We start from the raw sequence: 139,658 nt of genomic DNA on the forward strand, positions 1-139,658 counted from the left end.
CCTCAGCAAGCATTTAGTTGTATTAGTGTTTATTATATTCAGGAATTGTGTTGAGGAGACTTATGTCTGCTTTTGTTAGCTCATTCAAATATTATATCTGCTGTAGACGTTTTCCACAGTTCTCATGCAGTACACATGCACAGCCATCTAGCATCAGGACTCATCATAACAGATTGAAATACATAAGGCCTTACAGGCAACAATGGGGGGTATGAGGACAACAGGCCCTTGCAGAAGCTATCAAGCTGGAATCTTTGACAAAGTTTTAACAGATCTGACTGACATGCCAAGACCCTACCCTGTAGTTTGAGTCTGTGCAGGGCTTTGGCTTGATAAGGCAGTGTGTGGATGAATATAAAGTGAGCTGGAATTGTCTGATATTGGGACTCATCCCAATCATATGCCTCCAGGTTAGCATGCTATCAAAAGGAGGGGTTTGTTTGAAGGGGGGTTGTCTGTCTGCACACAGCTGCAGTTCTATGATAAAGAGGAGAGAGGTTTGATAGGTGAAGCCTCCTGTCCTTCCATCCCTCTGTCTCTGACTCCCTCTAATTCAATTCAACTGAAATTGCAGTGAAAAAAGCAATATAAAGCATGACAATACTTTCTTCTCTATCTCTATCTGAATTGTTAAATATTAAATTCCTCACTGTGTGGAAGTTACTAGACCTGAGTTTGTGTATATGAGCACCAGAAATACAATTCTGTCCATCTATCTCTCACTTTCTGTGCTAACACTAAAAATCTTTCATGCTTTGATTTATACAAGTATTTGCCTCTTTTAACTTGCATCAAGGCAAACCATCTGTTAAAAGATTGCTCCAAATAGTTTTCCCCTGTGCCATCTGTTGCCTCCATATCTAGTTTTTTACAGTTTCAAAAAACTATTTTCCTTATATTATCCTTATTTTGAATAAGGATAATATAAGGAAAATAGTTTTTACACTTCAGTAATCTCGAGCCGGTTGCTGATTTTGTTTGTGCCGCATTCTGGTGAACTGTAAATATTTCTTTAATATGTCAATATTTCCTCATACAAGCCATTAAGGAGAGGGATTAAATGATGATGGAGAATATTAAAATGAAAATGACAGTACTGGTTTGCCCCATCCTGTTGTTGCTAAGATTAAATATAAGAAGTTATAAATTCCTCCCAAACATCGAAACACAGAGGGGAGGGGGCACTTTGTTGCATTATGCTTGAATTTTCTGTGTATTCCAAAGGTTACTTTGTCTCAACAGCATTCATCAAAATGAGACTTCATGAGAAAATACATGTTACCTTTTTGTTTATTGTTAGATGGCATATTGTTTTTATATATAACTGTTTGGTGCCTTATTTTATTGTGCAGTAGCCTGTGTTTAAAATGTAAGACCACATAGTGCCCCATCTATAGGCATACTATATGATTGAATACTGTTTCTTAAGCAAGGTATTTGGTTATTCTATACTATACTATTTGTAGGCCTACTTTTAGGCCTAGTAGGCTATGAGAGCCATCGGGATATGTTTTTCAGACTACATTATGTTAATGCTGATATCTGTTGCCTTTTAGGGTTATCCTTTACTTTTTTTATTAGAGTGTTTTAGCTTTTGAAACAATAATCCCAAGCAAAGTTTTATCAGGTATCTTGGAAAATGAGTTTGTAAATGGTCCTCGCCCAGGCTTCCCCTTAGGCCTCCATATATATTTTTTATATCAACCAAAACCATATCAGTATTGACCCTCATTTTAGCTGGAAGTTATTTCCTCGCTGTCCCCACTTGTATATAGCAGCCTAATGTTTCGCCTGTGTGAGCCGTCTCTGCATTAATCTGTAGGTAAAATAACAGCACAGCTGTTAACTAACGTAGCTGTGTACGGAGCAACGGTTCATTAAACAACTACTGATTTTGCCAGTGGGGACCGTTAGCGGTCCCTAGCCCGCAGTTTGAGAACCTGCTGTCCCGGACTGACCGACCTCTGCGCTCTCAGGCTCTCTGTCTCCGACTCCGCCTCTCTCAGCACCAACACACGAGCGACCGAACCCCAGCCTGCCTGCCGCCACACCGAAGCCCCCTCCAGCTCCTGCCTGTGTGCCTTCCCAACCCACAAACCGGACTCCATACTTCTGTGCCACGCGAACCAATCACTTTCACGCCAAATGTACTCCTAGTTTTACCGCAAGAAAAAAAAAACACTCCAGCCTGAAAAGTACAATAGGCAGTAAGTTGTAGCTGTGCTATCGGATAAGTTTTTCTTCTTTGCCCCCAGTTTTCGGCCCCGCGGTGGGGCAGGACCGCAAGGGCAGGCCGGGGGGAAAAGGAGACCGTATGATGTGGATCTGGTACTTTCTGCTTGGTTCGGGGTCAGGCTTAAGAACTGTTGGTAAGTTTTTTTAAAAGCACACGGAATTTAACGTTGTTGTCACGGCGCCGACACGCTTCAGTATATGGCTGGGTTCGAGGAAAGAGGGAGGGGGGGGCAATGTTAAAATGTGGTAGAACTGTTGTGGAAGGGTTAGCCTACAGCTATAATGTTACTGTTAGGATGTTTTTTACTTCGACCAATATGATCCTATGCAAAATGTTATTGGAGCAACTTCTAAGAAAAGAAGTTTTCCGACTTTTCATTTCCATCGGTTGAACGTTTTTTTTTGTCTGGAAATTGGGAGTTGAAGCAGCCGGGGCAGCAGTTTCTGAGTTTTTCGTGCATGTCCCCTTCATTTCTGAGTGAGAATATATTTGCTGCAGACAACCCTCCATGCCATATCCATCCGACGTTAGGCTACTGTATGTTTTACTGAGATAGGGTTATAGTCTCCTCCGGGTTAGGTTATGACCGCGAAGTTGTTGACAGGACGGTGTTGACGAGTCAATCTGTTCTCCAGCCCCGCCATGGCAGCTGTGGCCCAGTAGAGGACACTTGTACGGGAGTTTATTCAAAGGACAACCAGTTTGCACTTTACTCCCTTTAACCATGCAGCTGTAGCTGGTATTCCAATCAGTGACATAGACTATCCACTGTTATTATAATGTGCTGAAAACTGTCCATTTCAGCGATGGCCTGCAGTGAATGGTTAGTCTACAAATGTGAAACACGTGATAGTCAGTGTTTCAGAGGTAAACAGCCTCAAAGTATGTGCGATCATGATGAACTACGTATTAAGCAGCATAGGCTTATGGCGAAAATGCATTGTTCTTATTTTACCCTTAAAATAACTATCTGCACATGCTGCATAATATAATGATACCAATTTAACATGTATGCCCACTGTACACATGCATGTACAGTAAACTTAATGTATGTAATCCATCTACGTGTTAAGAGCTAATTCCTCAATTAGATAACATGCCTTTAATCAACATGTTAGTGGCACTTTTATTGTCTCTTATGAGACCTTTTATGGAGTGTAATAAAAAAATCGTCCTATCATCATTTCTGGAAGACATTTTGACGTGTCAAAGTAGGAAAGGCACAGGTGTAAGCAATAAGAAGTAATGATGGTTGAATTCGACTTTGCTGTGTTGGTTCTGATATTGTGCATGCTGGCTTACACTGTCACACTGTCATTGCTTACTGGGACACTTCAATGAGAGAGACTTTGTGAATGTTACAAGTAACACCTGTGCTTGTCCTGCTATGTCAAGTATGTCACGCTAATTAAAAAAAAGACCTGTTGCCTTAAAAGGCACTCCATGTAAACAAACACTAAAACTCTTGATTTATGCCAACTTTAGGCTAGTTCATTAATTTAACACTTGCTATTGAACACAGGAAATACACACCTAGTGCGTATTTTCTTCCACATGGCAGGCATGTGAATATGAATATGCTTTTGTCAGTGTCACGGCGAGTGAAGTGTAAATATCATTATATTATGTAAAACTATGTGAAACAGAGATTTAGTGTTGGCTGCCAAACCCCTCCCTAGCTATATTGGAGCAAAGGAGCATGTACACATGATTGATGTCAGACATTTTCTCCCAGAATATTACGGTAGTTTGTTTTCTCCAGTATTGCTAATGTCTTGTCAGCACTGAATAAACAAATTGTGCTTCAGCTTTTTATTAGTTCATGGCCTGACCAGGGTAATAATAATATGAGCTAGACTTTGTGTGTGTGTGTGTGTGTGCGTTGAAGAATGTGTGGCAGAGGTGGCTGCAGAGGTCACTGCGCCCAGGCCACTGCTATTGGTTAATATTCTAGTTTATATATTAACCAATAATATTAGGCTTATATTGGGTGCACAATATTTTGCATTTTATTTGACATTTAGCCCAGACATTAATAAAGGTATGACGCGTTTAAAAATCTATTTGGGTCTTGGCTGCAATACTTATTAACATAAAAATCTCAATATTGACATTTGAAGATACGGCAACCGAAAATTACATTGGCAGAATTTCCCACCCCACACAAAGTCTGTGCTAAAAATAATAAGGGACATACATGTATCACTGGAGTAGAAGTTTGTGTGATTGGTATGCTTTGTGCACAATCGTCAGAGGTTTTTCCGAGTGTGCACTGAAGATTCTAAATATTTTGCTACCTACACATAAGATGCAGATGTGAATGTTGCAGATGTATGTGCGGTTCATTTCCTGCACACACTTCACCATGCAATAAGTCAGTTTCTGAATGGTCAGCAAATGCTACAAAAGTGTAACGTGGCACCTACGAATCACAACACAGTTGGCTTGCTGTGAGCAATGAACAGTCGTGCAAACATTCAACATCAGATTCATTCATTTTAATACATTACCAGAACAATGTCCAGAATTACTGCAGTTCACATTTTGGATTATACAACCTTGTAGTGGAATATAAACTCCAAATCAGCCTTACAGATCAGACAAATTAAGTCTTTAGAGTTCATGGGCCCTATCTTGCACCAAGCGCAGCGCAGCGCAAAGCCCGACGCAAGTGTCTTTGTTAGTTTAAGACCGACGCAGTTGTCTTTTTTGTTGTCAGTTTATGACGGCAGGGAACAAACCAAACAGACTCGAGTCACCGACCTCGCCAGACCGACGGCCGATAATCGGGTTGTTGTGTCAGCGCCTTTATGCACAGCGCACGCACACTATGCTTGTTACACACACACACACACAGGGAAGCGCAGACTTACAAAAGTTTACAAATAAAAATAAAATCCGCCATCATAATAGCAATGCGCCAAGGTACAAACGCGCCTGGCTTTTAAAGGGGATGGGAGATGACGCTCTGATTGGTTTATTGCATGTTACGCCCAAAACACACCTATGAATTAATGAAGACACTAAGTACAACCCTTTTGAACCATGCACCCTTTTTTTCCGCCGTCAAACTAGCAAAAGTGGATTTGGACACACCCTAAACGCACCTGCGCCATGCGCTTCACGCCGTGCGCTTAGATCGTTAAAATAGGGCCCTATATGTGATACTCAACAAGATGTGGCTATTTCGTAGCACCTATTTTACATACACTAGCCATACAGTATACAGGATCATGTATCAGCTGGCTCAACTCAATCTCAATAAATCTATCTTTTGCACAGCCTCAGAAAGTTCCCAATTTGTCATCTCAGCAAGTGGCGCTCCTTGCTTCACTTCTTTTAGAACTTTTCATCTGTGTGCTTTTCTGACGATATCAGTTGTAATACAGACCACTCTTTGTACTCATGTTAAGAGGATGCTGATTGTAAATTGTACTGGACTGGAGTCCTAACCTTGCAGCCTTGTTGCCCTGCACTCACTCTCAAAGCGGCAAGAGATAAACCAGTGCTATTATGTAATATGAGATTTAGCCACAGAACCCACTGACCATGGAATGTTGCAATGCAGTTACAAACAAAGCAAGTTTATGGTATTGTGGTCTGCAGCCTGAAATCATATTTACGCTGTTCAGCTGGTCTGCTAGGCCATGCACCAGGGGGAATATTGAAATGAATTTAGGTACGTCAGAATGAGGAATTAGCTTTGCTTCAGTTATTTCCCTCTACACCCAAGGATGGTTATTGCTTGTTAAAGATCATCATTGTGATATATATATATATATATATATATATATATATATATATATATATATATGCCAACCTTATAAATGTTTGATTACATTGCTCTAACACCCAGGGCTGCCTCTGTCCAATATGCTTTAGTTCAGAGGTATTTTACTGATATTTGTGTGGTGTTCCAATACTACTAAAACAATTTAGTAGTTGACATATTTTAAATCCTTGCTCGCTGCAATCCCGCAGTTCATAAGCCTTGAAATCAGACAGAATTTTAAAGTGCTTAATGTTCTTGTCTGCCATTTTGTGCTTGTATGTGTGTGTATGAATGCATAGTGTTAACAATGTGACCATTTCCCTTTGATTTAAACGCACCAATGAAACACGGGAGTGTGTTTTAGCTTGTTTCCATAAAATTACTTCTGCACCATTCATTTTGAAGAAGTAATCTCACAGAGCTCTTAAAGCCCATGTCTTGCTTTCATGAGGAATTTTAAGAGAAACCTTGATGCTTTACATGTTGCTGTTATGCTCACCAAGCGGAACGGTTCAGGGATTAATTCACCCTCTCGCTCACCACAACTGTACAACACAATCTGCATGACAACTGTCAAAGCTAATATCTGAGTTGTCTTGTATGTAACGAGACCGTTCCGTGCACGCTCTTGTCTCTTAAAGGGCTCAGTTAGCCAACGGACATAGCCACACTTCTCAATCAACATAAATGTTCCTTTACCAGGCCACACACACAAGCCAGGTGGTTGGATATTTTTATTCATAACTAAAGACAGACTATGCGGTTCATTTCACCCACTGAACAGCGAGACAGAATTGCATTGTCTCATTGCTTATTATGCTTTGTATTTCTGCACTGTGATTTCCCACAGACTGGCCAATTGGCCTAATACACCTCTGTGTCTGTGCTTATCGTTGCATATCTTTGGAACAGGAAAGAGAGAGAGAGAAAGAGAAAGAGATGTTGTTTTTTTGCGCTGGCTGACATGGCTGATATGCTTCCAGCCATAGTCGCACAGAGAAGGCGGGGGATTAAGGAGGGCCGGTGTGGCTTTAGATCCTATAGTTGTTAAACAAAGCCACATGACGAGTCACGTTTCAGACTATGATAACGGTGCAGCTTTATGTACTGTAAGCACTATTGTGTAGATTCTGTTTCATTATTTATCAGTCAAATGTAACAACACATTATGCATGTTTCATCCTATTGACCAGTAAAGCATATTTATACAGTGTTGGGTCTTTCACCATTAGGTGTAAGTCAAGTTGTATTTTTGGGATGTAGCATAGGTTCAGTGTCCATTCTCTTTGAGCTTGTCTGATCTATAAGTTATGAAGCTAAATGTTACATGAACCCTGGAATATATGAATCGAAGGAGATAGAGAGACACTGAGACACGCAGAGAGGAGTAAAATGTAGTGGAATAAGTTAGAAGACAGCTCATTACATATTGATTTTGGATTGATCCTAATTAATTTGCCATGCAGTGATGCACAAGCTTTGTTAATCCCTGATGGTTGCCTTATATTGATCCACCACGTCCTTGGATGCCAAGAACAAACGTCAGTGTTGGAAGAATACGCTTGATTACTAAAGAGAGTTGTTTTGAGAAAAGCCATTAGGCTTTTGCATTTTGGACACTTAGTGATATATGACACTCTTGCTTTTAACCAAATATAGTGTTTACTCTGTACTTCTACCCAGTACATACTATCTATAGTTATTCCCAGTAGAGGTACAGTAACTAAGAGGACAGTTTGTGCTAGACATTGATTCGAGCTGTCTACAGTGCCAGACCTGAAAGGTAACTTGAGATGTGCTAAAACGTTTGTTCTTAAGTAAAGCCCAAGCAGAGAATGTTTTTTGGAGCATTTTTAAGATTGCTGCCATCTCTCATTGCATTTTTACAACACATGCAGATGTGCACATACACACACACATTGCACACATACTGTATGATAAACAGAGTGCCCAAAAGAGGAATGGAGATTTACTTATCACCGTCAGGTTTTACAGTGGCCTGTAAGGTAAGGAAATTGTAAACTCTCTTCAGTTTCACTGGAGAAGAGATGGAACTTCCCAAAACCCATTGTGTGAAAACCCAATCCTCTGCCCCTCCTATCAATGCAAACAGATTATCTCTCCTTAACTGATATCCCATTGTTTTACAGTGTAGAATAATTGACTCTGTGAACATGCCAAGATAGTCTGGCTGCAGCATCCCATTCATTGTCCATTGTTCACTAGAAACAGCAAGGAATGATGAAGGAAAAAGTTCATTTAAATGAACTGTGACTGAAAGAGATGAGAAATTGCAATGTGATAACCAATCACACCTGAGATCTTGTGTGTATGTTGTGTGTAAATTGAGTGATTTTACTGATGAAATAAGATCGTTTCAAATGCAGGTTCTGCACTGATCTGCGTCATTTGTGAAAATTCAGCAACCATGGAAGCAAGCAGTAGGCCTAAACTGTACAATGTATCTGCCCACAAGTGAAGGTTTGTGAGATGTATCAGCAGCCTGACAGCTTGGCCACATTTGGCGTGTCCTTATTATGTATGTCCTAGGGTTGCACGACATTGACAAATTGTTATATTACAAATATTGCGATATAGATATTAATTTTGATATTTTTAAACATATGTAAAATTACAAAAGTTATGGGAAAACGCATCAAAATAGATTCATAACAAATAAAACAAGTGTTCTTACAACACAAGGTTTATTTCAACTGACTGTCTGATATTGGACTGGTCCAACATGAATAAATAAATAACGACCATGTCTACAGGACAGGACATATTTTACTGGTTGTACAGTATAAAATAAATAAATAAAGAGAACAGGACACAACTTTTCTTTTGCTTTTCTGATTCGTTCCGTTTAGTTGTCTCTATCTATTTCTTCACTTACACTGTCACTCTGTCGAAATATGCACACACGTGGTACGCTCCATAGGGTTGGTCACGTAGTGGACCAGTGCGCTGACGTGTACTTACATGTGCAAGTGGCACGGTATCTGGCCAATGAAATGATCATTATAGCGTTTCAAGCGGGCTCTAAATCAAACACAACTAAGCTAACGGACGGGACGCGGCGCTCCACAATATAAACAAAATATTGCATACTTTCGATATAATATTGCGCAACGTGATATCGCGATAACGATATTGAGTCAATATATCATGCACCCCTAGTATGTCCTCACTATGTAATGTGCAACACCAACATGTGGTTTTAATATGAATTAAATAACAATAACAAACGTTATGTACTTTCAAATACTTCAGATACTGAACAGACATATACGATGTGTCCCAACTCAGGAGCTGTATCCACAGAAAGACAGTCCATGATAAACTGGATTGGTACTTGCTACACCCATTCTTCTTCTGTTTAGTTTAGAAGTTAAATTAACTGGTCCTGACAAATGCAAAGGATGTTCTGCTACTAGCATGTTTATTCTATCACTATAATGGACAAAAGTTTTTATTTATGCACTGGAAGGGCAGTTGAGCTTTTGGATATACTGGGATTCTGCCTATAAAATAACGTGGAAATTGAACACTTAATTGTTTATTATGTTGTTGCATTTTATAGCTGGGAGAAACCTTTCCAAGTTTGATTTGCAGCTCTTAGCCCAAGACTCTCACAGTGGACTGTAATTAGACATAGTCTTGCTAGCTGATGATGTTGGTTTGATGTTGAATACTTGAAACTAAAGCAGAATCTAGAGCCTTATTATGCGGCTTTAGAGAAACTGGAAGAATACAAACCTCCAAGGGTAAAGAACAACAAAAATGTCTAACTTGAGAGCCGACGAGATTTGGGGGCTTATGTTGGTAAAGGCCGATGCAGAAATTGTCAGACAGATTCAAGGAACGGCCAGAGACTCAATTGTTTATGACCAAATTACGAACCTGGCTATGTAGTCGCTCTGTAATCTGCGTCATGTAATCCTGCACGCTCTATCCAGGCGCCACTCCACGCCTAAACCGAAACGGAGTATTTCCAGTAAGTGGGAACACGTCTGACATGGACAATGTCCTGCTGTGTGCTACATGTGTGAAAGGGAGACTCTGGACAACGTCCGGACCTGATTCTGTGGACTTTGTCCAAAGTTCAAATGAGACGAAGTGGCATCATGACTTTGCGTAAACATACACGCCACTTTCCTAAAGCCAAGTGGCGTGTTATCTGTACACATTTTGAGCTATCCGCGTGTATATCTGCCATCTGCTCTATACAGCGTAAACATACATGGCACTTTCTAAAGCCACGTGGCGTGTTATCGCGAGGCTACGTGTTATCGCGAGGCTACGGTTGGTTTTAACGCCACACGTGGGGGAAAAGAAAAAACGGTTGGGATTAGGAAAAGAAAGAACTGGGACGGGATCCCTGCTCTCCTGTGTGAAAGTCCTGTGTTTGACCCATCCACCACCCCGACCAACCTCCCTACACGGATTTTCGCCCTTTCATACTACTCGCTACGGCGTCAATTCACACGCAAACGCATGGTAATGTAAGTCAATGGAGGACAAACGGCGTTGATAAACACGCTGAAAAGCGGGTGTGCGTCTTGATAACATGCCAATAACGGCATACCAATTGGCGTGTCATACATACGCCACTTCATAAGCTCAGTCTGAATGAGAAGACGGCAGAGTCCGAGTCAGCAGCAGGCCGAATTTCTGTCAGTCTATTCTTGAGTTGAAGTATTGATCCTTTATTAATGTTTGACCTTAAAGTTGTTGATATGGTAAGATGTATTGAGTCTAGAAATGCAGAACTGCATTGGGACACAGCTAGAGCTATGTTTTGTTTAGAGCTTACACAGCACATTTGCTCATTTTAGTCCTGGCCAGTCACCTTGGATTCCCCTCTTTTATCTTTATCCACGGTGCCCCCTCTGAGAGGAGAATGACCCGCTGTATGTGTCCCCTGTGTTGCTTTGCCTGCTGTCAGACAGGGAACGGACCCTGGCAGGCTGACAGCTGGCTCTCCTGCTGTCCCCCGTGATCAGCAGTCATTTCTAACAGTCTAACAGCCACCGTGGCAGCCAGTGTGGACTCTGACAGGCTATTTTGGACTGAAATTCCAGCATCCCTCTGTCAAACCAAACAAACACTACCTTAAAGGTCAACAAAAACCCAGAGAGAAACGCTGATCCTCTGTATGTTTGTCGACCCGTGTGGAAATATACGTGATTTGAGTGTGTTTCGTATCTTCATATGACTTGAATTTGATTTGACATACTGTGATGACTATGGCCCTGAAAATGTACTCAATATTTTTATTCAACTCAAGGAATCACTCAGAAAAACACACACTTTCAATTTGAATTCAGGCAAAATAAATGATCTCTCATTGATATATCAGACACAAAGGATGAATTCAGGCAAAATAAATGATCTCTCATTGATATATCAGACACAAAGGATAAAGGTCTCGATTAAGGGAAAGTAATAGAAGGATTTGTAATGTTTGCTGACCTAAAATGTTGTACATCTACAGAACATCTGTGTACTTTTTAGTGTGTTTATTTTCATTGCCGCCCAATGCTTTGTCGTCTGCGTAAGGAGATTGTACATCTCAGCTGCCAAATGCCTGCGGTGATGATTATGCGGCACTGAACTGTCGTGTGGCTATACAGTACCTTTAGCCTCATGCATCATTGTTTTGTAATTGTGATACAGCTCTGGCAGTTTCACCAAGTGGCCCAACTCTATCCACCAGCTTTGGATGCTGTAATTAGTTGCAATTTTCCAAACATCTAATCATAAGTAAAATGGTTATTTGGACTAGATACAGATTTTTGATTGCAATCACACAGACATTTGTTTTCCCTGTTTCTCTCTTTTGCGTGCCGAGTGTGATTACGTAAGCATTCAATGTCCTGTGTGATAAATGTGCAAATTGTCTTAATAGCATTGCAGGTGAAACCTGTTTTAGACGCACAGGGTTGCTGCTAATGCATTTATCTGCAGGATTAGATTAAACTTCAGTATTACAGAGACCTTTTGTGGAACTCCTTTTCTCCTTCTATTAAACAACACAATGATTTAGGATTGCCTAATAGGTCAGGGGTAAAAAAGTCTGAGACTCGCACGCGAGAGATGCTGCTCATCAAACAAGCCGTTTGCCGAAGTGAAAGTCACAGTTATAACTGAGGTGCCGTCGAGTGTGAAATTTCAGTGATATGCAGACTGCACTGAATTTTTCTTTCCCCCTCTGAACGTAATATAGCTGTATGTCTTCTTGATAGTAATCTGACAGATTGAAGTGTGAAGATTGCGTGCCAAATTATTTCATTTAATTTTTCTTATTTCAGTAAGCAGAGGTATTTAGCCAGGCATGACGGAGCGATAGTAGAAGACAGCTCAACCCTCAGCTACTCTGATATCCACCCCTATCCATGTGGAAAAGTACAAGGGATTGATGGGACCCGCCCTTCTGCTCGCACCAGATTGACATTTAGTTGACAGCGCCAGTGGAATTCTCTTCACCTATTAATGCGTGCTCACTCACACGGACACACGTCTCATTTAGCAACCTCTCAGGTGAAATTCCAATCTCGAGATGTAAAAGCTATTTTGCACTTGAGGCTACTCCTCCAGGCGAGTGGATAAATGAACAAATAAGATCAATCTCAATTTGGCTGACTTGAAATAATTGCCTATTTGTCACAATTAATTTCAGAGCTTTGACTCAAGACCCCTTGATATTGATATTGAATTTACCATTATTACAAACCTTAAACCTGCTCATTAAATGGCGCTGCATTCAAAGAATTAGTCCCTGTGTTAAATGGATGATAAAAGGGTCAAGGCAGGCAGGGATCATTTCCCCGTCTGTTTGAAGGAGGAGAGGTGAAGTGATGCAGAAGCAGGAAGTTAATGTGTGGAGGACACGTGACTCCACCTCTGTCAAGTCACAAACATGACTTAACCCCTTGAGCTGTCAGCCCCTTGCTTCAGGTGTGCAATCTCTTTGATTCCCCATGCGTGTTCTCTTTCTTCTCTAGCAGAGTCAATGTGAAGCAGTGTGTGTTTGTGTATATGTATAAGGTGCTGTGTGTATGTGCAGTATATACAAAGGGTAATCCTTTCTTGGACAGGGACCAGGGGAGGCGAGGCGCTCATCTTCACAGGAACTAATCACCTGATCCCGTCTGCTGTTTACAGAGGCAGTCTCGCCAGCCAAAATCAAATGCAAAACCCATGTTAATTGCCTTAATGCTGCTTCCCTGTCAACCATGGCTTGGCAGAAGCCCTAGACAACAAAATGAATTCTTTTCACTTGTTCAATGAACACCACAGACGAAAGGGGGCCCCTGCTCCTCAGGAATGAAAAGCAGAAACCCATTTTTTTACCCTCTGATGTTTTGAACAGCGGAGAGCAGAGGAGAGGTATGGGAGGGCAAATGAAAGTGGAGGTGGGTTCGTTGTGTAGTGGGGGAGAGGGCAGAAGGTTCAAGCCTGGCTTCCATCATTATTGGGCCAGAGCCATTAGTCTTGCCAGGGTCTACTGTGTCAGAGATGGTAATTGAGTCCGTCTCTGTGCAGCCTTCTCTAATGAGAAGCTGCAGGCTTTAGATTTGACTAATTTCTTCTATACCCAGGATGATATGTCAGCCCGGCCGTCCTGTGCCTAATGACTCCAGATACTTTATGAAGGATTGGTGGGATTTCCAAAGACTGATGGAGCATTGTATTAGTGCACTTCAACAGTTAGTACACTCTGGAGACTTGTGTAATGATATTCCAAGGCTTTTGATGTGCCAAGGATCAAAAGCAGTGTGTATTGTGTATATATATATAATATTTACGCATGCATTTCATATATATATCTTATAGATTCCTGACCTGTTCCATGACAGATAATATCACTTACTATGTCATATATTTCTAATGAAATGAAGACAAGATGCCAGACCAACTAGTCTTTCACTTTTTAAAGATGTAACGGACAGTCTCTTCATATAACTTTGCAACCAGCAAAACAACATAATCTTCTCAAAGACTTGTTTGTTTGAAGTAAATAAGGATAATATTGAGCAAAATGTTAATAACTTAATTCCTATGGGTGTTAATTAGAGGGAATTAAACTAAAACAAAATTGCTAAATGCACATATGTAATGCCCCTGTACACAGACAATGGCATGTCCATCATTCCTTCAGTACAACATCAAACAGCTGAGCTGATCTTTCTGAAGCAGCTACATTTCCCGAGTGACATTTCCAAAACGAAGAGCGTATGTCCGAGGTGCTGCCTCAATAACCACAGGCTTTTGTCGATGCCTTGACCTGCTCACGTTGTCTACGCAGCGGAGTTGAAAATGTCTTCTACAGAAACCAGTGAAGCTGGTAAACATCACATTTCACCCTCATGTGATTCTCATCTCCACCGTGTCCGCCATGGGTCAGGAGCTCATCTGTCGTGAAGGAACAGCACAGCAGCTGATTATGATGGATTATGATAGATTCCTCCTTGAGTGACCTCTGCAGCCAGCCACACATTCTTCAATGCACACACACACACACACACACACACACACACACACACACACACACACACACACACACACATAAATGTATGGACACAGAGAAGTGTAAACACACATAACTATTGTGTGCACACTTACAAAGACACTTGGGAGGGGAATGAAGGTACATTCATCCAAGCACAGACATACAGGACATAAAGTCACACATAGACACACATACACACTGTAAGTTAAATAAAATAAACATACATAAAACCATGCAGTGCCATGCAGCGTTGCTTGTAAATGGACTGTATTTATATAGCGCTTTTCTAGTCTTAACGACTACTCAATGCACTTTTACATATTACAGGCACCATTCACTCGCATTGGCCGAGGCTGCCATACAAGGTGTCACTTGCTCATCAACATTCACACACACACACACACACACACACACACACGAATTCTGGGTTCAGTATTTTGCCCAAGTTCGCTTCAACGTGGGACTGCAGGGCCAGGGATTGAACCACCAACCTTCTGATTGCCACCTGAGCCACGGCCACCCCATCTTGTAACTGGCCCTCTTGCAGGTTAGTTCAGATCAGCACCAGTGACAGTATTGAACCAAACCCAATTAACCCAAATTCACATGAAAGCAAATAAACTCAACGGGAAAAAAAAGAAAAAAAAACCTCTAAAACAAGCCCAAAGAATGGGAGCTGTTCCGAGGAAGGCCATTTATTTTCATTTAGTTTGGTGTCTTTACCGGTGCCGTGCAGTGCACTTTGAGCAGTGTGTCTCTGTCAGACCAGCTACCCCCCCACCCAAACACCTCGTTCCATTACCACAGAGAGCACTGGTGTAGCTGCAGTGAAGAGAAATTAGGGCTGCTCAATGATGGAAAGAATCATAGTCACGATTATTTTGGGCAATATTGAAATCACGATTATTTTACACAATTACGCATTGACTTTTGGAAATGGCCGTTGTAATTATTGAATACATTTTTTTTTTTTTTTTACACAAATCAACAGTGAAAACACCTTGAACTGTGAAATTTTCCTCTAATACTTTTCCCGTTTGAGCTTTTTCCTCTCCATTCAGAACACAGGACAGAGTAAGAGATGACTTGCAAAACGTCATGTGCAAAATAATCGTTTTTCTCAATTACTTATACAATACAATAATTATTTCTCAATCAGTTTTTGGGATCGTTAGGAGCAGAAATCGTTATCATGATTAAAAATCGATTAATTGCACAGCCTTAAGAGAAATAGGGTGTATGGCGCTAATTGCTGGTGCAGACTGATGCACATACAGTCACCTGAACCTTGGTCAACAAGTGGCTAAAATGCTACCCTTTGCATTTCCTCTTGCTTTGAAAGGCATCAGAAACAATAGTAAGTGGGCGAATGTTAGAGTGATGTTGACCCCGCAGAAGCTATAGATGTGTCGAGGTGCTGCAGCTCTGAGCATGAGCCTGCATGTGATATTGATACACTGATATGTTTTGCAGCGAGAAAGATAATGGTTGGCCTTCATAAGCCTATGAGCGCATGAAGCTTTTTTCCCTCAATGAAGTGTGAGAGTACCTTTTAGCCATTACCATGACAACATAGAGGTCTAGGGCTCTGTGTGTGTGTGTGAGTGGTGTGAGTAATGCAGCTGATCTCTCAGAGAGGAAGTGAAGCCAGATGAAGAAGGCTCACCAGCAAAGATGAATTAAGTGGCAACCAGGAAACCAGGAGACACAACGGTTGTGTGTGTGTGGGGGGGGGCGTTGACACCGTCGTACCGTTGACATGGATTCAGAGGAACAAATGCTGTGCGTGCGACTGCTAAAGTACACACTTTCAAACACAAACGCCTGGTAAAACCCACAAACATCTCCCATGGCGCATCCACTTTCTATGACACAGCGGAGAGAGAAATGCTTTACAGAGAGTATGAGAAAATAAGACATCCCTAAGCTGTGAACTCATTCCCCCGACTGTAATTGCCAGTTGGAAAAAAAATTGGTCACCTAGTACTCTCGTGACCTTTCTCATCACCATTCATGTCTTTTCCTGTCACGTTGCTTCGATGTCTAAGTTGGCCTTTTACAGACGGCACATAGACTGAAATCTTATTAGACTGACCTTTAGTTACAACATCAGCTGCCAAAGTGAGAACTATTCACACACCCTCTACCTTTTAAACTAAGGCTCTCCATTTGGCTCATTACCATTCAGTTGAGTAGATATTATATTATACAGAGAAAAAGAGAGAGGAGACAGATATAAAGACAGAGAGCACAGGCAACGGCCACTGGCACTTCTTTCCCTCATCTGCATTCTGTCGAAATAAACTTTTCCATTGTAATGCCCCAGTAAATCCCCCCCACCCACCTTTACCCCTTCTCCGTCATGTGGTGTCTCTATCTCACATCCCTTTATTTCTTCTCCCACTCACCTTGTGCTCTCTCTTTCTGTTCCTCCAACACGCTCTTTGCCCCACTGTTTTTGACAGATATAGTTCACACTGCTTTGTAACCCCTGCAGTGACTCCATGGTCTGGCTACACAATTAGGAGCTCATTACTTGCTAATACACAGACGAGAAGACAGACAAAGGCAGCCAATTCCTTTTTTCTCAAGCGCTCCCTGCTTCCATCACTTTATCTCTCTCTCTCCCAAGGCACGTTTTAAGTAAAAGGGTGCAACTTCTCTTACTCTTTCTTCCCACTCGTCTCATCAAACCCTCTGCTACACTACATCTTCTCCACAGTGCATAATGAGCCTGCGTGTGCTTAGAAGAATTAATAGTTCAATTTCCATCTCTTAAGCATTGTTTCTATGAAATTAAATACACGCTCGACTCATATACCTATGACATTTGAGTTTCTGCATGTCATTTTGTAGCTCATTTAACACATATAAAGCTGGTTACGCGTTATAACTGCTTTATACATTTTGTTTACCTAAGGTGAGCCATTTTTGCAATTGCAGACGTTTTTCCTTATGTCGCGTTCAGAGCTCAGTGTGACTAGAAGCAAACACAAGTCTCACAGGTGTAACACAAGGTCAGCACTGGCAGCTTCACTCTGTATCATTTCTTACTATCTGGCTGGCTCTGCGGAAATGCCAGTTAGCTCAGTGAGGGGTCTCGCGGCGTAGCGGTGGAGGAAGGGTGTGCGCCGTTTACAGATGTGTTCTGCGACAGTCGACTGCATAATGAAAGAGACGCGGGGGAGTTTTGACATTTCGTTTTTAGACGGGCCAATGTGGGGAATCAGAATGAATGGAATAGATATGTTTGTTTGACAGGAGACGCTTCCTCCTTGGGATTGATGAGGAATTCAAGCCCATTAGAAGATATTTGTCTGACTGGCCTTGTGTGTACTTGTGTGTACATCTCTGTGGTCATACTATGTGTGCAGTCTATTTTTGTATGGCTGTGTGTCAAACAAGTTTTTTTGTGTAAGTGATGACCAGCTTGCCCGCAAATCTCATTTTTGTCATCGTTCTATCCTCATCCTTCATCCTCTCTGTCTCCATCAGCTCCTCCTCTCTGTGAAGGTAAGCCCAAGGTGATGTTAATAGGCTGGGATGCTGTGGAAAATGCCACTGTCATCTCTTAGAGGATTAGGTGGACAATTGCTGAAACCCAAGCCAAGTGGTTAAAAGAAAACTGCAACAAAACAACTTTTCTGAAAGTGCCCTATAGCCTACCGCCAGTGTGAGAGTATGTGTTTTGTTGTACCATAACATAACCGCCTGGATTTTATGTCCTCAATATTGAGCTTGCATTGTAATGCATTTATGTTCTGATTTACTCACAAACATCCAAAATAAACCAATGATATAGGATTATAGGCTCATTGTAATCCCAGATTAATGGGAGACAAGTGTGTGATTAATATGGCCTTGTTAAATCAAGCAGGCTAGTTTGGCCATTCCAGTCGCCATTCCAAAAATCCAAAGTCAGTATTAGGCCATCATTGCCATCATTGCAAGGTGAAGGATAGCCTGCTAAATGAATACATAATAATAAGACAGAGGCCAATGACACAATCAGTGTTGTGCTCATGTTGCCAAAGAGCTTGTTTGTTTGCAAGTATGCATTTTAATGTTTCCATTAACCTTTATGTGTCCATTGAACACAGACATAGCTCCAGGGAATCAGTTGCAGGGGATTGAACAGACCTCTGTAATTTTTATATTATACTAACATTGCCACAACCTTTACCTTAGAGTGTAGTATGCGTACATGCTTAATTGGGACATTTTTAAAATCCATTATTCAATGCAATTTAATTTAAGTTTTAAATGTAGTAAACATTCAATCTAAACGTACAGATGTAGTTGATATTGGCACTTTCCAAATTATACTTCCATTATGGCTTAATAATAGTATAATATGTTATAAATGTTTTAAGTTTGGATAGAAATTGCTTTTTGTATGTGTACAGATTATCGGAGTCATTTACTTTGCTTTATTAGATACGTTTCTATTGTGTGTGAATACACATCTATAAATCGTGTTCAAAGTCACGGTTTCTCTCTCTGACATTTTGTCTCTTCAAGCTGGTACCCCCTTCTCTCTCTCTCTCTACACTGTTTCTCTCCATCTGGCTCTGGTACTATTACTGCCCCCAGATACACTATCAACAATGCTGCCTTTTTAACAAGGCTGAGGCTTTTAAGAGGGTTTGTCAGTGCCCCTCCCTTCCAGATGCCTGCTAGTCGCTGGGTGGCCACATCCCATTGGAAACATCTTTGATTTAACAGACATTTTATACATAATTTATATTGTTACCAAGGCTTTTCTTCTGAACCTCGCAAATGCTGGAAAACACTTAACTCTGGCAGGGCAAGAGGTCACTGTCTCGCTGGGGATGTAAAGAACTGAGCACTGACTGCATGGCTGTAGGCAAAAATGAAATGGTAGTGAAAGCAAGAAGGAAACAGCCCCTGTATTACATTATTAAATTCATATTCTACTTGAAAATACTTTGTTGGTTTGCATTTCTACGCAGACAACAGAAGCCTCATGCTGCACTGTAAGCAAACTATTGTTTGTTTTCTGAGTAATACTGTCTGAAATCATGGTTATCCCTCAATGTCTGTGATAATGCCATAAGCCATAGGAGGTTAGAAAACTTCCATGTTGTTAAGTTCCGGGAAGTTGAGGACCCAAAGGCAGAGAGCAGGCAGGCAGGAAGGAGAAAGTTGAAGTTGAGGATTTATTAAACCAAAACACAAAAAATAACCAAGGGAGTCCAGAGAACAGCTGACACGGAGAAACACGACCGGAACAAACACACGCATACAATGACCTGACACAGGACAAGGGGAACACAAAGACTAAATACAGAGGGTAACGAGGTAACAAGAGGCAGGTGACACAAGGGCTGGGAAACAGGTGGAAAACATCAGGCAATCACAAGAGGGGGAAAACACAGAGAGTAAAACTGGACAAGACAAGACAGAGAACAGACTATCAAAATAAAACAGGAAACAGAATATAAAACAAGACCAATAATCACACAACAGAAGGAAACAAGACATGACAGAAAACCAGGCTACAAAAATGACAAGAAAACAGACTACGATAAGACAAGACAAAACACCAAAACCATAACACATGTATTCAGGCACGTTGACTGTAAACAGCACTGTGTTAGATAAGAGTCGAAAAGAGTAGATCCAATGCAACAAAACTAAAATGACTTCTGTATAACCTTCCCTCTGAGATAATGTTTATGTTGGGATGTTGCCACATTATCCTTGTTTTCTGAAAATCATAACATGAAGAACGAAAAGCCAGTGGCATTTTTTAGGCCATCAAAGCAATGGGACTGTTGCCAAAAATCACACACGTTGTAATACACATGTATTTCATAGTTAACATACTGTACATGGGGTGCTATATATGTTGCATACAAAGGAACATTTTATAAAACTTCACGCTTGTTGGTTGCAATATGTTGTGAGTTTATGTAACATTACTTGTATTGCCTTCTGCATATTTTGATTACAATGCAAACAAACTATAGTGAGATGCTATAGAGATATAAGAGAATGTTTTGCACATCACTAGGCTTTTATTCTGACCTTCTTCCTCAAGGAATTTATTCTGACTTTCTGCCTTGAGAGCCAGTGTCCTTATTTCATTAAACAGCAAATGCTAAGTCCCGAAGACAAACAATTGCCTCTTTATCGAGCTGCATGGATGGTTACTAATCCTGCTTTAGCCTAGCTAGCTTGTGGTCCATTGTTTGTTCCTCTCCAGATGCACACAGGGGGATTGAGCAGCCCCTGTGAGAGCTGACCAGTCCTGTGGCCGATCCTGTTGACAATTAACCACCTTTTCCTTGTGAGTTTGCTGCCAAAGACTTTTCAGATTTAGTCTGACAGTGGGTGGATGTCCTTGGACTCTAATTCCTTTTCACAGGGTGGTGAAGTCAGCTGAAGTCTCATTTTCTTTCCTTTTGTAATGGTTTCAAACTTGGACTAGACATGGAGAAGGGATATGGCAGGGCAATATATCGATATAATATCAAAATGGTGATATAATGAGACTAGATATTGTCTTTCATTTTGGATATTGTTATTTTGTAAGTGTTGTCTTTTTCTGGGTAGGATGCATTACAGTAAAGTAAATATAGTAAAGAATGTAGTTCTCTTAACTTACCAGATTGTTTACCCACTTAGCCATTCAAGATTCAGAAATTCAAAATCCTTTATTAATCCCACAACAGAGACATTCACAATGTTACAGCAGCAAGGGATAGTGCAAAAAAGTACATTACTATGATTATTGTCAAAAATCTCATTGTAAAAGATTTTGCGAAAGCACCAATGGTCAACCCTACAATATCTTCGCAATATCAATACAATATTAAGGTATTTGGTAAGAAATATGATATTTGATTTTCTCCATATCGCCCAGCCCTAAGAAGAGACCAACTTATCTACTTGGTTAAGATCCCCTCCATAGTCCTTTTAATACATGTAAACATGTGTAACAAGACTTCAAAGATGAAGTTTTTTATTAACGTCAGTTTTTCCAGCTGTCCCGTTTTTGTGATATCAATATTTTAAGTGTCAAGTGAACTGGGGAAAAGCACAATATTGCTACACTATTACACTACACTACAGTATATTGCTACATATTGCTGCTGTAAAGGAACAGTACAGTTTTCATTTCCATACACTGTATCAGTGCATTGGAGGTTTAAATAAGCGGCCACACCACCATGTTTTATGGACGTGTCACAGGTGTGTCTGCAGCTCTCTCCAGGCCAACAGTATGGTCAGTAGGGAGTGCATATGGAATTGGGTATTCCAAACTGCAAGAAAAATGATGGATAATTAATAAAACATAATTGTTGTTAGTTTTATTCACTGGCACTGTTGCACTCTTATTGCATCAACCCACCTATTGCACACCCATATTGTATTATGTAGCCTATCAAAATTGTCATGCCTAAGTCTGTCTTTCTGTATACTCACTGGATATAGCTGCACACGGTGCATTGAGTTGATTACATAGCATAGATAACAGTAATCTATGCATTAAAGCTGATTTTGAAAGTCTGAGATAGACCATGTTGTAAGATAGAACCAAGCACTTATTGGGTTCATTTGTCTTCAGTCATTACGTTTTAGATATCTAATGGTTGTCTTCGCTCTGTGACCTGCCTATTAAATCATAACTAATAAATCATAAACAAAATCTGAATGCTCATCTGTCGAAATATTCTAGAAATTAAGAACACAATTAACTTCAGCTGTTTGTCTAACTGACTGACATCTCTTTACTTCCTTAGTAAACACAAGGGATGATAACCAGATTATAGATCGATATGTCTCTATTTCTGAGCCCCTGAAAAAGCCTGCAGGTACGACGTGCTTAAAAAATGACAGACCATGCTGCCTTGGAACAGTGTCACATTCTCATTTTCTCACTTTTAGGATAATGCTGATTAGGATTACATAACAAACGTTATGCTCACAGCTGTCACTGCTGATAAAGGTATCTAGTGTAGCAGAGGCAAAGGGTCTTGTTACTTTTAGATTGGGAGGATGACCAATGGTGGTCTTCACAGTGTTGGCCATCATTCCTGCTGTTCACAACCAGTTTTATTACTGAGCTCTTGTGCAGTGATGGTTTTAAACAAGTCAACAGTTCAACAGTATTATATAAAGTACTTCATTTGGAAGTGAAAATGAAGGTGAAAGTTAGAGTTGTTACAAGTGCAAGTGCATGTGCTTTTTTGTTTTCACCTCCAGATATGTGGTTTATACAACAAGGTAAATCTGGGATTTATTTAAACCTGTCTGGTAGTAGGATTACGTGTGTTGGTCGCCTTTTTGGGACAAGTGCTGCTTTGTCCTTAGCTGTCAGTGACACTGGCCTGTAGAATGGATGGTCAAAACAATGAAAAGTGTACACGTGTGAAATAAATGTGAAAATTAAAAAATACTTAAAAAATTGAATTAAAATGTATAAGAATGCTTTAAGAATGAAGTTGTGGTTAGGGCTTGTGTTGTGTTGGCATGTTGATGCCAGACGTGTATCAGAAGAATATGGAGCAGGGAAGATGTCCGCTGTCTCAGCCTCTCACAATCCTCTAATCTGGAACAACAAAGGCTGACTCACATCAACCCCTGACTATGTTTCTCTGGTGGGGAAGTCTTATTTTTGGAGTGTGCTACACATTTGTCTAAAATTATAAAGGGCCCTATTGTAAATACTTATTTTAGCTTGAGGCTAGATTCCATTGCAGTAGGTTATCATTTTGATGGCAGGAAATTGGAGAAAACGCCACACAGTTTCCATAACTGTGCAGAGTTGACACTACAAATAAAGTAACTACGTAGCAGGTGATGGAGCCTGTGGCCCCTTCCCCTCTAACACACAGATTTACAGAACATAGTTTCACTTTCTACGTGGCTGTTAGAGGCTGAAAAAGGCAAATGTGGCTAGTATTATTCAGGTTTTACTGGTCTTTTTTCATGCATGACTCCATCTCTCCCCATTAAGGCCTTGCTTGCCGTGTTGCTCTGTGCTTATGCTGCCCTGCCTGTGTGTCTGTCTGTCTTTAACTGATGCAGACCAGGTTCTTTATACTTATTTGCTTTATTTACACTGGATGCTTCAGTGAGCTGAAGGAACAGGGTGGAGAATATTTTCCTCTCTCTGGGATGCTCTATCTTTCTATCTCTCTGTCACACACACACACACACACACACACACACACACACACACACACACACACAATGGAAGAGCCAAATCACCTCCACCCCCCCGCTGCGCTTCAGAGCCTGCTTGTATGCCAAGACCATGAAGAGTGGTGTGTAATAAGTTCTATCCTTGAACCTGAAAAAGCTAGTTTTTGTTCAAAGCTGGGCCATATCGATTCACTCCTCTCTTATCCTCCAACACAAGCAGACCGTGCTGTCCATGTTGGTATTGGCATTATCAGGCTGTAATGTGGACTTGACTTGCTCTTTTGAGACTATTTTACACAATATGGTGTATTATTTAGGACAAAACGCCTAGGTTAAATAATGGCAATGGTGATGCAGATGTGGGATTTCTGAGGACAGAAACCTTCCTTTGGAGAACATCTGCCATCTATGAACACGTTATTGTGACGCTTCTCCTATAACCTTAGTATTACTTTCACTTCTACTGGAGCTTAAAACGTACAGTAGGACAAAAACTGCTCAATCAATTTTCTGGTGCTGTTTCAATCCGAGGCTCAACCTTTCACCGAGGTCTGATCAATGCAGGTCAGATATCTAAGCCTGCTGAGGAAGATGGGGTTAAAGCAGTAACAGCCAAGCCAATAGTCAGCCCACATATGGGTTTATATCACTGACCTTTCATGCGCAGAGCAGAGGGAATAGAACTTGCTTAGGGCAGCTATTACTAGGAATCAGAGAGTAGAAAATGTAGTTACTGTCCACCTCTCTGTTTCTTTTTTACTCCTCTACCTTTTTCTTCCATACAGTACTTGTTCCTTGCGACTCCTTTTCCAGCTGTATCTTCATCTTTCCTCCCCTCCCATGTGTTGCCCTTCATCTACTCATCTTTCCTTTTCCTTAGTGAGGTTTCAATCTTAACATGTTTTCCTTACTGTTGTATTAACTCCTCATGGCATTTTTTTGTTCTCCCCTCCCACCATGCAGTACTTTTCTCTGTCTTGTATTGTAGCAGCAGTTACATCCAGACATACCCAGAAGGGACTTACACGAGAAGCCATCTATATGCTTTAAAATATATACAATTTTCAAGAGTAATATAGATTTTATTAACAAATTACCTGCCCAGTGTTGGGGCAGCATACTGACATTTGGTATGAAAATATTCATGTGGATGACTGGACCATAGGCTGCCTTGCACATCCCAGTGTTTTCATATTCAGAAAATTGCTTAGGGTGTACTGAATTCCCCAGGCTGCCATTTCCAGAATCACCATGTATGAAGTGTACCCATGGGAAATCATGGACTAACAGTTGGAAGCTTGCCATTTAATCATTGACTTGATTTTTGCATGTTCAAATGGGCAACAGTGGTCAAAGATATTGAATTACTGACAGCCCTTCTAAGAGATTGTGGCTACACTACACTCTGCGGTGCCCTGCAGTGTCCTGCTACGTCCTGCTACGTCCTGCTATGTCCTGCTACGTCCTGCTATGTCCTGCTACGTCCTGCTATGTCCTGCTATGTCCTGCTATGTCCTGCTACGTCCTGCTATGTCCTGCTATGTCCTGCTATGCCCTGCTACGTCCTGCTATGTCCTGATATGTCCTGTAACGCCCTGCAGTGCCCTGCTATGCCATGAACTACTACAACTACTATTTCTAGTCACTGTTCCATTATCTTTATTGTGACTACTATTGCCACTGTTCATCACACCCCCAACCGGCAACGTCAGACACCGCCTACCAAGAGCCTGGGTCTGTCTGAGGTTTCTTCCTAAAAGGGAGTTTTTCCTCGCCACTGTCGCACTAAATGCTTGCTCTTGGGGGATTTACTGGAATTGTTGGGTCTTTGTATGTTATAGAGTGTGGTCTAGACCTACTCTATCTGTAAAGTGTCTTGAGATAACTCTTGAATTGAATTACACAGATCTTTCCAATTCCACTTTTACAAAAAAGTAATCACCTTTTGAAATAAAAATCATATACTCAGGAGAAACAGACTTGTCCCTAACATTTTAATTTTATGATTTTATTTTAGCGTTGGATGAGTTCGAATATATTCCTCGCTTTAACCCAGAAATGCCTGTTTTGATAAACAATTTCTTTTTTGTTACTCACCTGACAAATGTAATGAACAGCTTCCTCAAAACATTTAGCAAAGCCAATTTTTTTTTATATTTTAAATCCTGGATTGTTGACATCTATGTTTGCTAGCTTGCAGTCTTCTTCTTCCTTGCCTTTGCAGGCACATATACTACGCTTCCTTGTGCATTACCACCACCAACAGTTACTGTAAGCAGAAGAATAAAATGAACTGATGAAACTAGAAGCGTACAAACGTACCACTCAACCTGTTCTCACTCCCAACACTTGACCACATCACATCAGTGGCTCTCAGCATCAGATACCGACGCAGAAATTGCTCTTTTAAAGTCTGTATGGAAAGTACCGGGCATGGCAGCAGCTCGACCGTGGCGCTGTAAGATGACGTAGGTTTTTTTTGTAACCCCACCTACGATCTTTTCCTAAACCTAACTGTCTTGTTCTTGTGCCGCATGACAGTTAAACGTACATCCTGACCAAGCGCGTCTAAATATGACGCTGAAGGGCTAGACGCTAAAGGAGACTTTTTGCGTCAGTAACGACAAAGGCACCTGACCAAGCGTCATTTTTTTGATGTGCTGGGAGTGAGAATGGGTTGTACCACCCATGTGTGCATGCACAAACAAATCCCCTCTGGTAAAAACATTGATAGTGGTCAAAAACTGCAGAGGATACCTTTATAAATGTACTTTGCTTTGTATTACTTCTCTTGGATGTTTGACCTTTACTGTGCAGAATAATGTTTGTGCAGAGTTTGACACTAGAAGGCTGTTCTTTACATTCTACTGAGGGAGGAAAGTTTCGCTGTGCTCACCTTAAATCTAATAACACACAAGCAGGATTTTGTGATATCATAAATAGTATGGTCCAATATGCAAGTTATAGTAGTGTGATGCGAAAAATTGTGGAGTGCACAAAGACTGAGAATGCACTTTCTAGTGAAGGAGGAGAAATGTGTTTTGCAATTACACTTTCGAAACACTTTCGAAACAAGACATATTTGCATATTCATTCACTCATTTCTGAGGGAGAAGGATTAGATGCCATTTTTGGAATTTTGAACAAGGTACTTGAACATTTTGGGGGAAAACCATAGCGTACATATTCTTTTTAATTATCATTTTTATGGGTCTTAAAAAAATATAAAAGGATATTTTAATTGTATGTAAATATGAGAGATGTTTTCTTTCATTAGTGCCCCCATGTTTTGAATATAGTCTAACACAGCACAACAGTCATGCTCATATTGCATGCAGTTATGACTCAACATAAAACAAGGAAAGATTGCATTAGGCATGATTTTGCCTTTAGAAAATGTTGCCCCAAAAATATTCCAAATGTGATTTCATTATTTTTCAGAACCACTGGGAAATTAGACTTGTGTTTATGCTGGGAGTTCATTTTTGATTCAAATTATAATTGAGGTAAGAGAGGTGAACTCTATATACAGTACCAGCAACAGCAGTTGTGCAAAAAGATGGAGAGGGACAATTTCACCCTGGGTGAACCGGTGAAACTTCTTGGAAGTAGCGCAAATAGAAATGCTAATTAAAAAAGTATCCATCTGATGCCGGAAAGATTCTACACTCTATGGTTTAACCGTCTAAATGGGGCCTTAGTGGACACAGGCATTGTGGAGGGTGGGAAAGGGTGAGAGGCTGAGAATAGGTGTGCAGAGGCAAGGATAGTATAGTCAATATTTACCCTGAGTAATTGGTCTACACTTCCCCAGCAAGATACACAGATGTCCAGCGTCATCCCTGCCTTATCTCCTCCACTTCTCCCTCACACACCGACTGTGTGACAACAGTTGCACACAGCGGGGTTGTGCAGCTGCGCAGAAAATATCCACAACATAATGGTTAAAAGCATATAAGATGAATGAGTGAGCCACTGTTCATGGACAGCGTCATGTCCATTAAAGTTCTCCAGGTGACCTTAGGAGTTTTGCAGTGCCCACAGTGAACAACAGCGTTATTATTCTCTTAACAAGCTCATAGAGCAGTCTGTGTTGAACTGTGTAGCGACACATATACTTTGGTAATGAGGTGGGCATGTTCGCTACCTTAACGTTAAACCGCTGCACTCTATCGATGACGGGTATATCTATAGGATGTGTGTGCTAAAAGAGGAACTGACAACCTGGATGCAAGAAGTGCTGCAAAGGTTTGCTATTTGCAGTGTCAGAGACTCATGGGAAAAGATGGGCTGCTTCTCATCCTTTTTTATTCACTCTTTTGGGCCAAACACACAACACATTCAGTCCTCTCACTGTGCTCTCTCTCGTTCTCTCTCATGCTCTCAAAGCAACTCTCCAATTAACCTGATGCCTCTCGACCTGCCAGCTTGTTGAAGTCACTTTACCTGGCTCCCTCCTACGCGTGTTCTCTGTTTGGTCTGAATGGACATTTATAGTATTGCGTTTAGTTGTTATGTGGACTTTGAGTGGCCTTAATCACATGTATCTGTGTGTAAGTTTGTCCGTCTGTAAACCCTCATGAAGGCTGCTGGCTGCTAAGGAATCTATAGCATACAAAGTGAAACAAGTATATATATTATGAGGAACAAAATCAGATATAGCTGGTAAACGAGTGTAGTTTTGGATTTGCACTATTTACCTTTTATGTGTGACCTGAACTTGTCTTTGTTACTGTGTTGTTGTTCCTCTCCCTCTATTTCTCTCCAAAGTGTTCATCTCTGTGTTGGTCCCTTTGTTAATAGAAGAGCCGGACAAACACGGACAGGAGGGGACGAGCCAGGGGATATTGTGTGAAGATGGTGGTGTTTTCTCAGATAGATAACAAACAAATTGACATTTGGATGGCTGTTTATATCTAAGAGGCTCACTATAAATCGCTGTCTACAAGAAATATTCTCTGCAACACCTTATAATTATTATACAACACTACATGTAAAACTAAGCCAGCACAAATTGTTTGTTTTAGTTTTGTGAAGGTAGTAATCACTGATTTGTATAATGATTTTTAATTGCATGTATTCCTCAACAGTTGAGTTTGATGGGTACTCCCACCAATGAGAAATTATTATTAGAATGTTTTCCAGTCCTCAGAAATTACAAGAGCATTTTCTCCTTATCCCTCACTTCCCCTTCTCCATATTGCAAGAGACAAAAGAAGGGTTTGCATCATCCCCACAGAGGATCAGAAGGGTTGTGCTGTCTCATTTAAAAGAGGATCTACACATGGTTTCCACAACCTGCTGCAGTATATATATATATATATATATATATATATATATATATATATATATATATATATATATATATATATGTATATGTTAAATGGTCAGTTAACTGTTCAGTTGAGCACCCTAGTATCATTTTCACAGCACTGCTCTTCCCAATTAGAGTCGTGTAAGAAAGAGAGATATATAGTGTGACCCAATCAGTCACATTACTGGTTAACAACACCGTCACTTAAGGCTTAAAGGTCCATACCTCCTGGCAGCAGGTACACCGCCTGTGTCCTGCTCTCCCAGTGTAATGAAGTGGCCCATACCAGCAGAACCTAGTTTCAGCACTGCAGCATGAAAGTGTTTTTCCCGGTCTGGCCTGAACTCCTCCTCATTTCCGCCCTATAGTTTTGTTTACGAGCTAAACTGTTCACCGCATAGTGTCAAACCTCAGCCAAAAGGCCATGTTTCACATTCCAGCCCATTATACCGCAGCTGCACTGCGTCAACTAGAAGTGCCCCGAATGAGCTCAGGGCACATGGTTTTTCCTGAATGCGGTTATTTCTGGACTGTGTGTGCGTATCTGTGCATCTGTGTCCAAGACATAAATATTTGCTTTGTTTGTATGTGAGTGTTCTTTGGTGTTTGTTTCCTTATCTGCCTGATTATGATACTGCCCAGCTCTGAATGTGATGCTTACACCCACAATGCTGTTAACACTGAATGACCTCCTCTGCTTTTGTATTCATGAGATCGTCCTCTGTTTATTTGCCCGTACATTGATATAGCTTTTTAAAGAGAGGCACTGCCTTTATTATTTTTCTATCTTTAGAGAATGGAGACACTAACAGTATTTTATTTTGACTGTGTTAATGAATATCTCTGAAATGCAATATCCCTCTGCCTGTTTAAATTCTTTATTGATTTAAATTTGTAATTGTCTGTTCTCTTTCTTGTTCTCTTCTCTCTTTTTCTCCCTTTGTCATTCTATCTGTTTATCAATCAGAGAGCCAGCTGCTCCCGGGGAATAACTTCACCACAGAGTGCAACATCCCTGGAATCTTTATGTGTGGGGATGGGAAGTGTGTCCCAGGTGGGTGGCAGTGCGACGGATTGCCCGACTGCTTTGACAAGAGCGACGAGAAAGGCTGTCGTAAGTCCAGTTCAGACTCCATTATCAAATCTTCCCCCCCCCCCCAGCCTTTAGCTGGGCCTTAAAGCAATGAAGCCAGATAGCCTATTTAGAGTCACGTCATGTCTTCTCAACTCCTGAACTCCTCTCGCTATCCAACATTCTCCCATCCCTACCCATAGAGCCGTAAGGGCCATTTAAACCTAATTTTCCGCCAACTTAAATTAACTTATTCCCTCAATCCTATCCTCTACCCCACAGCATGCACCGCTCCTCCTCCCTGCCAGATCCACGGCCCCAGTTTAGCACCAGGGCAAAACTAAATACCATCAAAGCAAAGGCCGATTGCTTGTGGAATAGTAGCGCATGCAGAATTCTACTATAAGGCTCCAGTAATAGTTCAGTTTGATCCTCACTTTTAGTTGGCTTTGATCTATCTGGTCTGCTGCTCCTCCCCTTCCCCCTCCCGTCTCAGCCACAGCTTCACACAAATATGGTATTGTTGATGAAGATTGACTTTGAGGCCCCACCACACTGAATGGAAAACCCCCATCTCCCCATGTATTAATCTCTCTAACTGTCTCGCACTCACGTTTTCACTCCTCTCTGCGCCTAGCTCATCTGATGAGTTTTGGCTTTTGGCTTGGAATTTGCTTCACAGAGGCTTGTTTCCAATTAGAAAAGCATAACCCTCCTTTTGCAGAGATTTTCTTTTTCATTTAACCCAGGTAATTCCCTACCAAAAAAAATCCCTAATGGTTTGTCTCTCATTTTCTTCTTTCTCCTCCTCTCCTCCTCCAGCAGTCATTTCTCTCACTGTTCTCTCTTGTTGGCAGCTCGGGGAACAGACAGACTACTCTTGACAAAGTTGTGTCCTATGGCATGCCAGCACACACACACACACACACACACACACACACACACACACACACACACACACACACACACACACTTTGCAGTCATCAATCTTCTTAGTTTGTAATGCCTCTGCCATCTTAAGTTATATATACATAGGACAATTTCAAGAGATGTCCCAGACTGTGTTCTTTAGTAAACCTTTACTACTGACATCCCTGTGACTTTAAGAAAGTCTTACACTACTTAGATGGATGGGTTCTGTGCCCCAGATTCTCCTCACTCAATGGCCTTAAACTGTCAGCAAGTGTCAGACCTGGAAAAAGAATATTCCGCTGCATTGAGACTAATTGCTTCAGAACTACAATCATTAAATGCTCCTGTTTTATTTAATCACGGTTAATGTTTAATGTTTTATTTATGTGTGTCAGTTTGTTACACTCACATTAACCTCGAGTACATTCACTTTTAACCTACAGACAAGCAAGACTTCTTTGTCTGTTGCTGACACTACATGCTATACCAGCCCAAGATTAAAAATAAGTTATCATAAAGCATTACACTCAGCCTGCCACTCCGGTTGTTGGAGCACTATTTGTGTTTGTTGTCAACATCTACATTATCTGCTCTGGCATAAGTGGGCCTTATTATCCTCAAATAGATGGCTAGTTGTCAGTCGATATCTCCGGCGACTGCTTTAACAAAAATTCCCAGACAAACCTCTGGGTCAGTTAGGGGCTCTGCAGGGACAGGCAGACAGGCGCAGGGAGGGGGGGACCAGGGAGTCAGGGAAAGAGTAGTCTGTATCGACGACAATTCCTTTAAAGGCGCTGACACACCAACCCGATTATCGGCCGTCGGACAGTCTGGCGAGGTCGGTGACTCGAGTCTGTTCGGTGTGTTCCGTGCCGTTGTCAGTCTGAGGAGCCGTCGGCGTTCGGTGGGCAGTCGGACTCAATGACCAATCTGATTGGTGGAGTGCTAACCGCCTCTCAAAATCTGACGAAAATCTTTTAAACTGACCTTTGTCGATCTGAAATGAAGATGATTCAGCAACTGCATGGCCTATTTCTGTTTTCAGAAACAAGTTTCGGTGAACTATCGATTTCTTAGGGTATGTTGTATTTCGAACGAGCCGCCTATTAAGGTCGGTTTTGAAATTCGGGAGAAGCCAGACCCAAGTGAAGCGTTCGTCCAATCAGCTGCCGGTTTTCATTTTTTGGGCGACAATACAGATTAGCGCCGCCTGCTGTTATGTTAAGGCGCATGCGCAGAACGTACGCTCAAGTCGGCGTCGCTTCGGTGTGTTCCAAGGTACTTTCTTTACCAACTCGGGGAGGCATTCAGTCCGACTGCCTTTTCTGCTGACCGTCGTGTTGGTGTGTCAGAGCCTAAAGGTCTGGCAATGCGAGACTAGGGAAGAAGAGACGATAGAGAGGAGGACTCATTATGGTGGCTACAGCAGGAGTTCTGTCTGTTTGTCTATTATCTGAGGAGAACACAATGCCTGGAAGCTTTGAGACTGCAGTACTTTATTCTCTGCAAGTAGAATTATAATTAGACACCCCCTATAAAAAAAACACACACACACTCGGTTATGTGTGTATATATATATATATATATATATATAGTATATTTAACAGAGGGAGATGGTAAACTTACTAACTTGAAAGACAGTTTGTTGACTTAACTTATTCTCCCTCTGTCATTGAGCTACATGAAGGAAGTGTGTTTTAATGCAGACTCCTCAGAAAGTAGTAAAAAAGACATTTATTTGGTGAAATGTTGCTCTCACACTGATTTTATTCTACCTTTATATAACCAAAGGAAATCACACAGTGTTACATTTGATGATGTCTGGCCACTGTCATTACCATGGAGGCAGAGCAGTGTTGACCACCACATGATATAAAATGTCCTCCCATCTGTAATATGAGCAGGTGGCCTCTGTCAGGAGGTTTTCGAGAACATTTGTTTTAATTGTCCAACAATGTGGATGTTTGTAGCTTTTTATAAAAACACATTTCCCCCTAATGTGTCCATTTTAAGTGACCAGGGATGAGACCAGATCATTAAACACATATTTTATATATATTAACAATAACATTATGTGTGTGTGAACCTATAAAACCTATTTTTACAACATACATTTGCACCAGAAGACAGCTGTAGTTGGAGAGTAGATCTCCTGTAAGCCCACGCTGTTTCACCAGCAGATTGTGCTGATGTGGGTGTCTCTGATGATCCAAGGAATACTAACGCAGAGCCTGAGGTAAAGGTCATACTGTGTGTGGTGACATCTCCCTGGTGTCTAATTAATGAGAATTTTGTTTTTTGGAAACAATGTAGCTAACGGGGAAACACAAAGGAGAACAAATCAATTTGGACTTGCAAATTACTTGGTGAAACATGGACGGATCAATTTTCTTTTGAATCTGTATGACATTTGTAAAACTTGAACACAGTTCTGCAAAGCACACTCACTTGCACATTCGCAAGACCCAACCATCCACCCACACGTGAACTTACGATGACACTGTCTTTTCATTTTTCAGCAGCAGAAATAATCTTCTTTTTGACCTGACTATATTTGTATTGCAGTGCTGTCAGTGGGTGAGAAAGTTCAGAATAGAATAATGCAATGCTGGTCTGCATTTGTTTGCCTCTGTCCTTTTTTTAAATTTACTTACTGTAGATGTGTCCCAGTGTGCTACGCCTCATAGGCCAGGAATTGTCTCTCGAGTGGTCAAGGGAACGTTTATTCACCTAGAAAAGACAGGCTTCTCCCTTCCCGCGCCTCTCTTGTTTGTTTGTTCTTCCAGTCCCCTCTAGCACAAGGGTCAACTTGAGTCATGTAAATACTTTTTGCTGGCTCTTAAATAACAGTCGGGGCTGAGAGAAGAGACACAATATCTCCAGCCTGAGTCTTATTGCATTAAAGATGCAGCTTATTGTATTACTGTCTTGCTGTGCGATGCCAGGCCCCCCCTACACATCGTTTTAATCAAGTCCATTTTTTGTGTACCCTCATATTGCACCGCACAACTGGATTTTAGATTAAAACATTTTTTTTTAAATGTTTGAGCAGATGCTCTACTTGGGTGGGCTTGTTGTAGGTTGTTGTATGTGTTGGCAAGTAGACAGGCATAAAGAAATGATTCAGAGACAGGCTGCTGACTAATTCCTCACACAAAGAGGTCAAAAGTACCACCCTGCTCTCTGGTGTCCATAACGACAGCCTGGGAGAGTGTTAGACCAAATGGATACTGACAGAGGAGAGAAGGAGGAGAGCTGACTGAGCTTACTGGGCCTCAGAGCCAGGATTAGCCTCTTTGCCCTTGTCTGTGCAGGGCATGAGCAGTGGAGAGAGGAGAAATGTGTAGTGGGGCCGAAAGAGTGAGTGGACATGATGTATAAAGCAAGAAGTGGGGGATCAAAGACAGGGGGACAGACATGCAGTTGGAAGGGAGAGAAAGAGAAAAGACTGTAAAGTAGTGGTCCTGAAGGCTGAGGCCGTGATCTCTCTGCGTGGAGGAATTTAGGTATTCAGAATTCTACACTTACAAACGGCTGTACAAGTTCAACTTTTACTCTGCTTTTAACTGCAAGGGCCATCAGCGGGGCCAGTGTCTCTTACTGTATTAATGAACAACGATCAGAGGACATCAACTTCCCAGAATGGCTTCTCATCTCCTTATATTCAGCTCAACATGCAAAAGAAGTTTGCATATCTTGCTACTCAATATCTAAATGACATTACATGACATAGAGTAATCTTGGGTTTTCAGTCACAAACAGGATGTTGCTGGTTGAGCCCCCTTTTTCTTAAGAGCGATGGTTTTCAACCTAGGGGTCGAGACAAGATGACTCTGATGAGTCACACGATGATAAATAGGATGGGTGAGATTCAAAAGGTTTTCTTCTACACAAATCTGTTGTTGACTTCTTTCTAATAATTCCCCTTTTTCTTGTGAAATGGTGGGTAATTTTACCCATTCAGGCTTTAAAGCAAGAGTGTGTAACTTTTGAAAGAAGAAATAACATCTTCCTCTTCAAATGAGAACTGAATTCATAAGCCATAAAATGAAAAATTGCTCAATTCAGACAGCCGTTTTTGTTCTGTTATGATCATCAGCTAATGGTAGCTAATGTAAGCACACTTAAGATAACTACTGCTGCGTAACTGACATTGCAGAGTCAGTTCGCTGACTTGATGACTCCTCTTTACTTGAGCTACACATTTTAGCTTTGACCATTATTCTTTAATTGTCACATGGGGCCACAGTGGTGCTGTTCAGCAAAAGTTATATAGTTAGACTTTAAACAAAACTATTTATAAAGAGAACATCACCAAAAAATGACATATTAAACCTGTGATCTGTGCAAGGAGGTAAGCTTCTCCTCACAACGCGTAGCTCCTATGGCGCCATTTTGATGCTAACAAGCACTCGACCCCCGTTAGCATTCCACTGACTGCCATTCATTTTGGCGTCACTTTGACAGCGAATAACTTTACATCTGAAGCTTTTAAAGACTTTACTTGTCCATTGTTTATTTCTAAAGAAACACAACAATGTATAAAAGGCTCAATTACCTTGTATCTCACGTTATGGCTCCGTAGTAGACGTTTTTGTAAAAATAGGCTAACGATTGTGTCATAACCACGGGACTTTCTGTCGCATAGTAGAGGAATTACCGTATAGTACAGGAGAAGCTCTCAGGCAGTTTCGACTTACATTGGCTGTTTAAGTTTAATTACTAATGTTAACTAGCATTTTAGTTAGCAATAATTAGCCTGTGTCCATGTTATCTCCTTACATATACCTACGCTCTCCGTCTCTGCAAGATTCGGAATGATTGAGATTTCTCTTGGCACAGCTACCAGAAGACTTACAACTTTCAGACAGGTTGCTCACATCACATCTACATCTTCAAGCTCAGTTGGAGGCTGCGCAGTAACGCTCAGCGCTCACCGCTAATATCCTTCACTGGTCTCCATCCAGAGCAGCGGGATCTGTTGGTTCATTATATACTGTCTATGGATCTGTGCCACTAAGCAGACTTTCCTTGTGCAATAACATTTGCTGCAACTTTACCTATTTTGTACATTATGTGAAATGCACTGTACAAGCCAGTAGCGACTCTGACTCCTGGCCTCCTTATATTCTACCACCGGGAGACACACAGGATAGACAGCCAATTAGAGGCCCACACAAGCAAGCTGATGTTTAGTAAGTTAGTTTTAAAAGTCTATTAATACTTCATAACAATTAGGGTAATAACCATTTGTTAGTTTTCATTACCCGATGCACTGTTTATTGATCTTGTTAGCTCTTCACAACATTTAGACGCTAAATTAATTCAGGTCATTTGATTACTGGAATATTGTCACATTATTGCTTTCTGCAGTCATAACACAGCCAAAGCCTGGAGCAACATGAATGGTGCTTTTTTTGTTTTCTGTGTACCGACATCACAAAATGGCCACGAGATATCGAGTTCAAAAGAACCGCTAAATGCTTATCAACAACAAAGTTCTTCTCGACAGTAGGGGGCTGAAATAGCTAAAAAAGACTGGTTATGATTTAGATAATGAGTCTCGCACTCTGCCAATTCCTCCATGTGTAGGGAAGGGGTTGCTAAGATTAGGAGTGTGTGTTTATGTGATAAGAAAAATGACCGATGCACTGACTCGAACACAAAGAGCCATATACTGCTTACAGATATGTCTTTGTTCTTCTGTTGTCTTCTTTTACACTGTGAATATGTTTTCTTTGCCCCGAGAGTGTGTTTGTATTTTTTTCTCTGTGTGGGCGTGGACATTTAGGAGGATTGTAGGAGTTTGGGGGACTAAGACTGGAGCATGTCTCGGTTGGTGTGAGCTGTTTTAGCCCAGCTCAGAAAAACAAAACCTGCCAAGAGAGCAAAACGAGAAGAGAAGACAATGAAGAGAATATGGAGCACTAATAGCCTGAATAGTTAGAAAAGCAGAGGAAGGTTTAATGGGACTGAGTCTGGTGCATCCCATGTGCTTAATGGCTGACTGATCAATGAGCTGCTGTAATTAATACCAAGGAACAGGGATGAAATATTGATTAGGGTCTTGCATGCAGTCTCTTACTCTGATATGGCCTCCTGCTATCTTTTTTTCCTCTTCCAGTTTGCTCTTTTAGATTGAATGTTATCCTTGTCCAATCGATAGTCACAAATTAGGCAAAAAGGATTGCTTTGAAATCTTCAAAGGAATAAGAACCGCAGCCTTGTCATTTTACAATAGAATGTTGGGCGATACGAGTTCAAACAATGCAATTTTAGCAGTATGTTGCCTTCTATGATGAATATTGCAGCAGGGCTATTATCTGACAGATCACTCTCTGCTTTCTCTTGCTTCCCTGTTGTTGAAATATTTCTGATACTTTTGCACATGGTGCACTTGCTTCCTCATCTTGCATGAAGTTTGATGGCTTTGCAGAACGCCAGTGGCCCGTAAACGCTAGGCCCTTGAGATGAAGGAAGCTCTATAATGTTGCAATGCCTCTTCCTGTACACGGAAGGTTATTGTATTGTACAACTAGCGCGCAGGGCTTAGCCAGTGAAACGTACAGAATGATTATTTTGATCCCCAAGCCCTCTAGACTGAAACTTCCCTATGTCCTTCTTGCTTACACCCTGACTCCATTACCTATTGATTTCCTCCCCTAAGAAATGCTCAACACGGTCACAGAAACCTTTGAAGTCCTCAGCTGTCTCCACTCTTTCCCGACCTCTATTCTCTTCCACTCACTCTCCTTGCGCTGTTTTCTTTCTTGTTACTCTCTTCCTCCAGTCTTTCTCCTCACTCTGTCGGCCATGCATGCCCATCACGACCAAGCCTACCTGTGCCAACAAGTTGTTCTGTTCTCTGGGGAACTGAGGAGAGGGAGAAAAGGGGAGAAGTGTAGAGAAGGGCACTGAGGTGCATATTTGGGGAAGTGCAAAGCACACTATCTACAGCAGGAGTTCTGCTGTCAGATTCACTAGAGTGAATGCCACGAGAGAGCTCAAGACAGGGAAGAAGAGACAAACAGTAGTATTTGGTGTTAACTTTATTTTAGATTATGTTATTATATGCCCTGGTGCTACACTCCCTGTCCTAGATTTGAACTTTGTTTTTCCTTTTGGAACTTTTTTTTAAATTCATGAAAATAAAACAAATGAGAGAGGGGGGGATGTGCATGTTTATATGTGTGTTTTTGCGACTTTGTTTGTGTGTCCTCCAGCTGTGCGATGGTGTGATCCAACCATGTTTTTTCAGCCTGTGATAGTCTCACCTCAAGGAATGGAGCTTGACTGCTAACCCTATTCATTTTCATTTGTGCTGCTCAGCTGAACATTGCAACTAAGTTTGGAAGGCACCCAACACCCTGCCGTCTTTTCGTAAACACCTTCTACAAGGGCTCAGAGAAGAGAAGGAAAAGTTGGCACGTTACCAATGCAGTGCAAACCTAGAAACAGAGCGATGACAGAAGGGATGAAGACTGGATAAAATGGATGGTTATATGTTGCAAAGTCGGAGGTGCTGAAATATATCAGCATTACCTGAATTTGAAGTCCCAGACCTAGGATAAAACAAGACACCTTCACAGGATCATCAAAGGAAGCATAATATTAAGTTTGCGTTTCTACCATTTCTTCCACCTTCAACTTGCTCCTTTTAATTAATTTGTCCTCTCCGTGCTCTGAAAACTCAGCTATAACTCAGGCTAGAAAGAACCATGCGTCCCCAGAATACAGCTAAGCCCACCCGCTCTATCCTTCCAACCAGTGCCGTCTCTCCCACCCACGAATCTGCCTTCATGAGCTTGCCCTTCATGTGACATTTGAGCTAATTTGGAACACAGACACTGGGTCAGATGAATCCTGCCAGCAGTAGAAGTGGTAATGAGGATTGGGATGAGGGAGGGAGTGAATGAGGAATATCAGAGCAATAACAGAGCTGTCCTAATAAGCCAAGCCTGCCAAGCAAATGAAGAAAAAAAAGCAGTCAGGATCCATGTCCATGCAGAGAAGAAGAAAGTTGTGTTTTCCAAAAGGAAACTTAATATTTCTCCACGAGACCAAAACATGCTTCCTTTATATCTCACAATAGGTACACAACAAAAGAATCTAGAAATAGAAGCAAAATCTAAGACATGTAAAATAAATAGAAATAGAAAGTATTATTATTATTATTATTATGATATTGCATTTGTTTGTGGCAGAATTAATTTCAATGTATGCCTCCACAGCAGCATGTTTTTAAAAAAAAAATCTTTTATGTGTTGCTACAGCCTGACGCCAAGTCTTTTTTTTTTCTCCCTGGACTCTAATGAATGTGATATACCATGCAAAATGAGCTTTGGGTGGTTTGTGCTTCTGCTGTCCAGGTAAACAAAGGCCTCACAGACTATACACACAGAGATCGGGCGCTATCCCTGCTTCCTCCCCGCATTCAGCGGATTACATTTCATCCTGGAGACAGGCGCTCCATCCCTCGTGGTTGTTATGCCTAGCTCTCCCCCCTCGCCAAACATAATCGCAGCAGCTTGAAAGAGCTCATAAATCAGCCTACCACAATATATAGTAGAGGGAAAAATGTGCACCCCTGGCATTTGAGACGGCACAATGCCAACCTATGAGCAGGACAAGTCCACCCTTTGTGTTCAGTGGAGAGAAAAACAACCCAGAAAGACTGTTTGGTGGCTTACTTTAAGATGTCTAGTATGCCCACTCACTTTCCTCCGCCCTGTGTGTTCGAGTGTGTGGGTTGTTCCATTCTTTTATTGTTCTGTACTGTTTAAAATATTTATAATGTTGTTCCCTCACTGCCGTCAACATCTAGTCTTTTTTAACTAGTATCATAATAATGTCTTAGCTGTAATCAGTAGCTTTTCCTTTCTCTGTCTCCAACAAAAAGGAGTAGCTCTCACACAGTTTACGCTTTTGTATTATAATGCAAACTACTGGTAGGGACTAATCCATGACGAGTTTAACAAAGGCCAGAGTAGAGACGGTCAGAGTTATTATAAACGTCTTTTTTTGTTGCCATCAGGCTTTAAAATTCTATCTTCACGGTGAACGGTGAAGTGAGGTCTTTCATTTTCTCATGTCTTTGCCTTCATCTACCTGCAATCTTGTTTCTCTCCTTCTGCCAGGGAAGATCAATGTGTTTGAGTTAAAACTAGGGGCTAGTGCTAAACGGGGGATGCCAGGCATTGATGTTCCGCGGGCTCGTCACTCAGTCTCATTCCGGCCTGTCCTGGGAGATAAGACCCGTGGCCTGCTTAGGCTGATCAATGGGAGAATCCATACAAACACTCTCCCACACCATTTGCTCTCTTTGTCTTTGTCATTAACTTGTTTTCTTCTCCTATCAATACTTTGTGCTCAGCATCTTACCCTTTACTTGTTATACTTCTGAGAACGTGAAGATAAGCATTACAGAACAAAAAATGAGCTGAGTAATTAACTGGTCTCTTTAAAAGAAAAAGCAACTGTTTGAACCTTGTACGGTGGTTAATAGTTAATTGGTTTTCTGTTTTAATTTTAGAACATACATTTGTGTCTGTTGCGTTACTATGATAAAAACATAAAGCAAACTCAGCCAGCCAGCCAGCCAGCCTAAGTGGTGGGCGCCTCCCTTCCTGTGTGCATCACAGCCAAGGTTACTTTTGTCATAAAACACAATGTAGTGCATTAAGAATTCATGCATCATCTCCACATCACCCATAGACTTATCCATTGTTTTTTCTTTCTAACACTTCCCCCTCAACCCTTCATCTGTTTTTAGCTAAGGCCAAGTCAAAGTGCGCCCCTTCATTCTTCACCTGTGCTAATGGTGTCCACTGCATCATCGGACGCTTCCGCTGTAATGGCTTCAGTGACTGTCCTGACGGGAGTGACGAGGAGAACTGCAGTGAGTCTCTCACACGACGACCAATTACTGTAATAGCAATGTGTCTCATGCCATGTCCACCAGAAGTCACAGTCTGTTCGTCTGTGTTGTTGTACTGCCCCTCACTCATAACAGTTTACACTGCAGCTACTGTACTGGTCATATAGCCAGTGGTGGGTTGAGTACTGAACATGTACTTTACTCACAATTATTCCTGTAAAATCTGAGCAAAGTATTAATGGGTCAGTCCAGCAGTTTCCTCATCATGTACTATTCCTACTACTACTACTACTACTACTATGACTGTATAGTGTAGTCTGTGGCTCTGGAGGAGCTTTTTTAACTCTAACTTTAAAGGGATAATGAATGGTAGTGCAATACTACACCACGGGAGTATTCTTTTTAAGCTTGAAATATGCCTCATCAATGAATAAAAAAAAGGATTTAATAGGCCAGTGCAAAGACATTGTAACAACAACACTTGGTGATGCTTTCATTCATTTAATTTAGGAGCAGCAAAGATAGTTGGACAAAGAAAGCTATCCAATTAAGATAACAATCGCCACACTTCATTCTCCTATCTAAATGTTTCATTGCAGAGTTCAACGTTACGGTTGTTTTTTATTATATGCCCGGTCGGGCATGTGAAAAAAAAAGAATTCTGCATGCACAAAGTCAAAATTGGCCCCTTTACAATTTTTTTTTTTTTTTTAGTGGTTATCAGATAACGTTGCCTCAGCGTTCAATTTCCGTAAAAGAACCGGCAAGGCACCGGAGGATGGGTTGTTGGCAGCCCTCTTAGCTGCCGTGCAAGTGAGATGCTGCTTGCTTTTATCATGGCACTCCAGCATTTTTTTTTCTGAATGAAGACATTCCTTTGAAAAATGATCCACTTTCATCTGCCCTGGACTCGAACTTGCGGCAAACTTCACAAAACATTGTAGAGCAATACATTTATGATCCAAAGATGATCGGAAAAAATATATTTGTTGTGGGTTGTTATATTTACTTATATATATTTAGCATTTTACTTGCCCCAGGCCATCGGGCAACCCTTATTGTTGAACACTGCATTGTGTTTTACTGTTATAAAAAACTAAACTGACATCCCAGCCTCCATCCATCTATTCATTTTTAAAAGCAAAGATATTTGTTTTTTTCCAGAGGCACAGAACACACATTATCATGCAACTGTTGCCTTTTTTAGATTTGATTATGGGTTTGTCTCAGAGATTGTCACGAGAAAAAGAAAAAAATCAACCTTGTTACTTTTCGTGTAATGCCAGAGCAGTATTGCTCATGCTTTCTAAAGCAGGTATTCTGTATGTCCCCTCCTTTCAAAGGAAAATGAGAGAGAATGTCGATCTATAAAGAACGTAATGTCTGAGCTGTTGCTGTCCCCTCTACTCACTATCAAATCCTACGTTTAGAGCAGATAATAATAGTGGTGACAAGGTATGAATGGTGAATGTAGCAAATTCTATTCCTTTTCAAAAAGGTTTGAGGCATCTTTATTTGTTTGAATCCCTTGTAACTCCTGGGCCTAGCTTTCCCTTTTAGACAGTTTATTACACACGTTGTATAGAAATAAAGGACAAGAGGAACGCCAGGACCCAGGTGTAGTCTGTATTATCAGGCACATAGTTTGTCCTAACATGAACCCATCCCTGCTTTCCCAGTGGGACGCGTGCATCAAGCCGATCACTCACCATTGTCGGAGGCAGTGTTCCTCGCCTGCAGGGCACCACGCTCACAAATCTAATCAAGCTATTTGAATGGAGCTTTGCTGCACGCTCCCAGCACATACTGCGTCACCACTGTGTAATTGTCTGGATCTTCTCACAAGATAATTCTGCCTCGTTTTGCAGAAGCTAAAGACAAAACCAGAACATGTGCTAAAAGGAAGTGATAGTGCTGGGCAGGATTTTGAATGTTTTTTACAGTTATTTTTTTTGTCAGTGTGATATTTATTAGACTCCCCAGATCAAATGCTTTACTGCTGTAACTCTTTCTTTGTAAATGTTTTTTTTAGGGCTGTCAAAATAACGCGTTAAAAAAATGAACGCAGATTAATCCATTCCATATTGACGTTTGCATACAGACGAAAATCTGGTGCCACTGATGTCTGCGCTTCTCTCTGATGCTCTGAAACAGACGTTACAGGAAACACAAACACTGCTGCATGTGACGCTAGTTAACACAATACCAAAGCCCGTCTACGGAAAGCTGTTCCACTCCCTATTCAGCCCCATTGTACCAAATTTGGTTGCAGTTCCACCAGAGTTCCACTGGGGGTGATCGCGGTCCAGTGCTAGACGGCTAAATTTGTCTCTTTCACCTGATTGTCGTTGAGAAATCTCAGATTTGATTGTAGTTTTTGCAAGTTCAACATGGATTATAGGTCAAAAGTTGAATGAACGAGTACTTGTGTCCTTTTGATTTCTTACAGGTTGAGTCGTTGTTGCCCATAACACGCTAGCATTCTGCTAATGAATGCTGATTGGTCAGTGAAGGACTGATTACGATCGGAGATCCCGCTTGACGGCATCCAAAGCAGAACCAGAATGTCAGTGTGAATATTTCGGCGTGGTCTTTAAAACATTAGCAAACCTCTTTCTAGCACGTGTATTAACAGGGAGAGCCTAACCTGTCAGCTGTGTTGTCGATGCTTCGAAAGAACAAAGGAAGCGACTCAGAGCTTGTCGTAAAGCAGTATCTCTGGCTGTATATATGTGTATGACGTCACTGACATTTTAAAAGGCTTTTTAGAACAAAAAAGCCACTTTAAAAAAATGTAACACCCACCAGTGTGTATTTTCTTAGCCTCCCCTTTCGAATGCAACATTCAAATTACTAGACAAAAAATCATATCCTGAGAAAAGTGGATTTTGAGGGGTATAGCTCCATGGAGTCCCATTCATTCTGCACTGGCCTGTGAGCGCCCCCTATATGGAACTCTGGTGGAACTGCAACCAGTTCAGAAGCCGGAAGTAACGAGAGAGTGGAACTACTTCCCTTATTAGAAATTCTTTGACAATACTCAACAGCAGCTAACGTTAGCCTACCGCTAGCTAGTAGCTGGATTAAACACGGTTGAAATGCTGACAGCTAACGCTAAACGGTGTAAAGTTTGACTGTGTTTTACTGTAGAGGATTCAACACCGGGATGTAAAAATCTGCAGCACAGCCGGTGCGTTCTGGTAAACTACAGCCTCGTGGTGCATTTGAAGTTGTTGTAAATGTCCTTTTCCTATCTCTTTGTTGTTTTTGTCGTTCAACAGCAATTTACTAGTGAAATAAGTTATTGTTATTGTTATACATTATTATTAAATCATTTCATTTTGACCATATGGCCTTAGCAATAAACAAGCCATTCTTTGATGTCACCAACTGTTGTTTAGTACCCTTTTTACCCTTAATTATGTATGCGATTAATTTTGATTAATTAATCACACAGTATGTAATTAATTAGATTACATTTTTTAATCGATTGACAGCCCTAGTTTTTTTCTCTTAAATTTCATCAAATCAAAGTGTTGTGGATGTGGGGATCAAGCACACAAAACAACTTCTAACAAGTTGCACCACTACAGAATATCAATTTAACTTGCTTTTAAATTATTTGTTTATGCTCTGAAGTTTGTTTCTTGGTGTCACTCACACAGTTTAACTTTGGAACCTCTCACTGTAACCCTGTTTGAACCAACCCTTGACCCTTGACCTCTGCCCTTACCAACCACAGCAGGCAACCCATTGGTGTGCTCGGAGGCTCGCTTCAAGTGTCGAAATGGCCACTGTGTAGACCGGAGCTTCTTGTGTAACGGCCAGGACAACTGTCAGGACAACAGTGACGAGGAGCTCTGCCTCACTACAGCAGGTAAGATGGTCATGTGTGCAGAAAAGAAAGAGGAAATGAAACATCTATCCAGGAACTGAGAGTCGGACACAGGAGCAGGCTGAGCGTGATTTGAAAGATGTTCCGGTTACTTCTGATTAGCCTCTAGCTCACACATTTCAAACTTCTTTTATTGGAGTTTTGTTGGTTAACTGACACATTTCACCAACATTTAAAGAGCATAAAAAAAGCAACAGGCGATAAAATACTAAGAAAATTTAATTATTCCTGTGAGCATATTGAACTGCTGCAGATGCAAATTGTGAAAGGATACAGAAAAATCCATCTCAAAGCTACAACCAGAACATAATTCATGACACAATGTTATGTTATATAAAGAGTTATATAGAGAGCTCTGTGTCAGAAAGCGAAAAAAGACATGTGCATGTGGTATAAATGCTATATAATAATAAGTGAAATATACATTAACTCTACAGAAGTAGCTCCTTTGTGCAAAGAAGATGTGAACATTTTGATTTAAATTAGAGGTTGTCTACTTCATAACATTGGAGGGAGGGAACATAAGTACTACAAATAACAAATAAAACTGACAATATGTGTGTTTTGATGTCATCTCTTAGATAAACTACACTTTTTGAAGGAGTATATTATACAAATGTGAAGATTGTGCGAAGATATGCGCAAGTAACAGGTTTACCGCATGAAACAAGCTTGTGAGACAGAATAGTTTACTTGCGGAACTATAGGACTGAATGTAAAAATGTCTAACCACTGTCACGTTCATCCGTTTTGACAAGCTAGATTTTGTTGAATTTAATCAGGCCATAATTGTTGGAAATATTGGCAGCGAACTTTGCAGCAGATTTCAGAAGAGATGGAAGCTTGTAGATACAGTATTTACAGCTTTTCTATCAAAGTGGCTAAAATGACAATAGAGTTGTAAGATTCCGTCACTCAGTATGTCACATCATTTGTGATCTTTAAGGTTAGGGTTTCATCACTGCAGGCATTTCATAAAAATACAGGGAAGCCACTGACAGATTCAACTTTCTGCCAAGCGTAATGTGAAATTGAATTCTATTGATGACGTTGCATTTTACTCTAACATAAATAGAAGTAGTATCATCCCTGAGAGCGAGTCTGGTGTATTCTGATATAGAGTATACTGGCAGGTACCCCTTACATATGGCATGCCATTCTTATTCCACTGGCAGCTTCACGTCTCAAAGACAGAATTGTCACTATGGCACACCAGTCGCCTGCTGTCAACACTTCAGGTGTTCTTCCACTGGCAAGCCGACATGTTTTGTGCCAGCAGTCCAACCCTGATGTGCATATTGCCCCAGGCAACCAAATGTGGACCAGTGTCACTGTTTTCTTTTCTGTTCAAAAAAAGATCCTGTGTATTCCTATCCTTCTGTCTAGGTGCTGCTGTCACATTGAGTTATTATACAAAAATAAAAAATGATAGTCAAAAAAAGAAAAAAAAACAGGCTAAGTGCAGAGTACAAGATAATAAGTCAGTATCTGTAACACACAGACAGTAATGTTATTACCAATTCTGAGATAGGCAAAGTCAGCAGAAACGTGATCGAACAAAATATGTCTGATTAACAGGAAAGGAGTTCTGTGGCAGCTGCACATTAAACTTTAGAATATGAACACAGTGAATGTTGGTGAAACCTTTCAACACCATTTATTCTCTGAAATGTTCATTTCTTTCCTCGGCTATGAAAAATGGCTCTGATCTGACAGTATTGACAAACTACTATTTTGCTCATTATGATTTAGGCTAATGTTTCACCTCACTAATCTAAATTTGATAAGCTAGAATTAATCAATCTTTTTATTTTTATTTTTGTTTATTTGTTTGAAAGAAAGAAAGGAAGGAAAGAAAGAAAGAAAGAGAGAAAGAAAGAAAGAAAGAAGAGTCCATCCATCATCTCAAGCCCGTCCTTCTCAGACTGAATGCAGAGCCACACAATGCTGAATAGAGCTGTATAGTGATGCAGAAATATTGATTGATATTTGTGTCCAGTGCACTCCATTTCCTTGTTGACAAGTGAACAATACCAACTCCAGTGCTGGCACAACGTAGCTGTGTGTTGTTATGGGGTCTAGGGCATAAGATCTCACAATGCAGTCTTCACAACAACTACTGAATTCTGTATGAATAGAAAGTTTGCAAAAAACCTAACATTTGATGAATTTCAGAAATGTTTGCTTATGTTATATATGCAACTACAAAATCAAGGCTGACATTACATTTAGTAATAATTACCTGGCAGAAAACAACTTGCATATATTATATCATAAAATGTTTATGCACCTCAGTAGGGGCTGAGGGAAGATCTAAGGAGTGCTTTATGATGCATAATATTGTCAGAATACAATTATTATTATACTCCATTCCCTAAAAAAGGAGAGTGTTCAGCCTTGCAGCGATTTTATTAAAAGGCCTGCCGCGGTTGACTGAGAGGCTTCTCAGACTGCCACCATCTCTGAAATGTTTTCAGGTGTCTGATAATAGAGTACCGAGTACTATCTAGCAGAGTAGTGTGCACGTTTTCAATTCAGCTTCCACAGAAATGTACCAGTACCAGAGTGTGGTACTGTTGTATTACCAAAGACTTCCTGTCAGCACTGATTCTTTAGTATTTATTTGTATGTACGGAGCGCAAATGACCCAAATGTTATCCCGCTTATTTTGTTGCTGAAAACTTGTTTTGCGCTGCGCGTGGTAGTTGTAAGTTCTAAGCTCTGTGTTGTGACCTTCAGAACACATCAAGGAAGAGCAGCTCAGTTTTGTTTTTGTTTTTTTTATCATCAGCCTCTGCGCTTCAGAGGGACTGAAGGCATGACTCTGCATTTCTTTCCTGTATGAACTCACACACACACACACACACACACACACACACACACACTAACACCTTACATTCTGCTCTGACTCTGCCTCTCCATATACAGTATGTTGTATACAGTTTGTATACAAAAAAAGGCTTTCTGAGCTTTCTCTATATAAATACCGTATATGTTCACAAACTAGTCTAAAACAAGACACCTGCTTAGGCTTTCAGCTAAAATTGCAATCAGCAGTGTTTGATAGGCACCACACTGAAATCTATTCTGTTTTGAATGCGTGGTTAACAGTTTTGACAGCAGTGTGTTAGCATTTGAACAAAGTGCTGTAAATCCACAGTGTTGTGCAGGTTGTGGTTAAAGTCATGGGATAAGTGTGTAGAGTTTTGAAAACTGAAAAAACGAGCTAGAGTTTGGTCCACATAAACTGCTGCTGTGCAGACTGTAGTTAGAGTTTTTCACACGTTACTCCAGTTGTGCCCACTGTCGTCTAGCAATCGAAAAAAAAACTGTAATAAGCGCAGACCTGCAGGTGACAGATAAGGCATACAATATCCGCTCTAAGCCACCTGAGCACAGCATCTCCTTCCTCACTTTCTCCCCTGTACCTCCTCCTCTGTTCAACTCCTCTTTCTCCTTACCCATAATTACTTGCTCCAGTGTCTCCACATTTGGTTCCTTGATTTGAATAGTCTAGTGAGAGATCATCGTGGCATATATAGAGTAGCACTTGGTTATCCTGCCTTAGAGGTGTCAGATAATTAGATCTACAGAAGCTTAGCTTTTTTATGCCTCCAGTTTTTTATTTCCCATCAGAGTGATTTAAAACAATTTGGCACAGTTAGACACAAACGCCAGCACAGAGCTGTTCTTACTGTTTATCGTTTTATTTGATGGGTAATTGATTTTTTAAATAGTGGAGAGGTGGAAAAGTGGCAAACAGTGCAATGTAACAACCCACAATCTTCTATAAATGCATGGGTGCAATCATCGCACAGTCAGATAGAAGGAGTGGGATGGGGAGCCTGTAACGGATAACATAGATAAAGAAATGGAAAGCACACCACATAAACATAATAGAGCGAAGCAGAAAGGGACTGGTGAGGAGCAATGAATAGCAATGGGCAGGAAGATGGAAGCAAGCAAAGAGAGACAGGTGATTTGGTAGAGAAAGGCGGGGATTCGGCTAGAACTGAGCGAGGAGCAGCGATAAGCCGGGAAAGATGAGAGCAGCATCCATCTCAAGTCGAGCCCCGGGGCCCAGCAGTGTAACTCTGGAAACAGAAATGACATGAAAGCTAGTTTAGCAAAGCTGAGCTTCTCATTGCTCTCCCCGGTCTACCGGGCTGCTCCCAGCAGGGGATAGAGAGCACAATGATGGAGCGCATGTTTGCCCCTGCAAGGAACTGTTGTTGGAACACCGCCGCAGGGCACACAGGACTTGGCCAGATGCTGGGGGAGCCCTCGCTGAGAACAAGAGAGCCACTCTGCACATCCAAGGAAGCATGAGCACACTCACACACAGTCACATGCAGTCACACACAGAGTCACAGTGCATCTGACACTATATTGTTTTGCATATTTTAATTGCAAAAAAATCACTCTGCAACTTCCAGAAGAAACTTCCTCAAGGCCACGGCACTGACAAGTTTAAAGACTAGGTACAAAAGTGATGAGCACAGAAGTTGACGCTTTTTTGAAAGTGGCTGAGAATCCCCCTAGAGTTGTTTAAGAAAACTAATTGATTTAAAATGCACACATCAGCGTCTCTCGTTATGCATTCATTTACACAAGTTGACAAAGTAGTATCAGATGGCGTAGTGACTGAGAGAGAGTGTGATAGTGATTCATTTTCACATCTCCTCTACCTCAATTCTTAACTAAAGTTGTTCTGAGAGAGAAAAAGTTAACCGAGGGAGGAGAAGTGTAAGTGATGTGAAGGTAGGAACAGACGGCCAGAGGATGGTTTAAGGGCATCAAAAGCTCCCAATGGCTTTGTGTGTTTTGGAAGATAAGGTATGCGTTGTGTAGTCACAAGCATCAAATGCATTTGTTTTGGTTGTGTGTGTGTGTGTGTGTGTGTGTGTGTGTGTGTGTGTGTGTGTGTGTGTGTGTGTGCGTGTGTGCGCGCGCGCATATGTTTCAATGTGCATTTGTTCTCTTAGTGGACAGCACACTCATTACGTCCACATGTTGTTATGTTCCGGTACATAGGAACTACGTGAAGCTGTGACAATGAAGCTCTTCAATCCTGCATTAGGTTTCATGATGTGCTGTAGCTTTCCAAAATCACATGAGGAAGATTTATGCTTTCACTGCTGCGTTTCCTGTAGACTATTTATTTTACTATCAGCCATGTGCCATAATTGGAGAAATTAAAGGCAAATAAATCCTGTGGCTCACAAACACTTCAATAAAAACATCAATTAGGCTTCTTCGAACAAAGGGACCACAATGGTTCAGAAATGTTGACATTCAGGACATTTTGGGATGCATTTACTTTGTTTGCTGGATAAATCCATTCACATGTGATTTAAATTTAATTTCGATTAATCGCTGAATTTCTGTAGTTCGCATGTTTCATCACAAGATTAAAATTCTATTATTTTGCATTTCAGAACAGTTTTTAAGTACATATTAACAATGGAAAGCAATTCTTACCAGTGTATCTTGACTGGGAATCAAATGAATGCAAAGAAAGTTACTTTATGAACTTGACTTTAAGATTTCTATTTGAACTGTGAAACTGCTGTCCCCCTCGACGGCAACGTATGAGACGGGTCAGAACACGCCAACTGTAGTCTTTAAGACCCGAGTCTTCTACGATGCTGACAGGTCTGCAGTTAGTTGCCACCCATTTTGCAAGAGCGGTAGTAATTTTTGGGGATTTGGTTTCATCCACAGGTCGGCAACAAGCACTCTCCAAAATAGTGCTTTGCCAGAGCCTGCTAGCATCAACCTGAGTCATGTTAACTGTACTATGCTTAGCTCGTAGGTGGTAGCTCAAGCTTGACGTGCTTCGGTGATATTTTAATTCGGCTTTACACAATGTGCATATGGCTTTCGACCCATCCGGGTGTTTTGGAAAATACAAAGCGCCATTCAGAGTTGTGTTGCTGCTGTCTTTCTCCATCATGCCTGCAGCCTGCAGCAGCAGGATGTGTTATTACGAGGAAGTATGGCAAAGTGCGGCAAAGGGTCAAAATAGTAGCCTGTTAGGCACGACGCGAAGCCGAGTGAAGTGAAAATAAATTAATAAATGGCAGCACGCGCTTAATGCGATTAAAAAAAAATGAACGCGTTATGCTCGGCCCTTAATCGCATCACGATTAACGCGTTAATGCTGACAGCCCTATTTAAATTACAATACATCGTAAACAAAATTATTTATAGTCTGCTTGAAAGTATCTTGTAGTACTCTTACTTACAATGACAGAATCACACCCAAGGGTCGTTTTTTTGCATGCCAATGCAAACTATCCCGCATGATCCAGGAAGTATAACTGCCACAACACATTTAGTTGAATTATGTTTTTTTTCCAGTGACCCCATTAGAGTAATCATTGGCCTACAGGTCCTCAGAGAACTGTCAGCCAGAGTGAGATGTTGTGCAGCAAGCTGACAATATACCATTAGTCTGCTACATGAGTATACTGTCAAAACATTGGCAGTCGACATCACCCTTGACTTGATTGGTTTGATGAAAATGAAGCCATGCACTGAACATGGTCCAAGATCTGTTAAATGAAGTGTCAGCAAGATTTCTTTGGTGAACATGACTGTGTGTAATTACACTTGCCAGTTTCTTTTGTACATTTTGATAAGCCAGTCATTGAGGATCACTCGTTTCACAGTGATTGTCAAGGGACTTTGGCTTATTGTAACAATGTCTGTCCAACTAAAACATTAATGTAAGCTTAATTTCCGGCCACCATCGCCACAAACCCTCTCTATTCCCACCGACAGTACAATAAATAGTTTTAACCTTCTGGTTTGTCTGTTGAGCGCTGCTCTGCATGAAGTCAAATCCCTCATTTTAAACTCCAGGGATGCTCCCTTCCCACAGAGAGTAATCTGCAGCTTTCTATTTGTTATATCCTCCTAAGGCTGTGTAAGAACTACTCCATAGAGCCACTAGCACTGCATCTGCTGTTTTGCATAAGCACTATGTATTCAGCAACCTGTCTTCACAGCCCTGCCATTTACAGGGCCAATAAACACCAGTAATTCAGATGGACCAGTATATGTAGTGACATCCAGCAGTAACTCCTGCCTCACCATTGGCTTCTCCTGTAAATTAGACATTAATATATAGTGTCAGTCTGTTATAGAAAGAATAAAGAATGTCAGAGTGATTAAAGTCCATCAGTATGTATTCACTTTTGATATCCTTTTAGCGTGCTAATAGTTTCTCACACAGCCACGTCCTCCCCTATTGATTGCTGTCAGACTTTGGGGCCAAATAATGCAGGTGCTGTAGATTAAAATGACAAGTTAATCCATGTGCAATTTTTGTGGTAGGTGCAACGCTGAGATGTTGGTCGGTTCATTCCCTTTGTCAGTAGCACTCAGAGCGTTGGCACAGAGAGAAAGGTGTGGGAGGGAACGTGAAATGGCATAGGGGAATATAATGGCAGTAGACTGAGGTGTGGGAGTGGAATGTAATAGTGCCAGTTTATCAGAGCCAACGCACACTTGACAGGCACAAATAGGGGAGGTTGCAACTGTCGCCGCCCATGGATTTGAACTCCGCGTCAGTTTCTGGTTTTTGCTTTTGCTAGACTAAAGCATGTTCACAAAGCAGCGTTGAGGGGCTCTCGGCTGTTGGTCCACAGGAGAGGAAGGCCAAGCAGCTGGCAAGACACTGTTAGCTGCTGCTGGCAACGTTGAAATGAGGGGGCGCAGCTTCCTATTTCTGTCATTTAAATTGTAGATCAAGTTATTTTCCAGTATAGTAAGAGTGCATTTTAAATTGGGAGGTCTGGCGGTAGCATTTAGCATCTATACAGCACTGTTGTTATCCATGGGTTCTCATGTGAAAATGGATAATATAGATTATGTTCGTCCACCCATCTGTTGTGTGTGTTTTCTGTGCTTTATCTGAGAATACCTCCTCACTTGTTTCATCTTTAATTTATTGTCATCCCTTCCCTCCCTCCCTCCCTCACACTCATCAAGGCTAAGTGTCAGTTTTTTCAGAGCTCCTGTTGTTTAAGACCCCTGTTGCCCTTAGCTATGGCCACACAGGGGGAGGGGGTGGGGGGTGGGGGGTCACTCCCGGGACCAGAGTCTGCATGAATCATTCCGCCCTTGAATCAGGACCAGTCAGCCGTTGCTGTTCAGGCTCCTGTAAATTAACAAGCTTTCCCTCCTAAACCTATCCTCGTCCAGTCACCATGGTGATGGTGGTCAAGTGACGACCTGCACCCACAGACTTGTGGAGGAATGTTTCTCTGAACAATAGCTCTACTGTTGCTATTGGGTAGAGTCGTACTGTGTGTGTGTGTGTGTGTGTGTGTGTGTGTGTGTGTGTGTGTGTGTGTGTGTGTGCTTGTCTTACTACATTCGTGGGGTCCAAAAACCGGGGAATACAGTATACTTGTGGGGTCTGCACAGCCTTGTGGGGCCCAAAAGGCTGGAAAGGTTAAAGGGCTGTTTGAGGGTTAAGACTTGGTTGTAGGATTAGGGTTAGAATTAGGTTATGGTTAGGGTGAGGGTAAGGGTTAAGGTTAGGCATTTAGTTGTGATGATTAAGGTTAGGGTAAGGGGCTAGGGAATGCATTATGTCAATGACTGGTCCCCACAAAGATAGTGAAACAAACGTGTGTGTGTGTGTGTGTGTGTGTGTGTGTGTGTGTGTGTGTGTGTTTGTGTTGGGGGGGAGCTTGTTTGTGTGTGTTCATGTATGTCGGTGCATGTGTGCGTGGTTCTTTTCCATCACTTCTTGTTGCCATTCTTCCTACACTTGCACTTACAGTTTAAGGGGAGACATTCCAGGTGAATGGGAGGGGGAGTATTAGTGTACTAAGTTTTCTGACATTTTATGTTTAAATATGCAAATGAGGCATTATCTTGCTAACTATACGCTACTTTGCATACATTTCCAGAACACAAATCTGAACATTGGATAAAGCCAGATTCAAAATTCTCGTTTCATTTTGTTAACATATTAGAGTCAAAGGTTTTTATAGAGTGGATTTTGGATATCTCTTTTTATCACTCCATAAATCAGAAAATGGTATCAAGATCCATAAAAAAAATCAATTCTTGCCACGTTTTTAGGTATAAAATGTTACATAAATCAGGCTATAAATGATATCTGAACAAATCCCTCTCTAAAACCCTTCCGAATATGGATGGGAATGAAACTGGAAGGTTTGGTGTATGTAAGTGCTACTGAAGTGGAGATTTCTGGCTCAGAGTATGAGAAAAACTCATTTTGAGAAAACGGCCTTTAAAGATATGGATTATAAAATATTATACATTTTGCAAGACATTACAGTTGAATAGGGTAAAAACATATAACTAACAGATATCAACATGAAACTTCCCCAGTTGATTAATTACATTAAGACTTTTATTTTTGTATTACAACTTTTAAATATGCAAACAAGGCATTATCTAATGCTAACTTTTGGTGAATTGTGGAGAAATTTACAGGCGCAAATAGACAAAGTGTGCTAAAATAAAGATCTTAATGTGTATTTTGGATGTTTTTTTCCCACCCATAGTCTGAAAGAAGACATGCTATGGAAGCCGAATAGCCCAAAAAATCTAAATTGAAAAGTGATGGTTTTGCCTGTAGTGTTGCTGCGTGGATGAGTCCAAGGAAAGTTCAGGTTTGCCATTACGTAATAATATAGCACAAGTGTCAATCTCTGTTTTAGCTGCCTTGGTCCATGAAGGCCATGCATCAGCCAAAAACACTGAATTATGATGAATGATCTGATTTTGAACCTGAATTTGAATAAAGTAGCACTTTTAAAATGTAAAACCTCCAAAAAGGACAAAAACAAGCTCATTAGCTCACTGATTTGTGCTTTCTACAAGCATCACATTTTTAATAGAGTGTGTTAAGCCTGGCCTCAACTTCAACATGTCCCTGCTCCATCAACACTTGGCTTGAGAGACGTGCCCCTCTCTGGCCCCTTAGTACACACTCACTGGTTGGCTGACAGCAGAAAGGAGGTGAGATCACCATGTAAAGTGTGTGGTGCTTGAATGGGGCTCCCTCTCTCTAAGCCTTTTCTCTCAATCTCTGCATCTAAATCATTTCAGTCATTTACCGAACCACTCTTTTCACAGTACACTGGCTATTTTACAAAATTGCACCTGCCTAGTCTGCATTGTGCCAACTCCAATGAGGCTTACAAGGCCATTATCTTTCTTGAACAATATCACATTAAAGGAAGACTAAGAGGTGTTGAGGCTGCTGCACCAATACTACGTATTGACTGCTTACATACTGCTTTTCACCCTCAATAGCTGAAAAGTATGTTGACTACTTCTTTGCAAAAGTTTAGAGAGTTTCAATAAAAGAACTTAAAAGGAAAATGTAATCTATTCTTTTTTTTATTTTTTTATTTTTATCTCTGTTAGCCTACGAGAAAGGAAAAATGCTGTTTTGCATTTTTTAAATTGCATTAAGTTAAAAATGGAGAAAATTATGAAACCAGAGCAAAGAGGTGCACCAAATATGATTTCATTATCTTGGATAGCTTTGATGAATGTTGGGGAAATTTAGATACAGTACTTTTAAGAGATGGTTATGTGCCCAAAGCTCAATTTAATTTCCCCCACACAATTTATTTGACCACATTATCTTTTCTTCAGGCATGTCCAGTGCATCCATAAGTAGCAGAGTCACTTACAGTTTTTTTCGATTGCTAAACGACAGTGGTCGCAACTGAATCCACATGTGCAAAACTCACCTGACAGTCACCTGAGCTAAACAGTTCACATCACCTGCAAAACTCATTCACAGCAACACAACTCTTCACACACGTCTCAAAACAGGCTCAGTGCAGCCAAACACTATGAACAATCCTCACTGAGATAACACACACTGTCACTCAGAACACACTGAGAATAGAAACACTAGCATCAAACACCAATACAGAAATTACAAACTTTCTCATCTTTACAGTTTGAACAATTTGAGTGACTACTCAATAGTTTCTTTAAAGAAAAGATATAGATTTTACAATATACCATTTTTTATGTAAGGTAAACAAGAAGGAATGGAAATCAGCAGTTTGCTTCAATATAGTATTTTGTCTCTAGTAATTTAAGGAATTACTGGGAAAAAAACTAAAGGTGCAAAACAGTAACAAAGAATAGTGTGACTAATCCTGCCTCTCTCCAGCATCATGCGGCAAGTTTTCTTCATCACATTGGATGTCTGCATCATCTCTAAATACAAATGACTGTGGTGTTTCCATTGATTTCACCTCCATTACTTTCTGAAAAACAGGAAGTCCACAGTTTTACTATAGTAAAAGTGTAGTGTTTTTCACATTTTGTATAGCTGTGTATTTACAGTAACCTCAGACATCTTACCTGGACATGTTGGTATCTTTGCTCTTTTACTTGTTTCTCTCAAACAGTACAGTGTATAATTGTTTCATTCTTATTTGGCGTATGGGATGTGTGTAGAGTTTTGAAAACTGTGTTCAAGCAATGAAAAATGAACTAGAGTTTGGTCCACATGAACTGCTGCTGTGCAGACTGTAGTTAGAGTTTTGCACATGTAGCTCCAGTTGTGCCCACTGTCGTTTAGCAATCGAAAAAAACTCTAGTCTGCATTACAGTTTTGCAGAAAGACTGGTGTATTACTGTAAAGCAAATAACAGAAGCTGAAATACAAATATAAAATGATAGTAATCAACACTGACATCAGGTGCACCTATAAAAAAAAAAAGAAATGGCTCCCTAAATGCCACTCCTTTATGCTCCCACTGATTGGCTGTCACATCGCAAGGGGTTTGAATCACGAGACACATCTTCTCGTATCGTTGCTCAATACTGCTTTACCTTTTCATGTATGATTTCGCCATGATTACCAGACAGTAACTAATTCAGTATTAAATGTTACTAAGAGCCATCATTATCCCCATCTGCATCTACTAAAGTGGTAATGGAGTAAACAGATTGCATTAGGTGTATTTTCTGCAAATGTGTTTTCTGCCAATACCATTAGTGTGCATTCACCCATTATATGGTTGAGCTGAGGTTGTTGATAGACAGACAAGGAGCCACGCCAATTATATGTGGTGTGATAGGATGCAGATGTGTGTTTGGGTGGTAATAAAGGTGAGGGTGCAACATTGTGTGTGTGTGTGTGTGTGTGTGTGTGCGCGTATGTGTGTGCGTGTGTGTGTGTGTGTGTGTGTGTGTGTGCTTGCGTGCGTGCGTGCATGCGTGGGTGTGTTGTGAGTTGTGAGCATCCATATATGTGTTTGGTGTGCATGTATCCATCAGGGAAATGCGAAAAGAAGGAAGGCTTAAGTGGAACAGAGGAAAAAGAAAAGTGCCCTGGAGAGAGGAAAGAGGGATTGCATGTCAGATAGTGTGAGAGGTAGAAATTGTGAGAGGATGGTGAGGGGTGGGTGTGAGGGGTTGAGGAAGTATAATATGGGATGGAAAAAAAGAGCAAAATGTGAGTGTGAGGACGATGGACCGGAAGAAGGAAGGAAAGGACAAGGGAGAGAGTGATAGAAAGCGAGAGAGAAGCTGATGGAGATGAGGGATTAGGGAGAGTGGCAAAGCCATTGAGGGGAAAAAAAAAAAAAAAGATAAAACCCTTTGGATTCATTGTGTAGACAGACAGGGAATCAAGGGGGAGGACAAAGAACAGGGAGATGGAAACGGTAGCTGGGGAAGGGGTCATGGTTGCTGGTAGAGAGAGGAAAAACCACTAAAGAGAGGAACTGAGTGGAGAAAAAGATTAGAAGGTAAGCAGGAAATGCGCTATCTACAGAGATGGGAATAAGCAGGTAGAGAACCTGCGAGACAGGTGCAGGAAGCAAAGCTAGGAGCAGAATAGAACAGAGAGGAGCGCTGCATGGGGAAACAACAGTGAGTGATCACGATGAGTGGATTGATGTCGAGCCAGAGTGGTGAGGTGAGGATGAATCAAAGCCGGGTAGATAAAAGAAGAGAGAGAGAGAGAGAGTCAGGGTGAAAACAGCAAACAAAATGGAGAAAAGCACTGTGAGTGATGACAGGAGAGTGGAGGGAGGAGAGAAAAAACTACAGGGTATGAGATTTTGAAAGAGGTCATACTTGAAGCTCGGAGACTGAAGAAGGGGCCCAGATTAGTCACTACATGCGACAGTGCTCTCATTCATGGTAATTACTGGATTCTGCATCATCTTTCTCAATTGCTGCCTTGTCTTTTTTTTCTCCTACTGCTCTCTCTCCTCCGTCTTTCTGACATATTTGCAATTAACCTCCCATCTACTTTTTCTCAGTTTTGGCATTTGGCTCTCATTGCCACCCTTTTCTCATCACTTCTCCTTACCATTTCGCATTATGCCCCACTGTCTTGTCTCCTCTTACCATGGGCTTTCTCCTCCCGCCTATGTTCTTTTGCTCTAGCTTTCTCTGGCAGTTGCAGTCACTTTGTTCAGATGGGCAAGGCTTAAACCTAATGCCTGAGATGATAATACCACTCTGTTCCTGCAGTAGTTTTTTTTATTTATTTTTTATTTTAACCATCCCCTCTAACAACCTCCTCATCCTTTTTTCTCTCTCTGTGTGAATGCTATGCCGCGCCCATTCTTCCTCTTTATTCTCATTGTTTGATACTGTCATATGGACACCCACATGCTAGAGGCATGTTAAAACCATGCTGGAGATAGAGAGAGCTGGGGGACAGGGAGACAAACGGCAAAGATATGTACACATCTGTGCTATACCAGTTCACATTACGGTTGCAACAGAGATGGAAAGAGAAAATGATACAGAGTTTTACATTGAACAGTACTTTATTTTGTTGATTGATATAACAGTAATCAACAACATCAGCCTCTATGAAAGTGAGATTGACCGTCAGTATATAGTAGTCCATAAATGTACATCTGTCCCCTTTTAAATGAGTATTCTATTTTTCACCAGTCTAATGTACATCGGAACAGACAGTAAGTGTGTGTTGCATTATTATGGTGTAACTCATCTTCTAAAAGTAGGTTTTCGCATGAAGCTGAACCTATATGTGCCACCTGAGGCAATGGTTAACAGTGATTACTTATCATTGATCAGTATGCCATGGCAGTTATATTTTAATTGCGGTTTTAATAATCTGCCTTACTGCTTCAATTTCTTATCTGAAAAATACATCACAAGCTTTTCCGAGTCTTAGATAAGCTCAGATCCCCAATGCTTGTAGTTTTGATATAAATGTTCTGCCTTGTTTGATGCACTGTATCCTGAGTTGTAATTACAGAAACAGAACTGTGAAATGTTCTGTGTGACATTTTAGACATGATTAATGGATGAATTCTTAAACACCTACACACTCTGATCACTTACTAGGTTTTATTGGCTGAGTTTGCAGTTTGATACCCAATTGATTGAAGAGATATATATATATATATATATATATATATATATAGACCGCAGGTCGGAGTCAAACCTGGGCCCGCTGCGGTGAGGAGTAAATCTCTATATATGGGCGCCCGCTCTACCAGGTGTGCTATCCGGGCGCCCACGTTATTGGGAATTGTGCTTTTGAGCAATTGATGTGCCAGACTTCTGTCAGTTGTTGTTTGTCAGTAGATTGAGTAACAGGGCTGCAGTAGTGCATTTTTAAAACCATTTTATACGATATAAATACTACTGAGTGAAAAGAACCTACCGCACAAGTGACAAGCTCTGCAAAGAATACCAAAATAGAGTGAAATAACTGCCCTCTGTGAGAAATTCTTGTCAAAGCTGTCATCCAGATGTGTGGGTCCCAAAACCAGCCTCATGGCAAACAAGAATCTCAGATGTAATTTATATGAAAGTTGAACCCAAACGTCAGTTCTGTGCCCATATTTTGAAAAAAAACACTTTTTTCTGGGATTTTGTGTCTCTGGTGCTTCCACACGCATACAAACTTGGAAAAAAACATCCATGTTGTTTTGAGTGAGATACAGTTTCTGAATGTGTCCTGCCTTCAGTCTCCGGGTGAGCTGTTCAAAATCGGCACGGCTTTTTACGTCACTAGCCGAAACGAGGTGGCTAACCCTAGCATGCTAGCACTAGCATGCTAGCTCGTTCTGAATGGCAAAAAACTGCTACAACACACACTACTTCACCATAATCTACAAAATAACTACTTACATGTCCCTATTCTGCAGGTATTCCATGCAAAGTTGGAAGTGTGCCCATGTTTAGAAGAAGTCTCCTGGCTAATCCTGCCTTGTACTACTGAAGTTGTAGAAACAAACAGCTAGCTAGATGATGTGATCTTACCTAGCTACTGCGCATGTGCGACTGCCTACAAAGATGTTACAGCAGTGAGAGGTCTCACTCTGTAGCTAAAACAGAGACCTGAACACAGGGTGAAAAGAGAAGGAAAAATGGCTATCTTTTAATGTTTAAAACCACACACGTTGTAGCTCCATAGTTCGAGCACTCTTTCATCAGGGTTATTGTTTGACTCGTATTGCCTTTAAAAGCACCTCACACAGGCTATAATGTACATTTATTTACTCTTTTAATTGTGAAACACTCCTTTATGTGCCTTTGCTTTGCATGTGCTGAGCTATAGACATTTCCTTGTAGACTACACACAATAGATGTGGATGTTTAGACCAAATGAGGGTATTCCTGAGGGACAGCTTTTGAGTAAGGTTTTAGAGTTGCTTTCCTTGTTTCTCAAACAACATCCTGCAGCTCTGCCAATCTACTAAGAAACCTTTAAGCTGTGTTTGTATTCACAGAAATATCATCAAACATATCATCAAAACTCAAAGCTGGGATTTTCTTTGACTTGTTTTTCTTTTTCTTTTATTAAACTTAATGTTCTCTATGGCTTCTAAGAAAAACGGTCTAAATATATGTCGGTTATTCACCTTTTAGAAAGTAGCATTCGTGTAACATCAAAGTTAATCCCAGTCGGACAATATAGAGCCTGTTTCTGTTTTTATCCATCCAACTTTTTTTTTTTTACTGGTGTTTAAAAAGCACTACAGCCATATTTGGTCACTTTTATGGCGTGCTGTGTCTCAGTTTCATACATACAATTTTTTTGAGAATGTGTTCCTGGTTTTAGCTTTAAAATTATCCCACATAGCCTACACAAAGGAAATGGAGGAGAAAATTGACCTTTTACATTCCATTTTGACTTGTCATAGTAGGAAAAGCACAGCTGAAATTGATAACCTTAACGATGGCTCAGTTCCATCAAGTGTCCCAGTGAGCTATTTCAGTGAGTCAGCATGCTCAACACCAGGGCCTCTCCTAAGTGGAATGCAGCCATCATGAATGGTTTTGAATAAACCTGTGCTTTTCCTACAATGACATGCCAACATGTCTGCTGTGAAAAAAGGTCTATTACTGGTGGAAAATGAAAATGCATGATGTTGGTGAGACAGCTCCAGGAAAATTGTGAATGGCAAAAAAGTGTTAAAAAAAACACTAAGTGGTGATAGCTTTCCAATATATCAAACTGAAGCCTGTTAGCACAAATCAAATATTATCAATATCATAATTTTTGCACTGTATGCCACAGCTTGATGGGTGGTCTGTCTCATCTGTGGTTGTGTGGGCTAGAGATTGTGTTTCTGTGTTACAGAATATGTGCATGCGTGCCTGCGCCTGGTGCTGATGGATGGGATCATGAATAAATGTGCATATTTTCAAAAGCATTAATTACAAAGACGAAACAAACGCGTGTGTGTGTGTGTGTGTGTGTGTGTGAGTGCATGGACGAGGATCAGTTGCGTTGGGAATTATGCAGCGTAAGTGTACGTTGACATACACTGCAGCTGCCCGGTATTGATTTAGAGGAACCCATTAATGTGGCTGTTTAACCAATTAAAAGAGGCTCCTGCTGAGAATAAGGCATATAAAGGACCAACAGGCATAGAGAAACTGAATTGTTTGACACAAGCCGGGGAAACAAAGGCGTCTGGGAGGGAGAAAGCAAAACAAACATTCATTGAGCTTTTAGTGATCAAAAGAAAAAAAAGAATGCTGTCAATAAAAATGGACAAAACACTAAAGTTGGGAAACGGGTGTGCAAGGGAAGAATGAGAAAATGCCATTGAGCAAGTAAGCTGTACAGCAAGGATATAGGAAGAAAACACACACACTGAGCCCCACTGCTTCCATTCTGCCAATATGCCACCGGCTCTTGTGCATATAGCACATACATTATAGTACATGCATAATTGATTTTAGAAGCATTGATCCTAATTTGTTGGGTTGTGGTAAAGTCTCTCCCCTTTAGCAACAGGGGTTTTTATTTTATTTTTGTTAATGAAGCTTTGGTGTTGTAAATAGCCAGGGGAAGGGGTGCCAAATTATCTTTGTCACATCTTCGCAATTTAACGAACGCTGCTGTTCAGTCTTTTTTGTCTTCAAGCCAGTCAGCTATTTCCAGCTGTGGGCTTCACTCGATGTGCAGGGAGATGCAAATAATGGATGTGCAGAAAGAGGATGAGAGACAAGATAGACATGCAAGGAGCAGTATGCAAAAGACCATACAGAGATGGTGACACACATAGCATACCTTTTTGTGAGGCAAACCAAGATTCCCGCTGGGCTTTTTTTTTCTTCTATCCTTTCCTCATTTCCGTCAGCACAGCTCCTCATTGTTCGTTGGGACCACACAGCATGCATGGTCAGCGTTCTTTGCTGGCTGGCTCCACCTTGCCTTCTCATATGTTAAAGGTCACCATTTCAAACACTTATCTCAGAGAACGCTCCGGGTCCAGCCTTATCTCTGACCTCCAGGTACCAGCCTCTCCATAGCCACTGATCCCCAATCTTTCCATGCCTCCTCAACCCACACTGTCACACTCTGAGCAAATATGTACAAAGTGCACAACTGAACATCATGCTCCACTTCTTATCACTCAGACAGAGGCTATTGATTCCACTCTAGCTGAACACATAGATATGAGCAGGAGCCATAGAGCTTCAGCAACGGGCTGTGTTGTTCTGTTGTTCAACTTTGATAAAAGACGCAGGGGCTCCTCGCGCTTCCACCAGCCTGACCAGGCCTATTGTTGAAGTAGAGGGGATTAGATGGTGGAATGGGCATCAGGGGGTCTTGCTCTGTTTCTTAACCAGCACAAGAACAGGGAGGAACTGAAGCCATGGGAGGACTGGCATTGTATGTGGGCAATGATATTGTGTGTGTGTGTGTGTGTGTGTGTGTGTGTGTGTGTGTGTGTGTGTGTGTGTGTGTGTGTGTGTGTGTGTGTGTGTGTGTGTATGTGTGTGTGTATGTGTGTGTGCGTCTGTGTGTGTGTGTGTGTGTGTGCGCGATGCATACATGTGCATGTCTGCTTGTTTTCTTTTTTTTGTTGCAAATAACATTTTTTGGCGTGTGTGCATGTGTGTGTGTGTGTGTGTGTGTGTGTGTGTGTGTGCATGGGTGGGTGGGTGTGTGCGTGTACGCATGCATACATGTGTGTGTCTGCTTGTTTTTTTGTTTTTTTTTTGCAGATAACATTTTTGGCGTGTGCGTGTGTGTGTTTGCAAGGTTTATCCCACTTGATCTGGGGCCAAATCCTGGCCTGACTTCCCTGCGTCCCGCTTCTCACTATGCTCGGACTTATCGTAGCGTGGCCTGCCAGGATAAAGTGGGCCTGTCCCTTTGGGAGTGGGGGAGCCGCTGTTCACTGTACCTTTTAAAGATAAGCCTTGAGCAGGCTAGCCTTCAGCCTTGAACAGCATTGACTGGCCTGCAAATGTTATACTCAATCAGTTGGAAAATAAATGTAGCTAGAAAATACCTGGAATTATTCTACAACTGTCTATTTTATAAATTGTAATTAAGAAAGAGGTCTCTACACACCTTAATTATTTCCTGTCTGTGTGACTATGATCTCTGCTCTGAGAACTAAACTAAATGCTTTCAACTGGAACTTCAATCACTGAAACAAAGTCTCCTGTTGCCACCACCTCTCAGCAGATAATGTTACCAAGACGAATGTATTGCTTATGCGCCCATACATGTTCTTTTGTGTGTGTGTGTGTGTGTGTGTGTGTGTGTGTGTGTGTGTGTGTGTCTGGGAGGGTGGTGGTGGGGGATTTTCTTGAGTGCACAGTTTGTGTTGGAGTTAAACTTCAGAGTGCTGCAGCATTTACTTGCAATGCTATGAAAAATTCAGTTTGACAGTTTGTCCTAATTATTCTCTGTTACTGCTGTTTGTGTTTTGATTAAATATACATTATAATAATTTACACATTATGTTGTGTATTTGCAAAGGGAACATTAAATGCTCTGCTTTTGACACGTGTTTACATTGATTTACCCAGAATATAAAAAAAATTGGATTTTAACTACCAGTTCAAAGTGCAGCTTTTCACACAAACAGAAAGAAAAACATGACGCATAATGCTCACACATGGATTTTTTTTTTTTATCTATCTATAGATGAGGACTTTAAAATGCAGACAGGCACTGTGCTTTGTGTGTCATAATGTCACATGATGACAGGTATATACTGATACATTAAGCTGCACCACAGGAACCCTGTTAACCAGCTTTATCTCATCTGTAGACCTGCCAGCCACCAGTGCACTTTGGGACAAACTCAGCAGGTGAACCTGTGAGTGGCAGCTCGCAAAGACTGTTTGAACTGCCACTTATGTGATCAATAAAACTGACATCTACACTGGCAGCTTGCACACTCAACTTAAAGCAAGCAGCAATAACCATGCACTAACCTGATGGCCACTATATGTGGATGTGGGGATAGCTCCCTTTGGAGAGTTGGATACACACTAGCAGTCTAACTATAGGAAATTATACAAGGCTCTTGTGACAAGAATGACAGCTATTGTTTTTACATTACAACAAATGTCTTGTTAAAGGACTACTGTATAACAGTGTTTTTTTTTTTACTATTAATAGTCCTTTGCTGCACACCACTCATCACTGCTGACCATTTTTGTAAGCAGATTGTAGATTAAAACATTCAGAACCACCAGTAAGGTGATCTCAATATGCTTTTCACAACTGGGAAGAGGTGCATATAGTTGTTGATTTTGGACAGGAGCACATTATTCATGTTGAAAGCTCCTTTTAGTTCAAGCTCTTGATAACACATAGACCTCTGAGTGCTTTGAAGAGCTACGAAACAAAGGTTTGAGTTGACAGTGAAAACTTTAATTGGTGGTGAGCAGAACAAAACATCTTACTGTAGATTAAACTCTGGGACGCTGGCAGCACAGCGCAGTCCTCACTGCTGTACTGCCCATTTATTAGACGACTAGTCCGTTACAAACACCCTGCTGCTGCTGCTGCTAGACTCTCTGTAATAGGACATTGTTTTAAGTTGTCTTTCTCCTTTACCGTGTGCCTCTGAAATAGTTGTTTTTTCAATCAAATAACCATGTGACAGCATCATTTGCTGATCAACTCAGCCTCATCCACCTCTGCATCAAACAGTCTTTCATGTGGTGTTTTGGTCAGGTTGCCTCTGGCACCATTTACCTTTTCAGTTGACCTTGTATCTGGAGAAAATGTGGTGTTTAACTTCAATTTCAGGTGTTTTATGGTTAAGGATGCTCATCCACAGTGCTTACCTAATATTTGTGTAGCTCTCTTCTGTCCTCCAGGACACGCAGTAGATAAATGTGACAGCATTTAAATGCACTGCTGTGCTTACGTAATTCTGTTCTCACTGGTATTAACATATGATGGCATACATAAATCACCCTCATGGTCGGAATATATTTCAGAGAAGAATACAATATCCATTAATTTGATACAATATTCACATTCTTTATTTTCATATTTGAGCTTAATAAACATCCTTATTCTCTGTGAATGTCAGCCACAGCTCTTCTTCAACGTTCAACCCCAACTGGTGCTACTTCTGTTGTGTATGAAAGTTTTATAAGTCACTACATTTTCCCTCAACAGTTAATCATCCCACATCAGCCCTCTGTCAGATGAGTCTGTGTCTCCGCTGTGACTCATGCATGTTATCCTACCTTTTGTTTTGTCGTTCTAGCTCCAGGCTACAGTTTATAATAGTCTCCTGCGCCTCCTGAGGATGCTGGTCCCATCCCTGCAAATGCACACAGGCCTGAATAGGGCTCTTAATCTCTAGTCTTATCACTCTGCTCCATCACATCTTGGCCTGGGGCATTATCTGTTAGCGCGCAGGCCTATGCAAGTTTTTTTTTGTGTCTACTCCCAGGCTAGCCTCCTCCTCCCCTTCCTAACTCACCTTTCGGCCCCAAAGAACAGTTGCCATGGTGACCGTACCCGTCAGGTTTGATAGGAGGGGATCTTAGTCAAAGCCTTTTAGCGATTCTGAGCAACCTCTCACCCTCCCCATTCTTCCTTTTCCTCCAGGAGAAAAAATAGCCTACTCTTCACAACCACTGAAAGGGTTTCTAAAAAAAAGAAAAAGAGTTGAAACTCCCACTTCTTATGAATAGAACGATGAGTGTCTTTGTTTTGAAGCTCTTACTGAGTCTGATTCTCTGTGATACACAAGCAGTAGTGATATTCATAGCCCATCTTTTCACTAACACACAAGCATGTTATTCATGAACATACCTTGGAGTCTTTCTTCACTGCGCTACAGAGGCTAGTCTTTTGTCCCACTTTTAGTGCTTTCCCGCTTTTTCCCCAATCAGAAGCAAAATGAAGTCCTTAGTACTGTAGCTCCAGTAGTGGAAACTTTCTTGTTTTCTCTTTCTGCACGCTAAATAGGAAGCTACCTCTCAGTATAAAGCCTGGAAGCAGGGGGAAACCACAAGCCTGCACAGCTAAAGCAATAATTCTCATGTTGTATGTCACTTTTTTTTATCTTTACAAACTGACCAGTATGGTTTTACATTGATGATGTGCTGGACTATTTCTGGTCCAGGTTCATCATGGCTCAACATTAAGCATTGCCCGATTGAAAGTAAAACGCTACATCTGGGTAGTATCCTAGCAACTCACTTGCCCGATCAGGCAATTTTGTAAAACAAAGAATTAAACACATTGGATCGAAACAGATTGGTGGAGCAGTCTTTCAGATGAAATGCTGTGGAAACTGCTATACATTAGCATTAGAGTGTGAGTATTTCACTCGCATTTGCCCCTAAAAATAACCGGAACCAGAAAAATCATTTACAGTCCGGTCCCTCCTCCCTGCCTTTTTTATACTAGTATTGTAAGTGTATTGTGACAACCTAATTATTATACATCAATATGATATACACATATGTAGCTTAGGTAATACATTGTTTGGTAATGAACTGCTACTTGAAAAAAGTTTGCTGTCGTTTTACTGTGCTCCTAAATTTCGTTGTGTGCTCTTTTAGGCTACTTGAATCAAGATTCAAAATGACAATTAACTTTAGTCCTAGTTGTTAACAATTTGTACTGGAGCAAGTCAAAATTGACTTTGGGCAAGTAGATTTCTCACCCACTTACCAGACCGGGCAAGTGAAAAATAACATTAACCTTGACCCTTTTCAGTAATCTCAGTGAGTTTTAACTGGCTGCCTGGCAACCTCACAGTGATGGCAAGACAACGTGAAGTCACTGCGTCCAGCTAAGAAATAGTCCAGCACATAACACCCCACAACATGTCATACAGACATGACAATGGTATTATTCTTCTCATCTAACATTTGGCAAGAAAGTGAAAAATTTCCCAAAACTATTACTTACATTTCCTTTTGTGTCGAGACAACAACCAACCCCTTTTTAGAACTATAAGACACCATCCAAGTAGATAATACAGAAATGTATCTAAGCACATACATACTGTACTGTATATGCACATACAGTATGTTCACATATACATATATGTCACCTCAATTTAACAAATTCCAAATGTTGCACCATACATAAAACGATGAGAACAAAATATACTCAACATTGTTAAACATTAGGCATTAACTATATGTAGCCCCTTTGTGTCTGTCCCAAGCTTACCGATATCATTCTAGTAAAGCAGTCACAGTAATCTGCATTGTTATTGGTTATTAAATCAGTCTGACATCATGTTATTACAAGTACTTAATGCTGTAGTACTCACTTCATTTATCAGCTGTGCTACTTTTATTAACCCCAAACCTTGCTCTCTATTGTTTTACAGTCAACGTCTAACCTTTTTTGCAATAGGTTCTCCTTAAATGTATCAGTCAGTTGTCTTCCTTTCACCTGCCCTCAACCTTACTGTCTTGTCCTTCCTATCTACCGCTCCACTCTCCTCCTCCTCTGTGGATGTTCTCCAGATGCTGAAGTCATTCATTAACTCTAACCCCCCCTTTCCTCCACTCTTCTAGTGGCCCACAGTAAGCTGTGACTGAGTGTTATGGGGGGGGGGTCTGATAGTGGCAAGCAATGGAGCGGACAAGTTATTACAGGACAGGCAAATAGAGGCCCGATGAAGCATGAAAACCTCCCTTCCCGAAAGCGCCACTCAAACACACGCGCACGCACACACACACACACACACACACACACACACACACACACACGCACACACACAGGGATATACAGACAGAAGGACAGAGTTGGAGACAGACAGACAAAAACACAGGCTAAAACAAATATACAGGCTATCCTCCATAATATAACCATGAAGACATAAAGAAGTTCTTAATGACAGGATGATTCATAGAGTACTACACACACACACACACACACACACACACACACACACACACACACACACACACACACAGCCTGTCCATTAATTCCTTCTTTTTCTGTGCATGCTAACAAGAACAGACATATAGTACATGACAGCAGCAGGAATAGGGTGAGAGCATGGGACATGAATATTAATACTGGGATGCTGAGGGGATCTGGAACAGTTCTGTCGCAGAGCAGTTAACATGCTTTGCTTCCCAGCGGACTCTGGCAGAGCAGCTTTCAATCAATCAATCTTTTATGTCCCACCATGGGGGGGGGGTTGTTGGCAGGGAGGGTTTATAAAAAACAATAACACCGAACAGAGGACAACGAGGGTGATCACACCGTAGTGTGTAATGTAGAGGGTGCAAACCCCTGAGAGAGATAGAGAGACAGTGCATGGGCGTAAATCTGATCTAACAGTAGGGGGGGGACAATAAACATAAAATTTCTGAAGAGCAATTTTTGAAGAGGACACAAATAATACAGCCACAATTATACTCGTAGAGGATGTGTTCACAGAGGAAAGCCTTTATACCATCATTAGTGTAGCATGGAGACTGTACCATTATCCTTTAGCTGACTAATTTGAACGAAATATTCTTCTTTAAAATCATGTATTTATTTTTAAGTTGTTTACAATCAAGCCACAAAAATACCTTAAAACATAATGACTTATAAGTGTCCCCATATAAAAGAAATACAATGCTTTTGTACACTTGTTAAATTAGCTGATCATAATGTAAATGAGTGAGCCACTGGTAAAGCTCATCTGCTCACCCTGACAGCCACACACCTCCAAAAATATGAACTGAGCTCAACACACTTACCTGAGACTCTACACCTGTCTGTCCCTGGTCTCCCTGAGACTCTACACCTCACTGTCCCTGGTCTCCCTGTTCCTCAGTTCTTTCTGTCTCCTTTGCCTGTGACATAGTGACGTTAGTATTTCCATAAGCACCCATTCTTATAAAGATGTTACCAAATTGTCTTGATATGAGGACTTATTGTACTTACTTGGCGTTTTGGTGTAAGCCTACTGAAAAAGGATCTTATGTCTGTTTTTCTTTTCTCTGTCATTTTTAACAACAACACAAATCTTTAACGTCAGATGTCTAAATATGAGTTAGGTTCATAGGTTCACCACGCGGTCATATTATAATTATAAAATGATCTTGCGTCCTCCACATAAATATTAGGTTTCGTCTGGGATAGAGGATATATATTTAACTGATCAGCCACTTAACTTCATATTGAGCAAAACACAACTGTAGATCTTCAATATTAACCCTAATATCAGTTCACACACATAGCGTTAGGCTTATTGCCGTGATAACGTTAGTTGTAGTGGGTGCATTTCTATCCAACAAGCTATAAGCTAGGTAACGTTACATTATATTACACTAACATAGTGAACATTTTTGTCATGATTAATTCATTAATTACTCAGCATCATTTCTATTTGAGAAAAGAACAACTTCATCCGATGTTTAATGTGAATAAAACAGCCTTGAACCGCCTACTTACTACATACCTGTCACTACCCGATGTGACTGTGAGTCTAGCGCAGATCCTACAGCATGCAGTGGACCAAACCACTGTGAGGCAAGGGAGGGGGGACTCAAAATGTTTCTAAACTTAAAAAGCATTTTTGGGGGTTTGTATTGTTTTACTACTTACACAGATATTTTAAGTATACATCATTGTTATTTACAATACACAGCATTGTTTTAATGATATTTCTAGGGGGGGACAACCCTTAGATGGGGGGGTCCTGAGCCCCCCCCCTAGGATTTACGCCCTTGAGACAGTGAGGGAGAGAGTAGTGAAAACGTCCTAAAAGTTTTACAACCAGTGTCTCATTTTTTTGAAAAACAAGAGTGTGCTGATAGCTCTTAGGCTCTTGCTTACGGTAATATGCAGGCAGCCAGAAATGACTGCATGAAGGCAACTGCGTTGGCAGGTCAGAGCGATAAAGTGTTTGATTTGCCACAAATACATGGTGTCAAGCAGCAACCTATGAAAAATTCTACGTCCTTTCACTGAGGACGTTGGACCTGTACCGACTTTGTTCTAGCATGCAGTGAGAACAACAGGTGTTTCCTGGTTTCTGCTGGATGAAATATACCCTAGTGTTTCACACTTTCTTAGCAGGGATGTCTGAAGCAAAAACCATTTATCAGGGCTGCGTGAGTGGATATGTCTCATCTGTAAGGTTCAGCACACAAACAAACACTATACATCTCGAGTGCAATAGTGAAAACATATGAGCTTGGATGGAGGTGAGCCACGGACCCCATTCATGTATGGAATTAAAGTTTGATCTGTATCTGGATGTCTTATCTAGATAAAGAAGGTTGTATGTTAATGGAAGGTACTAATGCACACAAACACTATCAGCATGTGGCTGGATCAGCCAGACCACCTCTGGAGTTGATCTGGCTTGCAGAGTGATTGGATGGCTTTGGGCATTGTCATGAGTTAGAAATAAAATCACTACAGGCCGTGCTCTGCTGCTAGCCAAGATAATGTACCCAAAAAAAATCATCTCCAAAGTTAACAACAGAACATTCACAGTTGTTGCAAACACGACTTGTGGTTTCCGGGTGCTTTCTGTGGAGAAAGAAAAGCTACAGTCTGTACAGTAACATCACCTCACCCTCATGTTTTTTGTTGGTGAAGCTCCTGCCTCCCCACCTGCTCACCTGCTTTGCATAGAGGGCATCAAAAATGTGACTGAATTGCAATGCAGGCAGAATGCAGACAACAATTGCGAGGAGTAAATGCAGTGGAGTGATTGTGTTATATTCCAGATGCAGACTTACATTTAATAGCAGGTGTAAATTGGGTCCGAAAGATGGTAAAAGCGGGATAGTTTCAGTTTTATAATCCTTTTTAGCAAAGTTTATTGGGACCATAGCCATCACAGTCACTTTAAGAGTTTGTTTTTCACCCTCCAGATTCCTCTCCACTGGTAGTGGAGTCTGAAGAGAGTAAAGGCACCAAACAACCCACAAGTTGTTGTTTGTAGTTCCTCCCCTCCAATTTTTTTCTTCTTTTTTTTACATTTCTCCACCATGTGGCATGGCTTTTAGTTAGCTTGGACCAGAATGAAAGAATTTCTGGGATTTTGTTTGTATTGCTGTTTTTGCCCATATGAGCATCTGAAAGCATGTGTGAATGTGCGTGGATGTGTTTGAACTTGTTTTTCTTTTCGAAAGATTATTTTTTTGGGCTTTTCCGCCTTTAATGGACAGGACAGCTAGGTGAGAAAGGGGAGAGAGAGGGGGAATACATGCAGGAAATCGTCACATGTCGGACTGGAACCCTGGACCTCTGCGTCGAGGCGTAAACCTCTATGTACATGTGCGCCTGCTCTACCCACTGAGCCAACCCGGACACTGAACTTGTTTTTCTGACGAACTTACTGTATGGTTTGCTTGTGAATGTGTGCGCCTGGTTGGCGTGCTCGCTGAATGTGGGGACTCTATGCTAATTGCACGTGATTATCTGTTTAAGGGTGTTTGAAGCCAGATGGCATGCCCACCTAAAACACCCCATGTCCATGCATGTACTCCCCCGTTCTGAATGCCCGCCCAATACTAACGGATGAAATGTGACTGTGTTTGAGTGTATGTATATACTGTATGGGCATGTTGCTAAGTAAACATGAGAGCTGTCTGCCCCCTAGTGGTTTCATCTTTCTCTTCTCTTCTCATACTGGGCTTAATGTGCTGAGCTAAGAGCTGGCCAAACCTGTCACTGGTTCTCCACCTCATTTTATCACTCTGTCGTTGTGGGAGTAACTGTGGCAACAGAGCTGCCAAATGAGCCAGAAGCCCCACACCTGTAATTAGCGTCAGACAGAGTTACTCTGCAATAAGGGAAGGCACCGCTGTGACCAACCTCTATCAGCTGAAGACAGCCATACTCGACACGTAGCTGCAAACTCTGGAATGCTGAAGCCAGGGAATAATTACTTCCCCCCCCCCCCCCCTTTGGAACCTTTTTAAAGATGGCACTTTGTGAATGTGAAATGAGTCTTCACTGCATAGGCAAAGTACAGCACATCTGTGCAGGCCCTACGTTTCCCTCAGGAATGAGCCAGAGGGAGGGAATATCTCCATTCCCTTTATTCAGAGGCGTTTTAAGTGTGGCAATTAAGATATGTGGAGTCTTTTATTAGCCTGTTTTCTTTTCATTTCTTTTTGCTCACTCATTTTTTGTGAGTATTTTTCATTTGAGTTGTTAGTTAGCATATTCAGTGGCAGGCATGTCTGCTGTTGATCTGCAGCATATAGTAATTTGATTAAGACAAAGGGGTGCTTCAGAGCGTGTTTTTAATCACTGCTTGCTCAATAGTCTGTTGTGCACTAACATCGGCCCTCACTTTGCTTCAGTAGCTGCATACAAGCCCAAAATATGTGGGTGTGTACCAATATTCTGTCTCATCTTGTTCTGTAGCACCTCTCAATGGATTTCTGTTTTTATTTCATTTCAATTAAGGAATATTTTTGATGTGAAAGGTTCCTCTCTTATTGCTCATGGGCTGTGTGACAGTTTAATGTAAATCTTGTTTTTAGAAGGTGGTGGACCAAAGTCGTATCTACCGGTAAAACACACAAATGTTTGGATGCACACTGTTGTGTTGTGTGAAACGGTATCATGGTATACAGCATGTGATTTAATTGTTTTTGAATTGATTCATTAACATGTTTAAGCTCATCACAAAGGAATGAGTATTTACTGGAGCTCAAAGAACCTGGATTTTTTAGGCCAATACCAATATCGATATTTGAGAGTTTAAAAGAAACCTGATAATGATATATCTGTTGATATTGGTTTTATGGCACGTAGTGTATACCGTAACCAAACATAAGTAAAATATTTTGATAAGGATCTCTTCAATGTTGTTATGTAAAGACACAATGAAATTAAACATAAACATCCCAAGTTATGATCCTGTGTCCCTGTGTTATATGCTAAATATGTGTCAAAAATCATTTTTGGAGTATTTTTGGGGGATTTTTCTCTTCTTGTAAATTGTTAAAAAAATTACTCATTGTGAATTTGGGGTCATATACATAAGATGTGATTTGGGGACAACTAGCTAACCGTGCTCATTATACAAACCACACATGACTGTTAGCTTGTTAGTTGTTGAAGCTAGCAGAGTGAAATCATAGGAAGTGTGTGTTTGGATCTCAGTCTGCAAAAACATTTTAAAATATGTCTGTATCTCACTACAGCTCCATAGTATACTGTATTCACTCAGCCACACATACCTTTGAGTGGTCCAACAAAATCTGAAGGATTCGATTTAAATCCCTCTTTTAACTATACCCACTTCACTCTGTAAAATGCCACATTACATTACTAAAGATAAACACGCTCTAACTTCCATTTCACAGTGACCTTAAGACGAAGCTATGTACACAGCAAGACATTTTACAGTTGAAAAATAACCTTGTCTGTGCTTTTTGATGGACAAACTACAGCATGTATTTGCAACACTGTTTGTAAATGACCTGAAACATGTATTTGGCACTTTGTGTTGCTTAACCGCCATTATATACTCCAATATGTACGGTACATATGATAAGCTAAAAATAGGCCATGCCATTATATCAGTCGGTCTTTAGTTTTTACCTAGTATGACCACACTTAGTCAAGCCTGAATCTGTGATAATGCCAGTGCTAGTCTCCACACAAAGGATGAAAAATAAGGACACTGTCGAATGACGCTTGTTAGCCAGGTTTAGAAAGGATGGCACAAAGATGTAGAAGTGAGCAACACTAAAAGGGATCCAGGCAAAAAGAGTACGTTCCTGGTACAGAAGGGATACAGCAGGGGGTCTGTGTGACTCTGTCTCTTGTAATAGATGTAAGGCTAGTTTGGAGCAGAGTGTGTGGAGTTCAGTTGTCTTAGTCGGTGGTAGAGGATATGAGATGTGTGTGCATGATACTTCTCCCTTTGGACATGTCCACATCTGTTTCTAGCTCTGTCCTCTTTCGGCTCTTCTCCTCTGTCCACTGTTGTGACATCTCCATGTCCCTAGTATAAATCTCTCCTCTCATGCAGGGGTAATAACATTGATGCAGGCAGGAGATAATGAAATGCAAAAAAAACAAAGTGGCAGACTATTGGAGAGAGAAAAGGCAGTGAAAGAAGGAACACAGCTGAGAGTGTAAAGGGAAAGGGGAGAAAGATTGAAAATCGAGATTCGACAGGTTTTTGCTGTTGATAAGCATTCCATTGAGTGCATAATCCAGGCTGAGTACAGTTGTTGTATATCATAAAAACAAGATACATGTCATCTCCATGACAGTAAATTACCAACAAGAGGAGAGGAGGGAGCAATGGAAAGCACAAAGCTGAGGGAGAGGAAAAGAGAGGCATTAGAGGAGAAGCAAGAGGGGGAAACAAAAGGCACATGAGTGGGAAAGAGGAGGCAAGGAGCAGGAGAGGACAGGGGAGGGGAGAGAAGGCACTCTGATGTAATTAAAGTGGGTAAGTACCCCTTCCCCAAGCCTTCACATATGGAAGGTTTATGAATACAGTATAGATGCACTGTTAGAGGTGCCAATGTCCCAGGGAGAGCTGCAGAGTGAGGTTATTTATGTGGAACACAAGTACATCTATATGCAGCCACCGTTAAACACGCAGCTCCACTCAGAAATGCTCCAAAATGTTCCTGAGGTTGGGTAATGTTCAGGATGAAATACCTAATGATGAAAAATGAAAGCAGCTGAATGTTACTACTATTTATCTATAATCATTTCTTACTTTTAGCAAACTATTTCAACGGTTTATCCAAGTCTATGTATTAAATTGACTGAGCTAAAAGGACAGCTTCTTTAACTTTGGACTTTACCCCTCGTGTGGTCAACAGTGTCCAAGCAGCTTTGCCGTTGGTCGACAGCACAGATGTAGCCTACTTGAGACTTTCATGTCAAATTTGACAAGACGAGACAGGAAAGCCTGTAGTGAGCTTTGATGTTCAACTTGAATAATCTTGGTACAAAGTAGCGCTGTCAGAGAGGCTAGCAGGACCAGGAACTATGAGCACACCAATCACAAGACATTTGGGTGACGGTAAAAGTTTGAAATCCAGTAAAACACAATGAAGTTCATTGATTTGAATGTACCTGTTTGGAACCTAATATTATATTATAATTTATCTTAAAGAAGACAATATGTGCAGAAATGTTTATCCACAGAATTAAAAATGTAAAGATTTAGTCGTGAGTGTGTGCCTTTTTCCTTTGATGTACCTTAAACGCAACATCTGGCCCTGGTTCAGCCATCCAGGACTTTGATCCATACGTCGTAGAAATGAAATTTCTGCCATTAAAGGACATAAAGTGTATGCATGTGTTCGTTAGGTACCAGTGTGGGAGAAGGACTCTTTTCATTTGAATCTGAATTAGCATTGTTATTGTGAGACCCCCCCCCTCACCTATCTTTGAATGTGGTGATCACAGCTTCTTTGTTAAGTTACCACAACTAACTACTCAAAATGGGCTGAAACACAGAATGCAGCGCTCAATCACACACACAGTACGGTGGGGGGGGGGGGAGGCTCTCTCTAACTAAAAAAGGAGCTTGCTTCAGTCTCTCTTTTTTTCTCTCTATGTCTTTTCATCTCCTGTGTGATTTGAAACAGCCTTTCAGGCCTCTATCACTAATGTACCGAAAAGGCTCCCATTGTTAATGCTACAGCATTATGAGATCCTTTTGTGTGTGTTTCTCCTTGCTCCCAGAGGACTGCACTGAAACCAGATAGGCAGCATAGGGTGTCAGCGGTGGGATCTCTTTATTTTATTTTTTTTACTAGGTAATTATGGAAATAATTCTTCTTTGTTTTGGCCTTTCTCTGCTGAGAGTCCAGTTCATAATTAATTGGTAGCGTGAAAGACTGGCCAATTTTAAATCACAAGGGAGGGGTCGAGGGGGCTTGTTTTATTGGCTGGTGCCTGGTTGGGGCAGGGGACGGGTGGAGCATCTGAATTAGATTAGATTTAATTAAGGCATGGGGCCCCTGACTACACACTGGTACATAAATAGGCTGTATGCCAGGCTGGTTGTTGTTGGGAATTTAACAGCATGTGTGCACAAACACACACACACACACACACACACACACACACACACACACACACACACACACACACTGCTGAAGACTCCCTCAGGCCTTCAAGGTCAGGTAGACAGAGGAATCATGCAGCATGATGTCTCGAATAAGAAAACAAGCTCAAAAAACTATTCTGATGATAGCTTTGTCCACACAAATGCTCTGACAAATACTGAGCTTTGATAGTCTCTTCAACCCAATGCACCTTTTTCTTAAATGAATAGTTTGACATTTTGGGAAATCCACTTACTCGCTTTCTTGCAGAGAGTTAGTTTTCATATCTGCCAGTTAAATATGAAGCCAGCAGCTGTAAACCTAGCGAAGCATAAAGACTGGAAACTGGGGAAACAGCTAGCCTTGATCTGTCAGAAGGTAACATATGAGGACCTCTAAAGCTCACTCATTAACACAACTTATCTTGTTTGTTAAATATGTACAAAAAAAACGAACTATTAAAAACACATTGCAATAATACGGGGAATATGTGCTACTCTATTCCTTGGAAAGGCACAGTCAATTCCTGGAGTCTTGTCGTCGTTGCAAGGTTGCCAGGCAACCAGCAGAGACTCAAGTGAAGGCAAAACTTGTTTTGATGTTGTTTTTTTCTGTACAGATTCAACAAACGGAGCCAGACTCGCTGTTTCCCCCTGTCCTTTTTACATTCTTTATGCTAAGCTAATCTTTACCCTGTGCTAAATACAATATCTCCAGAGAGCCTGTAAGTCTATATAAGCCAGGAGTACTACAAAAACTCCAAAAGGCTTGCCTGCTTTGCAGTTTAAGAGGGTTCTAATCCTCACAGATAAAATCATTTTTGGACTATTGATTCAACCTTGAGAGATCTTGCAATGGTCATTTCCTGGCAAGCTCTCTGGGAAGTATCCTCAACTGTCGACGTGATGGCTAGTGGACAGAGATGTGAGCCATTTTTAAGTGTATTTTAGGCGTAAATACACACAGTCTGTTAAGCAGCAACACAGAAACCTCGAACACAGAGCATAGAAAGTATTCCAAAGGGTGTTTTGAACTTTTTATGAGGCACATGGAGGTTTGATGTTTACAGCCCCCCGAGGCATTAGTGTAATTTGAACCGAAACAGCAACTGTAAAATAATTTTATGTAGCTCATTTGTCATTAGCGTAGCTGTACTGCAGCTCTGTAATAAATAGGATTCCTTCCACTCTCCCTACCTCTCCCCTTAGTTCAACAGTACTGTCGGTAAGCAGGAGAAGCACCATTTACATGAACCTCACCCCAAGTGCCTGATTGAAATTCTCACGCTGTAATATCAGTCAGCGGAAATGTTTAAGTGCTATTCCCTCATCCCATCTGAAATAATAAGCTGCAGTGCTCGCTGGCATTACAGTGCTCCCTTTACTCATTTCAGGCAGCGAGTTGGCTGCTCTGCATATCTTACCACTGGCCTCGGCTCTCATTGCGAACGTTAAATTCCCTTGGACTCCTAAGTAGTTTGCAGACTCCCCCTTTCCCTGCGACAAACATGGTAATGTGTGACGGCCCCTGGTGTTCCTCTGCCTTCTCTCATCTTCCGTGCTGAGCAACTCAAGTTGTGTTTTTATCTAAAACTGCTGTAAGCTGTTTTGTCCTCACAAAGAATTACTTAGCCTCTCTGTTCTTTCTCTTTCTTCACAATCAAGAATGAGGTCCCTACTCGTGTACAGTGGGCTCAAAACTGACCTCTGCACTGAACATCCTGCTCCATTTGTTCTCCTCGTCTCTTGAAGCTTTGACTGCTGTTATGCTTATTATGCAATGCTCTCTTGATGTCCAAGAGAGGCTGCATCTATTGAATCACACAGAACTCATTTCAGAATGAACCTGAAAACAATGGACTGCTTCACATTCATGTCCGTCTCCCTCACTCCCAGCTCCATTTTCCTATGTCTGTAACTTCACCACTTATCCTCTTGTCTCCTTAAACACCTATCCTTAAATAGTTTCCCTCTCCATCACTAGTTTCTCTATTACCCTCTTTGTCTCCCTCGCCACCACTCATCTTTCCTTGTCCCCCAACCTCAATTTGCCCTTTATCTCCGTCCCTCTCCCTCACAGAAGCCCCGGGGCAGGACTTTGTGACACTGGACTATCGTCTGCGCTACTACCCCAGCATCACCTACGCCGTCATCGGCAGCGCCGTTATCTTCGTCCTGGTGGTTGCGTTGCTGGCCTTGGTGCTCCATCACCAGAGGAAGCGGAGCGTCCTGCTGCCCAGAGGTGTAAGAGGGAGCTCGCACCACCACCACCAGCCCCTGCTGCTATCCCGTCTTGTCATTTTGGACCGGGGCCACGTCCATCCCAGTGGTCAAGGTCGCTCCCCCGGCTCTCCCACCACAGCGGGCCCGTACAGGTCAACTCCTCAGGCACTGCAGCTGCTCTCTGGCACCCTGTATCCCTCTGGACTCTCCATGGACTCACCTCCATCATACTCACAAGCTGTTCTGGATGTCAGGTGAGAGGAACAGTGATTCTAACAGCTGTATGGAAGTTCATAATCGATTGTCTGTATCCATAAAGCTAGCTTTGCACTGCAATCCATGCCTGAACCAAAAAGCAGAAATAGTGGCGCTCAAAGTTGTCTCTCTAGCAAAGTCAAATCTAATTTAGTGTATAATTTTAGTACAACATAATAAAACTGCAATTTGATTTACTTGCTAATTCTTCTCATGCAGTCAATTTCCAACACATCCATTGTAAAGGATGCTATCAGAAATATCTGTTAGCATCTGTCCCAGTGGTGCTTGTATGTGGTTTTAAATGCACAATCAATTAACTCTGAACTCATTTACTATTATATATTATTTATTTCATTATATAAAATACATTTAATAGAGGATTAGTGCTTTTTACAAATCGGATCATAAATAACTCAAATAAAATATAGTTAACATTGATGTAGAGAATATTGTGATAAAAAAAAAACATCTCTTTCCTCGCTTTTACCAGCTTCAGAATGATACATTTTATGATTTTATTTTTTGTAATCGTTCTTTCGAAAGCAAGATTTCATTCATTCATTCATTCATTCATCATTATGTGCAACATTTTTTTCCAGTTGGTCAAAATAAATGGGAAAAAAAATCATAATATGGGAATGAGAATCTCAAAGGTGTCCTTAAATAATGACAGGTTCTAACATAATAACATTAATTTCTCAGACAGGGGTGAACATACTGAATCTTTGCTAGGTGCTGGTCCCAGTCCAAAGATATTCATTGTACAGTCCTTATATAATAGCTCATGGCCCTGACATTACATTCTTCCTCTGTCTGTTTCTTCTGTTTATTTTCTCTAGCCGGCCTCCCTGGTTTGATCTCCCTCCTCCCCCATACCTCTCAGATGGGGAGCTGCCTCAATACGAGGGCCCCCAAGATCCTTTGAGCCCCCCCACAGCGCATCCCTCTCCACCCTCCACACCCAGAACTGTGGCCTTAGGCACGCAGCCGAGCTCCAGAGAGGAGTCGGACCAGCCTCTCTCGTAGAAGAACTAGTTAGAACTCAAAGAGACTGCAGGACTGAAGGACCAGGCTGCAGGGCCATGTGAAGCCATCACTGTCCACAGCAAAGACCTGCTGAGGAGAGCCAACAGGGACTAAGAGACTGTAGACTTAACAAAGTCCTAAACCTGCTGCTTACTCATTGGCCTACTGAAGCACTGGACTGAGACAAGCTCATCCTGCTAGGCTGATCTTGATGCTGGCTCCCCCTGCTGGGGTCATGGCTGCACTACACCTTAATCAGTTACACATTCATTCATTTTCCAACTAAGTTTAGTGCTTCCTTTGAATATATACTGTATACGATACCTAACAGTGACCACAACCTGCATCTCCAGAGACGTAGGAGTTAAACTGCCATTCATTAAAATATGCATTAATATATCATGATGGTAGCAAAATGTGGCACCTGAAATGGTCATTGTGTTATTGTATAATCATGATAGAGTGATGTTATTCTTCTTTGTGTAACACTTTGACAGCATTGAGTCAAAGTCATGCCCCATGAGGAAATACCCCTCCCTGTATTTCACATTTCACACCTACAATTTACATGTTGGGGTATATAAGAGATTTGTATTGTGTTCACATTGTGAATGCTAGATCAAATTCTGTACTGTTGATGATTACTGCTACATTTGATGACTTACAGTACTTATCATTATTATGTTATTATATCATTTTAGCAATGACATGTTAATGCCTTAATTCTTACTGAAGTCGAAACACTTTTAAGTCGAAATGAAGACGATACAGTAGTGATGTGTAATTTTTAATAGTTTAACAGTAACACATACAGTTGTGATATACAAGAGCAGCTCATACAGAGGTACTCAAAAAAATCAGTTTTGACAGTGTGGATGTGATTAAGGACCTGATTATATTGCTACAGTGGACTGGTTAAAGTAAAAAGAAATAACATTTTGTAACTTCTATAGTGGTACTACTAAACCCATATCAATGACGTGTTTCACTGAGTTGTTGAGAAGAAGTTAAAGCAACACTACGTAACTTTTCCCGCTTGGGTCCCCCTACAGGTTGTCTCACTGGAACTACAGCTACAGCTTAAAGTTACATAGTGTTGCTTTAAGAGATATTTCTAGATGAGCACTTGAGGTCTTGTGCCTTTTTCACAGTATTTTCCACAATATGTCTTGTTGTCATTTGTTTAAATTCAAGGTAAAAAATGTGAAGAGGACCATTGAGATTTTTTTTTAAATAATGCTGAGCATAAATTTTATATATAAGTATATATCCTTACCAATTGAGTTTCATAAATCATTCCTCTAAGTAGAAAAATCACCTCTGTTGGCAAAGATAACTTTTTTAATTACAGTTCTGTTTGAAGACCAATAATGTTTTTATGTAGACACAAAAGAAATCCAAATGATTTTGTCGAGGCCTTATTGGGTGCCAGTTTGGCCCTTAGTGCCTTTGTATGTGATATGTTTGTGGGCACAAATTGCCTATTTAGTACCTCTAAAAACAGCCGCGTAGTAAGCTCACATGATGACACACACATTTAAAGGGGAACTATGCAGTTTTTTTTTAGCTTAATTTACCTTAACTGAACAGCTTTGGAGTCATTGGAATGGTTATATGACTTTTTTCATGTTGAATAGTGGTCGTCTCGCTCCCCCCTAGTGCCTGTGAGCTGAAAAACCGCCCTTGCGACTTTAGGCCGCCGAACCGCCGGCCTCAGCGTCAGGAAGTATCTCGTGATATCAGGTCTCGCGATGTAACAAATTGCTTCACGGCACTGCACACGTACGCCCATTCAGGAACCGGCTAACAAGGTAGCAATGGAGTTTTTCACACTATCAAACAGAAGCAGAAAGCTAGGAAAGCATTGTCGGAGGAACAGAGGAAGAGGAAACGGCAGACTGACCGAGCGAGGAGTCAGAAACGAGTAAACATAAGAGCTGCCAAATATCTATTCAGAAGCTGTAGGGGGAGCTCTATAGAAAAACCTGCCAGCAAAAAGCGAGAAAACAGTGAAGAAATGGCCAAAACTGCATAGCACCCCTTTAAGAATATCATGTTTTAGATCAGATTGTTCAATTTTTGCTTGAAATTGTTTAATGTATATAACTCTGTGTCATTCTAGAGAATCATCCTCATTAGTATTCAACAATGACTGATGAAATCCATATCTGAAGGATCTGTGTTTCTAATTGTACTATTGTCTTTTGACCTTTGTTCGTTCATGTTAAAGTGTTCAACACTGTACATAGGAGATAGGGGAAGCAAAGAAATATATTTAAAAGTAGAGTGTAAAGTGTGAGTTGAATGTGTAAATGTAGTTGTGCTTTGCATCTTTCTTTTCCTGCAGAGCCAGCACTGATACTGCAGGCACAGGAAAAACAATCAAACCAAAGATAATCATTATTAACCTTAACCCAAGGATATTACCCTCCAAAGGAATGATTATGTGTCACAGCTGTTTGTACCTTTATTATATTAAAATGTGCAAAGGCTTATTAAGTAAAACAGAATTCCTGTTATTTGATGTAAAACTGGAAAATATTTCTCAGGACTAAATTGATACCAGTCTGTTGTTTATATCTTGGTTTGTTTAAAGGCATGTTTAAGATTAAATTCCTTTTTTGTTCTGATTTGATCTTATGAGGTATGTTCATTTCATTTCATTTATTATACAGGAAAATGTAAGAGCAACAATTAAGTTACAATAAACGGGCCTGACTCAGTTTAAAAACTGGTTTACAGCAGGTTCCTGTTCTGCAGCAACATAGAACAATGAACACAATTTCGGCACATTTATACAGGACAAGTTATTTACGTATGTGTGACGTTGCCCATCATGATCTTTTTATCCCTTGTATTCTATATATTGAATGTAATATGACATTCTGGTTCAGATCTCGTGTGTATGCGTCTTCCTGAAAATCTAATATCACATTTTCTCAGCAACTTAATATATTGTCAAAATGTGTTTATTGCAAAGTCTGGAGCCAGCCTGTGCCTGAGACAGACAAACCTTAGATCATAGTTCAGTTCCCCAAATAATAAGTAGGCAGAAAGAATGAAACTAGTGGAAGCATTCAGATCCCTTACTAAAGAAAGAGTACAATACCACAATGTAAAAATACTCAATTAAAAGTCCTGCCCCAACTAGTCACTGTGTTTTCTTGTGTGGGGTCACAAGTCATAGAGTTTGGTATCCACTACAATCTTTAAAAATGTATTGTATTTTATAAGCTTATATGCTTTTTTTAAATCTGAAATCTTAATCTGCTAAGTAAGTAGTTACAATAGCTGTCAAATAAATATAGTGGAGCAAACAGTACAATGTTTATCTCTGAATTGTAGTGGAGATCAAGCATAAAGTAGCATAAAATAGAAATACTCAAACAAGTACCTCACAAATACTTGAGTAAATGTACCCGTTACTTTCCACCACTGGAAACCTTTAACTACTTTTAGAAAGCTTCTGCCGGTGTCAAGAGGCAGTCTGTGACATCAAAGCAGGTAGTACCTCTAGTATCCATATTTTCCCTCCATGCGTCATTGTTTTATTATAGTGGCAGCTGAACAGAGCCCTGCAGTTCTACACTTCCACCAATAGAGGCCAGCGTGTTACCATAATGGACAAAGCTCAGCGCAGAATCGTCCAATGTGCAAAACTGAAACTCTTCATTTCTGTCCATGTCAAATGTAGGTTCTGTCAAAGAAGCTATTGATACTTAAAAATGTTTAAGCTCAGATTTGCATAAATCTTAGATTCATGGCAACTATCTCTTATGACACCTAGTTCACTGAATACATGAATATTATGATTATTATCTCACCAGTCGCCCCCTATTTTCATTGTAATGTCCCCCAAAACCCTGCATCTCATTTTGCCTCTCCCACCCCAATATCCGCATCACATTATGATAAATCAGATAACGTGATACCATCTCTGACAGCACACACCAATCCCCCTCTCCTGTCCTTCCCACTGCTCTACCTGCCCCTCGCTTTCTAATAGTCCTGCTCATCTTTTATCTGCCCACACTCGTACATCTCTCATTTTCACTCCCTTCGCCCCTCCTCCAATATTAGGAACTTTTCTCTCATCGCCCCGCTCTCCTTTACCTCATCTTAAACTCTGGTGCCGGAGGCCCATGTTTGCTTAGCCCGAGCCCTTAACTACACAGACTTTAATTAAAAGCCTGCACGCTTCTCTTTTGCTGTCTGTTCTGTCTCAGGCTGCCCGGCAGCTGGTGAATTGGCAGCATAATATGCTGTAAAATAGTGTGCTGTTGGACCAGAGTATGCTGTCCCCTGAGTTATGCCCCACAGGAGATGAGACCAAGCCCCATTACTCTTAAGTCAATGGACCCTCAGTGGGCAATGATGCAGAGAACAGTAAAGATGACGCCAATAATGACAATAAGGAAGATAGTCTGGGAAAACCCTGATGAACTTCCGGCAAATTTGAGATTTGCTCTGCAAGTCAGTCTGGCCAAGAGCCCATTCAAGCCCATTTCCAATTTTACCAAATTGAGGCGCCAATCACAACCGTTGAGGCGGGCTTTACACAACGACGATAGCGAAGCGACGGCAAGCAGCTTTTTGTTTACATTCAACATGATGGCCACCGAAGCGCAGCAACCTGTTGGTGCCGCTGTCGCTGCTACGTCACCCGGATCGTTGGTCTGATTGGTTGAAGGACTATCCAATTGCGCCCAGAGGCATTTGAGCGCCGTCCGTTGGTGACGCCCCTTTGGAAATGGGCTGTGAATGAAGCTTGCCCAGACCCACTCTCAGTTACATTTGAGAAGGGTCTGGTGTCAACCAGGCTATAAGGAAGAGGTAGTAGTGAGGAAAGTGGTGGTTTTCATGTTCATGCAGATGAGGATTATTGTTAACAGACACCATTGCAATATTCCAAGGTGGGTCTTTCATTTGGCATTACAGTAGCCATTATTGGATACAGCGCAAGTGCGATAAAGCTGCCTAATATCCCACTAACAATAAAGACCTTCATTCTTTTAACTTTGAGACTCTTGAGGTTACTGTATATTTAATATTCTCATTGAGTTTCTGATAATGTTTCTCTACTGGAAAAAGGAAGAGATATAAAGTAGTAAGTAGGGCTTTAAATATAGATTTAGCTGCATAAGTGTTCACTTGCTTACACTCATGCAGGTCTCTCTCAAGGCCACTTTTGCTCACACATATACGAGCTTGCACAATCACTTGGCCGGTGTGCCAGAGCTCCAGTGAACTGAAGATAAGACCCAGTGTTTTCACATGTAAATGGAGTGAGCGTGGACGGGAAGGAGGGTGCATTGTTAGCATGGAGCAGCTCTGAGGAGCTCTGCTGAGGGTTTGGCCAGCGCGACCCTTATCAGATGAAGAGCAGGCCTCTGAGGGAAGGAGGGGTCGGCATGGGACGATGGATGAGGGCTGGGTAGGGTTGAGGGGCCAACAGGAGAATAGAACAGCTGGCGGAGTCACGCGTGCAACCACAAAAACACACAGAGCCTAGACACGCTGAGCACGGTGGGAATCTCCTCAGCTAAGAGATCCACAAACACACGGCCTCTTGTGTCATTATCAGCCACCAGCCAGCACATAATCACACACACAGCAGCAGGAAAAGAGGAGCATTTCACGCAATCGCGGACACACATACACACAATCACTAAGATTTACAAATACACATTTCCATACAGGCGTCTTTACACATCATTAGGCTAACACACACAGAGAGAAAAAATGAAAGACTATGGTCACCCCAACACACAGATAGCTAAATAACCATTGAGAAATTGGCTAGTTTCACTGAATGAATAAGTCATCAATGATAACAGCTACCACCTGGTTTCAACGTCCTTGTATTGTCCATGTTCAAACTTTAGCAAGAATCCCAAAATGGGACAGATGCATTCATCTGGCCTCTCTATGCGATTCGTGCCATTCTTTGACACCATAAAGGCACCAATCACACTGATTCTGCACATCTGACAACAAACAAAATGTATTTTGCTCCTAAATCAGTGGATGACACAGTCTGATAACCACGAAAGGACCAATACAAGTTCAAAGGCCAGCCGACCACATTGTTAAGAGGAAGTCACGGAAAGGTTCATGAAATTTAAGCTTTAAAGCCTCATACGTGACTTAAAAAAACTTCATTTGTTTAGGGAATAATGAAGAAAACAACTGGTTATTAAATAGTGAGTTATATTATTTTTGCAACGCTACTTTAACTGCGTCAAATTTCACCTCAAACAGTAGAGCTGTCATTACGTCAGTCAGCATACCGATAGAAAGAAAAATCCCTCTCATATATATGCATGTATGCCTATTTATGCATAAGTCAGACTGGCATCAGCAGCTGAAACAGTAACACTTCCCTGCTTAAGAATAGACCAGGGTGCTGGCTCTTGTCCTTTCCATTCAGGCCAGTATTAAACACACAGACTAGCATGCTAATGGATAATCCCTGAGGACCGGCCACCTTTGTCCCAGCCCTAGGAGGATGTCTCTCTCTGGGCACTGGGTGACAGCCACCAGGCTGCCAGCTACTGGACAACCAGCATGTTGCCAGATACTGATCTCAGTCCTCCAGAGGGATGCCAGCAGGTTGCCGGGCCCTGATTGGTATCTGATGGCCGGAAGATTGGCGTCTCTCCTGGTTTCTTTTTGTTTGTTTCCTGTCAGTAATGCACCAGGAGGAGGTTTGCTATCTTCCTTGATGCGAGGAAAGTGAAAGTGTGGCGTAAGGGCATATTGTCATACAGCAGGTGGTCTGTATGTGTCAACAAAGACCTCCACTTAATCTGATAGAGTACAGTGGGAGTGGTATGAGGTTGCTACTTTTGTGTTAAAGCAATCTGAAGCATTTCAAACAAGTTTTGAAAACAAATACTCGGTTTACAAGATAAAGGAGCAGCAACAGCAGATTCTGCTATCGATAAAAAGCGGTCCTTGACATTAAATTTACTTTTTGCAATTACGTGTCAATGAGTCATGAGTCATATGGTCAGGAATGGCGGTTTCATTTTATGCAAATTACTAAAAAGTGTTCCTGTGGTTGTAAACTCTTGTTCATGTATATCTATGGATTAGAGCATTCCACACTGCAAGGTGGACAGTGGGAGAGGGAAGCGGGTCATTGATTTGCTGAGAGGACATTCCACAGTGCAAGGTGCAGTAAGGAGGGCGTTGGAGGAGGGTTATCCTACTATCCCTAATCCATATGAAAAAAGGAAAAAAAGAGGAAGATGCTCTGTGGAAACATGAGCACAGAAGAGCAGGTTGACGCTTCAAAATCGATAACAACATCTTGTACGATGTGTGTGGTATTATATGTTGCTGGCCAACGGATAGACACATGATGATTATTTTAAACAATTTATCCAGGCCTGGTTCTGTACTGTCTATGATAAAATATTGTAGCTTCATCCCAACTCGGTACCCTCATCTGTCTTTTCACCCCCAGAGAACTGAGCTCCACATATTTCAGCACCCATACACTATGGGCACACATGCACACATGATCACACACACACACACACACACACACACACACACACACACACACACACACATTCGGGCAGTCTCTACTCTCTTCCTGTTAAAGATATCAAGTATTGACTATATTAAACAATCAGCATACACCTTCCACATGTATGCTAATCTGAAGAAAATGATATATCATGAAAATGTGTTGTGCATCACAGACATCATTTTTGCAATAGTGGTCAATATTTATCAACTTTAGAACAGATCTGCTTGTGGTGGACTTTTCTTGCAGATTCATCAGGGAAGCAGGATCCCCCACGAAGCTAAAACGCTATTCTTATTTTTCCGCATGCACCCTAACCCCAACAATTCACCATCCGCAGCAACATCCTTCTTCACTCATATGTCCTCATCTATAAAGACTGCATAGACCCCATGCACTCCTTTTCACCAAGGCTTGCACCCTCCATTTCCATCCACACTCCTTGAAAATGAAATACCACCCCCCCTCCTCCCCCAGGCCCAAAGCCCACCTACCACCCAGGGCCACCCCATGCCTCGCACGTTCCTCTCAGACAGGGAGCACGACACTGGGCCGCTCCATCACCGTCCGTGTGGGCCCCCCCAACTTCTCTATGCCCCCCAGTTCCATCCATCATATCTGCCCCCCGGTCTCCATCATGTCCCCTCAAAGGCAGGGAACCCAAAGAAAAGAAAAGGCAAAAAAAGGGGAGAAGAATACAGCCGCTACCATGCAGAACAGTGCTGGCCAGAGGACCGTCTTTTGTCCCGGGCCCTGCCTCTCCTCGCCTGGTCTCTCCTGCAAACACACCCTCTTCTCCGAGGGAACAACAGCCCGGAGGCTTGGGGGATGGAACCGGGGTGTGGTGCTAACCAAAGCAGTATAGTTTGGCCCCCTCGATGGCCCCTTGGTCACCAGCAGACCCTGTGTGTTGATCTGTCAAACAGGGCCGCCCTGGTCCTCCCCTTGCGTCCACAGGCACTCCCTCTGGGGGGCAGTAGGGGCCCAGAACTCCTGACTCAGAGGCCCACAGGCCGAGACTCACTGTGCTCTGCTGAACTGACCACTGATGCTCTGTGAAGTGGAACAGTAAAACTCAGGTGTGGAGGGGGGCTGAGTGCACATCTGCAAGGAACCTTTAAAGAAAGATGAATAAAGTAGGAGATTTACATACAAGACACCTTTGACTTTTGTGTGGTGTGCGTACTCAACTGTAATGCTAATGGAGCACAGATTTGCTTTTTGATAGCACAAAAAGAAAGAAAGAAAGAAAGAAAGAAATAAAGAAAGACAGAAAGAAAGAAAGAAAGAAAGAAAGCTTTTATAAGACAGAAACCAAAAATAAAAAGAGCTAAGATTGAGGAGGGAAGTGTATAAGTGAATGGGCAGCATCCATTAAGTGCAAACAAAAGCGGGTGCCTTTCTGTTGGTGCTGATGTTCTGTTGCAGACCATCCTGCCTTTGTGGCCCAAGGAAGAGAGGGAAGTTCCCGCTTGGTCACGTTCACACCCTCTGCTGATAGAGCACCTGTCACTGCTGGCCATGGATGTTAGAAAGTATTGCAGATGCATGGAAACAAATGGAGGTGACAGGAGAGAGACAGACAGTGAGACAGAGAGAGATGGGACAGGAGCAGACACAAAAACAGAGTATAAAAGATGGATTTAAGAAGAGGATGAAGAAGGCAAGAAAGTCAAAAGAAGGCAAGTTAAAAAAAAACACTAAACATCCTTGATTTCTAACCAATATTATTATAGAGGAATAAAGGACAGGAGTGGAATAAAACACATAGAAAAGTGTAAATGTATTAAGAACAACTGAAGCAAAACCTTGAAGACTGTTGAGAAAAAGGATAATGCAAAGGTTAGAAAACAGGGAAATTGTTAATGAGGAGAAAGCCTTGGTTGGGGGGAAACAAAGCCCATGTTTGGATTGTCCAGATTCAGTGTGCTAGTTTATGGGACCCCAGAGACTTGTGAGGCAGATAGTAGACTGGTGGAATGAGAGGGGGCTGGAGGGGTGGAGAGAGGGAACGAATGGGGTTATATGTGGCACCACTATTGTTAATTAGTACCAAGCACCAGCATGAAGAGAGGCGGGGGCCATTGCATCTTATATATTTTATGTTTTTCTATTATTGACAATATTAGTAATTCAATAAATACACTATCCTTTGAAGATGTTAGACAGAATAATAGGGAATAACTGCAAGACTGGAGAAGACAAGCACAACATTAGTCATAGTAACACAAAAAAAAAACACATACACACGCACACACACACACACACACACACACACACACACACACACACACACACACACACATAAGCACACATCAGTCCCTAATGGACCCTAATGGAGCCGTGACTGACCACGTTCCAACTCTATTCACTAAAAGGACAATAGTGTGCTGAGGCTGCAAAAAGCCAGTTGAGTGTGTGTTTCTGTGTGTGTATGTGCTGGCCATGTATGTGTGTGTGTGTGTGTGTGTGTGTGTGTGTGTGTGTGTGTGTGTGTATATATATATATACGTCGGCCGGTGTCCGGTCCTCGGGTGCACAGATTGTGATTTTCCCAGGTGAACAACGCCATACGGCACACTGCATCTTCAAGCTCATTAAAGACCATTCTAAACCATTAGAAAGCATTCAGCAGGGTGTACATTCCCCCAGACTCCGGTGTCAGGGCACAGAGCCATGCCCAAAGGCCCCAGGGTGGGGACCTATGCTAAACGGGCCGAGGGAACACACCAGAAGGAGCTTTTTCTTCAATGAGCACTGGTTGCTGTGTGGATTGATAGGAAGGTGGGGGGGGAGGGGGGGGTATGTGTAACAGCTTGTTGAGTTCCCTTACTTGGGGAATTCAAAAATTCATAGTAACTGTTGATTAGAGAGAAGGATCAGTTTCCAAAAGAATATTCTATTTGGTCTCATTTTTTTATGCATTTAATGCCAAAAGAAAAATGTAAAGATAACAGTTTAAAGATAATGAATTATGCAACTTCTAATTTTTTGTTTAAATCTAGATCTGAATGAATGGAAGATAACATAATGCTGTGGGGATTGTGATGATAGATCAGCAAAGACAAACAGTCCCTCTTGTGGACAGCAGCCAGATCCTCAAACATCAGCCGTCTATTGATTCCGCTGACTATAGAGATGGACCACGGAGCAGTGTGATGCCATTCAGTGCCGAGCGTTGCTAGGTAGAGTGCACTAGTCCATAGTTTGTGTCTCGGTGTGTGTGTGTGTGTGTGTGTGTGTGTGTGTGTGTGTGTGTGTGTGTGTGTGTCTAACAGACAGAGAAAGAAGGAGAATGAGCTTGGTAGAGAAGAGGCAAGGCTGCAGCATCCACCCCTGATGGTTATAAATGAGAGTCATGTCGGCAAAGGGACCCCAGGCCATCTGTGATACTCACATATGATCTCATGGTGTGCATGCCTAAAACACACACACACACACACACACACACACACACACACACACACACACACACACACACACACACTCGCACTCAAGTGAAATATATCCCCCTGGGACACCACAGTGCAAGGACAAGCAATATATTTACATATTTCCCAACTCTATGTGACAGTAGTGCCAAAACTTCAGGAAACCTGACAACCTACTTTCTAAATTGGTGTCTTTGTTTTTAGGACATTTTGGATATGTTTCATCTTGTCTTAAGTCTTATTCACATTATTGTGGATATTCTGATTATGGGTCATGCTAACTTTGCACTCACCACCTCTGTTATAGGGATCCGAGAAAATGTGACTAGAGGGGGGGTTGCTTTCTGTTTATTTTCAGTCCGACTCCGAGTTTGAAGTGATATATGTAAAATCTAAGTTTATTTGGAAAGCTTTGGGAGGCTCACCCTACATTCTCTGAATCACACTGTTTTGTCTGTGTTGTATTTTCTCAATCTTTACAACAGTAAACACAGAACTCAGCCTTGTGCATTAGCTATAGTAGCTAACAGCATAGGGATGCTTAGCATGACCCACACAGTCAGAACAAAGTTGAGACCCAAGTTGAAAAATACCCAAATTTCCTTTTAACTAGTACTAGCTATACATAGAAAAGAGACAGAGAGGTGGGAATACAGGGAGAGATAATGTGTTTCTACAGCCATACAGAGAATGCAAAGGAATGTTGGAAGAAGCAGGGCAGGCTTTAGCAGCGTAATGTTTCACTGATAACAGGCTCCAATTTAATGCTGAATAAGATATTCTGTAGGATACAGAGGATAGGCCCAAACTTTTTCTAGGTCTCCCAAAAAACATGATCTATGTTCTCTTTAAGTCAATTAATCAGACGACTTGCCACCCTGTTCCCTCTGGTAAGGAGAGTCAGGAATAGGCAAAGCCTCTTCTCACGATGAGGGCTCGAGGAAGGAGAGTCAAATATTTATAGAGCTACACACCAGGATTCATTTCTCTCCTTTGACATTCACTAACTCCTGCTTCAGCGAATAGCGTTTTGGCAGACATCTCCAGGTAGATAAATAGCTGAGTGTCCAATCAGATCTGAATTTATTTTAGCTCTTCTAGAAGTCAAATATTAACACCAACTGGCCTACATAAGAGAGGAAATCATGAATCATACCCAGAGGAGGGAAATTAAAAGTCAAAGTGACCTTTCTGGGAGTCACTGGAGAATACTGTCCGGAGGAGGAAAGCTGCCATTTCCTCCAAACTACATTAGGGTGGTTAAAAGGAAAGGCAGTTGCCAGGGTACCTTGTGGCGGTATGTTTTGGTGAAGGCTGAGACAAAGCAACACGTGACAGGCTCGCCGTCCCCCTACAGCTGTGACCTGTCTCCCACCCTGGAGAGGGAAAGAACAGGAAGGGAGAAGAGATTAATTAAAAGAGGGAAGAGTGTAAGTGCCTAATAAGAATAAATGACAGTGAAGAAGAGGAAAAAAAAAAACATTGGACATGATCAGATAATAGTGAAAAAAACAGAGATAACATCAAACAAAGCTAGAGAAGTAACACGTGTCTGCGGCAAAACATTTCCCCACCAGTTTAATCCATCCTGCCCACTGCTACTTCTACCCCTCCCAACAAAGAAGAAACAAAGAGATCGTAAAATAGCACAGAGCTGTAAAAGACAAAGAAATATAAAAGAGTGCCTTCACACACAAAAAAGATGCTGTAACTGTGAGGGGGTCAAAGTAGCAATGGACCGAACTCTTGACCTCCCCTATGACTGAGAGCTGCCACCCAGTTGAAACAATATGTTCATAATCTCTCCCTCGCTCTCACTGTGTGTGTGTGTGTGTGTGTGTGTGTGTGTGTGTGTGTGTGTGTGTGTGTCTGCTTGTCTTCAAGTGCCTATGGATTGAGACACCTCCTGGTAGGCGTCTTTTAAAAATGTCACCTTCATCAATAATCATGTCTCCCATCCTCCCTCCCGTCTGCTCCTCTCCTCCCCCAAACCTCCTCCATCGCAGACCCTCTCCAGCTCAACTCGAGTGGGGCTGCCTCCCTCCAACAAAAGGCATCTTCTTCTCATCCTCCTCCGAGGAGACAGAGGGATGGATGAGGAGATAGAGGAGTATCAGCTCATCCCTTTAATCCAGGGTAGACAGAGAGACTCTTCAGTGAAGAGGTGGGAAATCCACTGATCAGGGGCTTAAGATGCAAACTCTACAATAGACCTGTGGCTCTCTTTGAGGTCATCGCAGCAGGATGGGATACCAATCTCTGTCCGCGCATTGTGAAGCACACACTCTTGCTACAACCACGCAGCATACTTGAATCAAAGGGATGATGCACATTATGCAAATACACACTTTAACATAACAGCACTGCCTACATGTTGCAACATAACACATTCATTCATTCATCTTGTTCATTTTTTGATAGCAGTTAAATCTGAATCATTGATTTGGACAACTGAATTTAATAGAATAACACAATTTAATCATATTGTCAGTATACAATTATATACTTTTAGAATACTCAAGTAGATATACAATAATATTGAATTATCACACAGACCTAATTGACTTTTATACTCATTTCGGTCGGTATAGTTTTGTACACAAAGCACAAATTATCATTATATTGTTCATAAAGTGACACATTTCTTCATAACATTACTACAAATCTGTAAATTAATGGAGTTAATAGTGAAAATGCCCTGACATCTATTTGGTCAAATTTTGGCTCACACTTTTTATGTTAATATTTGATAAATTGATTACCTTTGGTTAAGGTTAGGGAAAAGCATTTTCAGTGTTTGGCTTCGTATAAAAAGGCCAGATTCAGCCTAAACTAGCTCCAGTTCTTAGTACTTCTAAATTACAATTCCCTGTTAGAACAGGCTCACATTTGCATAAATTAGAAAAAGTTAATAATTTTGTATGTATGTCCGTACATGAGCTACAAATTGCATTTGTGCGTACGTGCAGTATCAGTATGAGCATGCATGTCACCATGTGCGTGTGTGTCATTGTGTTTCATGTGTGTTCGTGTAAGGCGGTGAGTGTGCGCCTGCATTCAGCATCTCCCTGCAGCTAATAAGTGGCAGCCCACCTCTCCAGCAGGCCTGGCAGTCCTTGGCTATGGGGCTGGAGCTGGCTGTTTTCTCATGGTAATCACACACTTTGTCCCGGGGTGGATAATCCTGCACTGGCATTGTCTGGGCCCCAGAGGAGAGCCCCACAAGGTCGACCCCGCTTCACAGAGAGCCACAAAGACTCAAATGCAGTAGCAGCACCCCACTCCAGGCCTGCGCTCTTCAACACGCACCCGTACACGTAGACACTCACAAAAATGCATGCTTGCACAGAAATGCGCGCACACCCACCGGCACACACTCATTAGTTATTCTCAATTTCTACAGCGAGGCCTGGAGTCATTAAAACATGCTGCTTGTTCAAAAGCACGGACACACTCGTTCTCATACACACATGCACATGCTCTATGTATACGCAAAACCAAGCAGCAGTACATTTGAATGCATTTAGGAAAAGTTAATTGGGATATTGCAAGCCTGCTAACGTAAGCTTCACTTGTGCCACAAAGCAACATTCCCTTGCAGCAGTATGAAAACAAGCAATGCAAGACAAAAAGGCATCATAGGAGATCATTCGCAGCTGTATATTATTACATGACCAATAATATGCAGCAGTAAGCCGGGTTCTTTCAGTAACAACAAATGATAATATGTTCGAAGTATACATACAAAAAATCCAAACATTCACAATCTACATTAAAATGAACCTTCTTTGATCAAAACTCATTTTTGCAGCACTTAGCTTTTCCCACCATTGGCAGCGTTCCACTCTCTATAACCCTGATGTGTATAAATAGGCAGTATCGCTGGAAGGGGAGTAACATGCTCAGGGCTTGGCGTGGCGTCAGGAAGGATCAACTCTGTGGAATATCTGCAGGGGCAGAGCAAGAAGATGAAGGCTGAAGCAAAGGTAAGTGAAAGACAGGCTCCCACAGGTCTCTCTTACGCTCCAGCTACTCCCGAATCATTAATGAGCAGGCCTGGGAGGAACGCAGCTAACAGTACTTAAACCACCACCTTGTTGATCTCTTGAAGCATTAGAGCAGCCAGTTGCACACAGCGCCGAACAGCAACTGGAGCTTGGTGGTCTGTGTCCAGGCCTTTAGCATCAACATTAGCCACTAACTTTTGAGATAACAAAAAAAAAAAATCATCTCTGTGGTGCTTTATAAATCCTACACAGGATTGCTCAGAATACATTAACGTTGCTCAACAAAGCCAACAAAAGCCTTTTTAGGCAACTGCTTTCTGCAACTTAAACTTGAGTCTAAAGTCCGGAAAGTATTAATAAGCAACACAGAAGGAAGAGCAAAAAAAATTCAAGGGTATAATTTTTGAATTTCCCTGATTTTGTGGTAATCAGCCTCTGGTGTTCAAATGTTTTATGTAGAGGAAATATCAGGGATGAGCCCAGATTTGAGGTCTATTTGAAGGAATGAATGTGTCTCACTGGGTCATTAGCCAGGGGGAGTAGAGCACTGTGGGCCAGTGTGAAGAAGCAAAGAGAGGGTTTGTAATCCTCTATGGCCAATGGGACACAGCCAAATGTCTGTCTAGGGACACACTAGGACATTTTTGTTCCACAAACAAGTAACACACACACACACACACACACACACACACACACACACACACACACACACACACACACACACAGACAGACACACACAGCGACGCATACATACATAACAGCACACAAATGCCTACAAATCTAGATATCCCACTGCTTCCAGTCTAGTAATCCTCATTGCGTATTCTGACGGAGTTTTGCTGTGGACACCAAGTTGACAGACAGAGTGAGAGAGTAAAAGAGGAACAGAGGGAGGGAGGAAAGTGAGAGGAAAACAGACACACACAAAAAACGTCCCCCTTCTCTGCTCCCCCAGCCGTCATTGGTTGATGGCACAGGGTCTTTTCTTATCCTTTTTGCTAATTGGCCACCCAGGCATTGACTCTGGCTTGAGTTCTACCCCAAAACACGTGCATGTCCCTCGGTCCCATGAAATACCCCCTGGCTATTCTCCACTCACCTTGCCATTTAAATGATTGGGGGGAAGCTTGTTACCATGGCAAATGGAAGCAAATGGAAGAGGAGATGGGGAAATAATTTTGCCACAGGTGGAAAAATAGTCATCCTTCACATCAGCTATAATTCTGTCAGCAGCTTTAACTGAACATACCCATGCAGTGCATGCAGTTCTACTGGAATGTGTCAGCGCAACCATGTGCTTCATTTAATTTGAAAAACTGAATAGTTTTTATATGGAGATATAATATATTATGTTCAAGTTTTTATATGGAGGTCTTGATTATGTGACCCCCAATGGTCTTCACCTTTAGAGCAAGGCATTTCCCCCAGAAATCTTTCGGGCGTGATGGACAAGGGGATGATCTCATTATTTCATTAACTAATTTGGTCACATCTTCCACTTATGCCATGCCTTCCCTGGGGTGACAAATGCAAAGGTCTGCAATAATTTCTTAAAGAAACTGAAAGAAAGAAAGACAATGGGGGGGGTGCGAAGAGGAGAAAAAAAGTAATTTGATTGTCTGGAGCCTCCATATGGTTCCATGGCTCTTTGGTTCACCCTGGCTGGCTGCTAGCAGACTGAGGCCTTTCACTGTTTCAAACCGATGACAAACTTCCCTATCCTCCCTTCATCCACCTCTCAATATCCCCCCCATCCCACTCTGAATCTGGTTACGGGAATAATAGAAGAGGCCAACAATGAAGGGGCATGAGGGAGGTGTTGGAAAAAGAAGGAGGGGGGTGTCAAGTGACCCGCAGAAAACATTATCAAACAAGACTGGAACTCTAAGGGGCTGACAATAGAGCGGCCTGCTCTTTTCTGTGCTACGCCACTGGTGGGGCAAGATAAGGGAATTCCTCAATACAGCAAAAAGGGAAGAAAGGGCAGCACTGCTTTTGAGAGATTCAGGCCTCAAATCCAAACACTCCCCCCATAGATTATAGCTTGTGTGTTTTAAAGGGTGGCTGAAATAAAGCAGCACTTTGTTGGACAAGTTCGCCTTGTTGGTGTTGATCTGTGCTGCCATTGTGAGCGGTAGTTTTATGCAGTTCTATGCAGATGACGGGAGATTAGGAAAGGCCTGGACTACACAAGGCCTTCAAAGTTCTGATACAGAGATCTATCACAATAATTCAAAAGGTAACACAATGGCACTAACTGCTGCAGCTGTCTGAATTTATTGAGCCTTAAAACGCTATAGAATAAACAGCGGATTTAGCTGTTGGGCCCATACTCCTTATCAAACCTTTCGGTGCACTCTGTTTGACTTATGTGCTCCAAGCCAGAACACTGCAGTGTTTGAAAACCAGCGCTATGGTAATGTAATAGATTGACTGATCTGAAAGTCAAATAGTGGGCAAGATTGTAAAGTCAGCCTTGGGCCATGTGAAAAGAAACTTGAAGTTGTGGGGAAAGCAGTGTGTCAGGTAGTTTAGATTTACACTGACGCATCGTCAAAACACTCCACATGCAGCCCGGGGCTCTGGTACAAGGCTGGCTGCTCCACATCAAACAAGGTGAAACATTTCACTGAGGCCTGACCATGCTAACTAACTGTCACACACACACAAACACATGACTGTCCAACTCATACACACACACACACACACACACACACACACACACACACACACACACACACACATGCACAGTGCAGAGCCCATGTGTTCCTTGTACTATCAGAGAATAAACCACTGTCTCTCCTAGCACATCATCATAAAGCAACAGGAAAGGAAAAGGAAAAGAAAAAAGGCATCATTGCTACACCACAGTGGTGTCTCACCCTGCCCTGTCTGCACAGGGTGAGACTGATGGATCTGGACCTCATCCAACCAGCAGACTGTGACTGAAAGATGTGACTGAATGATACGAATGCCTTATTTTTATTTTATTTTTTTAACAATGTCTCTATTGATTTTTTATTGCAATAAAAATTGTGACTGACTAGTTGGTTGTTTACCTGACATGTTAGCAGGTTGTTTAGCTGACTGGTCTGGATGACCTGGTGAGAAACTGGCCTGTTGGTTGGTTTTAATGCAACGATGGATGGATGACATGCTGATTTGCTGACTTGCTGACTGACTACTCTGTTCACAGATGGGCTTCAGATTTAAGTTATAAATCAGAGCATCCCGCATGTAACCACACAGGACATTTTGGGGCCACTAACTGAATCAGAGGAGTGCTTTTCATCCGAACGATTCTCTCAAACATGTAGCTCGGGTAGAGGGGAAGGAGAAAAAGGTACAAAGAGAGAGGGGAAGACATTTCAAAAGGGATTTACCGTATATCTGCAAAAGTCCTGCAGCCAGTGTTTTCCATCATTCTACAGTATCTCTTCTGTAACTAACTGTCTGCAAATTTCTTCCCAATAAAAGAAGAAATGTCATAACTCTTCCCACCCTATCTCTCTGCAGATACAGGTGCCGATAAGCTAAATTGCTGTAAGATAAGAATTCCACAATTGTCACTGCAACAGCATTCTAATAATTCCTGATGCCAGTATATCCAATGTTATTTGAGGTGTTATGCAGCTCTGATGGAAAACAAAATAGCTTGAGCGAGAGCCAAAAATATTGACCGTTAAGACGTCGCTCCCTGAATAAAACCAAGCCCAATGCTTATCTCAACGTTTGGGGCAGAAGGGGCTTTACTTCGGAGCAGAGCTGCTCAAATATGCGCTATTTGCACAGCGTACAACTTCCCAGTCACTGCGGATTAGGCAAACAATACAGCTCCCCCATACTGCCCCCTCCGCCAAAGAAACCTCCACCCAAATTAGTCTTTCTTTGGCCGGTTATAAAGACCTGAGTATGAATGAGGGCCTCTGTTAGTCCAGGGAAGATAACACACACTCACTCCTCATAGTGAGGGGGAACTAGCGCTGTTTATTCTGGCCCTCCTCAACATCTGATTGGCGAGAAACGATTTATCTTGACTGACTCGCTGTCCTGATTGACAGATAAGCATAACTGACCAGAAACTGTTTTACACCTGTCCAACTGTTTCATGGTGCCATCGTGGACGCTTTAATGGTGTTTGTTTATGTACACCGAACCTGCATACATACATATATGCCTCCTTATATGTGTATGTGTGACAGAAATGAAAAGCCCTCTGCCACCTCCTGATTAGGTTTAGAGCTCAGAGAGTTTGGTCATTAAGCCATGACAACCTGCCAGACTTGAACCAGACTTGCAGAAAGACAGAGGAGCCAGAGCCAAGCCACAAACAACACATATACAGAAGCCAAATCACCAAAGCTGAATGGCAACAACCAAAATGCCACTCAGAGCAATTCCCATTGCTGGAGAAAATTGTTTTGTGGTTGTCTCAGATATATGTACACAAAAATGTGTGCACATGGGTTGTTTTGTAATGCACAATACAAGAGGGGAACGAAGGTTTAGGTGTTTTGATTGGCCGATTTGATTTATGGAGTTCAGATTTTATCAGCCATACAGTATGAGGTTGCAGAGGCGCCTGAAGCAAATTCCTCGCAGTCAAATAATCATTTTGCAATGCTTTATCTTGTCTGAACTGAGTCATAAGGTGAATCTCTTCCAATTGCACCTGTAAGGTATCACTCAGAGTGAGTGAGTGAGTGAATGACTTGCACATATTCTCATGACCTGATCTGCATCACTGACTGTTGCTGCTTTGCCAGTTTATTTGATTTTGAATTCATATTTTCTATGTAATCAAAATTTTAACAGTTGGGTGGCAGGGTTAGATCAGTGGTAGAGCGGGCGCACATATACCGAGAGGTTTATGCCTTGACGCAGAGGTCCGGGGTTTGAATCCGACCTATGACAATTTTTCCTGCATGTCTTCCCCCTCTCTCTCCCCTTTCTCACCTAGCTGTCCTATAAAAAATTAAAAATAATCTTAAAAGTTAAACATTTGAGTTTGATGGATGATGGAATTTATCAACCATGCAGACAGGTATGAAGCACAGCCACTGCCAGGTTACAGGTTAAACATATTGTTCTACCAGTTGGACGCTGGGGGTAAAGAGTACACGCTGACATGGGAGAGACCTAATGCCTTCACAAAAAGTTGGGGAGTGGGGATTGTCTTGAGTTTAAAAAACAAAAAGTGTATGTGTGTGTATGCGTGTGCATGCAAGTGCATGTCTGAAAGAGAGAAAGACATCGAGCGCAAGGTAACACAGCGACACCAAGAATGTTTAATTAAATTCTGGAACAGGCTCTGGGTGCTTGTGCTCTAAATGGCCCTCCAGCTGAAAGGAAGGATTAACACAGAGCACAGACAGGCCTGCAGCTACAGCACGCTCATTACTGCAGAATGGAAAGATAAGTCAGAGAAAGGAGAAGGGAAGAGAGGAGCGGGAGAGAGGGAGAGGGACAGAAGGCGAGAGAGACAGAAAGTACAGGGACAGTTGAAATGTAATACAGAGAAATGGTGTGAATTTGACTGAAGAGGTGTATATGTACAGACCGCCAGAAGAGGGCGGGTACCTGGTGGGGATCAACGGTCAGTGACTTGAGAAAGGAGTGGAAATAAGCAGGAAAGTCTTACAGCACATTTTGTAATATTCCACAAAATAAATATATAGCTTTCTGAATAAAACTACCATATGTAAAGTAGTGTGCGCATTTAGTTTTGACTCTGACTCCTCAAAATGATATATTACTTTCTTTTTTTCCAATAACGTTTTGAGGAAATGGATTATGGATCCTGGATTATGTTCCCTGGCAATGATTTTTCTAGTGTGGGAATTGCTACATTTATATATTATACGCTGTATTGTACGATGGCGAGCCATCCATACATACTAAATGTATTTGCATTTGCAAACTGGCTGTGTATAAATGTAATTTCTTGAAGACTGGGTGGGCAGAGGGGGTTATTACCAGGGGTGGGAATAACCAGAGGCCTCACGATACAATATCATCACGATAGTTATGTCACAAAACGATATTATTGCGATTTTAAACATATTGTAATATTATGCGATATTGCAATTTATTACCTTTTTTCCAACTTCAAATCTTTCCCAATTTCAAATGATGTCCCCAAAAGGAAACTTTGTCAACATCTGTTTTATCTAAAAAGATAAACTTCAATTTTATTGCTGAAAAATGAGATTGTCAAGTAGACAAACTGACCAACACATATGTAATGATAGATCGATACTTGGCGTCTGTGTATCGATACAGTATTGCCACGGAAAATATCGCGATACTATATCGCTGTATCGATTTTTCCCCTACTGCTAGTTAATACTGATATTTCGGGTGTGCTCACTTTCAGTATTACATCCAAAACAGTTCCATTAGCTTTTGTTGTAGTGATGCCATTATGTTGCAAATTCTCAGGAATTACTTTGGTGTGTAAAATGTGATCATAACCAACAGAAATGATGGTCAAAACTACAAAAGATAATTGATCCATGTTGTAACAGAAATTATCCTTCAATATCATCTGTGTATTTGATTAAAAGTAAACCTTCCCAAACAATAAGTGCAAATCCTCACAGAGGACAGGCTCTTATATGAAAGGAGACAGAAATTACATTACATGATAGAAGAAACAGACAAGATCCAAGAAGTGAGCAGAGAAACAGAGAAAGAAGAAAAGAAATTTCACTTTCACAATATGGACATTTTTGAGTGGGCCCTGCCGGTGCCAGTGCTACAAGGATTAGCACCCTTCAGCTTAGGCATGCAGACAGCCTCTCTCTGGGCAGAGCAGGGTTCGACCCCTAGCCAAGCCCCTTATACCCAGGCCATGTCTGTATTATAGCCACAGCCAATCTAACTGTGCTCAGTGTCAACAGCTCACACATTGAATTCACAGGGGGCAGTTTACTCAACCTGCAGCCTATACCCTCAGACGTCCTGTTGACCTGCTGTTCCAGCTGGCAGGCCCCAAACACCACTTCATTAGGCTTCTTAAAACACTGTGGTGGAAGCGGTTTGTAGAGGAAGCGCTACGTAAATAAAAACACACATGTACCTCTGGTCCATTCAACTACTACTGGGATTTCTGTAAGGCTTTAGTAAACTTACACAAGGAGCGTAAGTACACACATAAATGTAAGTGTAACACAAATACCATCCTTGTTAACTGACAAATTCAAATTAATGGAATGTGATGGCAGTAAGTATGTGAAAGTATGTTTGCGTGAGATCAACATTCCAGTGCAGAGTGCAATGTAAGCAGGCAGGGATAATTTGGTTAAGTGGCTGCTTTGCTGTTTTTGCACTTAGAGAAAGTAAACCAAATGAAGCTCCATTCACAGGTTAAACCTCCCCCTCTAATAATGCATGGAATTTAAATGGCAGTGAACCATATATGTCTGAGACAGGAAGCAAATATAGGGATTTAAGATAGCAACTCAGAGGTTTATGTTATAATCTACATAACATACAGTATATAAGATAAAATGGGATGAAAATAGATATCATAAAAATTATTCATAAAATCAATGAATTTGTCTTGTATTTTAGGCAAGACATGTTAACTAATCCCAGCCATAGCACTGCAAGAACATTTATAGATGGATGGTAATGCTAAAATCCAGCTAATCCAATCCAAAAGTGTCCATATATCATGAGACACAACATAAACTATTCCTAAAAGGACATTGTACAGTAAGTGCTGAATGTTTCTGGACACTATACACTGAATGTTCTTGACGTTTCATTTCCTGGACTCATGGTTCTGTTTCCTCATCCACTTATTTTGGAAAGCAGCATTAAATCTAAGTTTGGCATCAGGCATACAAATCTCCATCCATCCATCCATCTTCGTCCGCTTATCCGGTATCGGGTCGCGGGGGTAGCAGCTCCAGCAGGGGACCCCAAACTTCCCTGCAAATCTCCCTTTCTCAATTTACGTGTTATTGAAGGTTTAAATCCTGTACATAATATTTTATTTGATTTAAAGATAGCAAGTGGACCTTGATTTAATTTTTTTTTGTCAAACCACTGTCTCCAAGGTCAAACATAAACTTTAACATAGTAACTTTACTGCTTTGATATGGTCAACAAGTTTATCAAAGACTGAAAAACCAATTAGCACTTGATTATAATGGGATACTTTAATATATAATTTCAGTTACAAAAATCACACCATCACTTACCTTTGGCAGTATCAAGCCATGAAAATAGTATCTTTGTTTGTTTTTTATCCTTTAGGTATTTATGTCTGCCCCTAAGATTTCCGATAAAACCAAAACTGCATGATGTGAAGTGGAGATTAAATGTTTTTTTGTGATTTGGTTGAACTAACCCTTTACATGATCTTGATACCCCTAAAGGAGCATTCCTGTTATAAATAACTCATAACTAAATGATAATGTTAAATGTTATATGTTTGTTCAGTGCACTTTAAATCTACTCATATGGGCATTTTGTGATGTACTACTCTTGTGTTTAATGTACTAAAATTACTTACTACGTTAGGGACAGATCGCCATGAACCACAGTCTCCCCTTTTTGTACACCCATCCCTTCACCCCAGGTAATAATGGCGACATTTAATCACCAGCCCTTTAGTGATCAAAGAAATACTGCTCACCATAAAGTCTGTTTATCAAAGTAAAAAAAAAAATACTGCCACACTTAGAGATAGAAGTAAAACAATAACAAATTTAAAATCAGTCAATTCAAGGTCAAACTGACAGACGTATATAAAATGCTACAGGAAATTAGAAGCTGGGGCCATGTTGAAGTTTATCTCCAGACAGTTAATATTGACTTCTATGAGACAGACAGGGGCAGACAGAGAGCTCTAAACGGCACGTCTCTTACCCATCACTCCTGCATTGTGATAGCTGTGAAGGTAAACCCCTGCCTGTGAAGCTCCTTATCTTTATTTATCTAGCTGCACATCAGCAGCATCTGAATTATACCTTTGATAGTAATGGTGTGTAAGTGCAACGTGACTGAGAAGATATACTGCCAGTGAACTTGTGATCAAGTTCAGAGAAAAGCCTATGTGGAAGATAATGCTGCATTGTATTGTGACTGTTGGCTCTGACATTTATGTTATTTTGATTGCTGGTGGAAACAAGAACATTTCCAAAGCAAAACAGCTCCCATTCATAAATTTACACTCCAGCCGGAATCCAAGCCCAACATGTGTGTGTGTGTGTGTGTGTGTGTGTGTGTGTGTGTGTGTGTGTGTGTGTGTGTGTGTGTGTGTGTGTGTGTGTGTGTGTGTGTGTGTGTGTGTGTGTGCATGTGCGTGGGCGTGTGTGTGTGTGTGTGTGTGTGTGTGCGCTCATCTCCATGTCCTATGTAAGCCTTTTAAGAATGAGAGTAAGCACCCAAGTGTGTGTGTGTGTGTGTGTGTGTGTGTGTGTGTGTGTGTGTGTGTGTGTGTGTGTGTGTCTGGAGGTGCCTGTTGGATTTTGATCCAAATGAGTGGAGTGTTGATGCATTAATGAGTAAAACACAACCCTCATCTCCAACAATAACTCCCAACACACACATCCATTATCTTAAAAAAAAAACAGAAAAACACCCCAACCCTTACACACACATACACACACACACACACACACACACACACACACACACACACACACACACACACACACACACACACACACACACCACCACCACCACCCTACACCTCCTCCCTCTCTGCTGACATTTCAAGGCTGTGTTGGGAGCCAGAGGAGGAACTTCTTCATTTGGAGTGTGAGACAATGTGGCAGGCCGGTTGGCTTTGTGCTCCTGACATCCCGCCGAGGCACAATATGGCCCCGTCAGGGATCAGTGCGAATACACAATGCCCATTACCCACGGGGCCGTGCGGAGGGCCTTAGGGGCAGGGCCGGGATGGGCCAGTTTCCAGACTACAGGGTGTCTAGGCCACACTGAAAGAGAGATGGAAGGAGGAAAGAAGATCAGAGAGGAGATGGAGAGACAGAAGATTAAAGATAAAAGAGGGGAAAAGATGAGATGGGAATAAAGAGGCATGCTGAAATTAAAGTAGGGAGCAAGAGGAGGGAAAGTGGAGGAAGAAGAATTAAAAAATGGGTAAGGGTTATGAGAAAGAGTCGAGCACAAGCGTGATAGTGAAAGACCAAAAAGAAGGAGGATACAAAAGAGGGGGTATTGAAAAGAGAATAAACAGGGAGCAGGTCCTCTGCCAGAGATGGGGTGCAATGAAAAAGAGAAGACACTCTGCCTGGGGGTACATCTCCCTACGGATACAGAGTGAGGAGAGGGTGAAGGGGGGGTTGGTTTATCTTGGAACTGAACTTGGTTGCTTGATCACACATAAGCATAATGGCAGCCTTGAACAAACGGGCCAGGGAAGAGATGCATTTTCACCTTCACTGCTGCTGCTTTGACCCCAGGTCTTTTTGAGGGGGCGCAGTGGGTGGACAAGAGCACACTGGGGGTGGACGTCAGGGGCCACAGGACCAGAGGTGGTGACCAGGGTCCACAAAAGGGGCAACTAGAAAGACAGAGAGAAAGATAAAGAGGGTGGACGTGGGTCAACGAGCTAGCTGAACTTAACCATCAGTCTCCCACGAGAATCTACCCTCTGTCACTTCTTTCCACCTTTCAGAAAGCACTAAACCAGTTAGCTGGACAAACAATCTGTGATCCAAAGTCGGGTATCTTACCTTTAAACGTGAAGGGAGGGTGGGAAAGTGTTGCAACAGGGATACCATGACCTCTGTGTTGAAACATTAGATTATACCAAAGTCAACTAGCTCCATTACCTTTAATTCTCAACTCACTTTAATTTCAGATGAAAGACCGCAGGGCGCGCATGATCTGAGCCGCTCCTGTAGCTCCTGACCAAACGTTTGCTATCACCTTAGTTAGGGGTCAGTACAAGTCTGATTAAATGGGTCAGCGCTCACCTATTTTCAGCCCTTGCTGACAGGGAGATGCATTAGTAATCTGGGAGTACATCCCTGGAAAGAAGGGAAAAAGATAAAAACTGCTGTGCCCGTAGGTTTGCATGTGCCCCAGGAAATTTCTCCACAAATCTCCCAATGGTACATCTTTCCTGTGATAGAGGTGCTCTTATCTATATACAGCCTGCTCTGGCAGAAACTAAGTGAATTTCAGTCTCGCTGTGGTTTATAATCTTTCAAAAATACCCTGCACTCATTTTGGGGTTGTGCACGATATCCTTCCGAATGCCAACCTTTTTTTGTAGCAGCCAGCTAAAAATTGCCAGATAGCTCTCTATCTATCTATCGCTCCCTCACATTTATTGTCTCATAGTCTGTTTCTGCAAATGCACACCATTTTCCCTCATGTCTCTGTCTCACACACACATAAAGTATTGTGCAAATAACCATGTCATTTGGATGCATAACAGACAATTTGGTTCACACAGGGTCAGTTATGTAGAAGTCCAGTATTGTAGAGCTGCGGCGTCATGTACAATTAGGGTAAAAACTATACAAAGCCTGACATGGAGCTCAGGACAAAATATGTGACAGCGCACAGTATGCAACCAAAACAACAAACAGTGCTCTTGTTATGTGTTTCCTGGTGAAATCACTTCACACACTTTATCCTCCATCTCACACTCCTACCAACCGCTCTCTGTGCTATAGGCTCCACCCTAGGTGCTGCTACAGGTTTATTTAGAGCTGGGGACATGTCCACACTACACAGCTTGTCTGAATGGAGACTCACAACATGTGGCGTTCCCCACTCTCCGCCCCCCCTCACCATCTGGCCTAGTCCTCTTCGCTGTATGAGACCCACGCTCAGCGACACGCTAGGGACTGCACAGATGTGTGATCAAAATATTCCCATGCTCGTGCACAAATGGAGACGCTGGGATTTTTATAATTTTTGGTAGGAAATTGGCACTTCAAAACCCAGCCCCTTTTGCTGTTATGAAGTTTCTATTTTTATCAGAATGCGTTCATTGTGTATAATACTTCATATTAGTGTAATGAAGTATTTCCCAAACAGCAAACTTTTTTTAACATATTGGATAGTCGGATTTTGGGTCTGCTAAGATCTCAGAATAAACAGACTGTTCTTCAACAAGAGCTGAATGCCCATAAGCATGTTGACCTTTTGGGGTCAGAAATCATTGTGTCCTCTCCTTCCACTGTGTGGTCTCTGGTGTATAATTGACATTTAATGAAGGCCTCCATTAGCATGGGTCCATAATGGCACTGGGTAAAAGAATGGAGACAGGGGGACGGGGGTGACATAGAGGGATAGGAAGAAATATGGGGAAACATGTTGTCATGGAATGGTAAAAAGTTTAAAAGGGTAGATAGGGTTGAGCAATGTTGGCGAGAAAAGGGTTCAAACAGACGTAAAGAGAGAACAGGGCTATGAGGAGGTGTGGGAGAAGGGGCACATGGGATACATTGGAGCGAGGAAAGAGAGCCCAGTAACAGAGGCAGAGGACAACAGCCTGTTGTCTGGCTGCCAACCCCATCTGTCTACTTTCACATCACCTCCATCAACCACAGAGAGCAAGAGAGCAAAGTTAGAGAGATGAAGCGAGAGAATATGGACATGCTAATGTGCCTCATGTTGACACCATGCCCCTGTTCTTAATAGCAAACCACTGCATGAGAGGAGCACACAAGTGATCCATTTGAAATTAACAGTGATGAATCACTGTTATATAACCTGTGCTACAGTAATTATATTCTTCTTGGGGCATGTCTGGGTTCAGAAGCATTAACAACATCTCTTAATCTAGTCTAGCCTGCTTCTTACACATCCTCTTACACATCCTCCTTAATGAAAGTTCAAAATGGCTCAATCTATTCACCGACCAAGGAGCATCTACAGTAATGAAAAGGTGTGTTCTTCTTCCCGTCATCTCATTTGCCTACCTCTTAGAAATGGAGTCTGTGTTTCTAAGGAGTGGCTGGTATTTTTTTTATCTGCTTCAAACCAACTGAAGTTGGCAGGGTATCAAAGTCTCCGTTAGGGGAAAACCACGCTGGATCACAATGGTCCACAACATTTTGAAAGTAAACAACTGTGTGGTTAGAGGTTAGCCATTGTGGTGTGTGACCTAATAATGCTGCAGTAAAAAGAGTTTTGCCTGAGGTCAGACAACTGTGGCCTCAAAAACAAAACGGAAACCAGAGATAAGAAGCAGCGGGAAAAGTTAATACGGCACACAGAATGGAGGGGAAACCCATAAAAATTACATTTCAACTGAAGTCCACCTTAGAATTGAGTAACTCAGCGATTACGTCCTGTTGTTAGCTTATTTGCTTGAGAGAATCTCTTTATAATAATAACCTTACATGCTGAAAATATAGCTGATGTAGTGTATAGATATGAATAATTTATAACAATCTTATGTATTCTAAGTAGACCTTATTCATGTCTTTGTACTCTAGGTAGAATCCATTTGCCACACTTAATACATCTGGGGATCATATTTTCACATATTCAGCTCTCAGACCCTCTGTGAGAAAAAAGCAGCGTGGGCACAGTATTGAAGTATGACACCTGAGGAATGAGGCAGTCATTCAAAAAAACAATTCATTAAGGGAATTGAATCCCTATTATGCACACCACAGTCATAAATGACACTCGAAGGTGCATGAACATCAAAGAAACAATAAGACAGCATGTGTTGCTTTCAGTTTAAGTTAAGTTCTAACTCTTGAGTACTTCACATTGTTTGATTGTTGTTTATATATTATATATAAGTTACTGTAACAGACATCCAGTCATAATTTAGTATGTATACCTGACTTGACCTGATCTGCACATCCCTAACAGAACGCTGTTTAATAGTCAATGTACCTGTATTTTTGGTGGGGCATCATTAGCATCTACCCCAGAACTGCTGTGAGAAAAGTCCAAACCCTGCTTCATATCATAGGGTGGACAATTTTAATATATTGGTTGCATACCCAATACCCACGATTACATATACAGGAGGCTTAAACCTCCATGATACTGTGGCCTATCCAAAGGCCATAAAGTGATGAGCCAGATTAGCCAGTAGCCTAGTTGCACTATTGTTTTCCATGTGACATGGGGTTTGTCTCCTCATAATTCGATCACGGTACCCCATAATTCATTTGGAACTTCCTCATATGTACACATTTGTCACCTCACAGGCCTTTTTCAAAGCAGACATCATTGTAGGAAAAAACTATGTCAGCATGCACAATGCCAGCACCCTGACACTAAAGCAGCTAAATGGAATACTGCCATCATAACTGTAAGTTGTAGTATTTACACCTACGCTTTTCCTACTGGAACATGCCACAATGTCTGCAATGAAAAAGGTCATTCATCCCCTGAAAAATGTACTTTTCTTTTTACAGTGCTCTAGTCTTCATTAAAGATTGTATGGCTCAGGATAGAGAGCAAGTATTCTGCTTGTTAGAACATAGTGAGCAGTATTTCAAAGAGTAAATGTTTTCCAAACTCTTTTACCTTACATTTTTGTTTCTGGAGAAACCAACCTTACAAAGTGCAAGGCAGGCAAAAAACTAATAATGCCTCCCTTTCTCTGGGGTTTGAAAACATTCTAAAATAGAGAGCTGTGAAGCAGATTCACCCCTCAGGGAGGAGCTCAGAAAGACTGTTCTTCCCAAGAAAAACTTCACTGAGCTTATTCTCACAGCTCTGTGATCTATATGCAAAATTATACATTACTGCTGTCTGTCATTCAATTTACAATGTCCCCTTTATAGCATAATTGAGTTCTTGTGTAGGCTCCCTGCACAACACACTCACACACACACACACACACACACACACACACACACACACACACACACACACACACACACACACACACACACACACACACACACACACACACACACACACACACACACACAGAGACACACACTAAACTATTGCAGCTGAGATATTCTAACTCTGTTTTGGAGTTATGTGGAATCTGGATCGGTGTCATTTTTGAGCAGAAAAGCACAAAAATCACCAAGATAGCACAATACCATGGGAATACAGGAAATGTGAATGATTTAGTTGAAACTGAAAAAAACAGAGAGGAGAATGGAATTGTCAAGTTCAGAAGCAGAAAAGAAACAAGATTTAGTTCTGAAGTGTTTTTTTTTTTTTTGCTGCTTTACAGTCAACGTGTATCTCATTCACACACACACACACACACACACACACACACACACACACACATATTCACACACGAAAGAGCCAGGCTTGAACTTTCTTTATACCTGTCCCATCTTTCCTCCTTCCCTGTTGTTTCTCTTTGTAACTGCCTCCCATTCCTTCAGTACCTGTAAGCACACACTTAAAGTAAAGCTGTTAACGGCAGTAGTATTGTGTGTGTTGTTGTGTGCACATGCACACGTGTTTGTAACATAAACAGACTTAGAGACATCCATCTGTCAACACAAAATACCCTGTCGACACAGGGAGGCAAACAGTAAATTATACACACACTGTCTCACACACTTGTTGTTCATGCGCTCTATGTCAAATGGTGTGTGTGTGTGTGTGTGTGTGTGTGTGTGTGTGTGTGTGTGTGTGTGTGTGTGTGTGTGTGTGTGTGTGTGTGTGTGGACTTTTTCACGCTGTCTTGGAGATTGGCATGTGAGAGGTAATAGCTTGTAACGGGGTGTCAGGATTACAAGGCCCACAGCTATTCTCGCCATAATGACAAATCATTAACTAAACCAATGAAGACACTTCCAAAGGATCACTGTGTTCCTACATATAGTAAAAGTAAAGATGACTGAAAAAAGACAGATATTTGCTGCTGTGGTGGTTGTTGTTAGTATTCACCTACACACACACAATACACACACACACACACACACACACACACACACAAACAACTAAGTTTGGGCTGCGTGGTTTGCCTGTCACTAGCTATCAGGTGTTCACACATGTGGAGATGGAGGGAAGAGCCATGTGCATACCTGGCCCTCTCCCCTGCAGGTTACCTGTCAATCACAGCATGTCACGGCTCACAGAGGCTGCCCTTAACATGGGGATAAGTGCTCACACAGAACTCATCATCTCAGTCACTACAGTCACATGTAAATGCAGTCAGCATTTGTCTAAACAATTAGTTTTAAGATTTGGTTCAAATGAATTATTTTGCAATTTTGTTTTAACTCTGCACCTGTATTTTATATGGTCATTACTGCTAAGTAGCTGTTTATTTATTTAATTTTTTTGTAGTTTATTATTTTATTTATTTATATTACAATCATATTCTATACACAGCCAATAAAGAGAGTAATAATATCAATTAAAATGTGGATGTTTTAAACTCTTGAACTGCATGTTTTTTTGTTTTGTATCAATATGTTGTTTGGGGGATATTTTTGGAATTTCAGCTACATTTATTTTTACAAAGATTCCACAAGGTTACACTTTACTTGAAGGTATCTACATAAGAGTGACATGACACTGTCATGAACATGTCATAAACATAAAGAAGTCATAAACGTTTATGACATAACGCTTCTTTTAGTAAGTGTCATTCGGTTTTTGTCATGACAAGTTAGGGTTAGGGTTAGGGTTCATGTGTCATGACAGTGTCATGTGTTCATGACAGTGTCATGTGTTCATGACAGTGTCATGTCACTCTTATGTAGATACCTTCAAGTAAAGTGTTAACGATAATATTTCAAAACTGATATCAAAATTAATAATTGACCTTAAGAGGTGTTTTTTTTAGTTTTATTATTTTTTCTTTACAGTAATGAGGAAGGATTAAGCATTTATAAATAATATTCAATATTGTATATTGCTAATTTAAAGCACATGACTGAGGTTGTTTCTACCATTGTTTTTGCATTTTTAAGTTCATACATGGCCCGAAGCTAGCCAGTGAAAAAGTTAAAAGGGCAAAAATGTAATGAAGACGACACTGTTATCTGTCTTATTGCCACACTGATGCATACTTCACCTTGAGAGATGTTTGGTGGGAAAATAGAGGAACAACTGCCTGGAGGGTCACTTCATTTCCTCGCAACTGCCTTCTCGTTTTCCCTCTCTCCTCTCACCTTTCTTAGTCCACTTTTCAAGATCAGGCTACCTTCATCCTTAGCCAAAAAGTCAAATAGTGATAAATGCAGGAGATACATTCTGATAGCAACCAGACATTAACATTTGTCACAAGAGAACTATTAGTTTTCTTTTACTATTAAGTAGTTAATATTGCATCATATGGCAGCTCAGCTGTATCTGTTTCCTTTGGATATTTTACTGTAACAGAGGTTTTACAATTTAGGCTTGTGTATTTGTGTGTAAGTCAATCCAAATAGAAATAAAAATGAATATTTGTTTCATAATAAAAAAATAAATCTAGATTAAATTTCAATTCATGCTTGCACTCACATATGTGCATGAATACATGGGTGTATGTCTAAACTCTTTGGAGTGTGTGAGCAGGGTGGGGGTACCCAGCAGCATCAGGGACAGCCAGCAGCCATATCTTGTGCTTGACGGAGCTGTCAGAATGCATCGGCTTGCCCCTTCTCTTTCGGTAGCACAGGGCATGCATTCTTCCATCACAGAATGGAAGGATGAGACCTGGGAGGTGTCTTCGTCCATAAGGACAGACAGAATTGCACAAAGAAAAGGACGGCAGACCTGTAAACATACAGAATCTGACAGTGCGAGTCAGTGGAGTGGGACATGGTCTAAAGGCCCCGTGAGCCACCCCTCGTGCTAATGCACCTCAGTATCGGGTATCAGTACCAGGACAGAACTCGGTGTACACAACTGTCTGGGCATCTTACTTTAGAGAGCAAACGTAACCAGACTGCAAGTTTAAACAAACGCAGGAAATTATTCTAAATAATGAGAGCAAAAAATATTGTTAATGCTTTATGTTTTCCCCTCAACTTTCTGCTGACACTGACACACATACTTACAGAGTCAATTCCATTCTCGCTCCAGGCTACTTTCAGTCTCTGCTCTGTGCTGAGACGTGAGCAGACCTGCCTGTCACATCCAAATTATAGCAAGAGAATCCCTTTATCCACCAACTGAGTTCTAATACGTGTTTTTGTGTGTGAATATATAGTACAGTATGTGATGTTATGACTTTTCCTCCTATCTCAGCTACTAATACATTATATAACTGCAAGTGAACCTGTTGCCAAGGGTCAAGTTCATAAATCATGCCTCACAACTATCATAATACATTCCTTGAAGTTCAATCCTGTTCCATAACTGTGACATATAAAACTCATAACTCATACTGATGACTGTGAATACATTTGATTAAATGCCAACTGCAGAATTGTAAGACGATGTACTGATCCCAAGAAAAGCAGCATTGGTTGAATTATAAAGTATGGCAAGTTGAAGAGTCCCCCATTCTCCTCAGTCAGGATGTTATGGAACAATAAAGTGGAAATGCAAAGTCGTTGTTGAAATCTCGTTAAGTCACCAGGCTGGAACAACACCAACACACCAGTATCTGATTCTTTTTCATGCTTGATGTAAATATAAACACTGGCAGGGGCTGCCTTTACAGCTCCAGTGTTATGTGTTTGGAAGCTTCACACTTGGAAGGATGAAGCGGTTGGCCTATGCTTTGATTGTCTGCTGCCAATGCCTTGTCTGTTTGTTTACTGTACAGTGAGATAAGCAAAACCCAAAACATAGCAAACGCTCAGCGTGCTCCAGCGCTCATCCTTTTTTCTGGAATGCCACTGAATTTCTCCTTATCAAGGAGTTGTTCATTAATCATCAGCGCTCAGTTGTTTGATTCATTACTGCTATACAATTTGTCAAGGTGATATCATTGAAGCCCCTTGGGTAGATTTTGACTGGATCAGTGGTGACATCAAATGGAAAAATCTAGATGCGGTGCTTATTATTTAAACACAACATATTAATCTGACATTTTTGATAGCATAACAAACGATGGTATCTTAGCTAAAAGGTCAAAGAGTTTGAAAAAAATCTAACTTTTGCCAAAAAAATCCATTTTAGCGTCTGTGTCGAGTCGATGCGTTAAAGGGGCACTATGCCCATTTTCAACATTCATACATGTTACTCCTATGGTCTAAGAAAGTCCAAACTATTAATAAACATGAAAAACTCTATCACAAATCCAAAAACTAGAGCGCTATAACTCAAAAGTGTGCAACCGCTCCGTAGACAATAAATTGGAAAAGATGTTTAACAGTATGACACTGAGTATATGAGTACATTTTCTGTTTCAGAACTGAGAACAGAATAGAGTGAAGCTCACCATCCACTTTTATTTTATCTGTTAAAGTATAAACTGCTCCACACAAAGCACGGTTTGCAGACAGTTATGAGACTGAAGTCAATGGTACAAATATCTTGAATAATCTGTGTGAACTGTGAAGCTAACTAGCTTGGTAACTGACAGTTTACACAAATTATTTTACATTTTTGCCAAATATGAATCTAAACTGATGTATATTTCATGAAGATGATTTACATTAGCAGCTATGATGATGATTGCCCAGAGGATTTGAGATTTAAAGGTGATCTATTATATAACATGTTTAGGTTCATATTAGTATTTTGTGTTTGTACTAGAACTTGAATACATGCTTTAATGTTCAAAAAACACTTTATTTTTCTCATACTGCCCATGGCTGCTGCACCTGTATTCTCTCTTTCTCTGAGACGCTCTGTTTGAGCACCTGCCCCCCCTCCCAAAAATGCCCAATATGCTCTGATTGGTCAGATTCCTTATCAGCATTTCTGTTGTTGCTGCCTGTCTCCGTACAATCGGTGGCTTCAACAAAGTATACAGCAGCACTTTCTACCTTGAAAAACACCAATAAAGGCAATAAACCGAATATGATACAACCGGACACGTTTTAGCAGCAGTGTGACCTGAAATTGGGGAGAAACATTGGCAGCCAAGATTATAGGTTTCCCTGCCGTTGGCACGCAGCTACTATAGTTAGCAGTGCACAGTAATAGAATATAGCAGCACTTTCTACCATCAAAAATATAAAAAATAAAATATAAAGATAAAGGCTTCTGAACCAAATACTACTTAACCGGACATGTTTCAACAGTAATGTGAACCAAAACTGGGGAGAAATTAACAACATTGGGAGCCAAGATTACATCTTTCACTGGCATTAGCATGTAGCTACATGTTAACACAGGAGCAGATGACCAATTCTAGAAGGCCGGAGAAGGTTAGAGAAGGCTGGCACCGAGCCGAGAGTACAAAAAACTGTTGAAACCAGAGCGTTCAGAACAACAACAAATCTGAACGTTTTAGCTCACAGGGATTTCTCTGAATTCCGTTTACCTCATTATTTGAAGCTCTGGCCACATTTAACATGAAAATCCAACATTGTAACGTTATAGATATGACAGAAAATAAGAAAAAGCATAATAGTTCACCTTTAATGCCACATCAAAATCCGTATGGAGCAATGAGGAGCGGAGAAGCCAAGTGCCTCATCTAAATCATTCCAACGTAAACACAGCCACACCCCCAGACCCACATGCTTCCAAATCACACAGACAGACACACACACACACACACACACACACACACACACACACGCACACACACAAAAATTGTATGGGCACATACTCTCACATAAATGCAAAGCAAAATCCTGTTTCTTTTTTTCTTCTACTTTTTTTGGATCAGCTTTTTTAAAGGCGTTCCTGCATCTCACGTTGTGTATTTACAGAAAGCGTAACAAGGCCATTGGAACCAATTATATAAAGAACAGTCTCCAAACCCATCGTCCAGGCAGAGGAATCACAGAAATATTTATCCTGTTTAAAAGTTTAGGAAGAAGAGAAAGGGCCTTGGCACTAAACCCTTTAGTGAGGCAAGGGGAATGAAAACCTCCAGTGTAAAAGGACCTATTAGTCTCAGGACATGGGCATTAGCATGATAGTAGACTTAGCCTCTGGGTTGAAGGAGAGGGACGCTGTCTCTACGCTTTCAGCTAGCAGTAAAAGGGGGGTTCCTATACATAAACATACACACACAAGCTCTCTGATAGGCAGGGAAATGCAAAGTGGGCCCCTATACAGAGCATGAGGCACACCAGCGACCCAGTAAATAAGGAGGAGGAGGTGGCGGGGAGGAGAGAGGGAGGGTCGGGACTGAAGAAGGGCGATGAAGAGAGAGGAGAATTAAACTTGCTCACAACAGACCAAGAAGAGGAGAACCATTAAAAGATGTAAGGAGCAATTTGTAAAACTGCAAGTGACAACAATGCTTTGCAAGCATGAAAAAGAAGTGTATACTGTCTTTTTGTATCTAAATGTCACTCTGTTAATGTTGCAAATGCTCTATTCTGCTCCAGTCTGCAATGATGAGTTAACAGGTGAATTGTATAGTTTCAGATAGTCAGTGAGTCCTGAAGATTTTAGCTTTTTTTATGCACCGTGAAGAAAGAAAGTAGGGAAGTATGCTTGAGCAGAAGAGGTTCAAAAGGATGGGAGGGGTTAACCTGTGCAGAGCAAGTTGACCAACACTTCACGCCGAATTTGGAAAGAAAGTGTACACACAGGAAACACAGTGAGACATCACAATTCAAAAACACACAAACAAACCAACACCCAGTGTACGTTCAAACACAAATACAGGCACAATGTGTGGTTGGTCATGTACACATGCAAAAACGCGTGTGTGTGTGTGTGTGTGTGTGTGTGTGTGTGTGTGTGTGTGTGTGTGTGTGTGTGTGCGCATGCGTGTGTGCGTGCGTGTGCGCGGCAGATGAAGGGAGTAGCCTCGGTCTGGGGTCACAGAGGGCAGTTATGTACAAAGCGTGTGTTGATATAGTGTAAAGATGGAGGACACACAAGCAACTCATGCAGGGAGAGGGCAACAAGTGGAGAGAATGAACCTCATTGTATGTCCGTTAGGGAAATGCCCAGCATGAAGGGATTGCGGTGGTTTTGGTGGTGGTGGGGGTGTGGGGGACAAAAGAACAAAACTGAAACTGGGTACTGGCATTGAACTGTGCACTGACAAAACAATCAGTGGGCAGAGGAAGGAGGGAGGGCAGCTTACAGAGAGGAGACACCTCCAGTCAGTCCCTGAAAATATGATAAATGGGCTGTTTAATGTATGCATTCATAGTTTTGAGACAAGGCAAGACGTTGAGGGATTAGGCCGTAAGAGTCAATATTAGTGTTGGTGGCATTAGGAAAGCCATGTCTGGTTAAACAGTAGGGAATGAAGCGTTTTCAGCTGATGTCAATGTTTGAACAATGATTCTAATCATTTGCAAAGAGATGAGGTCTGCCTTGGTTTATCTAATGGATCAGGCGCTGGTGTGGGGCTGATAGAGGGCCCTGCATGGTAAGAGGAGGCAGAATAGTTTTCTGAATGAACCGATGGGGGTAACATTTTTTGAAAACAATCATAAAATCCAGTTCTTTAGCTGGGATTCTGCTTAAAGGTGTAATATGTTGATGGTCCTTGTCACAAAATAACCATACACATCAGCAGTGCATTGATCAGCAAGTGTTATTAATCAGTCATAGTCAGTAAGGTAGTCTTTAAAGAGGAACAACTGGTCCAACTCTTTGTATTAATGCTCCCAGCCCCCAACACACCACAGTGCTATGCTCTTGGTTTAGTATTCCAAAACTTGAATGAACATTGTTTAAGATGGAGGGAGCTTTGGAATTGCTGCACAGTTTGAATACAATTTTTTTCTTTTTGTAGATGCAGCCTATTTCAAACATCAAGTCATCAAGTCTCTTGGCTTGTTTTGTCAGTTCATACAGGGCTGAGATGAGTGTGACGTGTCATATAACCACATCCTAAGACAAAAGTGCTTATACCTGCTCTGAATAGCCATGCCCGATCTCTCGTCTTTTGCCTGTCTTTGTACATTCAGTAGTCTCAACACCATTAATCGTACAAATGGGGATAACGGTGCACACAGTCATCTCCTCATAGCCATTCACAGTATTGCACTGCATGATGAGGCTTTAACTTAAGCTTTTAATATGTTTCCAATCAAAGTGCTGCTTCCAATATGTAAAAATGACAGCAGTTCTGTAAGGTAAAAGACAGACACAGCGGACACTTTAGTGTGGTAAATTATTTGCCACCTGTTCACTAGTCTAATAAGATATCAATTAAAAAATGTGCGTAACATTAGCCTCATACGTTGGATTATGTGGTTTGGGCATGTAAACAGTGTTTATTGTATTAATTAGTTACAATTCCTACAATGAACATGTTTGCACATCCCACAGGTGTTTCACTTAGTACTGCTGATTAGAGCTCTTACAGTTTTTCTCAATTGCTAAAACACTAAAACCCATTGGCTGAACAAAGTTCTCAGTTGCCTGTACTCATTTAGCTAATTGTGCAGTCTGTTGTCAATATCTTAAACCATTTCACATGGTAAAACACACTTTGCAGATCTCACTTAGACTTTTCAGCAAAACTCTAAACACATTCTCATTCTCAAAACACATTCTGCACTCTAATGCACATGTCATCCATACTGGTAAACACAAGTGGCAACAACCAAATACAAATAGAGAACACATGTCATTGATTGAACACAACCACTCAACATTGATTTCACTTGTTTCAGATGATGTGACAACCAATATAAGCCAGTTCGGAGAGCAAACAGGTTGTTGTAGGTGGGAAGGAGAAAGTCTGAGAATGGATAGAAGAAACGATGTGAGAGGACGAGGACGAGTGCGTATGCGAGGTGTCAGGGCTGGATACGGCACACAAGAGGCTTCTTCCCCCGTTGCCTCAGGAGGGACAATATTGCTTGTGATGTCGACGAAGTGCTCTGGCCTGACCCAACCCAAAGACAAGAAGAAGCACATTGATCACATGTTTACTCCTTTGATTTTTGTCCCTTTTGGTATTGTATGCTGTACAATGAACAAATTGTATGGCCCTGAACATTGTGCTTTCCATTTGTTACTGTTACAGTACTGACTGCTCAATAGATTTTGACTGCTCATATCAACAAAGAACAAGAATTAAAGTATCACAGAGACAAAGGACACGTTTGTGAGATGCAGGGTACAGTACTGTACAAATAGGGGTACAAGGAGGAGGAAGAACAAAAAAAATTGCAAAGAGAAAAGCAAAGTAGTAATCTCTGATAGATTTTGAGCTACTATGATAGAACATGTTTTCGTTCATCTAAAGACAATGACGGAAAAATATGAAATTTGTTTTGAGATTAAAAATGTACTTCTCCCTGAGAACTATATGTTTTGAACAATGTGTTTTCTATTTTTTGGTGTATTGTTTACTGACTGCTTGATAGTGTATATCATTTTGATCACTTTGTTTACGATTTGAGAGCAGTGTTTGATTTTGAACACAGGTAAAACTGTTTTGAGGCGAAAGTTTCATTTTGCGAGAGGAGTCTGAGGTTTTGTAAATAGTGCTTGAAGATGAGGTTTTGTGTTTAATGTTTTCAGAAAATGGAGCAAGGTTTCAGAAATTGTGTTTTAGCAATTGAGAAAAAACTGTAACAGGACTGTGCGGTTGTGCACACTGCATGTTTGATATCTCCTTCACTGTCTGGTTGCTAGGACAGGACAAATAACACCTTTCGCATTCTTAATTATACGTAGAGTATGGTGAGCTCAATACTTTCACCAAACCTCAACCTGAGCAGATGTCTTCACATTTATCAAGAATAACTGAAAACACTTGGTGTGGACGTACCAGGCCTTCAATCCTATCGTCAACCATTCCTTCTATTTTATGCCACAACCCAATTAAAATATATTAATTAGTATAGTATCAGTAGGTGGTCAGCAGCAACCTGTATTATTTGGGAAAACTATGGGTAGACTCAGATACAGTCAGTAGCCACAGCGACAGATTTACCTCCTGCAGAGTCCAAATCTGGAACACCAACAATGCTGGGCAGCAGCTACTGATCACTATTAGAAAGCACAGTTACCTCTACAGTAGCACCTGAGTCAGTTTGCCAGTGTGAAATTGAATAGTTATACCAACCATTGCTATGATATGTAACCTCAGGTCTTATTATCTTAAAGGTGGTTATTGTACCTTGGAGGTGGTAAACTAAACATTCAGTGGGTAAAATTTGCTGTTTTGGTTGTGTTTGTTAAAAATTACACATACAAATTCAAAAGTTACAGATATATTACAAATGACTTTCCCATTAAACAAAAAAGTGGGTCACCTTAAATGCTTTGTACAACCACACAGGTGTTTGCATTTATTCTGGCTGATCAGACCTCTGCTCAGCCGAAGTTCGGGAATGAATAAGAAGGAACGGTGGATAGTACACTTCTACTACTAGGAAGATCAGAGAGATGTCAATAGGCTCTTTTTCACAGCAGACAGTTTAACTTGTATGAACTAGTATGACCTGTATAGGTGTTATTTATAACATTAACAATGTCTCGGTCAAGTGTCCCAGCGAGACAGCATGCACAACACCAGGAACAAAACAACAAAATGGAATTCAGTCATCATTAAAAGTATAATTTACACCTTTGCTTTTCCCACTGTGACATATCAAAATGTCTTCATTAAAAATGACCTATAAAGTACAGTCCCACCTGGCCCTGAGTCTAATTGGGCAAAATAAGTGAAAAATCTGTGTAGGTGGACCATTGGTGTTGAAACATGAATCTATTGCTTACTTTCTATATTGTCTACTGACTATCTAAAATTACAATGTAATATGATTTTCTAATCTGAGTTAGGGGAGGAAAACTTGCTGGATGGAGCACTTTTTGAAAGATGTGTAAACTTGAGCTATAATACCTCTTTTTTTGCAAGTTACTGTAGGATTGGACTTTGAGGGGAGCCAATCTATGTATAGATTTTTAAATGTATGAATCTTGACACTCAACAGAATGATTATACCTCATAAGCAGTACTTATACTAGCAGCTGTCAATTCAACTGTGACATGAGCAGTTAGCCAAATGTTCTGGTAAAACATAAATGAAATCAATCCAAACAGGTGTAACAACATGTACACAAAAACCCTTCTTTGACAAAAGGACCTTCTTATTTTTCAGGTGAGATTTTGCATCTCATGTTTCAACAGTTTGTTTTGATCCAGATGATTTACGAGTCTCTCGACTCTAATACAGCGGGAGCCCAAGGTTGTAACTGCAAATTCAAAACGACCCCACACAACCTGGCAGTACAGATCCTCTTAAAGCATATTCAATATGACAGATAGCATGCAAATAAAAAATGTCACTGATGAGTCCCTCAGAATAACTGTTCTACAAGTGTTTGCATACGTACACCATTTAGGCAATAGCAAACTGAAACCATAAAGTTATGTGTGGGGTTGCAGAGTGTGTGTGTATGTGTGTGTGTGTGTGTGTGTGTGTGTGTGTGTGTGTGTGTGTGTGTGTGTGTGTGTGTGTGTGTGTGTGTGTGTGTGTGTGTGTGTTTGTGTAGAGGTATCCCTGTAAGACGGGGGGAATATGCTTGGCCCGCCTACAGCTGTGATGAATGGGTCTGAGGCTTTGTGCCACAATACCCCTCACTTCATTACTGTCACATGGAACAGATGGTGCCTTTCACCGTAGCATCACATGTACACACACACACGCACACACTCACACTTTCTTTCCGGGGATGCCGTCGTTCTGTGACGTACACACACACAAACGCAGGGGACAAGGAGGCTTAATTAATTCTACACCACATGCAGCTTCTGCGCTCAGCTGAGACATCAATTTACAGATCTGAAGAGCAACCAAACAAAAAATTTGATCATGAGTATGAAATGTTAAACAAACCAAACAGGGGGTAATTGAATGAAGCAGGGAATAAACAAAGACTTGTTTTCCATCTTCCAAACGGAAAATTGTTTTTGGTACTTAGGAATCTTGATTTGCCAGCACAGCAGCACAAAATCCCAAGACACTGTGTGTGTGTGTGTGTGTGTGTGTGTGTGTGTGTGTGTGTGTGTGTGTGTGTGTGTGTGTGTGTGTGTGTGTGTGTATTGATGCCTTAGGGACGGCAGGTTACACGCTCTTCTTTTCACTGTGTACCTCAACGGGTGTTCAGCGTATGACAAACACACACAAAGTGCTAAGTTTGAGGGAGCTCTTTCTTTTATTATGCATGCAAACATGTTTACTAAATAAGATATAACATGAGACATGCCAAGAATCACATGAAATATTGCACTTGTTTTAACAGTGAAAGAGCATCATATGCACATAGATCGGCAAAAAAAAAATCTCAACTACTTCTTATCAACTCTACTTCTTCTTATCATTCTACTGTTCTCCTTCATTCAGGTCCCAACGTCCTGAGCCTGAAGGTGTGTCACATTTGTGAAGGCCCACTGCTTGAACAATATTCTGCTCTGCCTTAAACCAAATTTCCTTGCCTGACCGCTATCCTTTCCCTTCCACATGGGTTACAAATGAACAAGTCCCCGCTCGCTCAGTTGCACAGGAGCATCCCTGGAGCGCACAAATGTGGAGGATAAATGGAGCACGAGCCAAGGGGGCTGAGCTGAGTTGAGAGGCGTGAGGAAGCAGGATGCTGGGTGGTGAGATCACCTCTGGAGAGATGGTTGGCATAGTGATGATGGATGTACAGTAAGTCTTACTGACGAGGATCCCTTTAAATCCAGTTATGTGAAAAGGCAACTTATCTTTCTCTGCTTCTGTTTCCTTTATTTTGCTAATCTCATTGAAAGATTTAGTATCCACCAAAATGTTGTCAAACTCAGCAACTTCTTCATTATTATCACTGTTGTCTTCCACTTATACATCCTTATTTCCTTCTTTTCCTTCTATTTCTTGGTCCAAACTGTGTCTCAACTTTCATGCAAAAAGAAAAAAGGCTTTTTCGACAGTCTGATGAGCAAAGTTCACAGGGCTGCACACTCTGTTTAAAGTTACACCTGCCAATACGTGGGTGCTGTAAACACTATCTTTAACTTAGTACACACACATTTTAGCCCCACTATCTAACTGAAAATCAGAGCCACTGATACAGGGACTGAGACCACACGCCACACAGTCCCCAGTCCAACCTCTATCTCTGAATGGAGCGAGTCCAGACTACATAGTCCCAGTATTATCTTATTGGTTTAACATTAGGCAAACTGTGGCAGCACACCAGACCACCAGCTATTGGTTCCTCTTTGCTTTATCATATTTCTGTTTACTCTCCTCTCCTTCAGCTATCTTGAAGGGGGCTATTAAAGATGCATCTTTCTTATTTACAAGTGAACCAAGATAGGGTATGTGTGTGTGTGTGTGTGTGTGTGTGTGTGTGTGTGTGTGTGTGTGTGTGTGTGTGTGTGTGTGTGTGTGTGTGTGTGTGTGTGTGTGTGTGTGTGTGTCCATGTGTGTTTAGGTACTTTTACTAAAAAGAGGTCAGAAGGATTGGAAGAGAAGGAGAAAATCAGGGTAAAATATAAGAAAACATGTCTTTTATTTTGTCTTTTGTTATGTTAACCCCATTGAAATAAAGTGATGACATTAAAAAAAATCACTCCATTCAAACGTAAATATGGTCTAATAAATAAATTAAAAAGAATTAGTGAATATGGTCAAATATGAGATATTACATGAATTGGAGTATAATTTTACTTCCATTTTTTTGAATATAGAGAACAGAAACTGCATCTTCATTTTTATAAAAACATTGTGTACCACAATATACAAACAATGGCTGAATGAATGGATTTTCTTTTGGACTATTAGTGGACTAACAGGTCCCAGTGGGCAGCAGATGCAGTACAACCTGCCCACCATGTAACAATAGCTCCCAGTCCATGCTGTCCATCCATCTGTATGTGTCCAATACTGTAAAGAATCCCTGCAGGAAAACCAACTGGCATTCTTCTGTTGTTTATTGTGATGAAACTATCACAGGAATGGATCACTAGGAAGACAATCCAACCTAATTCTCTGATGCCAAACCAAAAAAAAGGCCAGGAATGGACTTTGATTGATCAGGGAACAAATGGACCAGATTCTCCCTGCCTGCCTTTCTCTGCACAGACTAGAATCTGAATGGCTAACTTAGTTAATTTCTACTGCCTGTGGCTTCATCACTGTCAAAGTCTGATGGAGTAGCTGGTTTCAGTTGGTGGCTCATAATGACCGGAGGGTTCATACATGCTACTGCTGCTGCTGGAGGTCTCCGCTGCTGTCTCTGAGGTGAGTAAATGTGGACCCCCCAGTAGAAGTGAAAGCACATCACACATTCCTGTGTCTACAAGAAGATAACTTATCACTGTAGTGACACTGGACGCCTTTGGGTCTTACAGACACACACGTTCACATCAACCCTTTGGAGTAGTTCACATCTCTCATTAAATGGCCTGATGCACTGATTACAATACGTTGATCCAAAAAGATGCAGACTTGAAATTCCTCAGCAATCACAGCAGGGCAATGCACCAATCTTAACATTTAGTGGATTAAATCATTGTATTTGTCATGTGTTTGTAGCCGAGTGATCTATAGTTTCTGAGTTGGAAGCTGTCCCAGAATGACTAACAGTATTTGCTTCTGGGCTACTCTGGGATGTTAAACTCTCTCAACACTCACTGCCTCCACACTTTTTATGTGTTAACCAGCCTGAAAATAGACTAGAGATATAGAGATACACTGACTCAAAGTATTTGTATTAAATAGTTCATAAATATTTTACAGGTATAGAAAGGCTTGTATTCGGAACAAATGGTCATCATTTATGTAATTAAGTAACAAATGTGTACATATGGGCTACCATACTTACTGGGTAACCCAGTAGGTACAAGGGAATATGGGGGTAAGACATTTGTATTTCCGGTACAAATTACGGTACATATTAAACAATTACAGTAGACAGGGACAGACAGGTGACCAACAGGTTAAGCCCATATGTCTTTTCTCTTGTGGTACTTTCACTTAGTTAAAAACTTTTCTCTAAATGTTAAAGTTAAATATGATATATTGACTCTCAGTTAGCTACAGAAAAAAACTTCTCAGTGTCTCTAAATACCAATGCCACCCAAAATATCTTTATAGTATCTGCTATTGTTGTTAATAGTACCATGTACCAGAGTACCATGCTAGCAGCCGATAGCAAACATAGCTCTGCCATATCTGGAGCGATCCGGAGTGGTAAAGCTTCAGTACTGATGTGCTGTGCACGTGTAGGAATTAGCCTAAAGCTTTGCCTGGTGGGGGTGTCGGTTTACATAATGGGTACCAGCAAGCTACTTACATGCACCTAAGTAGCCAAACGGGTTATATGAGTAACAGAGAATCTTGCAAGAACAGGACAATCATATTGTTGTTATTGAGGCTGATTTGAATGCGTTAGGTATTAAACACCACAGGTTGATGTGTCCTGTCTGCAGGGTGGTAAAGGCTATAGTCTGGACTCTGCCCAGAGAAGAGGAATGGGGGAGGAGGGAGGGATGAAGGGAAAAACAAGTTTTTTATCCTTTATTGCCCATAAAGACCCAGGAGCAGAGTCATGCGTGTGTAGTAAAAAGCGCTTGACACCTGCGGGGATGTTGACTCAAAATCTTTATCACCAATATCTAATCGCTCGCCTTCTCTCCCTGATAAATGGGCTCATGTCGGAATTTTCCCCCTCTAACTAAAAGACATGCTAAATGCAGGTGTGTGTGTGTGTGTGTGTGTGTGTGTGTATTTGACAGATAGAGAGGATATGTGAGGACCTGTGCATTTATTCACTTATGGTTGACGTGGTTAATGCTTAAGCAGGTGGAGGTGTGTGTAGTGATGCCTGTGTGTTTACCTGTGGATCTTCTGTACCTGAAGAGGCCATGAACCTGGACTGGATATAAAGAGGAAAGAGAGAATAGGGTTGTTATCTAACGAACTGAGATTAATGGTGAGCAGGGCAGACCTGCTGCCACACGCCATCGAAATTAACTGAAAACCCAATGCACATGCACAAGAATTTAAAGAGAGATAGGCTGTTTATGCTTATTATGAGGTGGATGGTAAATTGAATGAAGGTGGTGAGTCACTGCTTTCTTTCTTTCTTTCTTTCTTTCTTTCCTTCTTTCTTTCTTTCTTTCCTTCTTTCTTTCTTTTTTTCCTTTTTTCTTTCTTTCTTTCTTTCTTTCTTTCTTTCTTTCCTTTCTTTATTTCTTTATTTCTTTATTTATTTGTAAATCTCCAAGAACTACCTCAGACATTCCTCTCAATGACTGAAAAAACAGAAAGGAAAATCAAGTGACATTCAAAGCCGAATGCAGGCGGTTTCTTTAGCTCAATAACAACGATAGGTCTTTTTGGGTGCTTTGTGTGATGTGAGATACTAAGATCTTACACACTTCAAAGTGTTAGGATTACACTCTTTGCTTCTGTTAATCCCGGGAGTAAAATGACAAGAGCTGCCTTGTCTTGTGTGTCTTGCATGCAACAGCATGGGCCAAAAACTGTTACCGCCGGCAACAAAAACAAAGGGGAGAGAAAGCAAAGCACTCTCCACCTGAGTCTAAATATTGACTCTGAGGTCCATCACTGCGTCCAGTTTTGCTTGACTGCTTATTACACAAGGACAGGGTGATTCAATATGAAAGCGCTGCACTTCAAGGAAGCCATTACAAAAGCACAAACCAGAAATTGTTGAATCTGTGAATGTTGTTAATGCACACACAATGTTAATCCTCATTTTTCACTCATGGATGAAGAATCAGTGAAGCACAGTAGCGTAAGAACAAACATCACCCAGAGCATTGTCTTGCACCTCAACAAGTACAGGTACAACAAGTACAGGTACAGTACATTGGTCAGGTTTGAGGAGTGACAGAAATTGTGATGTGTTGTGTCGGCAGCAAAGGAGCATGGCAACCCAATGTGATTGAAGGACTCCAGGATAACCTGAAGGTCTAGCATGTGTGTGCATGTGTGTGTGTGTGTGTGTGTGTGTGTGTGTGTGTGTGTGTGTGTGTGTGTGTGTGTGTGTGTGTGTGTGTGTGTGTGTGTGTGTGTGTGTGTGTGTGTTCTTGTTTAACTATATTCGTGGGGTCCAAAAACCGGGAATACAGTATACTTGTGGGGTCCGGACAGCTTTGTGGGGCCAAAATGCTGGACCCCACAACTTTAAAGGGCTGTTTGAGGGTTAAGACTTGGTTTTAGGATTAGGGTTAGAATTAGGTTATGGTTAGGGTTAGGGTAAGGGTTAAGGTTAGGCATTTAGTTGTGATGGTTAAGGTTAGGGTAAGGGGCTAGGGAATGCATTATGTCAATGACGGGTCCCCACAAAGATAGTGAGACGCACTGTGTGCATGTGTGTGTGTGTGTGTGTGTGTGTGTGTGTGTGTGTGTGTGTGTGTGTGTGTGTGTGTGTGTGTAAAAATGTAAAAGTGAAACTACTGTGACTACTGTCAGTAAAACTTAAGTCTCGTCACACACAGAGGTGCATGTTATAATATAATACAATTTGAACAGACTCTCTCTCACACACACACACACACACACGTTTCCATTTTGTGTTTCTTCCTTATACTTCACCACTTTTAAGAGAAACACATTGTGCTTTTACTCAGCTGCATTTATTTATGTCATTCATTTATTTAGAGGTATTATACTTAGTACTTACTTTGTGAATACCTAAGATTTAGGCTAACATACAAACATGACCTTATCAAATGTAATGCATTGTTATAGATCAAATTAATGAATAGTATATAAAGTACTTAGAATTAGCAAAATCTCCAACTATCAGTAAAATAGTACTTATATCCAATACAATATATATTAATATAATACTCACAGGTGGCATTTTCCCACAGATTGAGTACTTTTGCTACTATAAGTACATTTGCTGATAATTCTTACGTAAGTAAGATTTTGAATGCAAAACTTCTACTTGAAATGGGGTATTTTTACACTATGTCATTGCTATTTTAAGTAAAGGACCTGAATACTCCTTTTATCACTGTCCTGTTCACATACTGCACACAGTTCTTCTTGTTACTTATCTGTACATGCTAATGATGACCATTAACCCATTCAATTTCATTACAGGCCTGCCTTTAACAAATTACAGCTTTACAATGTTTGAGTGAAATCTGTCTTTTGTAGTTTTACAGCATTCTTTAATTGGGCCAATGATACCTAATTACCCTCCTTACCCACATGACCCTTTTGTCTCGTTAACTCTTCCAGAATGTGTCTGCTTGCTTATCTGAAAGTAATGTTATAAAAGAGTATCTACAATTGAAAGTGAAGTCAAATGTATACATGATGAGGCAGTCCACCTACAGTACAGTGCAGGTGAGTACACATACATCTCAAAATGGTCAGCAGATAGGAGCTGTCACTGAACAATAGAAGCAGGACTGAGGCCCAGCCAGTGCTGCAACTGCAGGGGATGCACACTGATAGTGGATGACCTGATAAAAAGAGAGACAGGGTGAGAGAGGGAGAAAAGGAAGACCTCCTACCAGCAAGGCCACACAGGATCAGCCACATTTTACTAATTCATCTGACCTCCAGTCGGCTTACGTCTGTGTTTGCTTGTTTGTTTGTTGGGGGGGATGCATCTAAATGCCAATGATAGCAGTGAACTGGCACGCTGCTCTCTGTTAGAACTTTGTCTGGTTTCATTTATTTGACATACTGGGCACATAGATTGTTCAGTCCCTTAGCATCAGCGAATAAGGCTGAATGAAATGGGATTACACAGTGACTTGTCTTCAACTCAGTCCTCCACCCTTTTTTTGTTTTTTTTGAGTCCTACTCTGGACCCGGCCCTTCTCTCAGGTCTATAGAGCCGTGCTGATGAGCCTGACTGGCCTGAACTCTTGGGGCCAGTAATAATCTCTCTTTAGGAGGCTGAGAGGGTGAAGTGAGCCATAAGAACCCTCTCTGTCAGCTTTAACCGGCCAGCAGAAAGAAAAAGTCATAATTATAGTACTCTCTCTCGCTGGATTTAAATAAAGCTTCCTGGCTGGGCCCCTATAGACACACACACTCTTGCTCACACACACACACACACACACACACACACACACACACACACACACACACACACTTCAATAAAGAGGCACTAATCAATCAGGGTTTCCCCTGCCACGGCTTCATTGGAGCCCCTATTTGAAAGAAGGACTGACAGCCCTCAACCTCCCAGTATTGTCAGACAAGACTGATTAGGCTTCTGACTGGCTACCTCAGCCACCAGCTAGAAAAGCATGGAGGTTAAAGGGTCTCCATTTGAAATCGACGAGCACTGAAAAGTTCTGGACACCTGCTTTTTAAAGTGATGCTTGTCTCTGCGGTTCTATCCTCCTTTTTTGTTATTGCAATTTGAGGGTAGCGCAGGGGAGAGGGAGAGGGAGAGAGTTGTTTGAGAGAGTAAAAAAGGGGTGAGTGGGGTGCTCTGTGTGTGTGTGTGTGTGTGTGTGTGTGTGTGTGTGTGTGTGTGTGTGTGTGTGTGTGTGTGTGTGTGTGTGTGTGTGAGTACGTGTGGCTTAAGTTTTAAAGGGGGGAGCTTGGCTGTGGGCCAAGACTGGAACAAAGAGGGGACACTCTTTACATGCATAGCCAGACAGAGTAAACTGGCCAGCAGCGTTTCCAGCAAATACAAGGCTCGAAAACAGACTTAGAGGGAACGGAAAAAAAGTGTGTGTGTGTGTGTGTGTGTGTGTGTGTGTGTGTGTGTGTGTGTGTGTGTGTGTGTGTGTGTGTGTGTGTGTGTGGTGGGGGGGGGTAGGAATTAGAGGTTAGACTAACCTGACTATCAGCTTGCTCCACCTCTAAAACATTTCATCCTCCGTGTTTAGTTAAAATGAGAAATGTATTGGCTGGCATAGAGCGTTAAATAGCACAAGCTGCATAGATTTTATTGTGTTTGCATTCAATATGGAGCTGCGTGGCCATGAGTAAACAGAAGATATCCCTTCGCAAACACCCACATGATGAACAAATACAGGCAATTAGTGCAGCACAGCAACAGAAAGACAGGAGGTCTGAGAATAGCGAGACGATAGGACAGTTTGATTGATAAAACCAGCTACATAAATTAAAATCCAATTGTATGTGCACAGCTTTACTTTGAAATTGTCAAAGAAAATGACCATACGATGAGATCTAACATTCAGGCAAGAGTCTACACATCAGGTAGATACATTTTTTTTCAATAATCACTTGTGTGTATGCTCTCTCTAGATGAAATGCAACAACAACACTTGGATGTAACCCTCATCACAAAACTGTATCCGTGACCTCGGAATGGCCCAGCAGCAACTGTATGGAGTTATATTCCTATCTTTAATCAAGAGCGCATTCTTTCAATTTGAGAGCATTTCTCACTGATATTACGTTCAGATTTTGTAATAATTTCCCTCAAAACCTTGCTCTCACACTCAAATAGTCACTGCTCGTGCTTGGATTTGCTCTGCTTGTGCTCAAACTTTCTGCTTGGACTCAGATATGTTGTTCTGTGGACAGATTTCCTGCTCTCAGCTTTGGCCCTTCTCCTCGCACTCAGGCTGATTCTGCTCACTTACAAATATTCTCCTCTCGGATTTCTCCTGCGCGCTCGGATTTTTTAGTGTTACTATCCTATCAAAATTCCCTAACCAATAGAATGCCAGGTGTAGTGTTGACCAATGAAATGATCCCTGCCCCGTTGAGGGTGCGTTTGTTTTACGTTAGAACGTCTGTTGGGGACAACTGTAACCGAGTTTATTTACCCGCCGTCCATCGCTTTATTATTAGTATATGTCAATAATGTGCACAGAATGGTCGACGCTCTTTCACCTGCAGCCATCAGGAAACGGGAGAAAGCTTTGAAGTGGGACATATCAAGTTAGGTCCACAACTACGAGGGTGAGTAACATAAATTAAGCACGTAGCATATGGCGCTAGCATATAGCCTAGCTTGATGTCCATAAACAAATAGATTTTCTTTATAGTTTAGCTAGATTGAACGACATATGACTGACAGTATGTATGTATTTACAACTGGTATTTAATGACCTTAGACTTTGTATTTGTTCCTGGTTTGGTTAACCATGTTCCTGGGGATTTGGCTAATTTCAGAGATGTTAGAGCCAATAATAAAACCTAAACTGTAATATAACTGAAAAACAAAAGAAACTGGATTGTTTGTATCAGTTTTTACATCACTGTTGTATGTTTTTCAGATATTGTTATAAATTCTTATAACATTAGTATAAAAATAAAATTCATATCAGTCTGTATAGAAAGTTGTAAGTACAATTCCACTACTATAATAAAACACTATTTAAAGTAGCAGTTATTTATTTTTACCCTAATGAAATCAATACAAAGCAAACTGAACAGAAAGAACAAGTATTGTGTTTCAGTTTCTCTTCTTCCAGGTGTGACTGAAGTACCCCTGTTGAGCTGCATCACAGCTGCACCGTGTGCATGGACCAGTGTTGTACAACCACACTACTGTGTTGTTCCAGTCAGTACATTACTCCAAACACAAAATCCCATTGGTTCCCACTGTACTCACCTGTGTGAAGAGGGCAGGTAACAGTGGCACAAACCAAGAACGTTGGCAAGTCTGATAATAATGTAATTGTAGTTAAAATACTACAACTACACACACATCATGTTACATACACTTATCATTTCTTTATCTTGCTTAAATTCACAGGGTGCACAACAAGGCCCGGGAGAGAAAATTACCGTGATGTCTACAAATCCAAAGCAGAGAAGGTAAGGTAAGATAGTAATGATGTTAAAGAAAGCTATGTACACCTAATATATTATGTGTTGATGTCTATGAATTTGTCTTAAATAGGAGCACACTATACAAAGACAACAGTGGAGAGTTGCTGGATCTGTCTGTCCTCAAAGTGCCAGAGATCTACAAGGACTTCACCCTGTTTCTGCACCATCACCGGCATAATCCAAGTGATAAAAGAGAGAACAAACTATTGTGTTCTCTGCTTGCATGAATAGGTGCCTGTAATGTCTGCCCACATATACAATCAATTCAATAAATGTTGAGAAGTATCACTGATATTTCTTAAATCATTGTAGTTTGTCAGAGCAATAAGATAGATTATTAAAGCCATGTTCATATTTGCAACAAATTAAAACCCTGATCAAGGCAAATAGGTTTTTCATGTTCTGTAACCTTTATAAAAATAAAAAAAACAGTACAATTAAATTTACCAGAGCAAACACTTGCAGGTTGTTAAATGGCTTTAATTTACCTTGTCAAAACAATTCATAAACTGCACAATATTTGACACAAAACCTAAACAGCGTATGGTTCATACTACTGTGAAGCAGTACACTTTGCCTGTAGGATTTACTGTAGCAGGAACATTGACATTGGCAAACAGATGACCCATGTACATGTGAGTTTGAGAGCAGGGTTATGATATGAACTAAAATAAAGATAAGATAAGCCTAGTGTTCACAAGAGGGATAATTCAGGTATTGAACACAAATTAAGACTACTTATTAAATAGGAGGTATATACAACTAGTAGAAGATAAATTAACTTAGTTAACTAACTAAGTTATGAGGTAGTGGCAAGCTAAAGTGACGTATAATCAATAGCAGGGAGTCAAGTCAACAGTGTACACCAGAATAATATATACTGTGATTAAGTAATGATTCTTAGTGTTGTCTGTAGACTACTAATATAACAAAACAGAAAAATAATATAGTGTATGATGCAGTATGGAGAAAAACCAAGTCCCATATGACCTCAAGAGACTTTAAGTGCAGCTGTTGATGACGTTTACTACAAACAAAACTTGCAGATGGTTGTAGTCTCTAGTCAGCCGTACAGTAGGTAGATCTGGAGCAGATGGGTGACTTCTAGCTTTCATGGGTTGGTGATAAGACACTGTGCTGCTATGATGCAGCAGCTCAACAGTGGTTGAGCCCTTCAGGCCCAACTGGAAGAAAAGAAAGTAAAACAAAGTACTTGTTTTTTCTGTTCAATTTTCTTTGCATTAATTTAAAAAGTAACCGCTATTTAAGGAGCAAATAAGAAGACATCATTTCTAGATCTGTTTTTATTATAGTGGTGAAATTGTACTTAACACTGCAACGTTTTATACAGACTGATTTGAATCCATCATTTTTAGACTAATGTTATATGAAGGAAAAGACTAAATTCTGATGAACACATAAACATTGATGCAAAAACTGATACAAACAATCCAGTTTCTTGTGTTCTTTCAGTTATATTACAGTTTAGGTTTTACTATTGGCTCTAACATGAAATTAGCCAAATCCCGAGGAACAAGGTTAACCAAACGAGGAAAAAATACAAAGTGGGGTCATTAAATACACACATACTGTTTGTCATATGTCGTTCAATCTAGCTAAACTATAAAGAAAATCTATTTGTTTGAGGACATCAAGCTAGGCTATATGCTAGCATGTCTGAAATTAGCCAAATCCCCAGGAACGTGTTTAACCAAACGAGGAAAAATACAAAGTGGGGTCTGTTGTGATATGTCCCACTTCAAAGCTTTCTCCCGTTTCCTGATGGCTGCAGGTGAAAGAGCGTCGACCATTCTGTGCACATTATTGACATATACTAATAATAAAGCGATGGACGGCGGGTAAATAAACTCGGTTCCAGTTGTCCGCAACAGACGTTCTAACGTAAAACAAACGCACCCTCAACAGGGCAGGGATTATTTCATTGGTCAACACTTACATGGCATTCTATTGGTTGGGGAATTTTGATAGGATAGTAACACTAAAAAATCCGAGCGCGCAGGAGAAATCCGAGAGGAGAATATTTGTAAGTGAGCAGAATCAGCCTGAGTGCGAGGAGAAGGGCCAAAGCTGAGAGCAGGAAATCTGTCCACAGAACAACATATCTGAGTCCAAGCAGAAAGTTTGAGCACAAGCAGAGCAAATCCAAGCACGAGCAGTGACTATTTGAGTGTGAGAGCAAGGTTTTGAGGGAAATTATTACAAAATCTGAACGTAATATCAGTGAGAAATGCTCTCAAATTGAAAAAATGCGCTCTTGAATAAAGATAGGAATATAACTCCATACAACTGAAACAATTCCTCAGTGCATTGACACTTTAGATGAATGATTTTGAAAGAGCAGCTTTTTTTCTCCATCACTGTTATTTTTAAGAAGGAGCTGCAGTGGATTACCTTTCTTTTATTCTTTCTTTTTTTACACTGAAATCAGCTTAAAGCTCTGCAACGGTTTCACCCTTTAAAAAGGAGACTCACTCTATCAATGAGGAACAATAGTATATTCGGACAAAAAAAAAAACTCTGCAGGCGTTACGCCACCCTGCCATCACCAGGTTCCCTTCCATACAGCCTCTGCCGGTGACTGGTAAATGCCACTTTCAATCTTTCTCCTTTCTCTCCTCTTTCCTTTTCATTCCTCCTATTCCTTGACCTCAATGGGTGTATTAAGTATTGTACGTTGTGATGGGGGGCGGTGAGTCAGTCAGGATCATTAAAAGCAGGCCGAGCCTTTGGCCAGATCAAAATAATTAACTGGAGAGGTCACAAGCTAATGAAATGAAATGGAGGGTTGAAAGGAGCCCCTAAATTGTGCTCACTAATCCTCCCTTTACCTTGTTTTAGGGAGGGGGCAAGACTCTGTAAGCCAAGGCATCTCTGCTGATAATAGGTTGTGGGGTGCGTGTGTGTGTGTGTGTGTGTGTGTGTGTGTGTGTGTGTGTGTGTGTGTGTGTGTGTGACAGAGAGAGAGCGAGAGAGAGAGTATGCCTGTGGAACACTTTTAGGAAGAAAGAAAACATCGCACACATCTTTCAGTCAGTTACTTTTTTGTCAGATTTTAAAAGGGAAAAGTTATGCTGTTCTGACCTACCACTATCATATTATTTTCGTTTTTGGATTTATGTTGGCTGATATAATAATAATAAAATTTAAAAAATAGATTTTAGTTTTTGAATTGATTATAAATACTAAGGCTTCAATCAGTTATCTTGTTCCCAAGAGAGAGAGAGAGAGAGAGAGAGAGAGAGAGAGAGAGAGAGAGAACTGCAAATAACATCCATCTCAACATCTCATTTGATCCCATTCTGAGTCACAAAAACTTTTTTCTAAAAACAAGTGCAACAGTTTCCAGGAGGGTGTTTTCTTTACAGTTGCTCTAATGCAAATCAGCTCTACGGAATCATGCGTGAGTTAGAGTGGCGTGCAGTGGGGGGATCTCCCTGTTTCAAGATATTGACATAACATTTTTGAACATTGACAAGTTCAATAAGTAGATAAGAATAAGACAAGTAGCAATACACATCATGAGTATAAAATAAATACTTAGTTAAATAAAGTAATTAATTGTGCAGCAACTCATTGTTATACTGTAAATGTTACTATTGGATTGTTATTTCCGATGCATTAGGCAGCCTGTTGTAGCAGGTCAAGCTAATTTAAACAGTTTCATTGTTGGTTGGTTTAATAGATGATCTAAGTGTTTTATGTAAAAACTGAATCTGCTAAGTAACTGCATGTAAGAGATTCAAAAAGGGATATAATATCCAAATATGATATGAATAAAATGTGGCCAACATCAAGGCTGTGAAACCAGAGCAATCAGACAAAACTTAACTGGGGTTTAACATTACTGAACCACCTTTACTTGTTTTCTTTTTTTATCCTAATCCTGCATGTGCTATCATGTTTCCATTCAGAGTCCTGACACAAACCTTTCATGACCAGAATCAAGTGTACACTAAGCTTTGATACCATAAAGAAGGCCCTTCTATTGTGTCGTGCAGAGATATTCAAAAGACATATAAAAGAAAATATCTAAGTGTCCTACTGTCTGTCTGAATCGAACAATAGAAGAATAAGGCATGGGATCCAAAGCTGAGGGCGATGAAGCCATGGTGTATCACTGTGAACAGGTTCTGCACGGGCAGGCTGCAACCTGTGTGTGTGTGTGTGTGTGTGTGTGTGTGTGTGACAGAGAGAGAGCGAGAGAGAGAGTATGCCTGTGGAACACTTTTAGGAAGAAAGAAAACATCGCACACATCTTTCAGTCAGTTACTTTTTTGTCAGATTTTAAAAGGGAAAAGTTATGCTGTTCTGACCTACCACTATCATATTATTTTCGTTTTTGGATTTATGTTGGCTGATATAATAATAATAAAATTTAAAAAATAGATTTTAGTTTTTGAATTGATTATAAATACTAAGGCTTCAATCAGTTATCTTGTTCCCAAGAGAGAGAGAGAGAGAGAGAGAGAGAGAGAGAGAGAGAGAGAGAGAACTGCAAATAACATCCATCTCAACATCTCATTTGATCCCATTCTGAGTCACAAAAACTTTTTTCTAAAAACAAGTGCAACAGTTTCCAGGAGGGTGTTTTCTTTACAGTTGCTCTAATGCAAATCAGCTCTACGGAATCATGCGTGAGTTAGAGTGGCGTGCAGTGGGGGGATCTCCCTGTTTCAAGATATTGACATAACATTTTTTGAACATTGACAAGTTCAATAAGTAGATAAGAATAAGACAAGTAGCAATACACATCATGAGTATAAAATAAATACTTAGTTAAATAAAGTAATTAATTGTGCAGCAACTCATTGTTATACTGTAAATGTTACTATTGGATTGTTATTTCCGATGCATTAGGCAGCCTGTTGTAGCAGGTCAAGCTAATTTAAACAGTTTCATTGTTGGTTGGTTTAATAGATGATCTAAGTGTTTTATGTAAAAACTGAATCTGCTAAGTAACTGCATGTAAGAGATTCAAAAAGGGATATAATATCCAAATATGATATGAATAAAATGTGGCCAACATCAAGGCTGTGAAACCAGAGCAATCAGACAAAACTTAACTGGGGTTTAACATTACTGAACCACCTTTACTTGTTTTCTTTTTTTATCCTAATCCTGCATGTGCTATCATGTTTCCATTCAGAGTCCTGACACAAACCTTTCATGACCAGAATCAAGTGTACACTAAGCTTTGATACCATAAAGAAGGCCCTTCTATTGTGTCGTGCAGAGATATTCAAAAGACATATAAAAGAAAATATCTAAGTGTCCTACTGTCTGTCTGAATCGAACAATAGAAGAATAAGGCATGGGATCCAAAGCTGAGGGCGATGAAGCCATGGTGTGTCACTGTGAACAGGTTCTGCACGGGCAGGCTGCAACCTGCTAAGGACCTTAGAACAAGACTCTGTTTGCATGTATGTGTGTGTGTGTGTGTGTGTGTGTGTGTGTGTGTGTGTGTGTGTGTGTGTGTGTGTGTGTGTGTGTGTGTGTGTGTGTGTGTGTGTGTGTGTGTGTGTGTAGGGAGGGACACAACTTAAAAAAGAGAGTAGAAAGTGGTTCTCATAGTTAAAGGTGTGACCTCTGACATGTAGACAAACATACAATTTGCAGACCAACCCAAGCATAGACACACTTTAAGACATTACAACGTATTGCTGAGTGAAGGAATGCACCTGCTCTCAACAGCAGCATCAATGAAAGCTATTTAAACACGTGCACAAAGACAAAAGCACACACACAGCAAGCCCACACAAAACATGTTTTTTGAAAGACAGTTAAAGGGAGTTACCGTTTTTTTTTATTTGATGAGTGAACATTTCATGTCATCACAAACAATCTCACGTCATCACACACATTCGTACAAGTGAGGGCAGAGCAGGACTGTATATGGGTGAGTTTTCATCGAGGTGACAGGGCAGTTTTGTAGAGTAGCAAGCATAATGACAGTGATACTGAGTGAATGAAATGGCATGGCTCTCCTTGTACAATATGCTGAACTGACAGCAAGACATAACACATTCACGCAAATATAGTATTATATATTAGAGCAGCTCTGTTGTTGTAGTTTAAAGTTTGAGTGCTGAGGCCAATGTGAGAGCGTCTGAAGATGCAATTCCTATAATGGCCACAAAATGCGGGCTCAAGATTTGTACGGTCCAGAGATAGAGCACATTAAAGTCCTGCCCCCACCAGAGTTGTTTTCCCCTCCTGTGGGCGTGGCTTTCCGAATATAACTCGATGTGCTCTGTCTCTATCAAGGTGATTGGGCAAAACCCCAACTTCTTAATACTGAATGTGTTCTGGTATTATTACAAGTCCTCCAAAATCATTCAACAATATAGGTTGTGCATTCCTAGCCTCTAATACAACCTCTAGAGTCATTTCAGCCCCAAGAGGTGGTATGAAATACGACGCAAAGGATCATTCTTGCCTCACATCGAAACCAGAGAACGTATCGATGGCTTTAAACGGTTTTAAAGTTGTCCATGACGTTGTGAAACGGTCGCAGTTTTAAGGTTAGGTTTAGACACCAAAAAGATCATGGTTTGGGTTAAAATCAGTACATCTGTTATATCACTTCCAGTTGCACAAATAAAGCAGAATGTAGTTTTGTTTGTTCCATTTGTTCCATAAAGTAACAAAAAACTCGGCGTTTAGTTTTCTTTTCAAATAGGACACGAATCCTCGAGCAAGTTCAATCCTCAATCTCAAAGCCGTTTTCCGTTCCAAGGAAATATGTCGTTCAACAACCGTTGTACATAGCAGGAGGTTATGTTCATGTACAGATTTACATGACTCAGTATCCTTTCTTTTTTGTCTACTCTCCGTTCTCATCTCCTCTGTTTATTTTGCCTCTTGAAAATCTTACCAGTTCTTACATTACACCAACACTCATTCTGAAGCACTTTTATGCTTGTAAAACTAACGCTGTTATGTACACTACCGGTCGGGGGTTTGGGGTCGCTTGGAGGTTTCCATTCCACTCCGGTATAGACAGAATACCAGCTGAGATCAGTTGCATTGTTTTTTTAACCAGGGCAGCAGTTTTCAGATTACATTGTGTGCTTACATAATTGCAAAAGGGTTCTCCCATGTTTGCTGAGTTAGCCTGTTAACCGTTAACCGTTGAACTTGCCCCAGGGTACGTTTCCTCGGAACGGTGTGAAACTGTGTGCAACGGCTTTGAGATATGTTTTCTCTCGTTTGGTGGGTGTGTCCCTCGTTTATTGGCTGTGTCACAGGTGATACCCAATCATCTGAGACATAAACTCGTGGTAATAAAAATGCAGAGCGCTTGCACAAACAACAGGGTGTTCAACACAACCCCGTTTCAGTTTAAAAAACGTGTTGCTACATTTTGTCAGTGCTGAACGTGGCAATAAGGTCCAGCTTCTCGAACGTGGACCTGGGCTGGGTTTCATTCCGGTATACCTCCGTCAGTACACTGCTAATATGCACTGACAACTTACTGCCATAGTGCCCACTTTCGATGGTTAGTATTGTCCCAAAAGGAACACTTATGTTAAAACACTTACCGGAAATGACGAGTGGGAAGAGCGTGACGAACACGATGAACGCAACACATTGCACCTGATTGGACGAACACGTAACATGTTTCTGAAAACATTTCAAGCGAGAAATAGGCCATACAGTTGCTGAATCTGTCTGTTTTTTTGATCGACAAAGGTCAGTTTAAAAGATTTTCGTCAGATTTTGAGAGGCGGCGAGCCGAGCCAACCGCTCCTCATTTGCATAAAGTAGCCTGGATTCAACTAATTAAAAACTTGCCAACGTAGTGATTAGGCAAGGTGTGGTTTCTGTTTGTTTGTTTGTTTTGTTTTCCTGGTTTTCCTGGGTTTTTGTTCTTGTTCAATTTGTGTTTATCTGTTCTGTGCACCATCTGCTATTACCTGTCACACGTTGTATGTCTGAAGGTGCC

General features: G+C 41.2%; 1 protein-coding gene across 4 annotated transcripts; it reads left to right on the forward strand.

Moving 5' to 3' along the window:
* Window positions 1-1,982: 1,982 nt before the first annotated feature.
* Window positions 1,983-81,869, forward strand: ldlrad3 (low density lipoprotein receptor class A domain containing 3). Of its 4 annotated transcripts, XM_078257513.1 has the most exons (7): window positions 1,990-2,147; window positions 2,256-2,369; window positions 29,979-30,125; window positions 40,768-40,893; window positions 44,615-44,749; window positions 78,611-79,007; window positions 79,851-81,869. In XM_078257513.1, the coding sequence occupies exons 2-7, from the start codon at window positions 2,315-2,317 to the stop codon at window positions 80,035-80,037; spliced, it is 1,047 nt and encodes a 348-aa protein (XP_078113639.1). In that variant the 5' UTR covers window positions 1,990-2,147; window positions 2,256-2,314; the 3' UTR covers window positions 80,038-81,869. The 4 variants fall into 4 exon arrangements, with proteins under 4 accessions (XP_078113642.1, XP_078113641.1, XP_078113640.1 ...); XM_078257514.1 differs by having other exon boundaries at window positions 1,989-2,369; window positions 29,979-30,065; XM_078257516.1 differs by lacking the exon at window positions 29,979-30,125 and having other exon boundaries at window positions 1,983-2,369.
* Window positions 81,870-139,658: the final 57,789 nt, after the last annotated feature.

This window comes from Sander vitreus, chromosome 8, assembly GCF_031162955.1.
Source record: "Sander vitreus isolate 19-12246 chromosome 8, sanVit1, whole genome shotgun sequence".
Classification (NCBI taxonomy): domain Eukaryota; kingdom Metazoa; phylum Chordata; class Actinopteri; order Perciformes; family Percidae; genus Sander; species Sander vitreus.

Bases quoted from the DNA above. Each gene is read 5' to 3' on its own strand.
- ldlrad3 (XM_078257513.1), top strand. From the start codon at position 2,315: ATGATGTGGATCTGGTACTTTCTGCTTGGTTCGGGGTCAGGCTTAAGA. The intron at 44,750-78,610 runs GTAAGATGGTCA...TCTCCCTCACAG, and splicing joins GCTCTGCCTCACTACAGCAG to AAGCCCCGGGGCAGGACTTT. The intron at 79,008-79,850 runs GTGAGAGGAACA...TATTTTCTCTAG, and splicing joins CAAGCTGTTCTGGATGTCAG to CCGGCCTCCCTGGTTTGATC.